Source organism: Rhopalosiphum padi, chromosome 3, assembly GCF_020882245.1.
Source record: "Rhopalosiphum padi isolate XX-2018 chromosome 3, ASM2088224v1, whole genome shotgun sequence".
NCBI lineage: Eukaryota > Metazoa > Arthropoda > Insecta > Hemiptera > Aphididae > Rhopalosiphum > Rhopalosiphum padi.
In genome coordinates, this window is record NC_083599.1 from 10,524,301 (window position 1) to 10,637,723 (window position 113,423).

The window sequence follows — 113,423 nt, forward strand, 5'->3', positions numbered from 1 at the left end:
ATGGCAACGCGCTCGTGATCAACGCTATAAGAACTATATATGTGTTTTATATGTTTTATATTGCAGCAATGTCCGCGTCGTCTGCTCGGGTGTGGCCGTAATATTATAGCGCACTATAACGTCGTCAAAACGATGATGACGGTGATGATGGTGATGATGATGATGGTCCGACGAAGTTGTTGATGCCGTGATGGTGTTTCGGTGGCGTTTCGGCGATACGACATTGACCCGTAAGGCCGCGGTGAAACACGACGATTACTATACAATCGCTGTTGTTGCGTAACATCCGACGATTATGATGATGATGACGATGATGCGGTGACAACGGCGATGACTGTGAAGACGATGACGAATGACGGTTTTGACGACGGCCGACGAATATCGGAGGAATGCGCGCCACGAATCTTATACACTCGAATGTCCGTCACTTTCTTCTTTCACCCGCGTGTGTGCGAAGTCGGCGCGTACGCGTGTGTGCGCGTGTGTGTGTATATGATACGGCGAATAGGGCTTGGCCCGAGCAAATAGTAATAATAATAATAATAATATAATAATAATAATTGTATTCGCGCGTATATCGCTCGAAAAACTATCACTTCGATAACAGGAGTAACAGCAGCAGTTTACCTTGGATTCCTGCGCGTATACACAATGTCACGGAACGAGCGTATCCACTTTCTTTCTGTACGCGCACCGCTCAGTCGTCGTTGTTGTTATATTTTTATTATTATTATTAGTAGTAGTAGTAGTAGGTAGCAGTAGTAGTAGTAGTAGTAGTATTATTATTATTATTATTAAATTTTCTATCTCACACGCGCCGCATACACGTTCACTTTCACTCGCGGTCACTGAGAGTAAAAGAACAAGTGAAAAAAAAAATAAATAAAAAATCCAACACTACCTAGTGAAGTGTAATAAAATTACGACAATAACAATATGATATCATTACATATTAGTATCGTTAATGTTAAAAGACGTACCTTCCACACGTGGTAACTTCGAAAAAATAGATTTAATGTCAAAATTAAACGAAAACTGATTTTTACAATTGAAATCTAAACCTTACGCGGTAATTTTCGATCGCACTGAAAATATATATTTTAATAAACGACTAGCCGTCTAGAAAAAAATGGTATACAGTAACTTTTGACTTACCACGTCTCGAGTCGTATTTAATGTATTATCGATGATTGTGAAAAAAAACCAATAACACGCAGTTATAATTCTATTATTATTATTATTATTATTATTGTAATAGTTAAATAAAAGCAGATTTCAATAGAGTATAATATATAGATATAGATATATACGTAGATGAGAAATTTTCTTTATAAAAAAAAAATATGATAACAAAAGAAGCAAGCGAGAAAATTGTCCTTTTGTATAACTTAATACGATGATATATAGTGACAGATTAAACGGCAGATCACATTGGTGGTTATTTTTTTTTTACATTTTTATCATCACGACTATCAATACACCACAGATAAATAACGAAGTATTCTTTCTTCTCCGAAACAATATTAACAATAAAGACAAATATTAAGAAAGTAAACCGACTGAGAGCCGCAGCAGCACACAAAAGACTAGTTGCTACAAAACGTAGCGACCACCATCATCATATTCAAGTGTCTCCGCCTAACCGCTCTTTTACCGCGAACTTTCTCTTAATCGGTTTGCTGTTATTCAGTGTATACTTGATGTTAAACCCCTCCACGATTAAAAATGGGAATCGCACTCTTTCAAACGCCGTACTGTGCTTTTACTATATTGTTGCATACGATTCTTAGACATGTATAATGTATAGGTATTCGTATATCGTATACTATGTTATAGGGATATTAATATATTTTCAAAATACTAATTAATTAAATAGATAACACCATTGTAGTCAAACCTATATAATAAATTCATGCACATTTTACGTGACTAAAAATCCAAACCGATTCTCGACATAATAATATTATACAGTTATTACATATTTATAGGTAATATATTGTATAATACAACGTCTATAAATTATTAATAGTGTTAGCAATTATTATAATATTTTCGGTCTGAAATACAACGAAAAAACTTTTTTATTAAAACTCATAATCAATGAGTTTTTTAAATAAAAATATTCAAGATTATTTTTCAATATATGTAAGTTTAGTCGACTTAAACGTTGTGAAATTAATAATTAATGTTATTAAATTTTTACCGTGCAGTGAGTTACATAACTTAATACAACATGATGTTCTAGTCTTATGAGTGTTATATACTTATATATATAGTCTGTGTTATACGTTAATTTCTTTTAGAAATTGGATGTTCAAAATTTCTCCATAATTAATTAGCAAAATTGCAAATTAAACAAAATCTTAAATCAAATAAATAAATTGATTAAAACGACTAGAATTTAAAAAATAGAGTTATTTAGTTGATTTTTTACTCATCATTAGTTAATTAGAAGAAAATACTATACGATTCGTTGAATTCCTTTTATTCTAAGACACAGTTAACTTCTTCGCGTATAACGATAATATAGAACAGAACGATACAACAAAAGTATGGGTTTTGAACGTATTTTTTGAAATTACTAACTTCTGTTTATTACTAAATAGCTACAAATGTATTTTGAATTAATATAAATTTCAATTTATATTAAAAATTTAATTTTATTGGATAATATTAATAGAAAAGTTTTTAATATTGATTGTCATTAAATATTAAGTACAATAATTAATACATGTTTCCTATCAATTTCATTAACACTAGGTATTCAGAAACATTTTGGCGAAACCTTTTTAAAGTAGTAACTATCAATCCTGCAATTTATCAATTTTTAATACATAAATAATAAATTGATATCAGGAATTTTTATATCATACATTTTTGCAAATTTTTCATCGTGTGAATATAATAGCTAATAAGTTCGAGTAATAAAGTATATACTTACAAAATTGTTCAAAAAAACGACCCTTCTTCTTCTTTATCTTATGTTGCATTCCTTGTTGTTTCAGTCTGGTTGTTATAGAATGATTAGATTCTAAAATCGTTGCTGTATCGTTGTATTGTAATGTAGAAATAACATCATGTTCGCCAAATTTCATCACTAAAATACATTATTTTTTTAACAAAAGAATAACATTTTACAAAAAATAACCTCTATTATTATTTACTCTTGTTAAATCGATGTGTTTTTGGTAGACTAACTGCTACCGATTCGCAATTGCGGATGATTGAAATAATAAAAGTAACTAAAGCTACTGCAATTATTGTGGTGTGCATGATAGTTTTAGTTTCATCAAATGTTTCCTTTAAAACATAATAATACATCACAATTATTTCAAATTGCCAATTGGTATGGCATTTTAAAGAGTAAAACTTGGTTGTAATTAGTAATAATACATAGATCGTAAGCACATAAAGTATCCATTAAAATAACAACAAAACTAATTAATTAAATATTAATACGATTTGTACAGGTACTAATGAGTAATGAGCAAAATAAAATATCACGGTTTAAGACACTGTCTATAATATCTGAAGCCAGTTGAATAAAATATAATGTATAATGTAAGAGTATTTGATGTATATACTATATAGTATATAAATAAACAAGAAAGTTGTATTTATAAACAACTTATTCTTTATTTACACTCACTATATAGTATACACATTAAGTACTCTTTAATGACTAATATTAATTTATGTCAAAGATATCAATTAAAAATGTATCACATGATACATCCTTACAGGTAATCATTGCGATTTGCGAAGGTAAATTATTTTTTATTATTTAATGTCGCTTTAGCTACTCAATTAGCATATAAACTATTTGTTGTTTTTTTTTAAATTAAATTACTCGTGATATCATTGAAGCGTATATCTATATTTATTTAGTTTTAAGAACAACAAATATTTGATTTTTATTATTGTTTTTCAAGACAACAATATAAACACAAATAACTATTTCTAATTCCTAAAATATGTAAAAAAAAAAAGAAGTGTTTATATAATTTGAAATTTACATGAAAATAATGCACACATTGTAAGAATTATCAGACCGTATAATTATGCATTGAAACTGTACTACAAATACATACCTACTAAAACAATAATAAAGAACTCAATAGTAAATCATAACTATCGTTACAATGCTCTCTGTTCAAAATATTATGCATTATTATTTTTAATTTAACAACTTACCCGGTTTTTTAATTAAAATATTTAGTTAGAAAGTATTAAGACAACCAGCTATTATAAACAGTACTTACACGACAGTAATGACATTAAATAAGGAACTATATAATTAAGTTTATAATTTTTGTAATAAAATAATTTGACATTTGTTGATGTATACGTATTATAAAATAACACCGGTATAACTTGATTTAATTACGTCGAACAAAAGCCAATCATAATACGTAGGTAACTCGATTAAAATTAAACTCTTATTAATATCCGAGCATAATTGCTCTGCGAATGTAAAAATATACTCATAAATAATGTTGAGAAGACATTCCCGCGTATAAACTACACGGGTACTGCAGCATGCATACCAGCTGTTGATGTGTTTACTGGGCTGACGTACAGTCCATTGCCGGGTGAAAGTGATACTCAATAAATGGGATGTACGTATGTTCGACGTATACAAAATCGGCATTTCTCCTTTGGTTTTGTCATGTCCGAGGAGGAAAATATTTCATACCATTAAATAGTGTGTACAAGTGCCTACCTACAATCTAAGAACTGTGACGATAACATTGATAATGTAACATAATATATTAATACAAAATTGTTTAATAAGGTTTATGTTCAATTTTTTTCTAATTCATATATAGGTATATATAAATATATAAGCCTAATTTATTTAGAACTGACCAGTTTCATATTCATGCATTATTAACTCTATATTCGTTAATGGATAAACGTATACGACCAGATTAAGAACGACATTCCTCGCTGAAGTGGCAAGCTACGTTATGTGGAAGCTAACACTCACCTCGTGAACAGAAATAGATTATATAAAGGCTGTATCCAAATACTAATGTACCTGCTCAGAAAATATACAAATATTAATGCATTCAAAATTAATAACATAGTCTCGTAATATTTCTATTATCTTTAAATTACGGGTACACAAAGTAAGTACCTGAAACCTGCAATAGGCTTAGTTACGAGTATAATTTAAATATTGATATTTAATACCCGATTATCCTTCATCCCATCGTTGACGAATACATTAAAATATAGATTAAAAATAAAAATACATGCAAATATTTCATACTCCTATACAATTATTTATACTCCATCATAAGTGGAATCAAAAATGTCAATATATATTTTTTTTTATTTAAAAGCTGACGACATTGGGGTAATTAAATAATTTGCTAAGATATCCCCAATTCCACCTCTTAGTTATCAATAACTTTATATCCTATAAAAAAACGCGAAATTTTGCTTAACTAAATTTTACTAAGAATTTTCATATATTTATGTATCATATAAAAGAACTTAGAACCATTTTGAAAAATGGACCTCAAAAAGGTGACTGCGTGAATTTAGCCACCCGCTAGTAGAATAGGAATTAATTGTTAAACTAAGAAAACTAATTTACAAAATATTGGTACCACTTTGAAGTCGCTAGTTAGTAGAGCTACTAGTGAAAAGGCTATGTGAAGTTACCACCTCTACTTTATTTTTTTATAATGAGGTGGGAAATAATGATACAAATTCTAAAAATCATTTTGCGAATTATTTTCATCATTAAGTATATAATTTTCAAATAAATTGGTCATAGTGGGGGGGACTTCACAAAAATTACATTATTATAATATAATAGTGATGCAGAGTACTTACATAACCAATTACATAGGTACTGCAAATCTAAATATTTCACCTAAATGTACCTACATATAGCGTTCAGCTCCCAATTCACCACTGATCACCGTACACTTAACACCAACTCCACCCATACACTAAACAAGGTGTGCAGTTCAAGGAACTATGTAACATTATACCTTACACTTACAACTTAGAAGAAAATAACAAATAAGCCTTGACTTGTTAGCTTCTAATACCATTACCATGAGCTTAAAATAAAGCTACTAAGCTTATAATAATACATAAGGAGATGGACAATAAAAAAAAAAGTATATTTTAGTTCCGAGTGGTTACTAAGAATAGCTTGTGGACTTTACAACAATAGGTAAGTGTTATTTTTTTTTCAAAAAACACTTTTGATTAAACTAAAACAAAACAAAAGTACCATTCAGTTTCAATTGAGAATTAGACACAGGTGGTACACTATATAGAAAGGTTTTTATTTTAAGTTCTAAAACAAAAGCAGTGAAAAAGTATTAAAATATATGTGTCTCTTAGTAACGATAAAATTAATAAAATTAAAAATTATTTTAAAATTATTATATTACAATTTATGCATAATTTTCACCAAGTTTATATAATTATTTATAATATTCTATAAATCATAAATTGATTGAAATATTTTGTGTCATAAATACATTTTTTGATAAAAGATAAAGATGAATTTACTGTAATATAATATATTAGCTTATGTCTATAAGAAATGTCACCACGATCCCCTTTTTAGGAGTGTTATAAAAATGTTCAACAAGCAAACAATTCTGTATTATATAGATAGAAAGTTGAACACACATTATACTTTAAAGAAGTCATTTCCATATAGTTTTTAGAAAAATTCAACTCTTACAGGTATTCCACTTTATTTCATTTTTATTTGATAGTTGATATAGTTGTATATAAAACTCACAGTAAAAACTTTAAGTAGCTGAATACCATGAATTGTAAATGAACTTAACTGAAAAAAGTAAAAGGCTAAAAAAATGCACTCCCACATACCAATATGCATAATATGAATAATCATACTCTTTCAAGAATTAGAAAGAAAATTTGATTAAGAACTATGCATAATTATAATCTGGAATGGAATCATATAAATTAAAATACACATTGTCGCCTAATATTACAATATTCTACAGTTGGATAAGCTGGTATCATATTTTCTTTTTTTTTTATATCCATGAAATTTTTCATTTAGTGAGTAACTCCAGTCGTTTTTCTTTTCAATAATTATTGCTGTATTAAATTGTAACATATTTTACTAATATAGTAAATTAATTTATTAAAAATTATATTTTCCGTATTATACAAGTACCTACATTATATTCAATAATTATATTATAATAAATAGCGTAGGTAAGCTTAATAATTTGTTAAGTGCTTAGTTTCTTTTCTACAGTTGCATCATTAATTAGTAATTACTAATTACTATTTAATTTTGTTCTTTATTATAACTATTATTTGATAATTGAACATATATTAACAATTTATCAGTTTCTATATATAAACCATGACTTTTTATTTTTAAATATGTATTTCTATTATATATGAATTGAATTAAGCCATTTTTTTATTTGAAGATTTTTAAAGATGTACCTATATTAAAAAGTTAAAAAAAAATTATTCAAGTGTAAAAATGTATTCAATAATTTGAACTTTAAAATGTAATCACCTTCGCTGTTTTTACGCTGCTTATTTCATTTTTAGAATGACATGTAATGCTGAACTACTGCAGGTAAGACAGTTTTATATTAAACATTTTTTTTTACTTATATGTCTTTATCTAATGATAATTGTATTCGATGTACTCTAATTACGTCAATTATTGTAGCCATTGTCTGCACCAAACGTGGTAATAATGACACATACGACACACTGCACCCGTGGTTATGGACCACACAATACAGTTGTCTGCATATACATCAATAACCTAACCAACATGTGGAAATATAATTTTCACTTTTATATTTTTATAATAATAATTTAAACATAGAATATGTATACCGATACGACAATACATAGTGTCTACATTATATCACAGTCTAGGTATACATTTCACGCTTTTTCTCGTCATAATTATACTATCAAGAACGGGACTTATCTAGGTACGGCGTATTGAAAGTAGAAATCTAAGTTCTAATTTTTTACTTTTTAGATTAACAACAATTAAAAATAAATAAATTGAACTTCAAAAGTCAACCTATGTAATCATTTCTATTTTATATAAATATAAATACATATGTATATATATATATTGTATTATATAAATAAAAAAATAATATGACATTTTCTAATTACCTAAAACATTGACTCAACAAAGTTTCGCTCAGTATTTAGGATGTATAAATTTAATACTTAGGCTTATTAGAAAAAATGAATACACTATAATTATATGATTTCCGTCAGCCTGGCACACCGAAAGTGAAATTTCAACTTTAAACTAAATTACAATTTACTAATTAGTAACTAATTTTTAACCTAAAACTTAACCACTAAATAAATATTTCCCTATAAGAGATGCTCAGCTGTAATGAGCACCCCGAATTCATAACTTGGACTTCTAATCAAACTAGAAAAATAGTACCTATGTACTGTCATGTATCATTTTTTTTAAATTATTTTTACCTAATTATCAAATTCAATATTTACTTCCTTGAATTAATCAGTTTCTTGATAAACAAAATTGCATTTATCATCTTTACTCAATAGGTTTGAGCGTTTAAATTTTATTGTTTAACTAAAAAACTTTAAATTTTAAAAATAAATCTGTCAAAATTAAAACCAACGTTTTTAAGATTAATGTACACTCATCATTTATTTTAGTATAAAAAGCTATAACTATAAAAAGTCAGTTTCATAATGTAAAAAAATAATTTCTATACATATATAATTTTCGGTTTTCATTTTTCATTTTTCCTAAAAATTTGATCTTTTGTGTATTCATAGAATTCCCAAGTAAAATTTGATCTCAAACAAAAAGCAATATAGTGACTATTGGGTTATCGAAAATGTTTTTTTACAGAACCACTATATACTATAACTTTAAATTTTTCTTCCTAATTGTGTTTTACTTTAAGTAGGTACTTCTTCAATATTTATTAAATTAGTTGATGCCGTAAAATCTAGAAACAATATTTGTATTTAGTTAGCAAGGCCGTATCTGAGGAAGGGGGTCCAAGGGGTCCTGACCCCCCCCCCCCCCCCGAAATATTTAAAAGTAGAAATATTTTAGTGGTGAATATTATAGTTTATCGACTAAAAAATTTCAGCACTTATATTTAGAAAAAATGCTGGACCCTCTCCGAAATTTTTTTTCAGTTACGGCCTTGTTAGTTAGTATATTATAAAAACAAATGAAAAAACAGTTAAACTAAATACCTACTTAACATTAAAATTGTTTAATTAGTATAACATCAAATTTAACACATATGTTTATTAATTGGTTTAACAGTAAGTATTATAGTTTCATAAATTTAATATATATAATTTATAAATTATGAAGGCGATTTATTAAAACTTCTGTGTATCTATTCTATATCAAACAGTAATATCCCGTATTAAAATAACTTGGAAATAATATAACAACCCGGTCTCGCAGAAATTAACCATGACTTCGCTGAACATCCTTTATACGAAAACGTCGAAAATATTTATTTATGGGGTACATCTTAGTTCACAAATTCTGATTTAGAATTTACAAATTATTAGAAATTTTTATTCATTTAAAAAAGAAAAATTACAAAATTTCACTTTCGAGGTGCCAAAATGACGGACCTAAATATGTGTCCTTTAATTTTTAATTGTTCTAAATTTCTAAATATTTAATTATAAGTTGAAACAGGTTTTTGAAACACAGATATTAAGTTCAAATATAAAAAATTTAAGTCTACTGAATTGAAACTAAAAAAAATCTTGACTATAAAATAAATTTCTCAAATTATATAAAAACGAATGACACACGCCAATCAATCGTTTACAACACGATTTCATGTGAAAAAACCACTCAACAAGTTCTAGTATCTAATTGTCTTCCTAAAGGGTTATATTTTAGTAAATTCATCATAATTTTAAAAATAGATATAGACTGAAATATGTTGATTAACTTTTTAGGATTGACATTCCATTAAAAAAATAAACCACTTTAAAAAATATATAATTTATGAGTATGTTATGTTTATTTTTAACAGACAATAATTAAAATAAACTTTCAAAACATTTTTCACTTCATTATGTTCATGCATATGTAATCATTTAATAAAATATAAATTATCATCAGTTTTTATACAAATTTAAATAATGACATATCATAGTTAACCGACTGGAAAAATATAACATGTGGATACGTCATTTATTCAAGTCGCATCAGATTAATTCTCCACAGAAACATACATGATTTTTATTTTCCAGAAAAACCAATCATACTATATAGACTGTAGAGTGTAGACTATATAATTTATAGTATAATATTAAACCTTATATAATGATAATTATAAATGCACAAAATTAAACTGAGCTTAGCATTTTTACTTATTTTTATCATAAACTAGAAACATAGGTACTGTAATTTGTGAGAAGGTTCATTGTATTTTTGTACAAACTTTTTTGAACAAAAATATATAGTTTAAAGAAAAATGTAGGCACTTAAAAGGATGAACTTAATAAATATTACAATTAATATCAAACTCGACTTTTGAATATATATTATAAACAGTCAATAATATGAGATTTGAAATGGTTGAGAATGATTTTGACGAGGTCAATTAATCATGAACATTTTCCGATTGATTTTAAATTTCATATTCATCACAAAATTATGGTGTATTCATTTAATTATGATAGATTATTAAATATTTATTTTTAAATGTCACCAATCAATTTGACTCGTAAAAAATACATATTTCCTTAAAATAATGTACAAATAATATTAACGACTCAATTAAAAGGAATTATTAAAACCATTTTTATATCCCGCAGTTTTATTTTTATAAACATTTTATTTTTTTAAGGAAGTAAAAACAGTTAATATACAGAACTCAGTAGAAGTTATAGTAATAAACAAATAATAAAATTTATAAATTATAACTACGAGAAGTAAATATTCGTAAATAATATTTTTTATTAGTAGATGTAATATATGTTAATATATTTAAGAATTTAAATTTCTCTTTTTACTATCCCAACATAGTAATTTCTAAACAATCATAACAAATTGCAATATCTAGTAAGTAATTCATAAAATACTCAATACCCTTACGAAAATAAAAATTACCTTCTAAAATATTATTTCAATATTGATCTGTTAATATGTCATTAAAACAGTTGATATAATAAGAGAAATATGTATATATATATATATATATAATTATATATAATTATTTATTTTATAGTATAAGATTTTTCACTAAAAATTAAAGAATAGAAAATTAGTTTTACAATTATGTATTTTTTTCAGTATTTTTAATATCACGTAAGCAAGATTTTCCCACGATATGGATGAGTAAAATCAATTTTGTTTTTTGTAGTGATTCAAAAATAAAAAAATCGTAGACTCATGAAATTTTGAACAAATTTACTCTAATTGTCTACACAATGAAGTTTTTAAATTATTTAGACTAATTTTAAGCCCATTTTTAAATTTTTAATTTATCCTTTTTTGATAACAAAAATTCTTGTCCGGTAAGTTTAACAATTTATTACAAGGTTTCTCTTGACTTGTATTTAACACTTATATTAAAGATATATAAGTACAATATTTTTTTTTATAGTTTTATTCAAATTCTAATATTGACAAATGACAATATCGGATATATATATGAAAAATAACGATTTTAGTTATTAAACTTATATTGAAACTTTTTACACTCGTATTATTTTCTATACACAAAAGGAGGTTTAAAAATATTTTGACTAATTTTAATCCATTGATACCATATGATATTATTCAAACCATTCTATAATTTACGTAGGTATTAACTTAAAGTTAATAATAATAATATAATATAATATTTATATGTGATATCTAGAAAAAATCAAATATCAAATGTAAAATAAAGTCATCAAATTATTAGCATGCCCATTCTGAACTGAAATTTGACTCCCATATTTTTTTATTCAAAAGCTGCCATATTTATATTATTATGCTTACATGAAATACCTCACAAACATTCACAGAACAATAGGATTTGTCTTAGGTAAAGTTTTAAACTCAGAAACGATAAATACATAAAATCACACACTAGTGTATTACACTAATACATCCAATGTGTGTATAATGCCAATATATTATACGTGCGCATTATAATATTATATTATTTTTGTATAGCTGTCTTAATATTTTGAATTTTCCCGTTGTTTATAAAATATCTCAGCTAAAATTTCAATTCTCTAGATATTAATACGAACTTACTGTAAAGATTACAAAATACTTATATTTGCTCTAAGTCTGTATAGGTTTTGTTTTCACAATAAGCAATAAATCTTTTTTATATACAAGTACTAACATAATATTAATTGATACAATGTATATACTTAAGTAATATTGCAGTAACGCCAAATATATCAATGCAAAACATTTACATATGTATTAATATAAGTCGATAACTCTTAAACAAATATAAATACTGACAAAACATTAAAACATCCTAAACTTCTTTATGCCGCGAGCCGCATTGTAAACGCTATAAACCAAAGAGTTGAATAATTATTATTGTTAGACAAGTATCATAATTCATAATACTATGATATCATGTAATATAAACAATATATTATTTTGTTACTTTATATGTATGGCATATGGTATGGTATTAAAAAAAAGTGGTTTAGTTTTATTTTATATTTTTTCTCCAGTAAAATCGATCTCTTGATATTACTCAAATATATACATATATAATATACATATTACATATTATTATGGGTGGAGAGACTTGTTGCACACCCCTCATAGAATCGCCAACGAACACTCGGAGCGCCCATTTATATATGTGGGTGTATGTGTGTGAGTATGTGTGTATGCGCGTGTGTGCATGTGTACACGAACCCAAAAGGGTATATAAACCCAAGTCATCACTGAAAACCATCTTTTCCTGTACCATCGTCAGCAGCGTAGAAACTTTCGATAGGTACTTATTAACAAAAATTCAATATATATTTACCGTTTTTACAATAATATCTAAATAGGTACCTATACGAAGTCTACTAAAATGTGAGTATAAAAAATTACGTATAACTACATGAAATAATTTATGTAATATAGATTAAATATTTTTTTATGGCTTTTTAGATTTTTTTTTTTAAAAAAAGTCATTGCAATTATGACCATTACCTATTTCATATTTATATATATTATAATTGCATATCTTTTATAAGTAATAGCATTATAACAAATTGTTTTTTTTGTTGTTCTAATATATATTTATAAGTTTATATTATAAGTAGTATATAATCCTAAATGTCTTAGAAGTCTACTAAGATATTTTAATATTAAATAATATGCATTTGATGGAATGTATATTTTATGCTATAGGTAGATTAAAATGATAAATGTTGGTAGATTACCTTGATCCATATTAAAATTAAAATATAAGTACATTTATAATGTTTATTATAAATGTTGCACATATTGTGCGCTAAAGATAAAAAAATTTTATAAATTAAAAAATACATTGTACTTATGATTGCTAATTCGTGCTTACTTTTAATAAATATGTGCATATATTATAATAAACGATTAACCTTAAGTATTTACTTTAACTTAAATATAATATTTGTTTAATTTTATTGTTTTATATTTTTATAATTTATAATTTTAAAATATATAACACTGCACTTAAAGAGCAATAATAAGTAAAAACTTAATATTATATGTGGTGTGTGTGTGTGTGTCTATTTCAACACATAATCAAGTTATTGAAAAAGCTTATGTGCGAACATTTATTTAAATAAATTTTAAATATAAATTTTAAAAGTTTATTCATTATCTAATTATAATAGAAAAATTAACGTAATTCTTAATATTTGTTTGTTTATTATATTTTAATTAGAATTTCATAATAAAAATAAAATATTTATTTTTAACTAATACCTCAACGCAAGTTATTTTCGATTCAAAAACTAAACTTAACATTTCTTAAGTTTATTTTTTTTATTTTTAACTAATCCTATAATAAACAAATTTATAATTAAAAATATTGTCAGAATATATTTTTTGTGCATACTTAAAACGTTTGTATAAAATTTTGGGTGCCTACAGAATAAATATATTTCTACAACATATTTTTAATAGTTTTGTGATGATATATTGGTTATTTTTTACCGGTAGACAATTGAAATTTTCTCCAAATATTTATATCATAATATGATGAACATACAAATACATATTTAAATATCTTATCTCTTCTTGTACTATTTTTAGTCATTTGAATTTTTTAGGATTTTTTCTGTCTTAGTTAATAAAATGTTTAATTGTAAGAAAAAAACAATTTTAAACTAAACAATTTAATACAAGGTTACTAGAATATTTTTCTTACAGTAATCTAAAAATATAAAATTTTATAGGTACACTAATTTTGAAGTTCAAAATTTGACGAAAACAAACTTAAATATTTAAACTTAAAATAACGATCATTCTTCTAATGATTTTAGATATTTTATTGTAATTTCAAAAGTATTTATCGTAAGAACTTGATATTTTTCACCATTACATAGGTATAATTTATAATATAAAGTTATCATTATAATTATTTTCTACGATCCGTGAAAATGTAAACATGATTAGACTTTTTTCAAACTATTTATCACACGAACTTATATACACTGTTCTACCATGGTACCTACTTCGCTGTTCGTAGGTTAGGTCAGGTTATATTAAAAATTAATAATTATAATTTATATCATGATAACTTTATTATTTCATAATATATATAAGGTTTTTTAAAATACAGTTCAAACTACCGAATTACTAACAAAAATTAAATTACAAATATTAATAATATCATTAAATTATAAATTATCCTTTGATGCACGCTCTTTCATCGCAATGTTTTATCATTAAATTCAAATTTAACTTACCCATCACAGGGACCTACTCTATATTGAAGTACAATATAAACACATAACCTATTTCAGTTAGAATGACTTTTTAAATAAGTATATAGGACATATAGGTACTACAAATTTTTAGAAAATTGTTCTCCTTCTTAATATAGAATAAAATATATATTATAATTTATATCAAAAACGTAAATTATTTTCCAGGAAATGAATGTTTACCTTTAAATCAATCATATTCTATAATAATATAATATGTGTAATAAAATAATAAAATACAAAAATACACATTTTAACATGTATATCAAGTTATTTTATTTATACAATTATATCCTAAATATAAAATAAGTATTTGCGGTTTAAAAAGTTGTCTGTAAAATCTTCACTTCACAGAAGTTAAATCGCATGAAAATTATAAGATGACAACAAGGTTAAACATAAATTCACATAAATCTTCAAGTACTTACAATTTTACGTTTTAAAATGTTTTAATGTATATTCAATATTGTATATAAGTATTACCAAACCATTTAAAGAAATAACTATTTTTTACCATATATACTAAAAAGCAACAGGTATTTTATTTTATTTCAATAAAATTAGTGATTTTACCGTGAAATTTAATTTATAACTGGTAAATAGAACTTGTTATTTGTACTATTTTTTTCATTCATTCAAATGTTTTTATAATTTTTACCTATATTCTAAAACAACGTTTTGGAGACTCTTGGGATTAATAAAAAATAGTATAATTCGTTTTTAAAAATAATAAAATATGATTATGTATTATTTTAACAACATAAAATGCAAAAAAAATATTTCATATTGTCAAAATAACTGTTATCTTTTTATTATTGTTGTTTTTGGTTATTTTAATAAACATTTGGTTAACTTCACACCTCACATGCAATCATCTAATTTTTCAATCCAACCTGGAATATATTGTTATTATTTTTATCCAGGCGATACTATCATTTAAACAAAAATTAAAATAAATGTTTTTAGTCTGAATTGAGCTCATTTTATACACCTCATACTAATTCATACGTAAAACTTTCCATTTAAAAAAAAAAACTATGTCGATACTAAAAATCTGATCTGGTTTGCAGCGTCACCATACTAATTTGTTATTCTAGCACGTATTGGTCGTTGTTGACATGTTTGTAATTGTATTTCTTTCTCTGGATTATTATGTAATCACTATACGTACACTTTTAACAGTCTCAAATGACGCCCCCTACGCATTTTTAACTTTCACACAACGCTGCCATGTTATATTGGTGTTCTATAGACCACTAATTTCGTGGACGCTTTTTAAAATAAAATAAAAAAACCAAATTTAAAAAAAAAATGTGAATTTTTCAACATATCTAACAAACCAGTTTTACACATTTTCTAGACTAAATAGCGATTTTCATTTTAATGTAATAAATATATTATTAATATTTTATAATTTCACCCACACCTAATTAATGTTATGCGCCTTAGTATGCAATTAAATAAATGACTCCTATTCCTTTAGAGCATCCTCCATTTAAAATTAATTTGAAGTATTTTTAGGAGGTATAACCAAAATTATAAAGCCTTAAATAACATTACATCAGATTCTAATCAAAGATGGGCAATTCACTTGATCGTAATTTTGAGTGATTAGTTACAAGTTACAGTAATAGTAACAAATTTACATTTAAAGTTACAAGTTAATCAAACAATTCTTATCTAAAATCATAAAATATATTAGTGCTTTTTTGACAATGGGTGGCATTTATGATTCAAAATAATCAAAATTTTAGAGGCAATAATATTTGATTTAACAATACAAATATTTAAGTATTTAAATTAAATAAAATAGAAATAAGATAATTTGAAAAAAAACATTGGTGATTATTACAGTTTACTATTGAGTATACGGTTGACTAAATCAGTCCGGCACTAAGTGTTCACAAAATAGTAGTTAATAAACTAAATTGGTTTGCACCTACCTACTGTTATTTTATACTCATGAAAGCAAATCACATGTCAATTTAATAAGAGTTCCAATGGGGTTAGCCACTTTCAAAATAAAGTAAAAATAACTCGGTTCCTCACAATATATTCTACTACAATCGTTTTGTAATCACGTAAAGAGCTTTCATCTACAATTATTTTTCTATGATTTTTTAGCTTATTGTTTTTATATTTTCATGCAGATTACATCTATAGAATATAATTGTTATTTTCATTATGTTTGCAATTTTTAAAATCAAAATAAGAATATTAGGAATGATTCATTATTTAATTAATTAAAAGTTGTATACAACTTAACTTTACTTTACATTACTGTGTTCTCTAAGTTATATTTAAAATTTAAATATAAATCAATAATACAGCTTGTTTTATCACAAAAATAAAAATGAAATCTTTATTTATAATTTTTAATGATACATATTTACCGAAACCGTTCATCACCGAAGTTCAAATATTTACATCACACAATAAGACTATAATGTACCTACGCCAATACAAATACGTCAATAGAAAGTAAAACAACAATACAATCTAACAATTATTACTAAAATTTATTAACAGTAACTTTGGTAGTTTATTTATTTATTTAATATAATAAAACATTATACAATATGATAAAAACAAATACATTGGAAACCAACCAAACGTAACTTAACCATTATTAACTAAATATGTCCTGTTATGAATATTTATGATTTTATTCATTTGCTACAAAAAATAAAAGAATCTATAAATAAATTACTTTTATTTTTATTTTATTTTATTTATATTGTATTTACAATAGTTGTATAGTTAACTATGAGACAATTTTAAAGGATCTTTTTTTAATGAATCCCCTTATAGGCATTTTGTTACTTACCAATCAATTTTGATTTTATCCTCATATAGTCTATAGTCCATGTTATAATTTAATATAACTTTCACTAATTTTATTAATGTTATCAATGAAACATGAAAGGTTATTTACATTTTACAGTACAAATGTAATTTATATTTTATAACAAGACATTAGCCTATATCACAGTGTATAAAATATATATTTGTTTATAGTTTCTATCATATCTATTATAGTTTTTTTTTTCTCAGACGTGAATAAGTACTTAAATTACATCCGGCGTTTTAACCATGCATCAAAATAACAATTCTAACATGGTCAGAGTAGTGGTCTACATTGGATTTGTCGTCTATGTCATGGCCTTGGCCACAACGTGTTGCTGTCATCCCGTTACGTCTTCTGAGGTGGAAAGCATAGCTCGACCAACACGGCCTAAAACTTTCGGTTCACCAGATGAATTACGTTCATACCTAGACCAGTTAGGACAGTACTTGGCAGTAGTTTCTCGTCCGAGGTAAGAATATTCATACCTTTATTAAATTAAAAAATGTAATTAAATGTTGATCTTAGTGTCCTCAACGTCTTAATACATATAAATTAAACGGTAGTATCAATAAAATAATAAATATCATAATATTACAATTTATTTGACCTATTCACAATACCTTTAATTATTAAACGATAGATTAAAAATATGGTTTGTATTCTAATTTAAGCTAATACAATAAATTTATTCAATTTCCTACCTAATTGAACCATTAAAACATTAAAAACTAAAATACTTAAAATATACTTTATTATTATTTTTCCTAGAATTAAAATTGTATTTTAATCTTAAGTATAAATTGCCTAAATCATATTAAGAAAATCTACAGGATTAATAAAAATATGCATTGTCTATAAATAATTAAATTTACCAAAAAAATATTGTTTAAAATTAGGTTTGGAAAAAGGAAACCTACGTTTCCAAGCATCCCGTCCGCTATCACAACACCGAGACTACAGCAGTACATCGACCATCAACGGATGCTTAACAATCTTATAAACCGAGAAGACGACGAAACCTATAAATTACAATACAAGCCAGCGGCTATAAGAAATTCAAAAGATTTGTATGACATGTTGTTTACGACACGTCGCGAAAACGGCAATAATGACCACCATCAATACTATTTAATGCAACAAGATGTAACGAATGCAGACATTGGTTTAGATTCAAATTAATTATTATTAAAATGTATTTGTAGTATAAGATGTAATGTATTTTTATTTCATAAAAACTTTAGTCATGTACAGACAGTATTGTACTAGTTATTAATAATATAAGAACTTTAAAATTTTAATTCATCAGTATAAATAAAATCCGTTTAAAGCGTTGGTATAGGTATCTGATACTTATATAGACGTTAAAATTGTAATAGCTGAATTTAATATTATATACAAATATTATAAATAATAACAATATCGGTTTGTTTTTAATTTTTGTTCTTAAATACAAACAACTTTTATAAATATAAAAAAGCTATTGTTTAACTATCAAGTAATATGAAGTGAAGTAAGTTAGGTAAGTCCTATATGTATACCTATACGGCATACCTACCTATTAAGCACAATTTTATGTAGGTACTTAACAACTAACGGAATATCATTATTAACAACACCGAACACAATAATATTATGAACATAATATAACATACGAAAAATAGGGACATTTGCATAAATATTACGTCATAATTATCATTAATTCAGTTTAAAATAAGCATTGCACGGGATGCTTTAAAATTGTATACATTTTTATACTACAGCAGTACAGCATATACACACTTATGAGGTACACTGGACACTGGTATACTTACTGTATACCTATGCCTAGATGCAGTTGCATCCGAATATAAATAATACATCCTAAATTTCACCTCACGATGATATACAGATCCCATCCTATTCCCGATAAATCAATTTAAAAAAAAAATAAAGTGATCATAATTTTAAATCACCTCCTACAAATATATTCTCTACTCTCTGATGTACCTCAAATATATATCTACCTATAATATTTAAATTACCTAACACGTACCTACAATCTACGACATACCCTACCATACATAATAATTTAAATTAATAATATTATGTATATAGGACTACATAGGTATTCCTTAACCTTAACATACGCAAAGTATATGCAGCGGCGTAATTGTGGTGGCAAGGGAGAGGGGGCACTTGCTCCCATGACAATTTTTTGAAAGATAAAAGTATAAATTTTAACCGGTGGGGGAGGGGTGTCCCGGTTTTGATAATAATAAATATATTATATTGTCCCCCCCCCTGTAGATTTTTTCCCAGTTGCGCCACTGAGTATATGTATAAGTAATAACAATTGTTTTCAAATACTGTGCAACCCTACTTATGTCATATGACTATGTACTATTGTAATTATATACATAATATTTATAATTTAATGTCTACAATTAAATATAACACAAGCCATTACTATCATTATAAAATCATTAAATTTCTTTACAACTTTTGATTCTGTTGACTTAATGAAAATTATTTAGAAAATAAATTTTAACTACGAGATTATGATAATAATATAAATAAATAAAAAATAATTATATTAAAATATTTATAATATTTAAATAATAATATAAATGTAAACTCAAAATTGAGTTACTGTCTTGTGAACATCTTGGATTGATAATTATACAAATAATAATGGCAGCGACATCTACTGCTGTCGTTTCTAACTTTAATTGAATATTCCTTTATTTTGACTCGTATGACTTGGAATCAGAAAATTAAAACATTTTAAAAATCAAATAAATCTATAGGTACACCATTATCTAATTTAATTTAATTTCAAAAAAAGTTAATCGTCAAGCCACATTTTTTTTTTTTAATACAAACAATATTATTCGAAAGAACTTAAAACTTTTTGCTACCTACTTAATGCACCTACCTACTTGTTATTATTTATCATAAGTACAATATGAAATTTTAATATTATATTTAGAATAATTTTAAGCTATAAATATTGTATATTTGTATACCATATTTCCTCTTTTTTGTGTTTAGGTACGATAATTAAATTTAATTAATATAAACAAGTAAATTTTGTTTGTCCAATCGTAAAAAATTCTTAAATAATTAATTAGCCTTCTAAGACACGAACAACCATATTATTCACAACAAACATCGTTTATTGGTAATGTTAAAAATACAAAATACGAAATCCACAACACACCTCAACACAGAAACCATTTCATATTTTCATTCATAATATTTTAATCTCAATAAATTAAACTATTGTTTTAAGCTCTTGAACATCACTGTTGAATATTATAATATTTATAATATTTATAATACATTTATTTATTTAATAATATTTATGTCATACAGTTAGTGTTGAATAATGATGAAATAATTGAATTTTCATTAAATAATTCAATAATGATTTATAAATATTAATTACCTATACTAGAGTACAAACACTACGTATTCAGGATCAATTTTCCGGAGGGATTACAATATTATTATACATGAACTATAGTTGTAAAATTATACATAAAGTTTATAGTTAGTTTTTTGATTCTATACTTTAAAAATGTCAAGGGGTGAACCCCCGGCTGCCCTGTATACGGGTTTGTATAAGTATGGAGTAAAATATATAACTTAACTAGTTATTGTGACACATAAATATCGTTCACTATATTTGAGTGTTAAACAAATTGTATAAATTGTTTTTGGTTAAATTTACTGTAGATAGGTACTTATATTATATAAATATTTCAATTGATTAGATTAACATCGTAATCATTACTTATCCTATACATGTCAGTCATGTGCTGTATATAAGTAGATACTAGGACACTAAGTATAAACTGTTATTTATAATTTATGTTAAATATACATGACGTATGTATACAATTTATTAATATACTTACTATTAAATGAAAATGAAAATTAAATTATTTAAATTGTATTTAATGACTAAATAGTCGGAAATATTTAGTTTAAAGGGCCTCGTTGCGGTTATTATTTAAGGTGCAACATTTAGGCAATTTATAATCTCGTCTTAGTCAGCCGTGATCTATGTGTTAGCTGTAACTGATTATTAGTGTTATACTCTCGTACGCGCATGCACATGTTAAAAACTCAATAACAATAAAAATTCAGTATACGAATTTTATGAAAATTTACTTATTAATTTGACAAAATTAAAGTTAGTTAACATTGTCTGATCTTAATTCTGAAAAAATATTTAAAATTCATTAAAAAGATGTCTATAGATCGTACGAAACACTGTCTTTAATTTTAATTATGATTTTAAAAAATTCATATTTTCAAATTTTTATTTACACTTCATTATAATATAAGATTTAAATTTTACAAAGTATTCTGTACGATCTATACACAAGTTTCTGTCGAGTTCAAAATATTTTCAGAATCAAAATCAGACATCTTAAACTAACTTCAATTTTGTCAAAACGGTCTTTTGAGCTAAAATGTATGTTAGTAGTACTACTAGCACCTTAAGTATATATTTAAATCAAAAGTTTTCTGTAGGTATTTTTTTATACATACATAACCGTAGCATATTGTTAGCAGTGTTAGTACTATATATAACTATTATAAACTATGCAAGAACTTAGAACATGGATTTATCGTATATTCATAATTCGCATATTAACGAAATGCATTCAAAAAATCAATTTTCAGGACGCAACCATAGATCATAAAAAAATGCTAAGACACAAGTAGTATGTACCTAAAAAAATATACATCACTGTTAAATTAATGTATTTATTGCTCTGCTCAAAAACTAAAAATATAAATAGGTCTGTACTCTGTGGTCTGCCCGTCCAAGAAAACGTACGGTTACGGCGTAAAGTATAATAATACATAAAAGCAATGTACGGCTACCAATAAATCAATTCTCAACTCACACGTGCATACCTACGTATTTTAGTGTTTAAATTTTTTCATCAATATTTTATTTTATCTTTCCAAAATATATGCATTATGCATATATATATATATATATTAGTAAACATGTTTACTAAGTTAAATTTGTTAATCGTGGCACGCATAAACACCTATATTGTATATTATATACAATTCTTCGGAGGAGAAGGATTTTTTTTCAACTTTTTTTCCGATTACCGTTGTGACGTCCATCGTCCATGTACTACCTATAGGAATTATCTATTTGTTTTTACATTTTTTGGAAAAATTATGCAATATTTTGAAATAGGAAAATTGTGCAGCAGTTCACCGTTCACGTCTGGCTTGGTTAGTTTAAAAATTAAAGCGAATCGACCTATCGTGAAACTTGTACGTTAAGAAGTATCTGTGTTTGTATGTTACAGTGCCGATCTAAGGGGAGGGGGCTTTTGGGCTTAAGCCCCCTCCTCCTCTCCCGAAAACAAATTCTGGGTACGGCACTGGTATTTTAGTTTTATACAATAGTTAAATTTTTAGTTTTTAGTGAGTTACGACTGTTATGAGCATTATTTATTATACATATATTATATATTTATTGTACACAACTCAATAAAAAAATTGTATATTCGTAAAAAACCTACTCACAAATACACTTAGGTACTGTTAAGTTAATTAGTTAATAGATCACTCTAATTTTTAAACAAACGAAGCTAATCGTGAACTGCTGAGCGTAAACTTGCCATGTTACACACTATTTTGTAAGACAGTCACAGAGACAACAAATACTGTTAAGCGTCCTCTTAATACATTATATTATTAATATCCATTGATATTAAATATAAATTATATTATTAGGTTGGTGTCTTGATAATTATCTTAAATACTATTTTAAATCGTATGGTTCGTGCCAGCGTCGGGTTTTCTACAGGCAAAATAATCAGGTGATTGGAGCGGCAAATTTGGCGCACTTAAAAAATAAAAAATAAAATATATTTATAATATTATATTATAATTTGAGACGGCGGCAAATAGCTTAATCCGCCACTGGTTCGTGCTATATAATTTCATAATTCATAATATTATTATTATTATTATTATTATTATTATTATTACTACGTCCAAACTCGTATCACAAGATAGGTATAACCGGTGATACTGGATTTAGTGATATGACATAATAATAAATAATATTATTATTTCTGAAATTGCAAACCAAATTTTGACAATGTTATTTTTTGTCAGGCTCAGTTTTTCATGTCATATCCATTTTATCAGATCAAGTGTTAGATCTATGAACTATAAAGTATAAGACTATTTTATATTATAAAATCTTAGTATATTATAAACTTAATGTTTACGATCATAAACTATACAGTAACGTAGTTCTAAAGTCATAATAGTTGTTCACTACGTTAGGTTAGGTTATGTTTGTGGTTACATTATATCACATTATGTTCTACAGACGACGGTAGATGTAAGTGATAATATATTTTTACTGGCCGTCTGAAATTTAAATTTTTAAAAATAATTTTCAACGTTATAGAACACATACAGACTAAACAAATGTTGGATTTTTATTGTATGTTATACTTATAAAAGTATTATAATCCATATGGACACACAACAGTTTTCGTTGTCTTACGGTGGTGACAACGATGTCGGAGACTACTTATATAACTTTCCAGCGGGTAAAGTATCATCATTATTACAAACTAAATATGTCTAATGTAAATAATATTAATTTAAAATTCACATAACTAGATTACTATGAATTGTACGATGATCAATTAGAAGATGAGAATCAGTATTATCAGTCAAATGTAAATTCAGAAATGCATAATGAACCCTCGTTTTGGAGCAATCTAACATTTCACCAGTTGTGCACTCAATGTGTTGTTCCTGCTGTTTGGAGTACTGGCAATCTACTGGGAACTACACTTATTCTATGCATGTTTTTCAGATTATTCATTGTTATATGTATGTAAAACACATTATGTTAAAACTATTTTTCTACAAGTTCTAAAACATAACACGGTTTCAGGCAATAAAATCAAAATAGTTCCTGAAGCTGTCTTACATACAGTGTGTGCCATATGTGGTGTTCTACCATTAATTATATTTCATGAAGATGGAGATGTGTATCAATTAATACTACAAATTGTGTTGTACCCTATGTTCTGTTACATAGTGTCTATAATATGTATATTGACTTTAAAACATCATTCTTCTATTGTGTTCTCTGCTTTAATTCTATTAACATTATTCTATCGGTGAGTATTTACTTAAATACATATTATTAGTAATAGTATTATCTATATTAGTAATATTGCTAATTATTTATTATTATATATTAGATGTTAAGTATATTTATTAAATGGTATGGGTAATTTGAAATGTAATAACTTAGTTTAAATGCACATAAGAATAGTAACTAGTTTAACATCTAAAATGATTAATTTTTAGTTAATTTACAAACTTATAATTCAAATTATAAATTAATTTTTATGCTACAGTCAAGAAAAGATGAATTGTATGTTTTCAATAAAGAATTTAAATTAATGGTACATCATTTCAGAATATTATGATATAATGTTAAATATTTGTAAATAATACTAAAAACCTATGTTTTAGTCTCAAGAGGATGCTTACTATACTTTATTTTCTCTTTCTGACCAATGTGTAACATAACAAATTTGCGTTTAGTTGAATTAATCTTGTGTTTTTAGCTTTAATATTACAGTGAATAACCTATTATCATACATGAATTCCAGAATATTACCTGTGCTTTTTACAATATTTCAACTTTTTTGTGATATTGAGATTTTTAAATTTGAATATTCTGTATAAATAACTTACATAACAATTGAAATATAAAAAAATCTAACATTTGTAGACTGATCATTTTCTTAACTTTTATCTTAATAATATGTGAATTCACTCTTGCAATAAGACTAACACACAAGACTGATTCTCCTAAATTCTATGCTAACATATTATGCTATGTTGTTACTATGTATATGATAGAAAACAAATATTACAATAATATCTTCATAAAAAAAAAATTAATAGAAATCTAAATGTTTACAGTGAATGTTTTACAAATGATTCAAAATGGCAAAAAACCAAAAGTGCTCATATGCTAATGTCAATGAAAGCAATGGCAATATTATTTGATATTCAATCGAATAAATTACAAACGTTTCCTTCAGTTCCTCAATATATAGGTTATATGATGTGCGCAGGCACTGTTTACCTGGGTCCATTTTTGACATTTCAAGAATACTCAAATGCATTTTTACTCTCTGTTAATTGGGTAATACATTAATTTTTTTTTTTTTAATAATTAATTGTTTTTATACCTATTATTTCATTTAAGAACAAGACCAAAGTCTGTCGTATAATATGGAGAATAATAATTTCATTGCTTTGCTTCGTTTTATCAATTTGTGTTGTGGATTGGCTGTTTAGTCAACATTTATTAGTCAATAATAAAAGGTTTGAACTATTTTAATCAGTTTATATTTAGTTTTTGATTTGTTATAATTCTATGTTACAGTAATTCAATTATTAACATTTTTCTAACTATGTACAAACAAGCTTTGGAGTTCCGTACTGGTCATTACTTCGTAGCCTATGCATCTACAGTATTTGCAACTGTTTGTGGATACCACAGTGAATACAACAGTGAAATATTAGTAACCCGTCCATTGGTTATGGAATGGCCACGATCTCTTCTACACGTTGTTGTTCATTGGAATGCACCAATGCACTATTGGTTAAAAAAGTGTAAGTAACTAATACAAAACTTGTTATATTTATTATGTAAATTAATATAAACTGTATATTTATTTAGATGTATTTGAAGAAGTACTAAAATATGGCAACAAAAATAAAAAACAAAGAAACAGATTTATTGCCGTGGGGACCACATATTTAGTGAGCTCTCTATTACATGGATTAGAACGACGTTTATCAGCTGTATTACTTTCTCTTGCTGCTTATACATATGTAGAACATCAAATTCGTACAAAATTAGCATCAAGATTTCCAAGCACATTTTCTTATTATGCTAAAAACAAATATCCCCGTCATAATTCAAAAACTTACTTAAGTAGCTTAAACCAAAATAATTGGTTCTTTTGGTTTATTAACCTTATGTTTACTATTTTAAACATTATACATTTAGCTTATCTTGGTTCAGTAATTGATATGTCTGTAGACAACTCTTATAATACTACTTACCAAGAATCTTTTGCTCCTTGGAGTCGAGTATCATACTTTAGTCATTTTATAATGTTGATTATGTTTTTTATCAGTATTCTACTTTAAATATAAAATCATACTTAAATATGTAAGTCTTTTGTAAACATAATAAATATTTATTAAAAAACATTTTTTTTATTTATTCCAGTTGAATTGAATTCAAAATATGTTAAAGCTAAAAAGACCAACTAAGAATTAATATATTAACAAATTTACAAAAAAGAACAATTAAAAAAAAAAAAAAATGGTAAAATAATTTAAATATATAAATATAGTAGTATTAACGATACTTATAATATTAATAAAAAACCAATAAAACAAGATTAGATATTCACTGGCCAGCTGTGTTATCCAATGAAAAGAAATATTACTAGAATAAAACATGTACATAATTCATATTTATGTAGTATATTATAACATATATTTTTATAAATTTAATTGCTATGAAATGATAACTCATTAAAATCAAACAAAGTAGAAGGAATATTATACACTTTTGTTTTTAACTTAAACTGTATACTTAAGAGAAATGCAATCATTACTACCGGTGTTTTTTATTGCGCCGAATTTGGGACACTACTGTTATAATGTACATCTATTGCACCAGTACAAAAAAGGTATATTAAAAAATTAAATCAATTGTGCCATTAAAAAAATAATGGTTGCCCGTATAATTATAAGACTATCTTAGTTAAATTAATTTTTGTTATTTAAGTTTATACAAATAGTATAATTAATATAATTATAATTTATCTTTTCTTTTTATCTAATTTATAATATGTTGAAACTAGAGTCAATATGTTACAAAAATGATCGAGTTGTATGGCAACTTATATTGTACTGAATGTCATTGAGATGTCTTGAGCGTAAATTTATAATAAATTGATAACTAAAACCCTATTTTACTAAATGGCCAGCACGGCTTATCTTTCAGTTCTAAAATCAATGGTAATTTACAATAATATTATATACAAAATATATATTTTTAGGAATTAATCGGTGCAATTGATATACCTATACCTATTTTCTAACGCATAATTTTTGTTTCTTTACCAATTGATTTAATACATAGTTTTTACACAAAAACAAATGAAAAATATAAAAGTTTTTTATAAGAGTTTTTAAATTAATTTAATTACCTTTCTTATATGCTACATTATATCAATATATCGTTTAAAAACTATAATATGCAGAGCAGTGACGCAACCAGTAATCGGAAAAAAAAGCCCCGTACCAACTAAATACATTATTTGTTATTTTATTATGATTTATATAATTAAATATAATTATTACATTTATCTATGTAACTCTTCTTTAACATATCTAAAAGAATAGCTGCAATCTGTACTTAAAATTGTCGATAATTGCCATTTGTCCTTTATACCTACATAATTTAAAAAATGTTAAAGGATAAAAAATCAAAATAATTTTCATTTGTATATAATTTAAATAATTTATTATTAATAATCATTTTTTAATTTCATAATACAAATGATAAACAATTATTCTAATTTTTATCCTCAGTGTCTTCAAATTATGTAGGTACAAATGACAATATTATTGACAATGTTAAATGCAAATTGCAGCATTGTAGCTATATACATTATACTTATATACTTATAGATATGCTAAAGAAGTGTTATGTAGATAAATGTAATGACTAATGGTTATATTTAATTATGTAAATCATAATAAAATAACAAATAATGTATTTAGCTGATATAGGGCTTTTTTTTCCAATAAATGTTGTTAAGGAATTTTTTTTCTTAGATTCCTGCAACTAATGTGGGGGTACGGGTTGTAACCTCTCCAAAATTTCTCCGAGACCTAGTATAATAACCTATGTATATATATTGTAATAATGCACCTCTAACAATCTAAAATAAATATATACATAAATGCAATTTTTATTTAAAAATGCAGTTATAAAATTACTAAATTACATGAACAAATATTCAACATATTTTCAAAACAAAAACTTTTTGTAATAAACAGTAACTGTAATGTCTGTAATATATATATATACATGATTATTGTCACAAAGGCCTGAAAGCTCATGCATTTACATGTTTTTACTAAATGGATCAAATAATTATTAGATCAGCTATACATTTTAAGATTTTACAAATTCTATAAAAAACAAAGTACAAAATTGTACTATACATTTTTCCACATAATTGCATATTTCAATGGTTATTTTTATTTATTTGTATAATTTGCATAATTTTCAAATTTTTTGTTGTTCACTGCAGATTAGTCTAATGTAATTTTCAAAGTAAATTAATTATTAAAGAGCTAATGATAAATAACATATAAAATGTATTTCTAATTGTATATTCATCAGAGCGACGCCAATCAAAGTTTGATTGTAAATTGTAATGTTCGAAAAAACATAATAATTTAATAATTTTTTCTATTATTTTATAATTTGATATTTCAATTTTATGTTTCATTTTTAAATGTTCCCATTGTAAAATAGTAATTTTATTTACTTATCAACAAAATTGTAGTATTAAATTATTTTTTACTTATAGTTATAAATTTAAAAGAAAAACTAAAGCATATAACAGTGTTTTTAAGCACATAAGTGCATACTTTATGTTAGTTTATAGTGAATAAAATTTCAATTCCCAATAATTACCCAATATACCCATTAAATCATTTTTTTAAATTATTATTTTTAAATTTAATTTAAACAAAATCAACGTATATTTAAATTTAAAAAAATAAAAAAATCATAGATTTCTCATAAAGCTATGACAGCTATAGTGATTTTAATAACATATCATGATTGTTGAATAATTTATGACTAATTATATATATATTATGCTATTTGTATACACAATATTATATTACACTTGTTACTTTAATAGTGTGGCCAGTATGCTATTGTAGTTTTAATAATATTATTATATGTTTTGCCAATCAAGTCAGTAGCTTCATATTTTTATTTTTTAAATAATCGGTGAATTTATTAAAACATATAAACATTATCCAAAATAAAAAAATGCTAAGAAAACAATATACATATATGACAAGAATACAAATTTACATATAAATTTACAGAAATGTTAAAATAATATTTACAGTATTATCTAAAATTATAATGTATATGATATGTATGTAATAAGTAAAAATAATTAAGTATCATTTTATATAGGTTTCAATATCTTACATTTAAAATACAATTTATTAAAAGATCAACTGTTTCTGCCTACAAACTTCATTAGAAAAAATAAAAATAAATCTTATTTATACAAATAGTTGCATAATTTGAACATGTTCAGTAGGGCTCATTATCTTCTTGAAGAATAAATAAAAATAAAAAATAAAAATTTCACTAGAATTTACAGACTAGAAGTTACTTATATGCATAAAACATTATTACAATTTTATACTTAATTATTACATAATACTTAACTTAAAAAAACAAATTATAAACACTTATTTAAATTACCCTGTTTTTAAAAGAATATCACAATGGTACGGCAAAGAATATAATATTATATGAGTAATAATGATATTTCATAAAAAAGTACAGTGACGCCGATCCCTATATCTATCTGTTGCGACCACAATATATTTGGGTGGGTGGGTTTTTTAGGTAGACAAATTAGAATAAATGTTTTAAATATCACACAAAAAAATGTATATTATATTTTGTACACATCTGATTATGATGTACATTTATAGTGTAGTAGGTGGTGAGTGGTTAAATTAATTAGGTCTAGTTGGCAACATAAAGTTGCTGATGCATCGACGCCACTGAAACAGTATGATAAACAAAATTCTATTTAAAGCAAAATTTTTAATATAAATTGAGTGAGAATATTTATTGGTAAAAATTAGATAAAAATACTTGTTTGTGATAAATTAGAACTTTACCATACCACTGAAACCACAACCAATGTACCTAAATTTAAATAGTAAGAAATTAACAATTATAATATAATTTGACGCTTTTTTGACCAGTAGTAAAAAAAATCTGTTTGTGATGTATTACTAGGATCGAGATTCAATTCATAAAGTGCTTCTCTCCTCCAAATCTATAGTAAAAACCATTAATTAATAAATATAATTAAATGGAGCTGAGTTTAACTTACATTTATGTCTTCAGGAGATGGTTCTGATATAATTTTATTAGAGTTAGACATTAGATCTTGTTTGGTTACTAATCTTATTTTGTATAAGACATACTTGTAAAACATTGCATAGTAATTTGAAGATAAATCTAGTTGAAATGTAATAGCAAATCTACTCATACATTTCTAAAAAACATAATATTATTTAAATACACAATATTATTTTTATGTAATAGACTAATGGATTATAAATATATTTTTAATTTGTCTAACGTACATTAAGTATTTCAGGTCTCAGGCTTTTTACATTAAAAGCATTGAAAATATTTATTGAATGAAACAAGGTACAGCCATATGAATCCATGTTACTAATTGGTATAACATTATTCAGTTTTCTTAAATAATAATCTATTGAAAACAAGCAAATAAAAATGATATAATTATCTTCAATTTCATAAAAGTTTAGGCATTAATAAATGAATATGTTTATACTATATTTATTAGTTTTAAATGTTTAATCAAATACTCTATAATTATAATATTGGTCACACAGAAAATTCACAGAAACATTATGTGGAACAAAATACATTTAATTTAAATTATTCAATTCATTTTTATTAGATTTAACTTAGCTAAAATAAAATTAACAACATTTACCCAACCTTGAATTTACATATTTATGGTGTCAGATTTAGGATCGCTTAACTAGTACATGTGTAGACAAATAAATAATTTAATTAAAATATTAAATCCTGATGGTATCTAATAATATTTAATTACCAATCACACTTTTAAATAAGCTATTCCTTATAAGATGAATATGTGTAAATTAAAAAGAAGGTAAATGTACTATTACACTTTCACGGTATTCTGTATGGTTTGTAATCAAAATTTTCTTCATATTCACCCTTAAATATTTTATTATATATGTTTCAATAGACAACTATTGTCAAAATGTCAACACAATTAATAATACATAAGATTTAAAAATACAATTGAATAATAGGATGATATCAAAGGTTAATTTGAAATTAACCTAATCAAACTACCAAGAGTTCTACTTTCCTAAATCTGGCACTAAATTAAATTTTATAAAACAATACAAATTATTTTTAATACTCACCTAACATTTGACTTTCATTGTTGGATATTTCCGAATTACAACCATCCATATTACTGATTAAATGCACTAACGCTGTTAATGTATTTGTATTAAACAATACTCCTGCATTAATATTTAATATATCGTTAATGTATTGTCCGGCATAATAATTATGTTTGTGTTTATTGACATTCAATAATGATATTAAATGTAATAAGTTTTCATAAATTAACCAAACATTATCTTTGGCCAAAAATATCCAATCATATTTAATGTTATGTGAATTATATTGGTTATGTAAATACATTATAGTCTGACAGTAATATTTCCATGGTTGTGATGAATACGTATCAGTTACAACTTGTCCAATATACTTGTGCTTTTGTTTACTCACATATATTTTGTTGTCGCCACATTTATCGAGCCAAACATTGTGTTGCATAAGTAATGAGTCTATATTATTAATAAATATAAGACACAAAATAGATGTATTATGATTTATAGTTGGTTTTGTTAAATCCACTAGATGGTGATTATAGTTCATCTTTATTTCACTGTTAAAATTTTTAACTGGAACTGGCGTTAACTTTGTGTTGTCTTCGTAATTCAACAGCAAATAATAAGTATAAACTGACATAATGCCAATGACAAAGCCCATTAATAAAGGCATTGGCAAAGCACATATTTTGGACTTATTGCCGTTTATGCTTCTATACATAAACACCATAGCTGCAGATAAGATTTATGAATATGTTATGATATGCATTAACTTTGAAGCTTCCTCGATTTATTTTTGATTATTTTTTAAATATTCTAAGTAAATAAAAATTTATTAAATTTATTTCAAATTACTAAATAGAAATTACACGTAAATAGGAAGTTAAATTTTTTTTCTACATACCTACTTTGTAAATGTAACTATCATTTTTACTACCTAACGGTTAACGGTAAATCGTACTTATACAACTACAACCAAGTAGTAAATATTATAATTTATAATACTGATAGAGCATAAAATATTAAAATTTAAATTAAAAACTTTATAATATAGTTCGTAGTGTTCCTACGATGACTCCTGTACATTAGTACATCTATCACTTATCGCTTCTGATAAGGCAGGTAACCACAACACTGAATAATTTATTGCCTAAATAAATCTTAAAAGGAGTTTTAATAAACATATTTATATTTAAGACATTATTCAAGAATCAAGATTGATAAATAGTTAATGTTATTATTTATTATTAATATTATTATTAATTATTATTGACATTATGCTATTAAATATCAATTTTATCAGTAATATTAAAAAAAGTTATTAAATTATTTAATAAATATCTATAATGCATAGATAATATCAATAATACATAGATATTATTGTGTATCTAGTACCTACCCAATTTCAAAAATAGTATTATGGCAGCTTTTAGTGGTTATTTAGGTTATTGTTTAAAGAAAAAAATTTAGACAATTTCTAATTTTGTGGCCGTAAGTGTTTTTTGTGTTAAACTATTAATTCACCTTTTTAAGTATTAACTAGAGCTAGGAACTTCATGCTCTTAAAATCATTAAAATATGCATTTATTTATGGCCTAAAAAATCACTAAATATGCAAAACCACTTAAATATTATGCTCTTAAAATATGCCTTAAAAAACTAAAATATTTTGACTACCTACACTATATCAGAAAAATATTTATTTTTTTTGTTAGGTAATACTATTATTTATTAATATATTTTGTAAAATATAAATAAATAAATGCAAGTACAAAACATTGACTACTAATCTCAAGTATAAAGGAATCCTGCCATACTGGTACGAACGTTGAAAATACTACCAGAAAAATAACTAATAACCATATTAAATAATAAAAGATATAAAGTAGACGAACAAGTAACAACAATGATAAGTATTTCATGACAGCGGCAGACTCGTATAAGTGTATAATTGTTATACTTATAACTGCAACAGCCAAGAAATAATACAATATAGGTATAAATTAGTTTATTGGTTGTTCTTTAAAATACTTTAAGTCTTACTTCTATTACTGTGTGTAAAATGTTTATTATTTGTATATTCTTTTTTTTCTTTCTCGATCGAGTTCATTTTTTTTAATTTTTTTATTATTTTTATTATTTATACATACGCATTGATACATTTTATTTAAGATTATATTACTCTTTATATCACAAGCTTTTCATGTATAATTTTTATGATTTAATTTTTTGTAAGTAATGAAGACGTAAAATGTAAAAATAAAAAAATAAATAAAAAATAAGTATACGATTTATGTATCGTCTGTGTGTAGACAAAAATATATCGGTAGTTCATAATTTCAAGTATTTTCAACTATAAATGTTCTCAAAAATGAGGAAAACACGACCCACACTAATTTTATTGAATATTCTTTTTAGGTACTTATATTAAGATTGTTTTTAAAAAAATTTGAATTTAAATTTAAAAATATAAGAAAATATACACATGGAAAAGAATAAAATATGCAAAATACGCAAAAAAAAAAATAATTACAGTAGATTCCTGGTTTTATGAAACAAATGTTTATATCACTAAGTTATGAATAGTAGAAAACATGCAAACTTTTATAAGTCCCTATCCTTAGTGCCCTTAGTCATAACTCATGTAAGTAATAACTAATAAGTGACAGCGAGAGTATAATTAATAAAAAAGAGACTAACGAATTCAAATTATTTTTTTAAATTAAAAATAGACTATACATACTAGAAGTCTAGAAATATGTTTCTTTTTGCCAGCTTATTGGTCTAAATGCATGACAAATCCAATCACTAATAGAACCATCTTAACAATAATTATTGTCATTATACATTCTCATCTAATCAATAATCATTATATTTAAAAGAAAATTAACTTTAAAATTTAAATAACATAGCATATAATGAAACATTTTAAAACATTTTACCATTCTAAATTAAAAATTCGTGAAAATTTTTGATATGGTTTCATGAAAAAAAATATTATTAAAATACAAGTGTCTCAATGCAAAACAGCATATATTATGAACCAAGGTATATAATTATTTATATTCAGTTTAAAAAAAACTATGCACTTAATATTATACACACAGGCGGAGATAGGGGGTACTTGGGGGACTTAGCCCCTCCCCCCCAAAAAAAGATCGAAAGATCCCCCCAAAATTATTGAAAACTTTTCAAAGTCACGTGGCCGGTCGGACATCGGTCTTATTTTACAATTTCCTAAATCTTGGAACTTTACAAAATATTTTTTTTCCCAAATTGTCAATATAATAATTATTACAACATATACATAACTGTCATAACTATACTCCGGGCGACATCGCGACGGATTGTTATCGCATAATCGCAATGACAAAAATAGAAATTTCCGAAATTCAATATTCAATCAGAGACGAATGTAGCAAAAAACAGCACCTTGCAATCAGGAAATTAAATAAATTATGAAAGAATAAAACAAAATATTTCTAAAAGTGTGTTTCCCAATTTATACAAACTACTATAAGTAGCAATATCAATACTAATCAGGCATCAGCTCGGCTACATGTGAATGAAGCTTTTCTGCAATGTGCAAAGTTAAGACATGGCTATATACGTACGAGTATGCTACAAGACAAATTTAATAACTTTTCAATATTATACACTGAAAAAGATATCAATATCAGTATTGATATATTTGATAATCAAAATAGGTTTATTATACTAAAATAATAAAATATTTATTATACTATATATTGCGTACTATTTAGTAGTTTTCCTTTGTAGTTGGTAATTTAGTAGTTAATGTGTATTGAAGGTAATATTTATAATAGTGAGGGAATGTGGGGGCAAAGCCATACACGTCTAATTTTGCAAAGAAAGATTTAAGCTCCCCCTAAAATTCAATCAAATCTCTGAGATTCTCAAATCTATGAATTTATACACACTAAAAATAATATGGAATACTTTTAATCAATGTTAATTTTCGACATCATAAATAATTTGGTTTTTTTAATTTTCATTAAATAATAAATATAGATTCTTAAACTTCATTTTTAATTTTAAATTGTTTTTAAATTGTTAAACTTATGCAATATCTATGTAATTTTGTATATTATTTAGGTAGGTAATTAACCATAAGTATTATTTATGAATATATAATTAAATATTAATATTATTGAATTATTCAACGTTTTAAAATTTTTTAAAATTTAAAATCAAATGTATCCAATCACTTGAAAATGCCGTGTGTTAAATATTGAATTCCAGAGATTTTTTTCCTGTGAGTTTTTATTCTGCTACTTCGATAAAAGTAATTAAACAGGCAAGATTAATTTATAAACCTTTACCTTAGACCTTAGTCCTTAATACTCATCGTCATATTTATGATACGGGAATGAACTATGAAAGAGTAAATGCAAGTTACCACAAAGGACATAGTAGATAAAAATCAACTTAAGTCTTTATACTAGTATAATATATATTTATATAATACTTTATATTAGTATTGATATCATAATATCATATACCTATATAAAATGTACGTTTCTACACGAAAATTAAATAAATAAGTTAATATATGAGTTTATATTTCAACATTTTCGCGGCAATTATTGTTATTAACTACACACATTCACTATCAACGTACGTCACACACCTATATTAACACAATTTAAATTTATTATAAACTCTACATTATTATTGAAAATTAGTTAAATACAACATTTTTTTTTTTAATAGAATACATTCGAATCACATGAAATATCATTAGATTTACCTAGTCATAAAACAACTGTTTAAAGTAAAAAAAAAATCAAAATATGCCTCTATTGGAAAATATGGGTCTAAGAACCTCCACACAGCAAAATTACTTTGTGTATTACTGTATTAGTATGAGTATACATAGAGTAAAGTACTCAGTAGGTACGCACGTATGCACATCACTATTTCATAGTTTCATACGATTCATACGGTTTTGTCATAATACGATCATTCATTTTGTCCCAGTTGTAAGTTAGTAGAAGTTGAGACCACGAATTAAGATATACCTACATCTTAATTCGTGGTTGAGACTGCTGAGAGGAAAAAAATATTAAATTATGAATTGCTATTCAATTGTACATATAAAAACTCTGTCGGCTGTCAAGCCCTCAACACAGCCCATACACTATGAGTAATGTATGTCGTATGATATTATTATAGTTATATACTATACAAATTAAATGCAACATAAATTTAAATTTAATTAAATTTTTGAATAAGCCGACAAGCAAAAAAAAAGTTTTAAATAATATGTCCCCAACTATTCGTTAAACACTTAAACGCCTAAACTAGCTTAAACCGGCTAAACTATTGTCAAACTAATCGAAAAAAAATGCGCGTTTAAGGCCGTGTTATATTATGTAGTACCAATAAAAAACACTCATCTAAATAAATTATAAACGTCCACAATATTACGAGTATCGGAGTATACACATACACGATACAACCATCGCCATAGTCATCATCGTTCACCACATTTTGTGGGATTATATTTTAAGAGTGAGACACAGCGCGCGTCAATCTCCATCTGTGATTCGTTCATGGTACATCCAATAATTCCAATACCAAACTGGCAAACTAATAACTATAAATTCATGGGCGTGCGTAGTCATTTGTGGCAGGGTGGGCTAAATCAGTAAAGATTAAGAAACCTGAACTCTGACAGAAGAAACAATTAAAATGTAACAATTAAACAATTACATAGGTACTTTAATTTACCTACTCGGCTACTCATAATCACCCACTATTTAAAGCATACATCATTCATATGATAAAAAACAGATACATATTTAAAAAAAATTAAAGGCTGTCATATAGTATGCGGTCTACCGCAAATAAATAAATTAAAAATTATATCATAATATTAAAGTATAATTATTGTAGCAGTAATAGTAAAAAATTAATAATTAAAAATTAGTTTGTCAATGAGTATAAATAAATATAATGTAATATGTTATACAAAAACTTCCGCCATATCTCTCAAAAATGCATTAAATAAATCTGATTTATTTATGTCACGCCACCATGTTTCCATGAGATATCTGCAATAATATATATCATTGTATTATACGTATTACGCAAAATTTATTTATACTCATTGACAACAATTTTTTTAACAAACTAATTTTTAATAAAAAAATAAAAAATAGTAATGAGTATAAAATTTTTTATAAAAATCTTTTGCCAACATATTGAATGTGTAAAATATAAATTGTGTCACGCAATAAATGACGTACTGAGCTATTGAGCCCATACTTTTACAAAATGTCGAAGTATTGTTATCTGTGTATAAGGCAATAAAGATAAAGTATTGACCGAAGAAAAAGATTAAAGTTTATCTATTAAAATAAGCCTATGTATGTAAAAACCGCAGGTAGACCGCATCCTACAGTGGCTGGTAGAACGCGTTTGCCGATAGACCGCATACTGTATGACAGCCCTTATGAACTATATCACACAACCGGGCTGAACTTGAAATATGTATAAATTTTTTTGTCCATGTCGCAGGGTAGTGGGGTAGTCTACACTCCACAGATTTTATTACATTTGAATTTTGAAAATTGTGTCCCAACAATTTTCTACCTCCATGAGAACCGCACTGAGTGTTGCAGCACGCCTGGCGCGTGCGTCTGATCATCAACATTGTCATATTATCTCTTCTTTTCTTGGTTCACGTCAATTGCTCTACTCCATACGATAGATGATAATAATAATGTTAACAATAATTTTAGAAAAATGGCCATTCGTCAAAATATGAACATAATATATGCCTATACTGCCTAGTCAGTAATTCCTAGACGAGTACCTCTATGTGCACACATTAATTGTATTCATACAACTTAATCCATCGATTTAACCTGCTGCACGCCGCCAAGTTTTTATTCTTTTTATTATCACTACAAACAGTACGAACGCCATAACAACATTCGCGCGCGCACACGCACACGCACACGCACTCAAAACCCAAACTACCGCTTCACACACACACACTGTGCGTGCACTGTACGTAAACACGCGTACACACTGCAACATACACTCACACAAATTACAAACACTCGCGTGAGTCCAAACACTCCGATCATACAAGACCGCAGTAATAATAATTAATAATATTTTTTATTTATTATTATTATTGCCGTTTTGGATTTGTCGCGTTGATCACCGACTCCAACGAGGTCGGACAGCAGACATCACACAAAATACGAACGACAACTAATTGTGGTTTTCATTTTCGTCTATAACGTGCTGCTGCGTCTGTTACCGTGCGCCACCCGGCGTTCCGCTAAACACCAATCAAGCAATTAAGTAAGTATTTTTTTTTCACGCGTTTGTAGTTCGTCACCTGAGGTTTTGAGTCGGTGACGAAATTTTAAAATTAAGTACCTGATCATTCTTGGACATTGTAAGCGTTTCTTTATCAGCTCTTTTTTTCTCTTAAATTTTGCCAAAAAACGACAACATTTGTTCACTTTTATTATTGAATTATACATCTTTTGTTTTGGCCTATCACAGATTGCATTCTTTTGGCTATTGGTCGCTTATTTTTTATCTGTGTCTAGTATCGCCCAATTTTGAAAAATGGCTGTCAATTTATTGCAAACCAACAACACTGGCAAAGTTAATAACAAACGTTTGGCATTGATTCAAATTGTAAAAATCGATCTAAATGCTGGAAACAACACTGAAACTCAGGATGATGGTGTTGTATACTCACCCGCTTACATTTCTACTACCAATACTTGTGTTGTGAATAGTGGAACGGCATCCCAGGGAATACAATTTCAGTTATTGGGTAAGTTAATAATTTGTTAAATTGTAGGAAATATTTAATTTATATTTTGTTTGATATTAATTTAATATCTATTACTTATCTATATTTATGTCTGTAAAATTCTTAATCACTCATAATGAATATGCTAAAATCTTCAAACGTAAATAGATTTTATTATTTTTTTTTTGTTATTTTAAACAAATACATATAAATTGGAAAAACAATGAAAATCTGTAAAACAAATTTAAATAATCTAGATTTACCTACCAATTTTTTTTGTGTATTTTGAAAATTTTTCTTAAAGATCTTTGTAGTCTTTAGATAATTTATAATTAAGCTTTTGAAAATGGAATGTTTTAACACTGGATAATATACGGTGCAAAGTTTATTATACATTGTAGGTATGGACTACAGTAAATCTGTAGAAATTTATGAAATTTTTCAACTTTTTCCTTTTAGTAAATTAGCTACCCTCTTATATTTATTGGTATTTATTTATATTTCTTAGTGTAATCGTTCATTAGTATTGAGATTTAAAATGTTGAATAACTTATGTTATAAACAGTGCTGTAGTCCTAAAAAAACAGAGGGTATACTATGAGTTATAATATTAAACATTTATTCTATCATTAGGTATCGTGTCTTAAACTCTTAACGTAGGTAGCAAAAACACATAATCGTCTAATTGAATACTTTGGTGGAGGGTAAATAACACAACACACATACATTTGTACAAATTAAAATTAAAACAAAACAATTTTTTTATTAAAGTATTTTACTATAATATTTTATTGAAAAATATTCCATAAATGTTGTCGGGATCCCGATTTTGTTAAATCATTTCTTCTCAATCTTGATTGGTTGTCATCAGCTAGCTGATCGATGGTCTTCTAGCCACGACCTCACGTAAATTTCTGGGTTGAACACTTCAATAGGTGGTCCGTTACTTTTAATAAACATTAAACTTGATACGTTTGAAATTAAAAGTGATGCCCTCAAATGTGTAATAATATTATTCATAAGGCTGAAACCTCTTTCGCACTCAACTGTCGAACATGGTAATGATGCGATTGTATATTTAAAATGGGTTTAAAATTATCTGGTATAATAATAATAATCTAATGATTTCATTCTTTATATTTGGTGATTTCACTACAACAGCTAGAGTATACGACCTTAATCAGAAGGTATACGGAGTTCATTAGAAATAACCAGAAGGTATATGGCGTATATCGCCATATACCCTCCACTACAGCACTGGTTATAAAGTACTGTTATTTTTAGGAATAGGAATAATTTATTATTGTAATTATTATTTTTATTAATTAATTAGTATTATTTAAATTTAAATTACTAAAACATTTTACCTAAGTAACCTTAATGATTTATTTCATAAAAATATAGTAATTTTTTTAAATTTGTGCTTAAAACTATTTAATTTACTAAATTTGTTATATTAGACAGTTGGTTAAATTAAATTCATAAGTATTTCCTGTATTGTATGCAGTATGCTGCATTTTGTTATTCAAATGTACCTACACATTTTGATAGAATATAATATTTCATAATAAAAGAAATAAACATAAATACATATACCTACAAGGAGTGCCGTCTTAAGGCATGGGCTCATAGAGCCAAATTCACACAGATTATATTATTTACTGAACATCATAATTTTACATTTTTTTAAAATGTTTTTAGTATAAATCTCAAAAGAAAAATATTTTAATTAGCTTTATATCAAAATAATACAATTTAATTAATTTATAAATTTTAAAGTTATTTCTGGTACACGTTACACATACAATAAAATAACAGAGATTTAAACAAAAATTCACTTTTTACTAATAAAGTATAATATTTAATAGGTAATAATTCATTATGTGTTAAAAATGTACCTAGGTAACATTAGTATATTATATGATTTAATTTAATTTAATTAGTAAAATATTAAAAAAAAATCAGTATAGGAATCTATGTTCATTAGTTGTAATTGTTTTTAATTAAATACAATAATTCCAGACAGGTTAGGTTCCTGATTGCAAATTTTACAAAAATACATAGTAACTAGGTTTAAATACTTGTAGTATATGCCATATGGTATGAAATATTAAGTATATGGTGTTCAGATAAAGTGTGAACATACAAAGTTTGTAGTGGTTAACTTAAATATATTAAGAGTCTAGTCTTTAAAGAACAATAATTATTTCTATATTTATTGTTAATATAGATTGATCACCAAAACAATAATAATTATTTTAAACTGTTTAATTAAAAATACATATAAAATACATTGCTTATTAGTTATTAGTTTATTACTTATTAGATCTAATAATTTTACTATAGTAACCAATTGCATCAAATAATGTTTAGTAATAAAATTCACTAAATGTTTGCATTATTTATTTCATTACTTTTAGTAAACTATATTATAAGTAAAGTGCAGGGCTAAATTGGTTTGGCGAGTTACTGAGTAAAACTTAAGCCTTTTATGAGTATTTGATCGTAATTTTTTTTAATAATTATGATAAATAGTACCTACAAACATTAATAAAAAATATAATTAAATTAAATTATTAACCTTACAGTGGCTGTAGATGTAATCAAACGTTAGAAATCCTAAAACTCTGGAGGCTATAGTATAGTGTATGGGATTTATATGCACTAAAAATGCTTAAATATGTATAAGTATGATGTATATGTTACTTAAAAATTATCTAAGAAAACATTTATTTTTGATTCAATATTTTATTTTATTAGTATGTATAATAGGTAATACTATTAAAGATACCATGTTATGATCTACTGGTCATATCTAGGATTACCTATAATTATATTAATTTATTTCAATATCATTCAAAAAAAATTTTTAAGTTCTTTAAACATTTTTAATAAACACTTAAATTTATACTAAAAAGTTTCATATTTTTAATCTTTATGCTTTGAAACACATGTGTGCTCTAATTATTAATCATAAAAATTACTTAATTTAAATTTACAGCTATATTAACTATAAAAAAATATAATTAGATATAAGGCACACTTTAATGTATGTGTCTGTATTCTTTCTATGGAGTTCTCCTTTATACGCCACAGATTAATAATAATTGATAAGTAAGTACTAATATACCATATCATATTATTGATAATGGTATGTAAGTACATTATGAGCCATTCTTACGATGTTCAGTTAGTGTCTGATAACTAACCGGCAGAAATTTTTTTGTGTTAGAATTCTACCGGTTAGTCTTAACCGACACTTAACTGGACAATATAAAAACAGCTATAAATAATTTAAATAGTTAATCAATTTTATTAAAATGATTCTGATCTTTTATAGTTTTTTTTTGTTTTAACAGTTATTGCAAACTTATGAAATTATTTTTTATACTTAGTTATTCTGTACTAAATTCTATTAAATATTACTTAATATAATTCAATAATTATATTCATTTAAATTTAAAACCATATTATCATAACTTAATTTAAGTTTGATCATATAAAAGAGAAATAGGGTACTTATTTTATTGGTATTATGTTGAAAAATCACGTTAAAATTATTGCATTAAAAACAGCATAAACTTAATTATTAATTACTCTGTTATTGATCTTTTTTTTTTTGTTAAACAAATTATATATATTAAATAAACAATTACTATAAACAATAATTTATTGTATTCTAAATTCTTAATTATTTTATATTATTATGAAAAAAAAAAATATTTATTGAATTATTTAAATTATGAAATAACACTTTTATCAAATAAAAAGTAGTGATAAGCATTGCTGTTAAATCAAACTGGTTTAAATAATATTTAATAATTTCTTTTATGATTTTATATTTTTAAAATTGTTACTAAATTTTTTTTAGGTGGTAACAATGAGAACATTGTTGAATTTACTCCCAGTTATTCAGTAGACTATTGTAAAGTTTCCAAAGATACATATGCCATACAGTTGAACAATCATACATATATGTTAAAGTTTAAAACACATATAGGTAAAGTACTTTAAAATTATTTTATTAATATAAAAAGCAATTTTTTGAAGATAAATAATTACTTATATAAATATTTTAAAATTAGATTTATATGAATTCACTGTATTATTGGCTCGTGCTAAAAAAGGGAATGAACTCTCAGTTTTTTCAAATCGAACTGATGAAGCATCAGCGGCGCAATATTTCCAGGTAATATATTACTTATCTAAAATTACTAATTTGTTATATTTAATGTATTTATTTTTGTTTAGTTTTATGGATATCTTTCTCAACAACAAAACATGTTACAAGACTATATACGAACAAGTACTTATCAAAAGGCAGTGCTTATTAACACCATAGACTTTCAGGACAAAGTGGTATTGGATGTAGGCGCTGGTTCAGGTATATTATCATTTTTTTCTGTTCAAGCTGGTGCCAAAAAAGTGTATGCTGTTGAAGCAAGTTCAATGGCACAACACGCTCAGGTATAAAATATATAAATTAAAAACATTAATAATAAACCTAATTATTTATTTTGGTTTTTTTTTATATATATATGAAGACTTTGGTGGAGTCTAATAATTTAGGAGACAAAGTTTTTATTGTTGCTGGTAAAATTGAAGAAATTGATTTACCTGAAAAAGTAGATGTTATTATATCAGAACCAATGGGATATATGCTTTACAATGAACGTATGCTTGAAACCTATTTACATGCTAAAAAATGGTTAAAACCTGGAGGTAAATTATGTTTTAGAATATTTTAAAACACAAAATGTAACAAATATTAAATCGAGTGATATATTGATAATTGTAATTTTGTTGATATTAATTAATTATAATTTATAGGAAAAATGTATCCTAGTAAAGGGGATTTGCATATAGCTCCATTCACTGATGATGCCTTATTCATGGAGCAAACAAATAAAGCCAGCTTTTGGTATGTATAATATTTGATTGTAAAGTACTTAATTAGTCGAAATAGATCATATACTATGAATAATTAGAATAAATCAAAGTATTAATAATGTCTTATTCCTGTATAGTTTTGCCATTAAAAAATATAAATTTAATTATTATAAATCTTACACAATCATATTTCTTCCAAAGTTTGGTATTTTTAATATTATTTAATTTATATTTATAATTTGAAGGGTTCAATCTTGTTTTCATGGAGTTGATTTGAGTTCATTAAGAGATATGGCTATGCGAGAATATTTTCGACAACCAATAGTTGATACGTTTGATATTCGTATATGTCTTGCAAAGTCTGTTAAACATAGCTTGGATTTTCTCACAGCTACTGAACAACAATTACACAAGATTGACATTCCACTTGAGTATTATATACTTGAATCTGGAACGATTCATGGTTTAGCTTTTTGGTTTGATGTTGCATTTCAAGGCAGCAGCCAAACTCTGTGGCTATCTACTTCGCCTACTGAATCTTTAACTCATTGGTATCAAGTCAGGTGCCTCCTAGAAAAGCCTATTCTTGTTAAAGTTGGTCAAATTTTAACTGGTAGTGTTTCACTTCAAGCCAATGTTAGGTTAGTAAATTATTTTTTATATTTTATTACTGTGTTATTTTTATGGTTAATATTTTTGTTTATATTTTTAGACAAAGTTATGATGTTTTCATAAATTTAATGATTGATGGACTTCCACACACAAGCTCTTCCAACAATTTGGATCTTAAAAACCCATACTTTAGATATACTGGTCAACCACCACAACCTCCTCCTGGTGTCAATACTATATCACCCAGTGAAAGTTATTGGGCAAACTTGGATCTTCAAAGTACTACTTCTGGTATTTTTTATAATAGTATTGAGTATCATAATATTACTAACAACGGTGAAACTTCATTTAAATAGCTTTAAACATGGTTAATGGCATTCCATTAAATGGTTATGCTACAGACATTTCCATGGATATGCAAACATCTCCAACTGCTGTAGCAAACAATGCAAATCTTATAAATTTAGGTAATTAAACAATTATATTATATAAATAAAAACTAAGTTTTATAACAAGAACAAATAAATCTATTTGTATTATAAAATAGTTACCGTACCTCAACCAAATATTCATCCAGGATCTATAAGTAGTACTGGACGACAACGTGTTAGTACAGCTACTTCTACTGCAGGAGCACAACTCATTGGTGGTGGAATATCTCCAACCTTATTTACTTCCAACCAGGTAGATATTAAGTAGTTTTATTGTTGTAAAGCAAATGTTCCAAATGTAATATTAAGTATTAATTGTTGGTTTTAAAATATAAACGTAGAATTATTGAATCAAATCCCATTTAAAAAATTTCAGACATTTTAGTAATTTCGTTTTTTTATTTATATTTTTTTTTAATTGACCATCAATTTTTTAGAACCAAAATCAACAACTTTTGTTAGGAGCAGCAACAGCTGCTGCAGGAGGTTCATCCACTGCTATGGGAAATTATCCAGTTAACAACAGTTTAATGATTGGAGACTATGTTGCACCCAGCACTGGTGTTTTAAATATTTCATATCGTTAACTTATTACATTATGGTTTATTTGTATTTACAAAATAAATCTTAAACCGCGATAATTTCAAAATAAGGAGATTTATTTCTCCTTGCATAAATTTACCATCTACTCAAATATTTATTCTATATATATTCAATAATAATAATTAATATATATATAGTTTAAATGTTTTAATACAAACTATTTTTATTTATAATTTTAAACTCAAGTAGGATTATTAATTTTAAAAAGGATATGTTTTCCTGTTACTCATTTTTTTCGTAAGAAAAATATTATTTACAGACTATTAGTATGATAAACAACCATTATTTTTACATTTTCATAAAAATAAACTAATTTAAACAGGTTTTAAACATTAACAACTCTTAACAAATTATCTTTATTTCCAAATTTTATTTTAAAATTAATATACGTGCATATATAAATATATTATAGATTTATATAATTTCTTCAAAATTGTTACATTAGTTTAGGGTTGAATGTTTAACATTAAAAAAAAAAATAGTTTTATGGTACCTAAAATAATACGTGTAAAACAATTATAAGTATTAATTATTTTATAATTAAAAAATAAAAATATTAATATTATTATTATAATATCGAAAATCATCATACTAGGATATATTACTTTTTGAGGAACATATTACATATTGTTATTGAATAGTGTATAATAATTTTAATTAAGCCTTTGTTGCTGATTTATTGTTAAGGTTGATTAAATGAATCAATAATAATTTGGCAATAACTTTATGTATACTTTTTTATAACTATTTTTCTTTGTAATGTTATTTTTAATTTGATAAATATTAATATCTAAGGTTTGCATTATTCTACATTTTTCCTGATTATTTACATGTGTTTTCATTCTCCAATGTGATTTGAATATAAAATATCATAGCTTTTTTACAATATACTTAAATATTAATTGATTATTGTGATTCCTATGTATACATAATATATAGTAATATTTTAATTAAGATAGTGCAGTTTGTAAAGCTTAATATTAATAAAATGTTCAAATAAATTTATCACCACTACCAAATAACTTTTATTTTTATTTAAAAATATATATAATTCTTTATCCTACATGTAATTATTACATATTTATAAAATTTTCAGTAATTATAAGATGTGATTAGGAAATTTATGTATTGAGTATCTGCTATGATATTATGAAATAATAGTTAAATAATTTGACAAATTATGAATACTATTATAGTGTTATGAATTAAATATTAACATTAGGGAGCAGATGTATATGCTTTAAAAAAATTAAAAATATGCATGCAATTATTCACTATAAAGTATAAAAAATATCCTTAGAATTTATTAAAAATATGCGCCAATAATATTTTTTATGTAATAAAACTTAAAAATTAAAAAAGATGTTAGCAAACTGCTGTTGAATTTTTTGTTAATCTGAAAAAAATATACATGGATATGTATATTGGAAACCAAGTGCTGATACGAGCAAAAACCGGCTATTCCCGGTTGGTGCGAATATTACATAGGCCTACAGCCGCGGGACATTTTGATCTATTAATATTAGTCTTGCAGAGTCTGTTAATATAATACAAAAAACCTCAAATATGCACTAAAAGCATGATAAATATAGAAATATGATCAAACAAGTAAAAATCGAAAAAATAAGCAAAATTAAATTGATAAATTTGAATTCTTTAATGATGAAACAAATTTCTATCTTATTCCGCATTAGTTTAGATGTTATTAAAAAATATGATAAATTCATAAACATCTGCTCTTTAATTATCACTAAATTCAAGTGTTTATAAAATGATTATGGTTAAACAATTTGGTACAAGTAATTTATTACCAGTTGTCTGTATAGTCTGTGTACCTTCATCGGTTGCTCATGGAAAAATTTGACCAAAAATTATGTTTTTTTTTATACAATTATATTCATTAATAATCACATATATTATTTAAATTGTATTGAGCTGATTTCATACAAAAAGGTTTTGCTTTATTTTTTATTTTGATGTACTAAATATGATATATAATGTATATTATCATTATAATTATAAAGTTCAATCGGTCATACATAGAAAATAATTACAATATTCTCCCAACTTAAAATTAAACACCATTACAAATGTAAAATTTCCTAAGCCTTAGAACCTGAGATAATAAACTTACTTAATATATTGTGTAGCTGTTGATTTCATATTGATCTGAATTGATGAGTCAATAAAAACTTAGTTTATTGAATAAGTAAGGCTGAACTCTATTGTGTAAAAAAAAATATATTGGTCTGATGGGATAAATATTTTCTCTACATGACACATTAATCTTTAGTGGACAATTCAGGCTAATGATTCAATAAAACTAGTTCTGATTGACTCATTAATTTAGATCAATATAATTAACGGCTATACAAAATATTATATAACTACTTAATTTTAGGAAATTTGTTATTACGACTATATTTAAGCTGGGATATTTATCCTATGCATCCATAGAAAGATAATACTGAATAAATATTTTGATATTCCATTATATTAGTGTTTCCCAACCGGTGGTCCGCAGTCCCATAGATTTTTTTTTTACGTAAAGTAAAGTAATAAAAATTAACATTTTTTTAATTGATTTTGTATATTCTTCCTAGTTTTGTAAAATTAAGGTGGTCCGTGGTGGTAAAATGCTGAGAAACACTGCATTATATTAAGTGTTAAAACTAAAAATCAAGACACCTTTAAGTCAAGTTTTCTTAACTTTTATTATCATAGAAGTTTATATATTTTTTTTAAATTATTTTGTAAGAGGTAAGTTAAAACTTTAAAAACAGCAGACATGGAAAATGTTTTTGGACGTAAGTAAAAAAATAAAATAAAAATCAAAAAACGAAAATGTTAAAATAACAAAATCAAAAACAAAAATAAAATATAATATTATAATTTTATTTCTGTTATCAAAAAATTAATAATTCTAATAACTATTGTTAATAATAAAATATATTAATATAAACAGTATTTACTATTTAGAATTTTTGTTTCAATGTGTAAGAGTAAATTTTTAATTTTTATGTTTAGAATGTTTAGATATATTTTATACCTACAACTGTATGTTAAACTTCCGGGTTCAGGGTAATTTTTATTATTTACTCTAGAAATATTATTTCACTTTACGTATACAGTATACACTTTTAAAATTTAAGAGCATTTTAATTTAAAATTTTGATTTTTCTAATTTTTATATGAATTATAATTTAAATTAAAATTAACACCAATTAATTTTAACAATTTTATTTTTTGTATCTACCTATAATGTATTTATTATTATTCCCGTGGGTTCTATAAAGCCCAATAAATAGAAACTTATATTATGTGCGTGAATTATATGTATCAAGCTCAAAAATATAGGTAGAATCAAAAAAATAGTCTAAAGTCTTTACCAAGCATAAAAAACAAAGCTGAACAAATTTTACTTCAGCAATGGATTTTTAGAGGCATAATTTAGAGAGACAAAATAATGCTTTTAAATGAGGTTAAAGATAGGACTGCATCTACACTATTGGATGTAATTAAAAATAATATTAAGTTAGAAACAACCATTATTGACATGGTTATAAAACAGAAGAATTTGAAAAGGCTAGTTTTAATCACCTAATGGATTCATTATGGATGTATGGAATCATACATACAATGTTATAGAACTCACAATACGTGCTTATACATAGAATATTGAACGGTTGTGAGGATCAGTTAAATAGTGAAACAAAAAACTTAATGGACCACCTCATCAGCACCTCGTAGATTTTGGTAAAGTTTATGTGTCAATGATATTCTTTCATATTTTAATGTTACAATTTTATCATTAATAGATTTTGTTTTCCAAGAAAATTAAAAATTTTTATGAGGTGAATACAATTTAAAAATATTTACTGTTTGAAATTTAAATTTTAGTATATTTTCACCAATTTTAGAAAACCTTGTGAATTTTTAAAATTAACAATATAACTATATCATACCAAATTGTGGTAATTTCTGGTGATCCATAGATTTTAACAATGCTAGATGAAACTTAAGGATCTTATTTTTACCAGAAAAAGTGTATACAGAATCCAGTAGCAGACTAGGATATTAAGGGCCAATGCGGTCTATGTGATGGGCCTAAGCTATAGCCTATTGGTAGAAACAATTTTATGGGGACCTTAGCTTCTTAAAACATATATTATGCTTCACAATTTCTTATGTTATTTTTCTATATTCACTTATATTTATGAACGCATAATTATTTTTCCAAGTGTACATACTACATGAGGCCCGGGATCCCTTGCCAGACTGCCATTGACAGAATCTTAGCTTAATTTAGAACTTAAAATGTTGGAAGTACCTTAAAGATAATCTATATTTTTCTTAATTTTAATAAATGTATGTTAATAGGCTATTAAATACTTATTAAAATACAACTTTTAATGGGTTCTAGATATTAGACTTTAATTATAATATAAGTTTTAAGTTCAGATACACAATATAAAGTAAGTGTTTCTCAACCTTTGTTTTATGGTGACACACAATTAAAAATTTTCATACTTGATCTTTTATTTGTCATTTTTAATTAAAATAGAACACGGATGTATTAACTAATAAATAGGTAATGATAAATAATTAATATTATGATTATTATAACAATTTAATAAATCATATGTACTGTGTTTATACTATGCTTGTACTAATTACTACATTGTCATGACAATACATTATGTTTGTTAACCAAATTATCCGAATACTGTCAAACTCAATTTATTTTTAGAAGTGGGTAAAATTAATAACATGTTGGTTATAAATTATAAGTTATAACATATAAACATAAATGATAATATATACATAAATATTTGTGTCATAATATAAAATCAAGTCTATAGTAGTTATGATACTATACTAGCTATATAGTAACTTGAAAGTCCTAATTTGTAATTATTTATTTATATTTATATAATCTATCAAAAATATTTAATTCAGTAATATTTATATTTATACACTATTGTTTGCATGTAACACACTATTTACATCATTTTATATTTGATAGTATATGTATATTGTATATAATATACAATTTGATAGGTAACTCATCTTCGATATTACAGTATAAAAAGAAAATTAATATCTAAAATAAAGCACTACATTTTTTTTTTATCATTCATTTTTATAATGCCCCTCCCAGGTCTGGTAAACCTACGCCTAGATCCTCTATTGCCAATTAGATCCCCGTGTCAAATAGATTACATGTCATTTAGATTAAATTATTTCATGTCTCAAACTCTCAACTGTATGTACCAACTACCTATAATTATTATAAATCATAATTCATAATAATATTTATTTCATTTCATATAGTGGTAGAAATCATGCTGGTAGGTAATAGGTATTATACAACTAAACTACCAAGTCCTATTTAATAAGTGTAGGTATTAAATAAATTACAAATTATAGTAGACACTATTTAAGTACCTACACAGTACACATATTATACGCCATAGGACAGCGGTCCCAAACTGTGATCTTTACGGCTCATAATAAATAATTTCAAATGTATAGAAATTTTTTTCCCCTCTTTTGTGGTATTCACAGCAGGGCATCGCGGAAAAAAGTTTAGAAACCGTTGCCAGCCTTCTCTTTTTACAGTCTAAAAACAAAAATTGAAAAACATTTGAAATTTTTTTTTGATTTTTTTAAATTTCGAAAATAGCCATTCGTGTTATTTATTATATTATGGGAAAAAAATTCGAATAAACGAATGATTTAAGAGTTTTAAGAGGCGTCGCAACTACTAAATTTTAAGGAACATTTTCTAGGCAACTTCATATGCATTCACAATTCGAATTTCAACAGACAACAGTACATGGCACTCGCAACGCTTTTTCATTCTAAAAAAATATTTATATTCTCCATAATACTTGCAAGAGAACAGCCAAAGCAAATTACATTTTCTTTAGTTGATTTAATTTAATGTCTTAATATTTTGGAAATATTTATCCCACTATAATTTTAAGGACGAAGATAAAAATTGCGGCTCCGTCATTCCCTCGTATATATTACGGATAGTTAAAATATATTTTCTGAGTGAAAATCGGTGAAAGTGTTGTTACGAATTCAGTGACTATTTTTTCTGATTTTTCGTATTGCACATATTTAAATTTGAATTAGTTACTATCAAATATGGGCTAAATGGTGAATTTTTTTTTTTATTATATAAAAATCACTTTATAATGAAGGGTGGGCGGGAATAACGTGCTATAATGTAACATTTTTTCGAATTTCATGTTTTTTCGGAATAACGTACTGTGAAGCAATCTCAATATATTTTAAGAATCGAAAAATTCCTAGCATGCTTTTATTGTACAAGTACAGAATCATCGTGTACAAACTTGTATTATTACTATTAGATATTGTTACATTAATAATACAGTAGGTTGAATTTATTTTTACCGATAAAATTGCATTTGAAAATTTTTTGTCCGTATAAAATATAACAATATACTTTGAAAGTTCCTCGAACAATATTTTTAAATTACAAAAATGTAACTTTTCTCAAATTTGAACTTAAAATATCTATAAAAAAAAAACCAGTTTATATATTTTTTGGTTACAATATAACTTCTTATAAGAAACCTTGTTTAAATTCTTGTATAGCTATAACAGTTTAATATTTTATACATTTATAACAACAAAATGATTTGCAAATCTTCACGATTTTGAAAAAAGTTGTTTTGGTCACGCTAAAAATATTAATCAATAATAATTAAAGAAGAAACTTTAAAAAAATATCGATAATTTATCATAGCTATAAATAGATAGTTCAAAGTTAAAATATTTTGTACATTTTACTATGAATTAATGACGTTTGACGTATGAAATATTATCATATATCAATATTTGATGAAAATATAGAGTACCTATAATAATTCATCTACTGTTATTACTTATTAGTAATTAAAACAAGCATCGGCATAGCAGCAAATATCGATTATTAAAGAGTTATCAAATCAAATTTTTTTTCTCTGTCTATCTCCCACGTCATAAACGGAAATTTGGTGAAATTACGGGAAGGGGGGCTAAGCAATATATTATGTTCATTACACCTATATGTAGGTACTACTGTACTAGAGCCGCTACTGCCCGCTGGCAAATATTTACTTCAATAACAATTTACACAATTTACTAAGTTTGTCATACTAAACAGAAATTATTAAGTTTTTGAATTAATTGAATTTTAATCAATTTAACATGTGTTCAAACAAAAATGTCAAGTAGGTATATAACATATAGATATAAGTGTACCTAATATATTTGTTTCAGTACAATATATCGATGTTATTAGAAAAAGCATCAATTATATATGTCATTATTATTTACCATTTTTGACAAATATTTTTCAATATTTATAAAAGAAAGGTCATTGAATCTATTTTTAACCATTATAGATCGTATATTCGTATCCAAATTTTTATTCGGCGCATTTCAGAAAAAAAGAGCTCACAAGTGGCCGAACTTATTGGTAAAGTTAAGGCTACCTATGGAAGTTTATAAATATTTGGGTAGACCTTCACGGCAATATGCGTTTTCAAATTTTCTAAATAGATATCATCTTTTCCAGATGTAATTAATATCAAGTAGTTTTTAATAATAGTACTTACCTAATTTCGGATTTTAAATTATAACAATAATTGATATTTAATAAAACAGAAAATAAAAAGGTACCTAGCAGTAGTTATACTACTTATACTGTTATAACTTATTATTAATACTAAAACTTAAAATTTTGTGTAGTGTGAAATTTATTATGTGTGTTAATCAAATTAACCATTTTGTGTATTAAAAATGAAAATAATAATAATTTAGTTATTAAAAATACATTTTACAATTATAAGTTATAACAATTGTAATTTTAGTCACTTTCAAATGTTTAGGGCTAAGGTGCTAAGACTTATACTTTAAACTTCTGGGGGGGGGGGGCTTAGCTCCATCAAGTCCCCTCTTGATTTCCGCCTATGGTCTATGTAATATAATAGAACAAAGATATTCCGTATTTCCACTGGCAAGACCCTTTTCGACCAAATTTAAAAAAGGTTGATTTCCTCTTCGACCAAAACAAAAAGTTTAATACATACTTTCTGTTATACATATCGAAAATTATTAAAACCTATGTATAATATTTGTCATAAATTATTTGATTATATTTTTAATAATTTTTTATATGTTTTACATAGACTTAAAGTATAATAATAAATTAATAAATAATATTATTATTATTAAACTTTTTCTTTAATATGTACTTTCAATTTTTTAAATAATAAAATATCTACCTATACAATAGTAATGATTTTTTCATTTACCCTATTAATAGGATATAAAGTTTTCCGTTTTTATTAATTTACTTACACAATGATTGTATAGCTTGTGTAATTATTTTTGTCAAGGATGGTACCACTACAAGTAATACAAAGAAATTTTACTGTTACATCATAATGAAAACTAGGATTTTAATTTTTACCCACTTAAAAGTTCCTAGAAGTTTATCAAAATTTGTAACTAAAATATTTCCTTTGTACTTACGTTTCAATATAATATCTACTTAATTTTGTGCTGCACTCTAACTATTTTAATTAGTATATACCTATAATATATAAACTTTATTTTTCTCTGCATTTGTTAAATTTAATTTATTAATTTTAACTAACTACAATGGAAAAAATAATAAGAGAAGTTCAAGGGTCAAGACAAGTTGGTGTTGCATATAAGGACAAAGATGGTTATACATACTGGAAGAAACGAGAATGTAAAATGCACTTTACTGTTCGCTATGCATCGTGGAAATTTGGGTAAAAGTTAATTTATAGAGATTTATCTCAGCATAATTCAATAACATAAAGTAAATTACAGTAATAAGATCTAATACTAATACCAACTTAGCTAAGCTAAGGTCAATGCTCTTATTTAGTAATCAATTTTTTAGATATTATATTTAATTCGTTTAACAGTGCAATTTTCATGTAACTGAATTATGTAATATTCTGTAGGTTTTATTAGAATTTGTTTAATATATGATTTATTAAGACGTATATATTTGCTTAAATAACATCTGTTTGGTACGTTAACGGAAGGGAGTACTGTCACCGGTGAAGGAGGTGGGTTTGAGGATGTAACCCCAAATAAGAATGATTTTTTTATAAATTTTACTTAATGTGCAGTTACATAGTAAATACTAGAATACTTTGTATAAGTATTTGAAACATACTTGTAACATATAAAGTAGGTATATTTAAATATTTAATATGAGCCTAACTTTTTTCCAACATGCCTTATCTATAAGGTAATAAAATAAAAGAAAGCAATTGAACTTGTAATTTAAAGATGTGGGCGAGTATTGTTTCCAACCAAAACTAAATATTTGTTTCTTTTAAAATTAAAAAAAGCTTTGAATTTTATTTTCATCAAATAATTTCTCTTCTAAAATAAAAGTTGAGATATTCAGTTGGTTACTAGTCATAATTTTGGGTTTATGGTATTTTGAAAATTATATTTCCAATTTTCCAAAATTAATGGTCCAATTTCAGTGATAGTTATGCAGAACACAAATAATTATAATTATTATTAACAATATTAACAATAATTCTAAAACTTATATACTATTGAGTTATTTTAATAAGGTAAAGAAAAAAAATATAAGATAATTGTAAAACAAACACAAAATTCTTGTGATATACTATTTAGTTATTTATTGGTATATGACTATATTACAATTTTGTTTCCATGTTGAATTTTTTAGATGTAAAGCCAAGGGTAAAATAATGAACAATAACCTCTCAAAAGTTATTATTTCAGTCGGCCATGAGACACATCCAGCCAATGATTTGATAATTAACGATTTTAAGAACATATGTTTTATCAGCGTTCACTTGATGAACGAACTTCACTCCGCGTTATATAGAATGAAGTATATCCAATAATTATAAAATATATCATAAATAATATATCTTTTAAAAACATATTTTACTTTTAATCCAATTTAGACTTGTCACTTGTGCCACGTCAAAGTTTATTAATGTTTATGTTGGATCATTTCTATCGCATAAAAGAACAATGCCAAGGTATAGGAGACGAAATCAGCCTACCAATCCTATTACGATGAGAGAATTTCATGAACTATTAATTGATGAATACTCACATTTAGTTACAATTAATGACGAACGGTTATATTCAGGCTTGATTAGTAATACTGAGGAAGAAGGAGTTATCCTCCACTTTGTGTTTGCCAGGAGTAAAAGAGTAAATATACCTAAAAAAATAAACAAAATTATATTAGTTCATAAGACAAAGTTTTAATACAAGTTTATTTTTAGTGTACTAAAAAAATAGTAAAATATTTTTGATGGATGGAACTTTTTCTGCAGCCCCATCTTTCAATAATGAATTTAGACAATTATATGTCATAATGGGAATTACATTCAATACAGTCAGTTGTATATATTTATCATTAAATACATACTTGTAATTTTTAACTGTCAAATTTCTTTTGTATTATAAATCAATATTAATTTAATAACATTAAATTTACTATAGGGCTTTCCGGTTGCTTTTGCTCTTATGTCGAGAAAGACTACGAAGGCATACGCAGCTTTATTTGAAAAACTTCTAAGAATTTAACCCCAATGGCAATCTGAAACCATAATAATAGATTTTGAACTAGCTGCTATGGCAGGCATTCAATTTATATTTCCAGATATAAACATCCAAGGTTGTTGGTTCCACAGCAGTCAGGCTATTTGGAGGAAAATTGGGAATCTTGGTAATTTTATATTGTGTATAATATATATATAACAATATTTTTCAAATGTATATATATAATAACTATTTTATTCATTTTACAGGAATGACTGAGTTATGCACAAGTGATCGTGGAGCATATGATACTGTCCACATGATAATGGCATTGCCATTAATACCGGGTAATAAAATGAATGAAGGGTTTACTGTTTACATCCATACAAATGTTTTATGAAGAAAATATTAAACTAACATTGTCAACCGAGAGTCAGGAAAAATTTGAAACTTTTTTCCAATATTATAGAACGACATGGTTAACAGGTGAGTAAAATGGATATGCGTCAATTGTTCGTCGAAAATAGTTCGCGCGACAGTTGCTCGCGCGTCTAATGTTCGCCTGAAAATTGTTCGAATACGAAAATTGTTCGCATGTTTACATAACATTAAATAAAAATAAATAAATAATAATAATAATAATAATATACTAATAAATAATAATCCATATAAAATAAAATACAATGTTAAGTATTTTTCCACGTTTATGGATGTCAATAATATGAAGGTATATAGTTTTTATATTTGCAATTGAAAATTGTATGCAACACCACGAAGATAATCAACTGTTGTACGATTATTATAATCTGCACATATTTTTTTTTAAATTTTCACTTTTATTTTTATACATTTTTTTTTGATGGTGGTTGACCCGCGACATAGGTACTGTTGAATTTTTAAAGTATTAATACTTTCTTCTTTTTGGAGTGCATGTATAAATCTCCAAATTTATGGATGTTTGGATGAATTAAGTGTAGACGAACAACAATTGTGCCATCCTCCAACTGAATTATTAGTTCGTGGAAGGTCTGCCGCTACTAAATCATAACAATTCCATACACTAATGGGGATAATCGGATCTCTTCTTTGGCTCTTCTTTTATAACTTTGTTTTGTGGCACATAAGCAAGAGCATACGAATATGTCAGGCAAATTCAGAATCTTGTATGTAATTTTTTTGTAACCCTGCTTCTTGTAAGTGGCGCCAAATACATTGTGATAGGTGAAAAAAACATCCATTTATTGAGGTATTTGGAAATTCAGATTTAACAGCATTCATCGCTGCTTTTTCATAATCCATCATAATAGACTCGGGATTTAAACATTTGTATACCTATATGTATCTTCTTTTTTGTCGGGTAGAAGAGCGTAAGCAGAAGGAATAACATTTGAATAATGTACAGTGTGAATGGTATATAACTGTTTAAACGGAATAGGTGAACAATTAAAAGTGCCATCGCAAAACCAATTAAGGCTTAATTATATTAATTATTCATTAACTCCAAACTATTTTTTGTTGAAAACAATAATATTCTTTTTATATCCGATTTGTTATCAAAAAGAAGAAAATCGTCGCCATTTGTCGTTTTAGTAAATTCTTCAGGAATATCAAAACTAAAATTTATAGGGTTTACAGGAACATTTAGTTTAGTTCGACGAGTACGTTGTATTGTTCTTTTCAAACTAGCCACGCTGGGTAATTGACCCGCAACCGATAAGGGAACCTAAGAAAAATTATATACACGTTAACGTATTGCTTTAAATTTCAAATAAATGATAAGTTTTTAATTGTAAGCCAAACTCATGGAAAATCTTGTATTAAATTTTCATTTTTATAAATATTTATAAAAAAAAAACTAAACAAATATTTCAAATGCCTATAAATAGCCATTAAAATAAGCCTATAAACATTCAGTCTAAAATTTAAGTTCTTAACACAAGTTTCGAGCACTTTTTCATATTTTTGATTTAAGATTCAAAATATTTAGATAATTCAATTTACCTGACTTGCTAAATTTCCTATGACTCCATGGCTTGTAGCAGCGGAGGTTCGTGCATCGTGTTTCATGTTATAGATTAATTCCTTAGTCTCCACTTGAGCATTATCTGGTACATGATTATGTTCATAACTTTTGACAACTTCGTCATTTTCCACATGAACACGACCACCACACTTATATTTTTTATACAATGAACATTTCCAATACGTTTTTGTTTCCGTTTGTTTTTCGCGGTAGAACATGTAACTTTTATGTACGAGTATATCTGTACCGCGATCACTTTTTACGTATTTTAAAACTATAGTAATTAAATACTTATTGCGGTAAAATAAAATTGAATGGTCAAAATTACTGGTTGTACTATTGTACTATTTTTGTGACAGGTATGTGTTAGTATTAGTATTGTTATTAGTACTTAGTAGATTAGTAGATACCTTCTATTCCCGAACACATTGGGATTTTTGTGCTCATTATATTATAATGTTCGATATCGAGTTACGTTATCGATATGATTTTAAAACTTCACACATTTCACACTTAATCAAATAGTATGTTATTTATTAACTGCCGTATAGATTACAAAATATATTACATAATAATAAGTCTTATTATTATTATTTTTTACGAACAATTGTCTTATTCGAATAATTTTCCTGCGAATAATTGTCACGCGAGCAACTGTCGTGTACTCGCGTGAATTATTTTTGGTGAACAATTGACATGATACCGAGTAAAATATGTTATGTTATATTTCATAATAATTATTATATTAATTTTTATTTAGTTATTAAAAGTAATTAATTCATTATTAGGTGTTTATACAAATATGTTGAGTGTGAGTGGAACTGTTTGGAGAACAAATAATGTTTTAGAAGTAAGTCATCAACACTTAAAGATGCACATTGGAAGCAACCATCAACCCGAGCCATGGGTATTTCTAAGTAATATACTTATTTCACTGATATTAAAATTATTAAAAATAAGTTTATGTAAATAAATTTTAATAAATATCTAAGTAATTTATTTTCTGAATAATCATTATTCATTACAAACTATTTATTCACAAGTAACTATATTAATCACTAAAAAAAGAAACCTTAATACCTTTCATTTTAGATTCTAAGCAGAGCGATGAATGTATTGATTTTATGAAAATGTTTTTTTAATTGTTTTGTACGTATCTGTCATCATCTTGTGAGACAATAAAGATTCTTTGATTTTCGAATTCAGCATATTTTCTGGTAGGAAAGTGAATCAAGTTAGTAGAAAAAAATAAAATTCCTACTAGGTAGTTTTCATAAGCGTTGGAAACATCAAAATAAAATCTAGGTTAAAAAACAGGAATTTGTACGCAATGCCAGTTTCAACAAAATTTATTTTGTTTTATAGTATAGCTCAATAATAATTAATAACTGTAGATACTTTATTCTGATATTTCTGGATAATAGTTCACTTCTAATAAATTACTTACTGTCTATAAGGTCTTCAAGTTACTCCTCATGCAATACAGGCCGGTCGCCCCATTTCTTCTCATGTTGTAACTCCTCTTTTTTGCCCATGATTAACCTCTACCATTGTCTCAAACTGTTTTCCAATTTTCCATGGTATCAGAACTAATTCTACCAATTCTACTCTTCTTATTAATCTAACCTATCTACCTATATGATATGTCGTTTTAAGGCCGTATCTAGAAATTTTTTCGGGGGGGGGGGGGGTCCAAAACATGTATATTGTAATTTTATTGAATTTAGATTTTAATTTTTGATATTTGGTTAAAAATAAGACAGAAAAAGATTTAATCTCCTTTTATTAAAATATAATAAAATCAAATAAACAAAATTACTTTGACATCTTGTCACCTTACACTATACAAATATGAAGTATAAAATTAAGAAATAAAAAATTCACAAATACAAATCATATTATTTTAAACTAATAATATGTTCCTATCTTTTTGAAGAGCAAACTGGTTTAACACTTCATCGGGATTAACCGTAACATATCTATGGACACTTAATAGAGCTAGTCCAGTTAGTCTTTCTTGTCCCGTAGAGTTCTGTAAAAATGTCTTGACGCATTTTAATGTCGAAAAAGTTCGTTCGGGAGTTGCTGTAGAAGCCGGTAGTGTAGCTAGTACTTTTAATAAAAAATGGATATTTGGAAAAAGTTCAGGATTACAATAATTTAATGCTTCTACAGCTGTATGTGGACGATCTACATCTTTGAAAGCAATCCATTTTCTTTTCCACAATTTCAGTTCTGAAGGTAATGTGTCAACATTTATAAAATCTGAATATATACTAAAATCTGATTCTAAAATTGGAGATTTCAAACACATTTTTGGTATTAATAAATACAAAGACGATAAAATCGTCTTGTGTTTGGAAAACCGTTCTTTAAGTTGACTAATAAAATCATCATAGAATGGAATCGCAATTGCAATACGAAAATAATCTTCAGGAATGTTGGTATCCACATTTATTCTATTTGTTGAACGACTTACTAATCTTGGTATTTTTATTTTTTCTTCCTCGTTTACGGATATGAACAATTTTTCGGATTTATTGAATACTTCTTTGAAATTTTCATTAATATTTGTTCGCATATCTTTCACTTCACTTAAAACTGTTTCAACATGATCTACTGCTTCACTTAAATCACATTTCACCGACTGCAATATTTTACATAATGGCAAAGTTATAGAAAAAAGTGTGGTCGCAGTTATCATACTTATTATAAATTCACTAGTTGTTACACACTTATATAACTGTAAAGCTTTAGATGATGTTTCAATGTCAACAAATAATTGTAGTTCTTCTAATGTTGCAACAATAGGTTTATATATTTCTGAAAATCTAAGCATACCATCATGATTTTCAACCCACCTAGTCTCACACATGGAAGTTAATTTTGTCCATTTGGTTTCAGGAAGGAATTCTTTTATTTTATTTTTTAATAGTTCAGTTCGTTTAGCCGATATTTTAATAAAATTTCCTACAGATTTTATTGTTCCAATACAATTTCGAATATGGTGAATGTTTGACGAATGAGCAAGTGCTAAATTTAACGAATGTGCACTACAGTGGACATAAAGTGCAGCGGGATGTACTTCTCTTATAACAGACTGTACTCCTTTAAAATTACCACTCATGGCTGCGGCGCCATCATAGCCTTGGCCAAGTAAATAGTCACATTTTATACCAAGATTTTTTAAAGTAGCTAGAATTACTGTGGCCAAATTTTGACCAGTGGTAGAATTTACCGGTACAAATTGTAAGAAGTCTTCTTTCAATACATAATTGTTGATTTCATTTTTTTCAATATTTAAATTATTGTCTAAATAATGTACACACAATGACAGTTGATCAACACGCGATACGTCAGTTGTCTCGTCGACTAATACAGAAAAACATTTAATTTTGTTAACTAACTGGTCTTGTATAATTTTTCCACATATATTTATAAAATTATTTTGAATCATAGGACTTATATATGAAGCATTTGATTCTCAATGTGATATGTTAGATTTTTATCTTCACACGAAATGCGCATTCTCAATAATACTCGGAAGTTACCATCATTGTAAAGGCCCCCATACACGTCAAACAAATTTGCGCAACTTCTGTGTTTGTGCAAACATTTTGAGCGTGTATGGTGTGGTTTGAGTAGTTGCGCAACGGTTTAAAACAAATCGGTCGAGTTCGAAATTTGTTGCGCAAACGCTTCACGATTGACAATCTGTTGTACGTGTATGGCAGTGTTTGACAAGCATCGGCTGTCAAAAACCTCAAGACGATTGGAAAAACTTATGAAATAGAAAGTATTAATTATTAATTATTATACTTACTTTACTAGTAATAATAATTAATATATTATAATTATAATAAATTTACTTATATCTATATAATTTGTTTTTATATTATTATTAAATTTTATTTTTATTATAGAATTTACTAAATATAAAATTTAGTTTTATAACTATGGCGTCTAAAATTGATGACAATAAGACATTTTGGCTGGAATTTATCGGCCTTTATCATACGTTTCCTGAATTGTGGAAAGTTAAAAGCGAAGCCTATAAAAATAGAATTAAGAAAGATGCGGCGTACGAAAAACTGGTAGATAAAATGAAAGAAATAGATCCAAAAGCAAATAGGGACATAGTGCGTGCCAAAATTAATTCTCTTCGTACATCATACCGTAGAGAATTGAAGAAAGTAAAGTCCAGCCAAAAATCAGGTGCAGGGGCTGATGATATTTATGAACCAAGTTTGTGGTACTTCAATGAAATCGATTTTTTAAGAGACCAAGAGACTCAATTGCAAGGAACTTCCACATTAGACAGTTTTGATGAAATTGTCGATATAGTCGAGGAAAATAACGATGAAGCGGTAAGCATAATATCATATTGTATTCCACTGTCGATGGCCTCGGTCTATTTTTAGTGATTATAATAACAAATGATTAGATTAGATTAAATAAATAGTACGCGACTGTACTAATAATATTATTAAAATAGAATTGTAATAGATATTTTGTACGATAAGGATTTGAGGCAATCGTATATTTGGATAGGCATCTTTATGGCCTTATAATTTACTCGGTTTTTAGAGCAATTCTTCCGTTTTTATACGTGGTTATTCAATGAAATGTCTTCTTTTCAAGGGTGTATTCGGATTTTATTTTCGTTTATTTTTTCCCAGAAAATCGTCGATGACGGTGACCACGACAATTGTATACATAATTATATAGTATATTGTATATATATATATACAAAAAAAAAATAAAAAAAAATAAAAAAAAAGCACACATCATTGTAAAATCAATACATTCATCGTTCCACTCAGAATCTAAAACAAATCATTTTATTGTGTTTTGGTTTAACCGTTTATTGTTTATTATTAATATTTATATTAATGGGCGGAGCCCTATACAATAATTTAAATATATTAATGGGCGGAGCCCTATACAATAATTTAAAACATAGAACAATGACATATGTAAGTAGCTACTTTATGCTCTCGTTCTGCCATGGTACAGCTCCTTGCTCACTATTGAAATATTGTGAGAAATTTAGGCGTATTTCTTTTGCTGATACAGTGGTATTTCGCCCTGAAAGTTGTTGTAGAGGAAGCAACAATCGATCTGATTTCCAGTCTGCGTTTACCATCTCACCTGTCATTGTATTTTCGACATCAAAACCTCCTTGGTAGTATGACTCGACCTTTTTCATCCGTAAATAATTATGTAAATGAGTGCATGTTAGAACAATCAGAGTGGCTTTTTCTGGGCACAAATTAATTTCTTTTAACAATATTTGGAACCGGGATGATAATATTCCGAACGCATTTTCCACAATACGTCTAGCACGAGATAATCTATAATTAAATATAGCTTGTTCTGTGGTCAGGTTTCTTCTACTAAATGGTTTCATTAAGTTGTTCATAAGAGGAAATGCATCATCTCCTACCAAAACATATGGCTGTTTTATTTCGCTATTAGGTAAATTATCAGGCTGAGGAATGCATAGTTCGTTTTTTACAAGTCGCTTATAGAACTCGGTATTAGAAAACACTCCTCCGTCGGAGATTCTTCCATTGGCTCCAACATCTACCATTACGAATTCGTAATTAGCATTTACTATTGCCATTAAGACAATGCTGAATGATAGTTTGTAATTGAAATAATAGGAGCCTGTTCCTGGTGGTTTTCGGATGGTAATGTGTTACCATCAATCGCGCCAATGCAATGTGGAAAGTTCCACCTTTGCTCAAATTCTTTTGCAATAGCCTTCCAATCATTTTCATTTTTTGGTATCTTCAATTACAAAATATTAATATTATATTATAATTTATAAGTAAAATAAAGTTTAAATTTGAATTTAAGCTCTTTGATATTATATTATATTGTTTTAAGGTTGAGGAAGATGGCTTTTTATCTCAAACAATACCACAGAGTACACCGAATAAAAAATTTAAACTCAAAAAAAAGGCACCCACAGACGAAGAAAGTAAAAAGACTGAACTATTGGAAATTGCTTGTCGACGTCTCCAAAAACCCACCTCCGATTCACAAGTCCTGGCAAAGACGTGGGGCATAGAATTCGAAAAAATGAAAGAAGACCAGCAATTATATGCAAAGAAATTCATTGACGACATTATTTATGAAGGACGACTGGGTAATCTCCACAGAAACTCTATTACAATTAATCATTCACCTATACCAATCACTACACATTTAACAGGTCATATTCAGCATCCACACTATTATAGCCCATCTTCATTGTCTTCACATTATTCAGAACCACCCTCTCCATACTTACAATCATATGCACCTAGTCCACAACAACAACCACATACATTGCAATATTCAACAGTTCCAGTCACACCTCAGCCCTCCACATCAGATAGATATACAATTAATGATCTTCTTAACGATAAACAGTATCAATAAATATTAAATGTTGTATAATATATTCTTTATAATAATTATTATAAATTATAATTAAGACTAATAATCTAATTAATAATTATACAAATACATATGTAATACAATCATAACAGTTAAAACAATCAATAAACCAACTAATCAATTACCTAACATTACCTTGATACATCCTTTTAATACGTGATCAAAGACTTCGCAGGTGGCTATGGAATTTCAGCTCTTCAAAGGAGTCACCGCTTATAAGGTATCTCAAAGTAGACAATAGTCTTTGTTCTGCCGTAATTGGGTCCCTCATATAAGTACATTGTTTTTCAATTAAAGGTCTTATCATTTCCAATAGCTCACCAAACGTATCTGCATCCATTCGTAGATAATTTTTATAATCAACGGCTGAACTTATTTTAAGTTCTGCTACTAAGCGATCATGGCTAAATTGATCCCTCTTCTTCAGCCATTCCTTCATCCACACCCTCTGTTTTCTTTTCCGCTTCACTTTTTTCTTTTCCGTCAAACAAGCAATCACTATCGCAGCACAAGTATCATCGGTGTCAGACATATTAATATATTATTGTAGAATATTTTTTTATACTGAATATATTTCGACAAGATCAAAAATTGAACTGAAGTTGGCACAAGCCATAGGAACGTGTGTGTCCGAAATTTGTACAAACATCGTATTTGCACAAACACAGAGGTTGCGCAAATTTGTTTGACGTGTATGGGGGCCTTAAGTAGGTTCAGAATTGTCTAAAGAGAGAGGTCCGTAATCGCTAGTACCGCGTAAAGCTATTTCTTGACGCCCACAAATAATAATTGTTTGAATAATAGGAATTAATCTCTTTCTATTTTGATCAATTTGAATAGTACGCGCTGAATCTAATTTTTGAATAATATTTTGACAGTTTTTGGAATAAACAGCTACAAAATTATCTGCGCGCATAGCATTAGATTTGTGAAATTCAGTTTTACTATGTTCATTAAATTTCTCTATCGCTTTTTTCCAGTTATTAAAAGGTTTTACAACTAATGTATTAAGTTTCTGGTGACTGCCTTTGCCACCAAATTCGCGACCAAATATCGCACAATATTTACAAACTGCACCTTGTTCACCGATTCTCGAATAAACAACCCAAGGAAAACGATTAAACCGCGGCCCGTATGACCCCCCACCCCCCCCCCCACACCGACCGTGTAGATCATATCACTCTACCACCCCACCCCCCGGCGTACGGCGAAACGCGCAGACAACCCTCCCGCATACATTTTTACCGAAACAGTAGCCAATATCGTTGTCTTCAATTATTTGCTCCGCGTCCAATTTTAATATATTATTTTCGTTTGTTTGCAAATATGTGGGTGAATGACTACATGATGGCGCTAGCGTGTCTATTTGTGGTAGAAGAATAGGAACATTATCAGTCTAAAATAAAGTTTATGAATCGACATTTTGGTAGTTAAATTATTAATATACATAACATATGAAATAATATAACGTACCTTTGGAAGTTTAGAAAAATAATTTGACAGTACATTTTTGTTTTCTCGTTTACTCATTATGATGAATTTAGAAAACGACGTGTTTGTCACAGTCTTGCAGACGGCAAAATGGTATAATAAATAATAATATAATTATAATTTACACAAATCTAATATTGTTGTTGTTAATCGTCGCTGACCCCCGACCGGCATCGACAGTGATCGTTGTCCATCAATAATAAAGAATCTATTATTAGCGTAGACGTCAGATTTCTATGTAATACGCGCGTTGGTATAGAAGTCTGTGATTATTATTATTAGACGCTATAATATTTTCATATGATATTATGATATAAAACTAAAAACAGTCAATGATTAATTGGAGCTTAAGTCATTTTTGACTGAAAATATTTTTGCGTTGGTGTTAAAAATAAATAATTATTTTAAACATTTGTAAAATATTGAAGAAATTTTCGGTGGGGGGGTCCAGACACCCTGGACACCCCCCTAGATACGGCCTTGCGGCTATATCGCTATATCAAAAAATGAATTAATGGAATAATCTAATATTGTATTATTAAAAATATGCCGACTTTTGAATAACTACTATTATTAAATTAGTTTAGTTTTATAGACAAATATAACATGTACTTTCAGATGCTTTAAAATCCTATAGTACTGGTATAAGGAATGATTACCAAATAGCGATAGATGGTGGTTTTATCAGAGAATCACAACGTCGCATTTGGATTGAAAACCAAAGAAGGTTGGATTTGGCAATGTGATTATTTAACGAAAGTCGGTACACTGTCTTGGAGTTTCTTATTTGTACTCGTCATGTAACACCAACATTTGGAGTGATAAGACCACAAGGAGCCCATAACTTGACACCCAACACTGAGCCACCACCATCACATACAGAACTGCAACAACAACTATCAGTGAACTTGCCACCACGTCAAACGTATCACTTACCTTCAAACAGTATACAAAATCCAGTAATCCAAGCAGTTACATTGACACCAGTAGAATTACAGCCCCGATCACAAAACTCCACTAATCAACAGGTTCAGCATTTTAATGATCAACAAAACAATTATCTTGCTCTTCAAGCAAGAGCTAGAGAATTGTTGATTGAGAGAAGACGAGTTAATGGAGCAGAAATAACCAGTTAATAATAATTCTTTCATTACCTTATAAATTATAATCAATCTTTTTTTACATTCTGAAGTATTGCTTGTTTTAATCTTGGATTTGATACATGGAATAGATGATAACGAAGTGGTGACACCACCGAGCGTTTTTATGTAACCCGACAAGATCTAAATTGTAATAACTGATTAAAAAAACAAATATCAAGATAATATATTAATATGATTAAACAAAGTATTAAATTTAAATATATTTTCTTACATTTCAGTTTTACCATTAGTTGAGCCAAAGTGTTATATTTGTCTGTACTTAGTACTCACCATCAACAGTTATAGCCTCTCCGTGCAATCATCAAGGGTTGTGTCAGTCATGTTTTGAGAGTTATATAAAAATGCCACCATACGAAAATACTCCATACTACCGTTGTGCTTTATGTAGAGCTGAAGTGGAGTTCTACATGGTAGGTACTAAATAACTAAATACATAATAATATTATGTTATTATGTTATTGTTGTATATTATTATTATGTATATATTATATACTATTAATTATTACTTATTAAGTATTTTAGTATAATTAAAATAAAAAAAATATTAATTAAACATTATTAATTCTGATACCTAAGTTATTATTATCTACTTTACAACAATAAAAAAGTTAAATATAATTAGTTCTTTTATGCAACTTACACAATTTTTTTCTCTTTTTTTATTATTAATGATTATTTATATAATTTGTATATCTATTTATGCCTATGATTAATATTTACCAAGTCTAGTAAACATAGACCTAGAGAGCCTAAATAATAATTATTAATAAATATTTTAATTATTATTTATTATATTTAATAATTATTATGTAGACTTATAAACTAATTTATAGGTCTATGTTAGTAATGTTCTATGATTTAATAACCTAACTTATACTAGAAAAGATAAAAAAAAATATGGATAGTCTGCAACATATAAGAATAAGACTTATAATATACCTAGACTAAAAACAAGACCTAGATGCTTTAATCATGCATAAAAAAAAGCAAAACATAATTATTTACATTTATAGTTTGAAAAGTATCTACATGTGTTGGTTTTGTTCAATATTTCCTTTATCAAAAATAACTTTTGTATGTAGTAACATTTGTTACAAAAATAGATTCTAAGTTTACAATTTACTAATTTACATACGTTATTTACAATATAATATTACAGATTGTTTAAAACAAACTATTATGAAATTAATATTCTGTGATATTATTGTATGATTGTATTATTGCAATTACAGTTATTTTTTTAGAAATTTTGTAATTTTGCTACATCCCCCGCTTTAACGTGTCTAACAAAGTAAAAACTATTTTTAAGTTCTATAGACAAACACGTTCTGTTACCTGTAATTGATTTAAATATAAAGATTGAGTAGTTCAAAAAAATTTTTTTTCTTCTATAATATTGGCTAACTTGACTTAAACTTTTTAAAATGATTATCCTGTGCGTGCCTCAAACTTTCATTCATAATTACCCTATAATTACACATCCTTCTCTTCAATCTCTACTTAATTTGATTTTCTCTAATGTCATCTTTATGTTTCTAATTTGTATAATATACAGATTTTTTTATTCTTAGATAATCACAGTAGCCTCTAATTAATAAGTAAATTTAATTGAACTACATTAAAAATGTACTTACCTAAATATGGTGACCGTTTAGCATTATTAAATTATTCAAAACAAGCCAATTCATCAAAAAGAAAAAGTGCTCTTTTTGATAAATTGATGTCTAAGGTAAAAAAAAATAATAACATTGATGAGTCAAAAACAGAAAGTCCAAATAAAAGGTAAGTTTATTAAGTTTATTTAATATGTCAAGTTTTTTTAGTGAATTTTTTTTGAAAAGTATATATTATTTCTTTAATATAGCTTAGTCTTGAAAAATAGATCGACAGAGAGATATGTTGAAATTGGATGGCTTAATTATGAAATGTCTGCGTATAAACAGGTATTATAAGAATGAAAAATGCATGATTATTTTTTCAAGTAATTTTTGTTATTTTGTATTATTTTCCACAAAAATATCATAATAGGTAATTGTTATAAATTATTCTTAAGATTCTTATATTTAACTATCTCCATTTATCATGATATTTTTGTGTTTCAACATACATATTATTTTCAAATATTTTTTAAAGAGCTATTTTTCCATGGACATTTTAATATAATATGCTTTTCAATGTACGTATTCCTACTACCTAGTTATAAGTAAAATATTTCTAGGTGAGAACTGTTAATGGTGGTGGTACCAGAAAAGTACGAGTACAAAAATCATTCTAAAAACCAGATTTGATTGGTCTAGCTAAAGAATTATTTTTTCCTGATGGAAAATCATCTAAAGAATGATTGATCAATTTTCAACAAATTTATTTGACTTCCAGAAAAATGATTTACCTGATGACTTTTCAGTAGGTGAATTATATGATAAAACAGGTAGGTACATAACAACATTAAAATAATTTTTTATGAAATGTATATTAATCAAATTTTTATTTCATTAGGTTTCTAACAATTAATATTTTAATTTTCAATTTTATAATATTCATATATTATATTTGTATTTCTTTATATTTAGGCTTGAATTCGTTGAGATTTTATTTGGCAACAAAGGAAACAACTTCAGTTCTTTTGTCTTCAAAAATGTCTCTGCCATCAAATTTAGAATCCTTTTCACCAGATAGATCATCGACTTCTGAAAATTTATTCACTTCCTTTTTGCGGTCAATTACACCGTCCCCACCACCACCTGTCGATAATGTCGAACTAACTGAACAACCCATACATTTCTATAATAGTCTTGATGAACACAACTATTTTGATTTACCAGAACATGAAATAGAAACATCCAAATTGATTCTCCATAGAGGTCATATATTTGATGAATTAATAGAAGCATTAAAGGGCATGAAACACATTTCTTCTCGATTAGAATTTGAGTTAATTTTGCCGAATGGAAGTTCAGAAAATGCGGTAGACGTCGGAAGTGTTTTTAAAGATGTGCTGTCTGAGTTTTGGTCAAGCTTTTATGAAATGGCTACTACAGGATGTCAATGGAAAATTCCAGTTATCAGGCACGATTTTCAATTGGAAAAATGGTTAGCAATTGCTAAAATTATCTTTGTAGGTTGGAGAGATTAACTACCTTCCAATAAGTTTAGCTTTACCTTTCATGGAGTATGTTCTCTGTGGAAATACTGTTAATACACAGGATTTAATTGAAGGTTTTTTAACATTCTTCCTTTAAGATCAAAAGATTTAATAAAATGTGCTATTGAAGATTTTACAAAAGTCGACCAAGAAGATTTACTAGATGTTCTTCAAGAGTTCAATTGTTGTTCAATGGTACATGAACAAAATATAAAAGATATTATCTCAGAAATTGCTCACAAAGAGGTTATTCAGAATCCTAAGTACATTATTGATATATGGTCTGAAGAATTAAAGAATAAAATGTAGCTATCTAAATATAGTTTGGAGAAGAATATAAAAATAAAATACCAACACCAACAAATATATTAAAAAATCTATGCTGTCCAGAAGAAGATGACAATGAAATAAAACGCAAAATCTTTGGGTTTTTAAAAAAATTTATTCGTGAAGCCGACCTAAAGCTTTGTACAAAGTTACTTCGTTTTATAACTGGAGCAGACATCATAACTTCTACCATTAATATTAACTTTAATTCTGTACAAGATTGTTTTTCCCGATCTCTAGTTGCTCATACATGTACTAATACTTTGAATTTGCCTTTAACATATGATAGCTTCATTGATTTTAGATGTGAGTTTACATCACTATTGTCATCCAATATTTGAGTTATGGAAGTAGCATAATTTTATTTTGCGATTATATTTATTTTATTTTTTTCCCAAATGATATTGTTTTATTTTATTTTTTGCCCAAGTAATATTGTTTTATTTTATTTTTTGCCCAACTGATATTGTCATATTTTATTAATATTAACCATATATAATATTATATATATACAAAGATAATAATTTATTTTACATAAGTGTTTTACCTTGGTCTCATTATACATCATTATTATGTTATTATTATTTATTTATTTATTTATTATTATTATACATTGGAACTAGCCCAATACATATTCCATTACAGCAATTGGTTTAATCCTTAAATAGAAACAACAGATCCTTTACTAGTTAAAGATTTTAATAAATTAATTTACATTTTTAACTCTTTATAGTCCCTATATCTTTCACAATCCTTAGTACACTAAGTTTAATAACTCAAAACCGACTCGTAAAAATTTTAATTTTGTTTCGTCAACATTTTCAGAAAAACTATCTACCAAAAAATTTTCTGTAGAAAAGGGCTGTCTTATTCACAAAATATTGGTTTGTATACACACGAGTAGTAAATAATCAAATTTCAAATAATTGCAATATTTAATTGAGAAAAATAGTTTTATAGTAATAAATAAACTCAATCATTAACTATGTTATATAAATAATTTGTTTTTTTTATGGCTATACTTCCATTAATCTTCTACTATGACTTGTAAGTGGTATTGGTTTATTATTACCAGATAAAATACAAACATTTATATTACCTATTTACTAATTAGGAATACAATTAAAATTATGTAAAGAATATATTCAATATCATCTACTCTAAGATATCATTCAATTTATTTCTTAACATAATATAAACATCAATTATACTATAAGATTCATCAGGAATACAAATCATTTCTTCTGCTAGTATAATACAGCATAGTTCATTAATAGTTGGATCACATGTTACATTTGTTAAATCAATCAGTTCATTTTTACATAGATGTAACTCATTTTCTTGAACAATATGTATAAAGTTAGTTGTATTAAATTCTTCAGGTGCTTCAAACATTGTTATAGGTCTTCCATAACAACAGATGCTATTTCTAGATTTTCTAATTCTGTGTACATTCCACTCTAGTGCCATTTCATTAAGTTCTTTCTGGAAAGTTTAACATAAGATGTTGATAGATAAATATTAAGTGTATGTAATATTAACTTGTATTATAAATTATATGTGTATATTACTACATTAGTTTATTACTTATAGATATTGTGTCCATTTAAAATGGATTTGAATATTTTGCATATTGATAACTTTTTGTAATTAAATCTTAGGTAAGTAATTGAAGTAGAAAAATTAGTTTTTATTTTATACTTTTATACTTTTTATAGAAAAAAAGAGATTCATTGTGTTATTGATATTACTAATATTACTTTACTAAATAATAAATCAATTGTAATTATTATATCATTCAGGACGTTTTAAATTAATGGGTAACTATATTTTTGCTTATTGTTGAAAGAATACAACTTGTATTTAACCTGACGTTTTAAATACATTATAGAAAACCTTTATTTATTAAGTTATAATTACTTGAATTTTTCCCATAAAACAATATCTGATCAAGTTTTTATCAACAAATGATCCATCAAAATATCCATCATCTTTTAATTAACAGAATAGGTCCACCCAAAATTGGGTAAAATGTTTTCGTAGAATACCCCACCATGATTCAATTCTTTGATTTGAAGGGCTTGTACCGTGTAAGTACGATGGTCTTTGAGAAGTGTTATTTCTACGCAAAAACTTCTGAAATTGCTCAATATGACGGTTTTCTGTACCTCTATCAAATCTTAAAGTAATTGGACATCCACCTAATGTCTCGACTGTATTTAAATAAAAATGTCCTATGACTCTGGGGTCACTACAAGAAGGTGCTGCTTCTAACCAAACTATACACCTGGAAAATCCATCAATACACCCACTTATAGAAATTCCATAAGGTTTTAGCTTATCATAGCAATCTGTATGCCATGTATGATTAGGGCCTGGATTAAAGTACAGACGTCTTCTTAGTCTTCTACGACTTCTAATTTCCACACCTTCAGGATCAATTATTTTTAAAATACTTCGTACAGCCTCTTATTTAACCACCACAAATCCATTAATAATGCATTTTCTATGCATCCACTTATAGCCATAAAGTTGATTTGAACCCTGAATACAAATTTCTAAATAACGACTTATAATATTGAAGGGTGTATAGTCTATGCGTCTAGACAAACCTAGTTCTTTTAATCGTCTTTTCAATGTACGAAGACTAATATTTATGTTATGTTTTAATGACAAATTTGTTATTATTTCATTATAATTAAAAATCATACGAAAATAATTTTCTATTAAACCACTTAAACTCATTATAAAACGCAAAATGAAAATGTAATTTTTTAATATTCACTATTCAAATGACTCAACACTGTATAACTATTTATTAAAAGTCAATAAACAATATTACTTTTATATTATTTACAACATAGAAAGTACCTACTACCAATTATATTACAGCTGAAGACATAAACCCATGACTATTTAGTCTATTTAGTCATGACATAAACCAAACCATAATACCATATACCTACTCATCTATAATTGAAGATCAATCGGGAAAGATAAATAACATAACCAAGATATTTAAAAATGTTTACGCAAAACCTGCGAGTTTTTTGTCAAAATACTGAGTTAAAAAGTCAAAATTGTGAGTTATTAAGTCGAAATTTTGAGTTTTTAATTCGTAATACTGATGTAGTAACCTCGTACTCGTTCTGTCACCACTCGGTTACTGCAATTACTTCTTTTACGACGGTGGCACGTATCGTTCTGCTTCAGCGTAGAAGGTAGAGTAGAGGTTGAATGTACCTAATATGTATAAATAAAATTAACACTTCGTAAAATAATAACTGTTTATTGAAAGTTAACTTATAATTAATATAAAAGTATTTCGATAGATTTACTGTATGTAACTCTACCGGAGAGAAAGTATTTAAAATAGTCTAGAACTGGGAAGTACTCGTATAAGCGGCGATGCGGCTGTTACAAAGTAACTCATACAAGTACGAAAACTGGGAATGACTATAGCTCGACGGCTGTACAGTCTCTGGAGTCTGGAGCTCTGGGTGATCAGGGCCCCTATTTATATGGAACATGCTATGATAAGGAGAGGACGAATGACGTCAATGGGAAGGTGATTTTGGTACTAGCTCTGGTGCTAATCAATAAAATTCCTACATTAATGGCCTATTCCGGTGGCGTGATATTGTTGTAAGTTTGGACTTTGGAACCTCGTTTTTATGTGAAAAACACCGGTTTACTACACTGAGTTGTTAAGTCGACATTTCAAGTTGATAAGTCGAAATTTTGAATTTGGAAGTCAACATTTAGAGTTTTTAATTTGAAACACTGAGTTGTTAAGTCGACATTTCAAGTTGCCAAGTCGAAATTTTGAATTTGGAAGTCAACATTTAGAGTTTTTAATTCGAAACACTCAGTTGATAAGACGAAATTTCAAGTTGATAAGTCGAAATTGTAACAAATATTTTTTTCTAAGTGGCACTACTACGCTTTCGTACATTTGCCCCACACCCTTGGAATGGCTATGAATAAATACTTAAGAGGATGTTATACTTGCATGTGTTATCTCTGTCTTACATACAATATGGAACATTTTCAGAATCATTTTGTGATATTAGCTTACTTATTAATTATTATCAAATTTTAAGGTAATAATATTATTTAGAAAATATCATATACTTCAAAATTATCATTTTAAAGTGAGTTATGAACATTTTAAAGTTGTAATATTTTACATAGTTATAATTAGAGACCGGAATTTTATGCATTTGCTTGTTTATACTGAGTGTATACAGTATACACTTATACAAGGATTTGAAATGTGGACAATTCAGACCCAACTGATTCCATAGACCAAATTTAATTTAGCATATAATGGCATATTTGGAGGATTAGGGCATATTTTTTCATAAGTGCATATACGAGTAATGTATATATTTTTTACAATCTTAGTAAATAATCAATTTATATCATGTTTTTGTTTTGGAAATTGGAAGTAATACTGCCATACTGTCAAAATAAAAATGACCTCCGTTCCGGCAAGCCTTTCTTGATCGACACCGGCGCGGAAATTTCGGTCATTCCGCACGTCCACGCCACACGTCAACCATCCGACGTACATCTCACAGCTGCCAACGGAACTCGAATCAGGACTTTCGGTCCTAAGACACTGAATCTCGACCTCGGACTATCACGCACGTTCACTTGGACATTCGAAATGGCCGACGTTTCGCGCGCTATTATAGGCGCCGACTTCCTACACTATTTCGGCCTACTAGTCGACGTACGTTTTCACCGCCTCGTTGACCCAACCGACAAGCGATCGGTCACCTGTGCAGTGACCTCCGCGGTTCCAACGGACACCCCGCTGTTTGCCGTCGCCCGCACCCCTGACTGGGATGCTTTGCTCCAGAATTTTCCGACCGTGACCCGTGAGTCACCTGTTCCTGACGTATTCCGTCACGGAGTCGAGCACGTTCTCCAGACAACAGGTCCGCCACTTTTCGCGCACCCTCGGCGGTTGCCACCCGACCGGCTCAACATCGCGCGCCGTGATTTCGACCTTATGCAGAAACAGCGGATCTGCCGCCCCTCTTCTAGCTCGTGGGCGAGCCCGCTCCTCCAGGTGCCCAAAAAAGACGGGTCGTTTCGACCCTGTGGGGACTATCGTCGGCTCAATCACGTCACCGTTCCAGACCGCTACCCGTTGCCCTACTTACACGATTTTACGTCAAATCTTGCTGGAAGAGTCATCTTCACCAAGCTCGACTTAGTACGCGCCTACAATCAGATTCCTATCGCCGCCGAAGATGTACACAAGACCGCAGTCACAACGCCGTTCGGCCTGTTCGAATTTCCGGTGATGTGTTTTGGTCTCCGCAACGCCGCGCAGACATTCCAAAGGTTAGTCAACTCCATACTCGCCGGTCTCGATTTCGTTTTCGCTTACGTGGACGACGTGCTCATCGCGTCCGCGAGTGCAGAACAACACGTCGATCATGTTCGCGCAGTTCTAGGGTGTTTTGAAGAGTTCGGGATAGCGATTAACCCGGCTAAATGTGTCTACGCTGCAAGCTCGCTCACGTTCCTCGGTCACATCGTCGACACACGGGGTTTGCGCCCGAACCCGGACAGTATCAATGTTATTCGACACTAAAAAAGAGCTGCAGCGTTTTCTCGGCTCCCTGAATTTTTATCATCGCTTCATTCCGGGGCGCGGCCAACCTTCAAGCCCCCTATACGCCATCACCGCGGCAGTGCCGAAACGCGACGGCCGGCTCGTATGGACCAATTTGGTGCACGAGGCATTCTCCGCGTGTCGTGAAGCGCTCGCCGATACGGCACAACTGGTACACCAGCAACGCGATGCCCCGCTACGCATTAGCACAGACGCGTCGAATGTTGCCGTCGGGGCGGTCCTAGAACAGTCGGTCGGAACGGATGGCAACCGCTCAGATTCTTCTCGCGCAAGCTCTCTGGCGCGCAGATAAGATACAGTGCATATGATCGTGAACTACTCGCCGCCTACCTCGCCACTCGACACTTCCTGCACGCGATTGAAGGTAGACACGTGACGCTGCGCACAGATCACCGGCCGCTTTTTTTCATGTTCTCTCAAAAGGCAGAAAAGCTCATCGACCGACAAGCCCGACACGTCGCCTTTTTATCGCAATTTTTCCACGAAATCGAACACGTCAGTGGCGAGCGTAACATAATACCGGACGCTCTCTTGCGCCTGGAATTAGCAGCGCTCGAAGATGGTCTACCGCAGGGATGGCGAACCTATGTCACGCGTGTCACGGAGTGACACGCGCGCATTATTTCAGTGACACGCCAATTTAAAATATAATTCTTAATTTTTACTTCACTTTCCAAAAAAATTATTGATAATTTTAAACTATTTTTAACTTATTATTGGAATGTATCGTAAGATATTGTAATCTGTACTTTCCATTTCCTAAGCTCGTAAACGAAACGATTAGATTATCAATAAATTCGTTTATCGCGTTTACGTAACAAACGTAGGTAAAACAGAACAGTCAACAGTCGTCAACAGATAGTTTCGGATGCCTTACACGACGACTATTTTAACCAACCTATTCAATATTGCTTGGGGCTTTCTCAATATAATTCACGTTTAACCGTTGGAAGTTTAATACATTGGTGAATATTATTTATTTTTATTATTTTCAAAAATTAAAAATTCGTATAAAATAATTAATACTATATTCTTAATTTATAGAATAAAAATGTTCAAAAAAATTAAAACTGAATCCAGAAAAAAGCGGTAGTGGAAGATTATTCCACGAACAGTGGACAGTGGATTTTGGTGTAATTCAAAACAATAATAAGGTACTATGTACATGTAACTTTATAAATAGTAAATAGTAATAGTAAATTACCGGTGTACCGGAAATCAAAGATGAAAACTGTGTGGATACAGTAAAATTAATCATAGGGAAATTGGGATTGGAAAAAACAGTTAACAAGGCTTTTCGTGTTCCTTCAAAAATTATGAATAAACCCAGGAAACTTGTAGCCGAGTAGAACACTCGTCAATGCAGCAGCGATGTCATAATCAAATCTAGGAAGACTAAACCGACTGGAAACATGTTTCACGAAAAATGGGGAACAGAAGCAATTTATGTAAATAGTTATCTTACTATCTTTAATAGAAACCTACTATTTAAAACTAAAGCCTTTGCTCGCGAGGCCGGTTATAAATTTGTCTGGTTTAAAGACGCTAAAGTATTTATCAAAAAAAATGAAGAACATAAGGCAATCTTAATAGAAAACGAAACCTTTTTAACCAACTTAAAGTAAATCTCCAAATAAATTAAATCTGTTTTTTGCTTAAATTTTATTAATTTTATTTTTACTCTTATAATGAATAGTTTTAACAATATCACTGAAAATCAAAAATATAGAACAAATTATTTTGAGTCATATTCAGAAAAAGACTCAAATGTAAATAAAAATGAGAAATCTCTTTTAAATATTATATGTTTAAATATAAGAAGTGTAAATGCTCATTTTGACGAATTACTTTTATTGTTAGAAAATGATGTAAATAGTAAAAAACTGGATGTAATAGTTTTAACTGAGACGTGGTACGACTCACTTTTCTGTAATTATTTTATACCTGGTTACAGTATACATTTTTCAAGTACTAAAAGAAATCAAAATGATGGTGTAATAATTTTTGTCAAGGATCATCTAGATGCGGATTTTTATGACTATGATTTTTTATCGTATAATATTGTAAAACTGCATTTAAAAATCAATGATTTGCATATAACTGTAATATGTGTTTACAGGTTGCCCTCGTCTGACTATATCGATTTCATTAACTCGTTAAAATATGTATTTAATAATTTAAATTTAAACTCAGGAGTAATCACTTTAATTGGGGACATGAATATCAATATAATTAGTGCACAATCAGTTAATAACTATGATTATCTAGACTTATTATCTGAATACGGTTTCCGTTCCTTTATAAATGTATTTACAAGATTATCAGTTAATCAACAACATTCGTGTTTAGATCATGTGTTCATTAAAGACCAAAACAATTCATTAATGAATATAAACGCTGGGGTCTTACTAACTGATATAACTGACCACTGTTCAATTGTAGTAACAATTCCTATACCTGTTAAATTCAAGAATATTATCAATACCATTAAGGTAATAAACTATGATAAACTCAAATTACTTCTGTGTAAAGAAAAATGGATTAATATATACGAATCTAACTCTGTAAATGGATGTGTTAGTGATTTTCAAAATATAATTATGAAAGCCATAAATGAATCTTCTATAACTAAAAATATAAACTCTAAAAATAAAAAATTGAAAGAATGGATGACTAAAGGTTTGTTATGCTCAGTACGTCACAAACAATATATAGCAATGAAGTGCAAAAAAAATCCAAACAATATCAATCTTGAATCATACTATAAAAAATACAAAAATACCTTCACAAATCTTTTGAGGCTCGCTAAAATTAAATTCTATGAAAACAAATTTAGAAAAGTGTCGTATAATCCCAAGTTAACGTGGAAATTAGTCAATGAAATTACAGGTTGTAATTCTAAAAACAATGAATCAATCAAAACTATAATAATGGAAGATAAATATTTAAATATAATTTAATCCTAAAGAAGCCTCGAATGCGTTTAATAATTATTTTACAGATGTTGGTAAAAACTTGACTAAAAAATTTATTAAAACTTCAAATCTAAATTTGAATAAGCGCGATAATAATATTTTATGTTCATTTGATAAAATTTTTCAAGAAAAAATTGATATATCAGAGATAAGACGAATTATATTAAACTTTAAAGATGATCCGCCGCCGGATATGATAAAATAACAGCTAAAATTATTAAAAGTATTTCGGAATTAATTATTACTCCACTTGCTTATATTTATAATTTGAGTATACAAAATAGTATTTTCCCTGATAACTTTAAAATTGCTATTATTAAGCCACTTTTCAAGGGTGGTGACCATAAGACCATTAGTAATTATAGACCTATTTCCATGTTAACAAACTTTTCCAAAATATTTGAGAAAATAATTAAGTCAAGGCTGATTTCTTACCTAGAGAACAATAATTTACTGTCGAAAAATCAATTTGGATTTCGACCAGGACTCAGCACTGAAAATGCGTTATATAATGCTACTCAATTTATATACGATTCTCTTGACAATGGTCTAAAAACGATTGCCGTTTTCATAGATTTGGCAAAAGCATTTGATACTATACAACACGATACCCTATTACAAATTCTACCAAATTTCGGAGTTAATAACAATAGTCTCCTATGGTTTAAGAGCTACATCTCTAATAGAAAACAAATGGTAAAATTAAATGATGTTATAAGCAATACAAGTTCCATAGAATATGGCGTCCCGCAAGGGAGTGTTCTAGGTCCCATTTTATTTATAATATACATAAATGCAATTTGTGATCTAGACATTGGTGGCCAAATAGTGACTTATGCTGATGATACTTGTCTGTTATTTTCCGGAAAATCTTGGGAAGGTGTATTCCTCAAAGCAACAAAAGGTCTAAATTTAACGTTTAAATGCTTAAGTGATTTGGGGTTAACCATGAATTCTGATAAAACAACATTTATGAAACTATCAATAAATAAGATTACTAATGACGATTGTTCATTAATAATTCATAATTGCAATAATAAATTGATATGCAACAGGCAAAATTGCAAACAAATTAATCAAATATCTAAAATTAGATATTTGGGTATTATAATCGATAATAATTTGAGGTGGAATTACCATATAAACAATTTAGTAGGTAAACTTCGTTATTCATTATACAAATTCATTAAACTAAAAAATATTTTACCAATAGAAACTTTACGTATGATATATTTTGCCTTTTATCAGTCTATCTGTCAATATGGTCTGTTAGTATGGGGAGGTGTCAAAGAACATTTTCTAAAGTCTTCAATCCAATCAAAATAGTGTTTTACGAATAATATTAAAGAAGAAATCATTAATAGGTTCTACAAAAATAAATTATATTACTTTAAGAGTTCTTCCAGTAAAATTCTTATACAGGAAATTTGCAATTTTATTCATTATAAAAAAATTAATTAATCTAAAAAATAAACCACCTTTTTCACAAGTAAGAGAAAATAGAGCCTATAATTTACCCATAAAATATACTAATAAATCATTTGGCCAATCTTTTGTTGACTATCTAGGCTCAACTTATTTCAACCAGATGCCTGGAGTAGATATATTAAAATCTTTATTTGTATTTATATTATATATATATATATAATGTTAATGTATTATATCTAATAAAGATTTTTAAAAAAAAAAAAAAAAAAAAAATGCTGTAAAGTTATATTAATATGCAATAGTTATAGTACCTAAACAGAAAATGCTGTAAAGTTTAAATATTTTATACACCTAACAACAAATAAAATCATGTTTATATGTTTAATTAATTATTTTTTAAGCAAAAAAAAGGTCTGACACGCGAGGCAAATAAAATCAAACCAAACATTTTGATTTGACACGCAGTTATCAAAAGGTTCGCCATCCCTGGTCTACCGGATCTCGACCGGTAGGCGGTGGATTAAGCCAGTGACGCGCAACTGCAGGACATCATCTCGGGAAATTCAGAGTCCTCGTTGGAGCTCGAGGCACAACAAACAACGAACGGGCCCGTGTATTTCGACATAGCACACGACAGGTCGAGGCTATTCGTCCCACAGTGTCACCGGCGTGTCGTGTTCAACTCGTTGCATCGTCAAGCGCATGGCGGCGGCGCGGCTACCTGTCGAATTATCAATGCTCGTTATGTTTGGCCTGGGATGGACCGAGAAATTCACCGGTGGGTCAAAACCTGCGAGCAATGCCAACGATCCAAAATACATCGTCACACGACGTCACCGCTCACGCCTTTCGCGCCCCCTGATCGTCGATTCGGACATATCCATCTTGATCTCGTCGGCCCGCAACCTACTTTCAACAACGCAAAATACTTACTAACGTGCATCGACCGTTTCACACGCTGGCCGGAGGCTTGCCCAGTCGACAACATGTGCGCGCATACCGTGGCCACCACGCTAGTGACGAACTGGGTCGCTCGCTTCGGGGTTCCGGATGTCATCACCACCGACCAGGGGCGGCAGTTCGAGTCCGAATTGATGCGGGCGCTCAACACCACCTTCGGCATCCGGCACGTTCGCACGTCACCCTACCACCCGCAGTCGAACGATTACACCGAACTCTCAAGGCGGCACTCACCGCACAAGAATCGCCACATTGGTCTCAACACCTGCCGATCGTCTTACTTGCACTGCGGAACACTGTCAAACTCGACGTGGATGCGACCCCCGCCGAGTTGGTTTACGGGAGGACCCTTCGACTACCGGGCGAGTTATTTCACGCGGCCCCTCAAGAGGCAAGAGCGCCGGATCTCGTCGCCGCGCTCAGAAATTCTATGGCGCTATTGCGACCTACGATTCGGTAGTAGAAATCACGATTCGTCTAGGCGCATCTTCGTACCCACGCAGCTCGACACCGTCAGTCATGTGTTCGTCCGAGTCGACGCGCAACACGCGCCACTTCAACAACGATACGAAGGGCCGTACGCTGTGCTGGAACGTCGGGACAAGGATTTCAAGTTACAGCTGGGCAACCGGACATCTTGGATCTCCGTGGACCGATTCAAGCCGGCGTTCATTCTACGAGACGACCCACTCACCGATCATTCTTACGCCGCCATGCAGTCCATCAGCCATCAACCGACTCCGAAAACGATTACATCATTTTCTCCTTCGTCGGGGGGGGGGGAGTAATGTGGTGAATCGTCACCACATGATTCCCCTCCGGGGCGGTAAATTTGTTAAACGGTTGGTCACAATGTTTAGGTGGCGCAACCGGTCGCCTACTCGGACGGCGGGGCCCATCCCTCCAGTTCTTTCCGATCCGAGCGTGTCGACCGACCAACCGCACGAGCGATCATCGATCGACCGACATCTTGGTTGCACCTCATGTACCACCATAGGCGGAGCCACAGGGCGTGCAGGGTATGCAGCTGCACGCCCTGATCGCCCCTGAGTTGTTCAATTGTGTTATTCATTTATTGAAGGTAGCGCGGTACGTCATGCTATTTTAGAAAAAATATCAAAAGATACTAACATGCAATTGAAAACATTGAAATCGTTATCTACTACAAGATGGGCATGTAGAGCAGAAGCCGTTGCAGCACTAAAGCATAATTACTTAGCTCTTATCCCAGCAATAGAAGAAATAATTTCTTCTACTTCAGCTACTGATGTATGTGCAAAAGGACGTGGTCTTCTATTTCAAATAAAGAGTTTTAATTTTATAATATAAAAATTTCTAATCCTAATATTATTAGGATTAGAAATTATGCAACCAGTTTTACAATTGATCAATAAAGTTAGTAAAATGCTTCAAAAAGAAAATTATGATTTACTTTCAGCTATGGCAAATGTAAAAGCTCTTCGTTTAGCATTATTAGATATGAGAACAGAAGTATATTTTAAAAAAATATTTGATACAAGTGTATCTATATGTAAAGAATTGGATGTTCCAATTCCATTAATTAATAAAAGAAAAATCTCTTATCACATAGACAGTAACAAAACACAATTTGTTCAAGAAACTAAAGAATCAGAACTAAGAATATCAGCCTTTTATCCAATGATAGACGTCATGGTTCATAGTATTGATGAACGATTTAGCCAGGACACTATGCAAGCTATAAATGCAGTTGATAGTTTACTAAATATGGATATATCGCAAACTGACCTATATTTTCTATCTAAAATGTTTCAATGTGATAGTGAAAAACTAGAAGTAGAAGTAATGCTATTAAAAAATAATTCTACGATTCCAAATAAAGACAGCTTAAGTAATAAAAGTAAAATCCACGAATGGTTAATTTGGTTGAAGTCTAATGATCATTATAAATACTTCAACCAATTTTTTAATGTCATTCAAAAGTTTGTAGTGATCCCAGTAACAAGTTGTACTTGTGAGAGGTCTTTCTCTAAATTAACCCTAGTCAAATCCAAATTAAGATCTACCATGAAGCAAGAGAGATTGAATGCTTTGATGGTATTGACAGTAGAACAGGAAATGGCAGTAAATGTTGATGCTGATGCTGTTATAGACGATTTTAAAATAGCGGTAGATTTTAATAGACGAATGTCATTATAATATATTTGAGTAGTTTATTTAAGTCAATATTATAAATATATATTTTTAATTTTTTTTTTTTTATTATTAGTCATGACATAAGTAATGTTATATCTTTATTACATACTCCAATCTTAATTATTTTTAAATATAAAGTGACTATTTAAAACATTTTTGCGATTTTATGGATTACCCTCCTCCCTAATCCACTCCCCTTATTGTGGTGGGTCGATTTAGATTCTGCATATGCTGAACAACACTTCTGGCTCCGCCTATGTGTACCACTAAAACCTCGTGACCACCGTCATCGCGTTTCGTCCGCGATTACCTTGTAACTACGATTGTTATACCCTTACGTCGATCGACGCCGATTTTTGTTATTTGGTTTAAGTCAATAAACGTTACTGATAATTCACGATATTCTCTGTTCACTTATTGTCAACTCCTACCTCCATACAAACACCACGTATAGGATTATTGGAGGTCAGAGCGACGTTGGTAATTTCCGTCCTCCATACGGCGCGACCGAGCCGTACGTCAACGTTGGAGGTATCGCGGGGAAAACTGTCGTACCTCGCCCGCAAATCTCCACAATATCAATAAAAGCATATGCCATATCCTAGATAATAAACTTACCTTTAAATTTTATGACAGGTAAATTGACTCTAATATTAAAATTTAAAGCTAACATCACAAAATGCGTTCTATTAAACGCAAAATTTGGTATGATGTACATTAGTAAGCCAGAGATAATACATGCAGATATAACGTCCTCTTAAGTAATATTTTGATTTGTTTTATTAAATCTTATTTTTTTGCTAAATAAATACATATTTTCTTAATTTAATGATACATACCAACATACCTACAATCTTCATAATTACACTTGAATTTTTTTAATAAATCACCATACGTATGTGTTCTGTTTGTAAAATAAATATAAGTATAAATATTTGCTGTGTTGTAACATTTTTATTTTTTTCAGTTGTTATCAATAAACAAAAAAGTACCTAAATGTTGTTTAAAATTCCATTATTTTTATGTTTTCCAAATTGAAATAAAAATTTTTTGTACCTTTAATTTTTTTAAAGTGGCAATAATTTTTAAACCTGACCACCAATCTACTATTTGACCACCTATGCTCCCACAGTTTTTAATTTTTAGTTTTGAGACAACAAAAACCTATTTTGGCACTCCATTAGTTTTTTTAACAGTTAATTGTAGATTCTGTATTTTGAATAATGGTCTTACATTACAATGATTACTATATTATTTTATACTGTATTTATATTTGAAAATATATTTATCATTCATGGTACAACTGCAAGAACTCAGTCTGCAGTTGTCTTAAATGTTGTCCTTACTAAAAATAATTAAAATATATACTTGCTAGATTTAATATTGAAAAATATTTTAATTTGATTAGTTAAACCAAAAATTATACATATATACCTTTTACATTAATATGAATATGAAGACATTATCTATTATTTAAATAACCATTATTACATTTATAATCGACAAACTATATTTTTGCCTTATAACTGTATTTTTGGTATACTATTATACTATACTATATATTAACTATTCATATAATTAAAAAAAAATTGAAAATTAAAGTGTAATTCATTTTTTGTAGTTTAATTATTTTAAATATATTAGATGTCTATAATTAATAATTATTATTTTTATAATTTGATATACTGATATATAATATATAGTTAGGTATATTATTGTTTTTTTTTCACTGGTTTTTCTCCTTTTGTAGAAATAAATAAATTTCAGGCTAATATTTCAATAAAAAAAAATTACTAATAATTTCATTCTAGGTTAATATAGATTTTCAGACTTTGTATAATAATTAATGTGAATAATATAAAAAAATTTTAAAAGGAGTTGGTGATTGTAAAAGCAAAAAATGTACATGAACAAATCTGTAGTTCAATGCAAGTTATGTATGATTTTTTTAATGTATGAATATGCTGTATGCACAGACACATAGTATTATAATATGTTTTATGTTTACATTTCACATCTAGGAGTGATGTAAGCAGTAAGCATTACAGAAAAATTTTAGATTTCCGTTATATATTATCATACCTATTTTATATTATTGTCAATACCTATATGTTATAAATATTTATAATTAAAAAATTAACTACTAACATAAAAAAAGAGATAATGATAAAACTGATTGTGGCCTTGGATGGAATCATGTTAAATCCAATCTGGGCCTCTAGGAAGGAAGCGGCATCTCACTCCGCAAAGGTTTTAGCGGCACGCCCTGAAGATTGAATATCGTATCCCGGACACCTACCGGGCGGCGACCTGAGGTATGAATTGTGGTGCACTTGCTGGCATTAATCGAGAGTCTCAGTCATCCAAGGCGAGATTGGGCCGACTCTATCGCGTTTTGGAGTTCAGTAGGGCTGTCGGGTAGGAGGCATAGATCATCGGAAAAAGCGAGTACGCAGTGGTCTGCGTTGGTGCCTTGCAATGCGGAGACTATTGGATCTATTGCCAGGATAAATAAAAGGCCGCTGAGTGGGCAGCCTTGTCTGGTGCCCGACATGACAGGGATGTCGCTTGTCTTCCCTTCTGCAACACTAATTGCGGAGGTTGCACCTTGGTATATGTTCCGAACGATCTCGAGAAACCCTTGTCCTGCTTCACACCTCTCAATGGCCGCTTCCAAAGTTAAGTGCGGGATTGCACCAAAGGCGTTCGATATATCGAGCCAAGCCACGCGTTTGTCTGATTTACTCGTACGAGCCTTTTCCATCTCACGTCTGAGTGTGTTGATGTGCAGAAAGCCTTTCTGGCAGGGGCTTAGGACAGCATTGTTTGTCAGCCATTCGGTGAGGCGACCGGCGAGGCATCATGCGTATAACTTGTAAATGGTGCGGCAGAGGGAGATTGATCTCCAGTTTGAGGGGTTATCTGCATCACCTTTTTTATAAATCAAAACTGTCACTGCCTTCTTCCAGCTGCTTCATGCAGATGTTTAGTGTGGTGGTTAGAAGGCTGCTTGCTGGGTCAAGGCGCCTCCAGTGCTTATATGTGAGCCCATCGTCACCAGGGGCGGTATTTTCAAATTTTTTGAGCTGCTTGACAACCTCATCTGGCGAGAACGTACCAGTTGGGACGCGGAGACGGCCATCGATGCTCGGGTAGATCGACGTGTCGCAGTCTGTCGAGGCCCATATCTGTGAGAAGTATTCTTCAGTGTCTTTTGTGCTGATGTTGCACCCTTCGCCTTCACCGGAGACAATGAGTCGGATTGCACATATCCTGTTTCTGCGGTACAGCGTTTGAATACCTTGCGCATCATTCGGGTCTAGGGCACCGCGTTTATTCGAACCGCCTTCGTTTCTGGCTGTGGAAGCAGCTTCAGCCGTTACCTCGTCCATGACGGAGGCAAACAGGCTCCAATTTTCTACCGTACCAGGTGCGTTGGCGAGGGCGCAGCTGAGGCAAGAATTTGTGGATCGGGGTTTATCGTCAGGGGCAAGTATAATCTCGTCTTTATTAAGGGGGGCGTCGTCATTATCCGCATTATTGTCGGTTTCGGCATCATCGTGATCGGAAACATGCGTCGTACTGGTGTCGGTTGTGTAATCATGGTGCGCGATGTCTTCGGTGTCCGACCGTAAGCCGCCTGTGTCCGGTGTTGATCCTGCCGGTGTTCTTGGCTCACCCATATCCGCGTGCTGGTCGTTATCGCTGGTCTCTGGACGTGAACCGCCTGTTACCGGTGCAGTGTCTGCCGGTGTCCTAAGCTCAGCCGGGGCAACGTAAGGGGGCCGGAACGCGCGCGTCTCCACCTCTTACTGTTCTCGGGACAGGGTTTGCGCATCGCCAGGGCCGGAAGAGGGACAGATGCAGCAGCGACAGCAGCCTCCCGTTGGTGGTTCCGCACGTGGTTGGCTAGGCCTTGCTTTAACGGGTAGGATCGGAAGCATCCCGCAACGGTGCATTTAAACCTGTCCGTGGGTATCGATGGTTACCGGGCATTTGTGGGAGCCTTATGCCAACCGTTACGCTGCAACCGGCGCAGATCACCGTCGTCGACTCGGCCTCGGTGTGCATCGCTTTCAGGTGTCTGCCAAGCAATTGTTTCGCGCTAGTCCATACCTCCGCACGGAATTTCGCGTGGCAGTCTTCATGGGGACAGGATATCGTGGTTGGCGGCGGGAAGTAGTATTGCAGCGTTGCTCCCTCGAGCCGTGGCTGTATTCTGGCTGCTGCTGCATTCGTAGGCGGCGTTGGTGGACCTGCGCGGGTCTAGGCATTGTGACTGGTGTTTGGTCCGACGTACGAACATATAATAGTAAGGACTGGTGACTGATAAGGATGAATGAATTCTTAATGTCGTGTATCATGACGAAATTGCCGCTTAGCGCTAGTAAAAAAATTCGCCCGCTACGGCTACACATCTGATATTTACAGGCTGTAGTGTGTAGTAAGCAGTAGCATAGAACAATATTAGTGTAGTGTTAATACTTGTTATTTATTTAGTTATTATAATAATTTTATTACTAAATAAATAGTCATAAATATATGAATTGCAATGTTCAAAATCTCAATTCTCGGAAGAAAAACGTAATATACTTTATTATAATGCCAGATACTAGTATTTTTTTTTTATATATAGTATAGTAGCCAGTGGGTAATAAATGGTAGATTGTACCACAGACTATATATATTTTCATATAGTCTGTGATTGTACTAACTACTATAGTTTTATATCATTATAAATCACAATTAACAGTGCAAGTGGTGTTTTAATGAGTATTTTTTTATAAACTAAATGAGAAAAGTAATCTGGCATCTTATGATATAATATATATTTTTTGTTATTTTCTTTCCATAAAGAATATAATATAAAAATCAAAATAATATTAATTATTATAGATATACCTATAATTCTATATTTGTTATAACCTATAAGTAACAAATTAATATAAAAATTAAAAATTAATAAGCAAATTACAAAAGTATGTACCTATTTAATACCTAGTAAGAATCATACGAAATATATACCTAGTTAGAATAACAAGAGCCTAAGTTTTTGTAAACTTAACCACTTTTTTTTTTATCATATTGTTCTTAGTTATTTCTGCATTATGCTTTTGAGAAAACTGACGCATTCTCATGTTGATGTAATATCTAATAGTAAAGGCAATGGCCTCCTCACTGTGTTCAAAACATGGAAAATATAGAATATTATCTTCTAATAACTCTGACAAGCATAGTTCAAACACATCTGCCATTTTGCAATATTTTGAAAACAAAGATTCAATTTTACAGATTAAGTTAAAGAACTGTCTGTTTGGATGTATTAAACCCCCTTCTGATTTAATATTAACTAAACAAGCAACAGGTTGTGATGAATAGTTGGTTTGAATGATTGCTGAACGGCATATAGAACATTTCAAGTGACATAACATTATTATAACAATATTAGTAATATCAACATTTTTCAAAAGTGCTACTATATTTTCAATACTAGTAATTTTTTGTATACCAAATTTGTCTATCTCAATTTCTTTATTTAAAACATAACATTTGGCTTCTAAACTAGTACTTAAACAAACTCTTTTCAACAAAATAGTAGTGGGCATTCCATTTTTTTAAGTTATAATGTAATAGGAAAACATTATTAATTTTTCTGGTATATTTTGTTGGCTCCAAGCTTTTGGAAGAGTTATAATGTTGAAATTATTATATATATATATGCACCACCGAATGCATCGGATAGCTAGTCATCGTCGTCTTCGTTAACTGTGTCCGCACCACAGCAGTTAGTGCAGTTACTAAAAATTCAGTTACCGAATTTTGAGGATAATTTATTGGAATGGCGGTCATTTCGAGACATTTATTTATCTCTTGTGCACGAAAATACTAACATAGGTGACGCGGAACGTTTCCACCATTTATTATCCTGTTTATCGGGTGATGCGTTGGCTATCGTTAGGTCTATACCATTATCTGCGGATAACTATACACTTGCTTGGGACACACTCTCCGATCGATTCGATAATAAACGCCTATTGGCCTCCGCGCACTTAGAAAAACTTTTTGCTTTCAAACCGTTTATACAAGAATTGTTACCCGCGTTAATATCATTTGTCAACACATTAAAAAAAAAATGTAGCGATAATTAAATCACTTGGTGTAAATGTTTTTTCAAGTTTTCTGCTCTTTTACATGTGCTCTCGTGTTCTTGATCTAACGACGTTGCAATTATTTGAGTCTAATTATACGTCCCGATCAGATATCTCGTCTTTTGATCAACTGCTGGATTTTGTTCAACAAAAATGTCGAATTTTGGAAAATATTAAAAATTCCAGTAAACCCGACAGTAATGAAAGGTTTAATAATGCTCGTGGTAAGACCCCTGTTTTTAAAAAATCTGTTTTTTCCGCCTTGCATCTACTTCCGCAAAACCAAAATTTAGAAGGTGTGTATTTTGTGACAAAGCTGAACACGCCCCATATAAATGTCCGAAATTCGGTGACAACCATCGAAAAACGTCGGGAATTTGTTTTGTCACCCAAGTTATGCTTTGCGTGCATGAGCTCGGCGCACATGGTCAACGCGTGCGTATCGATAAAAGGGTGCCGTTCGTGCAATAGTAAGCGTCACCATTCCATGTTACACCAAGATCAAGATCGAACGTCTACCACAGGCAAGTCTTATCAGAAAGCCGATACCGTTTCCAAGCCAGGGCCCTCTACCGATATTTCTTCATCGTTCGCGGGTGCAGCGCGCACCAGTTCCACCGTCTTATTAGGCATTGCCATAATTCATGTTAGGGACGCCTGGAACAAAGTTCATGCTGTCAGAGTTTTACTTGATAGTGGCTCTCAGATCTCGGCCATGACAAGCAACTGTTTCGCCCGCCTAGGATTGCCTAAACATCGTTTTAATTCCGAAATCGTAGGTCTGGCGCAGAGTCCGTTGTCTCACGTGGAGGGTATCACCAATTGTACATTTTCACCGTATTTCAAATCCGATTATTCATTTCCACCGGTTGATTTGGTCATTCTATCACAGATTACGACGACCATGCCATCTATGCGTCTGCCGCAGACCTTGCGTCAGCGGTATCAACATCTTCGACTCGCTGATAATGACTTTGACATTCCGTCGTGTGTTGACGTGTTATTTGGGGCTGATATACTACCGTGTTTTATCCGTCCCAACGCCGGTAATCACCATCATCCTGGTTTACCATCGGCGTTAGATACTAAGCTTGGTTGGATAGTCTTTGGTTCCTTTTCAACATCTAGCACGTCACCTTTGGTCACACTAACGTCCGCTGTCGATTCTTCTGTCGATGAGCTATTGCAGAGTTTTTGGGCAGTCGAAGAACCTTCCGCTCCAGTATCGCCCACTACTGAAGACCAATGGTGTGAGGAACATTTTAAGAAGTCTATGTCTAGGGATTCCTCAGGTCGATTTTGCGTCGCGTTACCGTTTCGCGATTTGTTTGTTCATACAGTCGATTATCAAGCATCGTCAAGCCACAATCTCGGTGATTATCGATCTATCGCACTGAAACGGTTCTATAATCTCGAGAAACGATTAGCTAAAGATAACCGAGCTTTACATCGCCTATCAGAAGTTCATGTCAACATACCTAACACTTGGTCACATGGTGCCGGCTCCAGTGCCTGGAAAATATTTCATTCCACATCATGCTGTACTTAAAGCCGATGGTGATATGTCAAAAATACGAGTTGTCTTCGACGCTTCTTCCGCCTCCTCAACTGGACGTACTATGCACTGGTCCCAAATTACAAACCGATCTGCGTGACATTTTACTGCGTTGTCGATTGTATAAATACATTTTGACCGCCGATATTGTAAAAATTTATCGGCAGATTCTAATTAGCTCTGAAGATCGCGTTTATCAACACATTTTTTGGCGCGATTCTCCCACTGACGACCTTCAAGAGTTTCAACTATGCACAATCACCTATGGCCTTAACTGTGCACCGTTCCTTGCAATACGTTGTTTACATGAACTAGATGCTCAAAACGGTCATCGATTTCCAATGGCGAAGGGCATCCTCACTTGGGCTGCATATGTCGACGACATTGTCATCGGATCCGACACTGAAGAACATTTATTACGTCGGAAGCATATATTATCGGCCTACTTCGTTTTGGAGCATGTCAACTGAGCAAGTGGACTCGTAACAGTGGACTTGTCCTCGAGTCGCTCCATCGTGAGGATCGAATAGATTCTGTATCTTTTGATCCACGGGACGGGCAATCAATCAAAGTCCTCGGTTTGCATTGGGATACGAATAACGACAAGTCTGCTTACCACATCAATATTCAACCAGCTTCGTCGTCAAAACGTCAAGTTCTCTCCGTAATAGCTCGTCTGTTTGATCCCATGGACGCGCTGGGTCTGTTGTTACTATGGGCCAAATGTTTTATGTAGTCGTTGTGGTGTAGCGAACTTGGGTGTGGGGCGTTACTTTTGACACTCCATCATGTCCACTCCGTTTTGTCGTAGAGATACCCATAACTCGTCTTCGCGCTTGGACCGACTTATCTATCGTGTTGTCATGGTTGACGTCGGATCAGAAATATTTCAAGATCTTTATCACTAATCGAGTTGCAAAGGTCCACCAGCTTTTACCCGATTGCAAGTGGAGTCACGTACCGACTGCCGAAAATCCCGCGGACCCTGCTTCGCGCGGACTACTACCTAAGGCCACGATGTGCTCAGACATCTACTGGAATGGCCCAGAGTTTTTGCGACGTCCAGTTGAACAATGGCCTACATCCAAGTTCACACCATTGAGTCCTCACCAATTACCTGAGACTAGGCCTAACGTATCTTCAGCCTTAGTTATCAATGTTTTGAAATCTTCACTTGAGTTGTTGGATCGTTTTTCATCGCTTTCCTGATTGCAAGGTGTCCTGTCATTCGTTTTTCGTTATCTGGACCGCTTACGCCGACAACCTGTTGGTTCGGGTCCACTAATGTTTTCAGAACGCGAGGCTGCGTTACTCGTTGTTGTACGTAAAACACAACAATTCCACTTCTCCGTACTACTTAAAACGTTAAAGAACTAGTCAACAATCACGCCGCCGTCGCTAGCCCAACTAGCGCCCTACGTCGACGATACGGGGGTTTTAAGAGTTGGAGGTCGACTACGTTATTCATCTATGCCCCATGACACGAAGCATCCGATTCTACTGCCACGATCTTCACATCTCACGACGTTGTTAATCCAATATTACCATTTATCATACCTTCACGGGAACCGAAATTGATATTTTCGATGTTAAATCGGAGGTTTTAGATTGTTTCCGTCCGCGCCGCCGTGCGTCGTGTTATTTTTGCTTGCGTGTCATGCACACGTCACAAAGCAGTACGTGCTCAGCCAATCATGGCATAATTGCCATCGTACCGAGTTCAGCCACACCGACCTTTTTCTCATGTTGGGATGGACTACGGAGGGCCTTTTCTTGTGAAAGAGCATAAACGTCGTAACGCTCAACCGACTAAAGTCTATTTGGCATTATTCATTTGTATGTCCGTGAAAGCGGTTCATCTTGAAGTCATCACTGACTTGAGCACTGATGCTTTCCTCGCTGCCTTGGACCGTTTTGTTGCTCGTCGTGGAATTCCGACCAATATATATTCTGACTGTGGTACGAACTACGTGGGTGCTGCGCGTCAACTCAAACTTTTATTCCGAAACGCCAAGGAGCAGGACCGCATCTCCTCACATCTGGATTGTACATGGCATTTTAATCCACCTGCCGCGCCACACTTCGGTGGTATTTGGGAGGCTGGTATTAAGAGTGCTAAAGGCCATCTCAAGCATGCCATCGGTCAGCAACTATTAATGCATGAAGAATTTCATACATTGGTCACCCGCATCGAGGGTATCCTCAATTCTCGACCAATCACGCCGGAGTCATCTGACCGGAATGATTTGAGTGCTCTAACTCCGGGGCACTTCCTAATAGGAGAACCCATCCACGCAATACCACAGCCTGACACCACTGACGTCAAGATCAACAGGTTAAATCAATGGCAACTTATACGTCAATGTCACCAGTCATATTGGAAGAGATGGTCTCTAGAGTACCTGTCGTCGCTGCAAAGCCGTTCAAAGTGGTAAAAGTCATCTCCAAATATGAAAATAAACGACATGGTCATTGTAGAGGCCCCTACTCGGCCACCAACAGAATGGCGTCTAGGTCGTATATTGGAAGTCCATATGGTTCTGACGGTGTTGTGCGCGTCGTGTCTGTGCGAACACAGGGCGGCGTCTACAAGCGCCCGGTTGTAACCGTCAACAAATAATGTAATGTAATAAATGATACAGTCTTTTGTTTCAGCTTTAAAGTAACTGTGTATACTTGCATCAAACACAATATCTATGTCTGTTTCTTGTTTGACCAACATGTCCAATTTTTGTCTTAATAAATTAATTTTGTTAAAACGCTCTGTTGTATCATTAATAAAAATTGTTTTTAAGTCATTAATAGTAATTTTTGGTGTATTACTGTCTAAAATCTTGCAATTTCCGGTTTTCGGTGGCTTTAAAATTGAATACGTAGTAAGGGTTTTGTATAATTGTAAAATATTTTCTGAACACGGATGATCATTTGGTTCACTTACTTGTCTAGCAATTCCAAAAAATTGCTTGTTAAAAAAAATAATAAAATACATTAGTTAGGTACCTAGCTTCTAGGATTATATTATTATTAAATTTTATTCTTACTTCTAATCAATCTCGATTAAACTTGGATGACAAAATATATTTAAATTTGCAATGTTCCAACAAAAACATAGATAACTCTATTGTAGATTGAATAGTGACCCTTAAGCCATCTGCTGTTGATTGGCTTAAAAATTCTTCTTTTGATATGCATTACTTGGTTTATATTATTACTAGGATTATATTATTATTAAATTTTATTCTTACTTCTAATCAATCTCGATTAAACTTGGATGACGAAATATATTTAAATTTGCAATGTTCCAACAAAAACATAGATAACTCTATTGTAGATTGAATAGTGACCCTTAAGCCATCTGCTGTTGATTGGCTTAAAAATTCTTCTTTTGATATGCATTACTTGGTAACTTGATCTTCCCGGTTATTTAACCAAATCAGAGCATCTTCTAAAATTCTAATTAATAAATAAATTATATACATTAATTGTAAATTTTTTATGTCGATGAAAAATTACTTACCTAAAGTCATTACTATTTTGTTTATGCCTTCTGCGGGGTATTTTCGGTTTAAACTATCAAATAAACTATTGAAACGCTCTGTAAATAGTTGGGTTTCATAACTATTTTTTAGACAATCTATTTTAGCATATTGTTTGTAGAACTCAATACCCTTTGCAATAGAGTTACTTAAAATCTAAAAATCAATGAAAGATATAATAGGTATGATTAGTTTATTCATTGAACTAGGTATCTATATTATATTATAATATAATATATTGGAATATATTAACCTGAGTTGCTAACCGAACATTCATTTTACTGAAACTGTCTACAGTTAAATGCCTTTCAGTTATTTTTGGAACAACTCTTGTTGGCGCATTTGAACATCTTGCAATATCAGATTTGAATACATCAATATAATGACTCCATTTGATGTAAGGCTTTTCTGGTGATTCCTACAGTAATGCAAGTACATCAATTTATAATGGAATCCAATATTTTATTAATATCTACCTAATCTTAACAATTATTTAGTAAGTACTTGCCCGTAAACTTTTTTTGTTATGTAGTCTATTTCTAACATTTTTAATCAGGTGTGGTGCGTCAGAAAACATAAAAATATGTCTTTTATTATCTAAAGGATGCCCAAATTTGTTATTAATTTTATCTTTACTTCCACTAATTCCTAGTTCAGTCCATAGTTTTCGATTACTTGTTGCAGCACAACACTATCTACTTTTGCGCCAGCGTTTTCTAATAAACATATGGCTTTGATGACTATTTGAGCAAGCACTGTACCTAGGTTAGGTTAGGACATTTTATATGACGCCACAACGTATATCATTTTCCAATACTGCAGTCCACGCACTAATCCCTAAATAGTATATAATTAAACAGAATGGGATGGGAAATATGTTATTATTTTAATTGCATGATAGATGAAAAATAATTGTTACCTACCAGGAAAATTCAATGAGATTGCACCACCTTTTCAAATTTCTTTGTAGTCAATTATTTCAATTACTGTTGATCTATCTATTCTATCTCTTAAATTTATAGGAAATTCAAGTTTAGTGCTTTGCCGCTTTGGTGATCAATATCAACAGATAATTCATACACGTACAAACAAATTTCCAATGTATTTTTAAATATTAATTGCTTTTCAATTTTTAATTTACCATCAATAAACTTTGATTTATAAAATAGTATTTCATTGTTACTTGAGTATGTAGTCCATCCTTCAGGCAGGCTAATGTTTTTAAAATTAATTAAAAGAGCATCAAACGACAATGACTTATCGTTATTGACCTAATATTTATATTTTTCTTGAATTAATTTATATTGTGGTTTAAATAATTTATTAAAACTGAGTTAGTAATAAAGATAGTACTTCAGATATTTTTATGCATTTATTAGGTGGCGCTCCATCCAACATAAATTAATTTAGTAAATCATTTTTTATTTCAATTTGTGGTTGAATTCTTGCTTTAGGTTCCTTTCAAAATATGATCAAAGAAATTTTAAATCAGTAGGTAGTATACATTGATATTCGCACACAAGTATTATTATATATTATTTAATAAGATCATTATAGTATAATTTTTGTGATTGTTATAAGATTAATTATAATTTATAATTAAAATTATTATAATTTATTTATTTATAATTAATTATTAGTTTATATACCTCCTTATCTTTTACACACATGTTCTTACCACAGTTGTTAAAATATTGTAAAAAGGGCATAGCCCGTTAAATCATAAATAAATAAATAAATAAATATTAATACAAAGGTACATGCACAGCGGCATATTTTAGGTGATTTCTAGGGGGGTGTCCAATATTTATTGAACCTCACAAACAAAATTTTTTAGAATTATTTACTAATGTAATATCGTTATTTTATGCGATTTTGTAAACAATTGTTTAAAATGTAGTACTCACATTTTCTTAAAATAATTTTTTACGGCAAGATCTTTCGTCATACAATTTAGCATAATTGTGATCTAACAAAAAATTCCTACCTCCCCTTATGGTTTTGTTTTTAAAGGGGAAAATAGTTGAAATGCTTCCTTTTTTCAGGTCACATCTTATTCTACACCTAACATCATATACAATGACAGTAATCTTTCCCTTTCTTCATTTTCTCTATTGTCCTGTATAGCACATAGGGCTGTACTGCATGCACTACAATTTTTTGCTGGATTAATTTTTTTTCATTTTTCGTGCAACATATTCGCTTAGTACAGTTAGTGCATTTTCATCAATCTTGAGGGCTGTATAATCATGATCTTGTAAATTCAAATTGTTTACAGATATGTCACCAAAATTATTGTCAAGTATGTTGTCAATTTTTTGTTCAAGTTCAACTTTTCTTTCATTATTTTTTTCACTCGTGATCTCTTTCATATTTAATATATTGTTTCTAGCAATTCACCACCCGAGACATTACTCCCGCGTGGTGGCCGAACAAGTGTATATGTCTATAATAAACGAAAGACTTGAATAAATAAAATGGGATCTGGATGAGAACTTGACCCACATGCATCTCGAACACTACCAAAGAAATGCTGTAATTATTTATAATAATGTAAGTTTCTGGCTATAATATTATCAAGATTTATCTTGTATTTTATATTTATTATTACCTCTAGAGTATCCTGATTCATACGTCTCGTTAAAAAATATTTAAATCCAACCTCATGTGATAAATATTCTACTAATTCAAGTGTTGTCTTAACTGTAACCCGTAAACCAGTGATTGATGATGTTGTAAACTTTTTTGAAGCACTTATTTTCATATCATCAAGTTGGTCAAGATAAGATAAAAAATCTTGAAGAACCTTAAACATGTATGACATTTTTTATTATGTTATTATGTACCTTTTCAACAGTTTTATGTAGTAATTTTTTACTTTTTTTATAATTACCTTATTTTGAACTGAATCAGGGTCAGGTCTCAAAGAATTTTTGGTATTTGGAAGTTCATCTCATCTACAACTTTATTGATTAATGTTATGAATGTAACACTTGCTGAACATTCTTTTAATTTTGGTACAGTTTCTTTGTAGTATTCCATTGCTTTAGCAGTTGAATCACTAAAAAACTAATAATTTATTGTAAGTACCTATGTAATTAATCTTTTAAAATATATATATTATTAATGTATGGTTTTATTTTAGGTATATTTATTGGTACAACGGTACCTGGAAAGCCATTTTAACATTCATTGTTTGAAAATTACGTGGGTGGACATGATCTTCAGTTAATTTATAACAGACTTTTATTTGTAATTTAGAATCAGCCTCGACATCAGCTTTCCAATGGGAAATATTATAGTACCTTCTTGAATCTTAAATATATATTTACATATATTATAGGTATAATTAATATTTATTAAATAAATAATCTTTACATACTTCTACAATTTTACTATTTATAATCCTTGACTTTAAATTTTTAATAAGATGTGAGAAATCTGAAGCAAACCATAATTTTCTATTTCCATCTGTTGGATGGATGCAACTGGATGATTTTTCAGGAATTCCAAAAAGTTTCCACATCCTACGATTCCAAGTTGCCCCATCTGTTGTGATGCAATCAACATGGGTATTTTGATTTTCTAGCAATATTACTGCTTCCGTTATTATCTTTTCAAGGATGTTTCCTGGTACTGCCCTTGTGCATTTTCTGTGCTGTATTTTCCTATATCTACAAAACCCTTAACATTGAGATTACTTCTTTGAAAAGATAGTGCTTCAGAAAGTTTCATTTCGTCAAGAAGTAAGCAACCTAAAATTTAAACGAAAAAAATGTATACTTGAATATGTGCTTAATTTAAAAATAATGTTAATATTTTAAAATGGTACCGTGTCGTTCCATTTCAGACATATATTTTGTTTTTAATCCCATCACTTCAAATGTAGCTTCCGAAAAACCATATACTGGATGAATTTTTTTAATGTATCTTTGCAACGTATTGTATATGATGGTAATCGCAGTATATTATCTTTTCGCATTTTAAGGTACAATTTTGGTGATTTTCCGTGTAACTGTATATCGTCTACCTTTTGATGACTTATTATTTGCTGCATTAAAACAAGCATAAATAACTTCCTTTTGTTTTTCAGGTAGCTGGTTGGTGTATGAAGATAATTGTGTTTGTGAAAGATTATCATACTTTTTAATCATGCGGGTAATATTTTGTTTCAATGATAGAACCTATAATACATAAGATATTTTATTTTAAATACAAATTTACTTAATAAAATGTACCTATCTTTTGTTTTAAGCCTTTTAATTTGATTAGTTTTAAGTTTTATTTTTCGAGCTTTGGTTTTTCACCAGATATTTTCTTGTTCCCATTCTTTTTTTGATTTGGTCTTCTTATTTCAGCACATGGTATCTATATTTTTTTTTTGAATTTACAGCTCGGTTTATAGGTATTAAAGTATCTTGATTTATATAACCAGTACAATCAGCAGAATGTTTACCGTCATCAGTTACACCATCACAAATAATTAATAGATCAACATGTTGTATTTAGATTTGTAGATCTATAATACTTTGAACTACTGAAACACTAATATTTTTTTTTAAATAAATACTTCTGGAGTTCCTTTATGAGTGAAACTTGTAGTTTTATCACACTCTAAATTGTGATTTAAATGAGCAAATATTGTTTTTCCAGGATGTGTATGAATCCCCCTATATATGGATCCTGGAAATACAATTGTGGCTGACTGTTCATGTATCGTTTTTATGTTAAATTCCATCAAATATTCAGTATTAAACACTTCTACACTTTGTGATTCTGATGTATTTAACATTTCTGAATCAAAAACTAGTAAGTCCTCAGGAGTATCATTATTATATAATATATTTAATTCATTTATTTTTCATTTTTTCCAGAATTTTGTGGTCGTAATTTTAGTGCTGGACGTTTTGCAATAGTTTTGGTCAAATATTTTGGAAGACCTGGAAAAATTGTTGGAACTGCCTCTGATTTTAAAATTGGAGTAGTTCTTTCTAATTTTTCTACTACACCTTCACTTATTTTAAATTCATAATATTTAATGATGCTGTCGGGGTCAAAATGTAGAGAACATACGTGGTCTTTTTGTGTTAATTTTCTATCACCTCGAGGCTTACTTTTATTCCAAACTTCTCGAGTTTTATCATCCTAAATTATCATTTATAATTTATATTAAATGATTTCATCAACACAATAATAAGTATTAATTGGTATATTAATATTATTATATATTATAAACGGAAATCTCAATGAATTCAATTTATAAAAATGTATATAAGTAATAACATAGCAACACACACATATTTAGAAGGACTAATAAATTATCAACTTGAAAAATAAATAAAATTTAAATACCTTTGGTGAACTAAATAATGTTGGGGTTTTTTCATTACTTAATTTTAATTTTTTTGACTCAATAGCATAACCTGTTTAACACCCGGGCACATAACATTTTTTCGGCATTGTTAAAATATTTTTATTTTCACAACTGTATATTAAACAAGCTTTCAAACTTTAATGTTGTTTAAAATCATCAAAGTTGTGGTAAGTTATCTTATCTACACCATGAATCATGATCTAGTTATTCAATTGATTTGTAACTAATTTTATTACTGGTATTTACAAATAAATAAACTAATATTAGAAAATTGTATTTATTTATTTAAATTAATGTTCAATAACAGCATTTATACAATTAAACCTATTTAACATAATATGATTGATATAATAATATTAGCTTGGTTTATATCTATAAAATAATAATATATTCCACCTATTTTATAATCATATTATAAACATTATATTTACATTTAAATACATTTTTAAGTATTTAATAATACTTTTTCGTATAATAACTTAAAATAAAATAAGTCTCTGGGCGAATAGTGGCGTACTCTGTTGTGAGATTTCTGAACTCCTTGTTTGCCGTACATTTTGGCATTCATATTTTTACGTTGTAAGATAGAGAAGTGGTATCACCTTATCTCGGGTGGGGACGTCTAGCCTGTTGGAGGTGCCGGCGATCTGGCTTGAGTCGGTATGGAGGTCCGGTGTCTGCTGGCTGGATGCCTTGGTTGTTCGTCGCTGCAATCCTCAAAGTACGTTGAAGTGACAGGCCATGTATATGTGGGAGACAATGCTCAAATAATGCGCCGTATGTTTAACGTGTATTGCATCACGGTTTGGCGGGCAGAGTTTGGGCCAGCTAGTAGCCGAGCGACTTCACTTTTAAGGTGTGCCACCACCTTACGGATCAGACAAAAGTGCATGTTATGCGGGATCTGGGTCGGCTGCGCACAATTGTTAAGCAAATTCGAGGCGCCGGGTTTCCACTCACAGCGCAAAAAGAATAACACTCGTGTTAAGCTGATAAGAACAGATTTAGTTAGATGAAATATTATGGTGAGTTTACAATGTTTGGGAACAATAAGAAAAAGGGTGGTAAACAACTGCGGAAGAGCTTAAAATTAAAAAAAAATTTTTATAAGCTAAGACAATATAATATAATATATTTTAGAGAATAACAGAGCATAGTAAAGTCTTTGTTGTCAATGAGGGCTACGCCGTTTGTTCATGCACGCCAGTGATGTGGTATTCGATACATTTCAAACATCATTGAAGTATCTTAAAGACAAACGTAATTATAAAACGATTGCAGTTTTAAATTTTGACGTTTTCAAAAAAGCGAAAATATCGATTTTCCAAAAAACGGATTTTGAAAAATGACTGTACATGTACATTATGCAGGTATTAATGTATTTTATAAAATATACAGTATATAGCTATGTAGTTTTCATACCTATGCCACATGCATCATTATAGTAATGTATAATCTATACTATAGATTCTATAGGTACTTACATAGTGTGCATTGTGCAAGTATAAAAAGTATTTATGATTAAAATTCAGATCTAATAATGTATTTTACAAATAATTCACTGATCATAACTAAACAGTCTCAAATGGCCATATTGTACAAAAGTACAAAACAGAATATAATTTATAATTTATAGGTAGAATGATATTGGTAATCTAATGATGAATCACCATTTACCACCATTGGTAATTGATTCAAAATTATAAAATCATAATTCAGTGTTTTATAAATATTTAAAAATATGAATTTTCTATACTCTTCATAATAATGATATAAAAACATGTTTTATAGTTAAAATTCAACATAAACACCATTATGTATGTACGCTTAATTATTATTTTAATACAGCAATGTTTGAATAAGGTGACCATTAATTTAACATAAAAGTGATAGTTCTTAAACTACTGTACAGTAGTTGCTAGATATTGAGTTATAGTTACTAAAAAAACTACCTTCCTACTTATTATATTTTTACATTATGCGGATTAATAAAGAAGATAAATACATTTTTTTTTGTTTTACTGGTTTTTAGAAAAGTCTGATTTTTTAGTCTTTTTTAATAACCTTTTGATATGATAATAACCTTGGTACACAATTTAAAATCTATTGGCCAACTTAGAAGTTTATAAATAAATGAGGATATTCTTATATTATATATAATATCTGACTATAGGATGTTGATTTGTGCAAAACTGTTGCTTTGTTACAAATATAAAAATAATCTTGTAGGGCTTTTCTTATTTGCAATATTAAAAGACATTTTAATAATATTTTAAGTCTGTCTTGAATAACTAAACATAAATAACAACTAACTAATTGCTGTAACTATGAGATAAAATGTGTCAAGTAATATATATATATATATATATTAGCATAAACAGTAAAGGTAAAATGTTGAAAATCATACTGTTGCTTGAAGATCATAATCATGATTTAAATGAAATATTATTTAACCATCTACAGAATCAAGAATCAAAAATTATAAAAATAAAAAATTTAAAAGTAAAGATAAATGTATTCAAACCATAAACAGGAAAAGTGTTGAATTTAAAAGATCTTACTAATATATCAAGATCAGGTATGAATTACATAATATTCTTATACATTACTTATAGTAGATTTTTAATTCCATATTTGTAACATTGGGTAATTTAATACTAATAATATAAGTTATTATTTTATATGTTTTAATGTTATTCAACAAATAAAACCAGAAAAAATATTAGCATAATTCTCAATAAAGAAATTAAAAAAATAATAATAATAGATAAAAGGCAAAGAAGAAATAAGAAAAAATATTAATTAAAAGTTAAATTGCATTTTAGGATTTAAAAATAATAATAATTTTTATTTGTAATATCTTTAAACCTATTTATGAGACAGCTATACTTAAGATAAAATTATAAAACTAATAATAGTTGTCAATTAATCTCATATTTAATTAATATAAAGGGTACACTAGAATAATTTTATTATTTGATATTTTTAAAATCATAATTCTGATATGCGAAATAATAATGAAATGCGTTTTATTAATAAATATTATTTATATAATAATATGTTTCCCCTGGTTGAGCCAAACGGGCCCCCCTCTTCACCCATAAGGTATTGTCCAACCTCTTCGGTCGACGGAGGTTTACCAATTCGATTCTGCGTGGTTGTGAACACATGGCTCCTGGCGTCCGTGGTCACTCTTATGTCGGGAGAGGATAGTAATTTGAAAGCGCTGTCAACGGCCGCAATATCCGAGTCCTCCGCTAGCAGTCTAATCCCACAGTACCCTCTATCGGTACTGCCATACAGGTAATCGCCTGCGGCTTCTTGCGGGACATATAATGTCGCCTTAACTTCAGGTCTTATAATTTTGTCGATCTTTTCCCATGTAGTCTTCTGGAAGGTTCCCAATCTCATTAAATGAACCGTGGATGGGAAAAAGAAAGTCTTTAAGGCGTCAAGACGTTGCCATGGTGCCAACTTGCAACGCATGGTGACAAGCTCGATGTCCGATATCTGTTTAAGGGATGCCATGTGGGGAACGATGTTGAGACCCACTTGTGCGCCTAGGAATGATGCAGCCTCACCTGTCTTATCCCAGACCTGACGGGTATGTCGTTCGTCGTACCGCTAGACGTTATCACCTTGGATGAAGCGCCGGTGTACATGTCCTCAACGATCTGCCGTAGGCCATCTCCCGCACCGCTGTTCAAAATGGCCGTGATCAATGCGTCATGCGGGACCTCGCCAAACGCGTTCGATACACCCAGCCATGCAACACAGCAGTCCCCTTTCCGAGTGCGTGCGATCTCGAGGCGTCTCTGTAGTGTATAGACATGCTCGAAGGCGCCGTTTGCCGGGAGGAAGCCTTTCTGGCAAGGACTTATGACTTCCTTTGCTACCAACCATTGTGTCACTCTGCTGGCAAGACAGCCCGTGTATAATTTGTATAGTGTGCGGCAGAGGGCAACGGTCTCCAGTTTGATATTACGTCTGGGTCGCCTTTCTTGTGAATCAATATTGTTGTGGTCGTTTTCCAAGAGTCCGGTATCCTGCGGTGTTTTAAGCACGTATTTAAAAGTACGGCAAGGAGGCTGCAAGAGGGGTCGAGTCTTCTCCAGTGGGCCTAAATCAGCCCGTCATCCCCCGGCGACGTGTTTTCGAACTTGCGCAGCCGTTTGCAAACTTCCTGTGCCTCGAACGGAAGGAGGTGCACAGCTCGCGGTCGTTTTGGGGGTGGATGGTTGGGTCGCAAGACGAGAGAGCCTCATGACTACTTGAAATGCTGCTTCGCTCTTTCCACCGGTATGGCGCACTCCAGGCTCCCGCCAGCCAATATCATTCTTACTGCTTGCCGTCTGTTACGTCTATATAGTTTTTGTATTTTCTGCGCGTCCTCAGGATCGAATGGTGCGCGCTTCGTTGACTGGGTGGCCTCTCTTGTTGGTAGCTTTACAATCTTAGCTGCCTCGGTCGTGATGTCATCGAGGAGCGAGCAGAAAGAAGCCCAGGTGTTGTCGTTCACCGGTGCCCTAGAAATCACGTGGGCGTCGAAGAGGAAGACATGGATTGGTGTCGTTTCATCCGGGGAGAGGATAGTATCCAGGTCCTCATTGCCAGGTCTAGAAATGTCGGCTTCGTCTTCGACCAGGTCCACCTCGATGTCACCGTGATCATCGTCCTCAATCATGGAACCGTCCGACACCAGGGAAATGTCGTCGTCGTCGTCGTCGGCACTAGCTGTGACAAGAGGCTCCTCATGGTCAGGGTTCGAGACGACTGTATCGTCTGCACCGTCTGGAGGAGGACCCGAGGAGGCGGTCGTTAAAGGAGTTGCTGCGGGTGGCGTGCTTGTGGTGTGAGCATCTGATATGTTAAAGGACGTGCTACACATGGTAGTATTTGCGGAGGCTATGCTGTGTTCGGAGCTCGAAGACGAGCACTCAGGCGAAGCGGGCGCAGCTCTGGGGCTGGTAGGTCTGATAGCGTCACCTCCCCTGGCCGCTCTCGGGACAGGATTCGCTCTGAGATGCTGCCTGGTTGCTGGTCGTGGTAGAGGTATGTGTGCTGTATCTACTGCAGTCCGGAGCTGGTGATTGCGCATATGATTAGCTAGGCCTTGTTTTGATGGGTAGGTGCGAGTGCATTCATTTATGGTGCAGGCGAACCTGTCGGCCGCATCTCCGGCAGTAACAATCGCCACAGTGCATTTGTAGCTGCCCGGTCTGACTCCCAGCAGTGCATCGCAGCCGGTACATTATACCATACCGCGTATATACCATACGCGGGGGGCAATTGTCGAGTGGCGAAGGTAGAGGGGTGAGAGGTTAAATGGTGTTCTCAAGGTCCCAAGTGGCCAGCGGATCAAGAGATGTGTGCACGCTAGTGGGGTGCCGGGAGCAGCTCACCTAAACACCACCACTAACACGTACCGATAGGCCGGGAGAAACTCTCACCGGTTACACGCCTATCGATACGATACCCGCTCTTACCAGATTCGTTTTCACGTTAAGCTGATAAGAACAGATGTTCATTTATTAATATTTCAAACATTAAAAATACATAAAATAGGGGAATATCAGCAATGCTGGGGGGGAGACATAAAAATAAATCATATATATAAAAAAACATAGTAATAAAATATTCGAGTAAAATTGTTAAAAAAAAGTTAATAAAAGAGAAAAAAGTCACAGTGAATATAAAAATTACGAAAAGAAAAAAAAAAAGGGCTAAACTTGCCGTACACCAGTAAGGTGTTCAATATATATATTACGTGATGAGGAAATGGTGTCGCTGACACACAATTTCCTCATCAAAGTCCCATAAGAGCGGCTACACAGGACTCTCAGGATGGCATCATTGGCCGGGTCCCAGGATCCAAGAGCCCCCACGATGAACGGGACAACCGTCGCGTCGCATGTGTACCGCGTTGCTAACTCAGCTCTAACTTCTTCGTATTTCGCGCGTTTCTCCGCTGCTGCTACCTCAAACGCAGCCAGACGGTTGTCAAACGGCACGGTTACATCCACCACATAAATGTTTGGGCCCTTCTTCAGAACTAAATCCGGTCTCAAGCCCTGGTTACCCAGAGCTTGATTCTCGGAGAGGACCTCAAACTTGGTGGATGCCGCCTTCTTGATTCGGGCAACTATGGCATTGTGCCTCGCCAAGTAGAGCGCGGTATACCGCATACAGTGATCGACGACGTGGGATAGGCTTTCTGTTATGTACCCACATCGTCTACACCTGCGGTCACCTGCTCTCCAGGACGAGGAGCCATTCAACGGCACGAGGTTCAGCCTTGCCCGGTGGACAAAACGCCAATCGGCGAACCTCGTGAAGTCGCCATCCCTCAAGAAGTGGGTGGAAGCAGCATGGGCAGCGACACACTCTACGGCTCTGCCCTGATCGGGTTTAGCGATCAAGGCATCGCTTCGTTTGAGCCGTAAGGTGTCACGAATGGACCTCATCACCGCCCTCCTGTGCTTCGCACCCAACACCGTGCCCTCGTGAGTGATCGAGGGGGCCTCTCCAACTGTCCACTCGACATTAAGGCGCTTGGAGGCATTACGCGACCTCGACCACACGCTGCTCACTCCGGACCCTCTCGCCGCCCGGAACACGCCCTCGTCTTCCCCGGAAAGGTATGAGGCAACCTCGTGGATCGACGGGTCCTTCGAGATCCTCCGCCTGGTCACCTCCTCGGCGTGAACAGCAGCGTCCGACGCCACCCTCAGGTCAGGGGACGTGTACAGCTTAAATGCGCTGTCGACTGCTGCGATGTCGGCGTCCTCCGCAAAAATACGGATACCGCAGCAGCCCCTCTTTGTTGAACCATAAATATACTCCCCCGACGCCTCCTGAGGGAGATACAGCGTGGCCTTGATCTCGGGGCGGAGGATCCTGTCCACCCGAACCCAGTCCGACTTCGGAAACGTGCCCATCCGCTGTAGGTGCACCGTGGAGGGATAGAAAAAGGTCTTCAACGCGTCCAACCTCTGCCACGGTGCCAACTTACTCCTTGCTATCTTGAGCCCAATCTCGGTGATTTCCGCCAATGTGGACAGCGGGGGGACAACGTTGAACCCGACTTGGGCCCCCAGGAACGTGGTCGCCTCACCCTCCAGCAACGGACGCATGTCGGTGCCATCTAATGAAAATACTGTACTGCGGGCGCCGACGGGCCTGCGCCCGGACAAATGGAGGGACGCGCACTTCGAGGCGTTAAGCTTGAGCCCCAACCGACTCAAGCCGTCCCTAGCAGCAAATATCGACTGCTGGAGATCCTCGGGACGGTCCGCAATCAGGCAAAGGTCGTCTGCAAATGCCAAGACGCGGTGGCCGGACTCATCGCCCTGTAACCGTCTCACCACCGGGTCAATGGCCATTATAAAAAGTAGACCACTGAGTGGACACCCCTGCCGAATGCCGGACCGCACCTCAATATCACCAGTGAGGCCACCGGCAACAATGACCGAGGAGGATGCCCCGTCGTAAATGTCGCGGACGATCCTTCTGAGGTCATCGCCGGCGCCACTGCAGCCGATAGCCATGTCCAGGGCAGCGTGGGGGATGGCACCAAAAGCGTTTGAGACGTCCAACCAGGCCACGCACTTGTCGGACTTACTGGTCCTGGCCTTCTCGAGCACCCGGTTAAGGGTGTGGACGTGCTCCAACGCACCATCCGCCGGCAGAAAGCCCTTCTGGCATGGGCTAAGCACTTTGTTTGACGTTTGGCACTCTGTCAGTCGGCTAGCAATACAGCCCACGTATAGCTTGTACAAAGTGCGGCTCAACGATATGGGGCGCCAGTTACCCAGGTCCCCCCTGTCACCTTTCTTGTATATAAGAATGGTTACCGCTTTTTTCCAGGCTGGAGGGATCCTTCCATACCGGAGGCAAAGGTTGAGGATCTCCGTCAGCACCGTGCACTCCGGGTCGAGGCGCTTCCAGTGCCGGTACGTGAGTCCGTCGTCTCCGGGGGCGGTGTTCTCAAATTTCCCAAGGCGTTTGGAGACATCAGCGCACTGGAACGGACCCATTGGTACCGGGTTACGGCCCTCCACTGGCTCGTATACACTGGGGTCGCATACCGACGGAGCCCACACCCTGCGGAAGTGCTCCTCGACCTCTGGTACCGCTACTTCGCAGGGCTGTCCCTCACCCGAGACGATCAGCCGTACTGCTCGCCGCCTGTTCCGTTTGTACAGAGACTGGATCACCTTGGCATCGGACGGGTCGATCGCAGTCTTGTTGCCGGAAGCTCGACCCTCCGACCTGACGGGCAGCTTTGCTATGACGGCAGCTTCGGCTGTCATCTCATCGACCAGAGCCACAAACCTCATCCATACCTCCTCTGAACACGGGACCTTTGCTAGTTCCAAGAACTTCACAAGGAACGCGTGCAGCGGTGTGGTGCCATCGGGCTGGAGGATCTGCACATCATCTCTGTCGACTGCCCCGTCATCCTGATCCGGCATGGGATCTCCCAGCTGATCACCGTCACCGTCTGCCATACCGCTGGATCTGGAGCTACTACTGGCGGCCGGCGAGAGGTCACGTGGTCGCCACAGATCTGGGCTCGCCACAACAATGTTGTACGCCTCGTTCCGCGGTAATTCACGGCGTAATGGCGACAGGCGCACCGGAATAGCCGGTATAACAGTGATGGGAGCGGGGGACAGGGGTGCGCCGCCTGTGTCCGGCGGTCTGGTACCAGCCGGTGTCCTTGGCGCACTGCCTGTCACGGGGTGAGGTAAAAGGGCTGAACCGCCTGTGTCCGGTGGTCTGTTACCGACCGGTGTCCTTGGTTCAGCGCCTGGGGAAGGTGGTGGGGGAGACGTGCCGCCTGTGTCCGGCGGTCTGTTACCAGCCGGTGTCCTTGGCACGTCTTCCACCGTGTCCGTCGCCGCCGGGATACGGGCATCGCCGCCGCGCACGGGGAGGGGGTCAAGCATGGCTCGTCTGCGTTGCCGGGTCACAGGGACCGGGAATGGGACCGCAGCTGCGGCCAGAGCCAGGACGCGTTTGTGGTTGCGGAGGTGGTTTGTAAGGCCCTGCTTGCTGGGGAACGACTCGCTACATCCGTCCACCGAGCAAGCGTACCTTTCGACCACATCCTCGGCCTCCTCGATTGCTACCGGGCACTTGTGGCCGCCCGGCCGGACTCCCAACACGATCCCACACCCCACACAACGCACCACCGTGGATTCCGCTTCTGTGTGGAGGTCACGAATGTGCCGCACGATAGACTGCTTGGCGCTAGTCCACACCTTCACCCGAAAACGAGCATGGCAGTCATCGTACGGACATTCCACTGTAGCAGGTAGCGGGAACCACACGGCGAGCGTGCGGCCTTCGAGCGTGGGCTGACGTCGCCGAGCTATATTACCCACGGTACTGCCACAATCGGACACAGAGTCGCTATCCGACGGGTCGCGGTCTAGTGGCGGTACCGGGTCAGCTCGGTTGGACGGGCCGGCCACCTGGCTACTGCCAGTGTGGTCGGCCATGGCGGGGGCGGGACAAAATACAATAAAAATAACTCACGTACACGTGCGTAGTCCAGTCTGCTCCAAAAAGGCGGCGTTCAGCTGGACGTTTGTAAAATTCACAATTTGACAGTAATGCAGCTGGACCAAGAGGCGGCGTTCAGCTGCGTAAAAAATTCACAAACACACGTAACAGCTGGGCCAAGAGGCGGCACCAGCCGGAGAACAGGAACTGTTGTCGTTGACCAGTCAGATCCAAAAGGCGGCGTTCGGCTGGTCGTTGAATAATTCACAGGTTGACATCAATGCAGCTGGACCAATAGGCGGCGTTCAGCTGCGAGAAAAATTCACAAGCACACGAAACAGCTGGGCCAAAAGCCGGCACCAGCCGGGGAACAGAAGAATGAACCCGTTGACCGGACTGCTCCAATAGGTGGCGTACAGCCGGTCGTAAAAAAAAATCACAAAACGAACGAAAAAACAGCCGGGCCAAAAGGTGGCACCGGCTGGCCGCGAGGTTTTTTCGCACTTTGATTTTATAAAGTCGGTGCATCCGAGTTGGGTCCCGAATACTAGGGGCTAATCGCAGGTAGTGTACTAGTTAGGTCCCAGATTTTTATAGGTACTATACTAGTTGGGTCCCAAATTATTATAGGTATTCCACTAGTTCCTGAATATTTTTTGGTAAGTACTACACTATACTAACATTTTCATTCCCATTTTAACAGACTGTCTATGAGCTATTTAGACCACAGGTATGGTTAAAAATGTTTTTTACAGTTTTTTTTTAAAATATTAAAAATGCTAAAAACCAAGTATATAAATACATATTATTTAATTTAAATAAATCCATATAATAGGTTTATGAAGAATTGTATAATTTATATAATAGTATTTGATAGTTAGTAAAAATATTGTACAATAATATTAATAGAATTTTATTAAATTTAAAAGTAAATGAAAAGTACTTATACATATATAATATGACTATTATGGGATATTCGTAATAAAAAAAGACGTAAGTGGTTTTCTCTCATGGATTTTTCGAGCATTCGTGTAATAATATCAGTATTATCGGTAATATCTGATAATTTTTGACATATCTTATAATAAACTATCTGGAACAGCGATAAATGCCGGTTAAACCTCGACGAGTTATCTATCGATATAGCTACATGTTGGTAGTAAGTGTTCTGCATTCTAACCACTAGCACTATGGAAGATTCTAACGTTATGTTCAGTGAAAAGGGCAAAAAAATATATATTATAGAAGGATATAAATTTTCATTTCACAAACTTCTGAAAAATGATATTGAACGATGGAGATGTATTCATAGATCATGTAAGTCATTTTTTAAATACAACGAAAATCAATTTATTGATCAAAATTTGACACATAATCATAATTGTGATTCCGAAAAAATATTAAATAGGCAGATATTAAATAATAATTTAAAGAGAAAAGCTCAAAATGATATATGTGAGAAACCTTCTAAATTATTACATGCTGAATTAAAAAACAATGATATAGATACATTAACACGTTACGATTGTACACTTATTAAAAAAAATATTCATCACGCGAGAAAAAATATTCTACCAAATATTCCACAAAGTTATGACGAGGTTCACAAAGTATTGAACGATTTAAATATAAAAACTAACAAACAAGAAAATTTTTTATTAATTAATGATAATCAATATAACATAGTTATTTTTTGTACAGTCGAAAATTTAAATTTTTTATGTAACAACAACACGTTTTACGTAGATGGCACATTCAAAAGTTGCCCAAAAATATTTATGCAAATATTCACAATACATACAATACATAATAATCATTATATTCCACTTATTTTTTGTCTACTCCCAAATAAACAAAAAGAAATTTATACTCAAACTTTTCGGATGTTATGTAATGAATGCGAAAAACTTAATTTAAAATTTTTACCTCAAACAATATATGTAGACTTTGAAGAAGCTATTCATAATTCTATTTTATCAGTATGGCCGGAAATAAATATTAAAGGGTGTAGATTCCATTTAGGGCAGAGCTGGTGGCGGAAAATTCAAAATTTGGGATTAACAAACGAGTATAAAAGTAATTCTGAATTAAGTAAATATCTCAAATATTTTTTTGGCTTACCATTTCTACACCCAGAAGAAGTGGAAAATTGTTTTATTGAAGATATAATGAGTCTCCAACCAAACGACAATAAAATTCGAGAATTCACTGATTATGTTTTTGACAATTATATTAATGAAGAATCTAGATTTCCACCAAAAATTTGGTCAGAATTTAATGCCTCGACAATGCGAACCACAAATTCCTGCGAATCATTCCATTCTCATTTTAATTCTATGTTTTACACAGCACACCCAAATATTTATCAGTTCCTAGAAATTTTAAAAAACGTACAAATTGATACTTATATAAAAATGAGAAGTGTAGAAG

At 30.4% G+C, this 113,423-nt stretch overlaps 9 protein-coding genes, 1 long non-coding RNA gene and 1 pseudogene across 17 annotated transcripts in view; 6 read left to right on the plus strand and 5 right to left on the minus strand.

Moving 5' to 3' along the window:
- The window catches only part of LOC132924473 (serine proteinase stubble-like), an 18,711-nt gene extending 17,117 nt beyond the window's left edge, over positions 1 to 1,594 (minus strand). Inside the window, exons 1-3 of one of the 4 annotated variants that reach the window (XM_060988815.1) lie at positions 1,156 to 1,594; positions 981 to 1,085; positions 1 to 848 (exon numbers count right to left, since the gene is read on the minus strand). The exon at positions 1 to 848 is cut by the window's left edge and continues 824 nt beyond it. In XM_060988815.1, the coding sequence (XP_060844798.1) occupies positions 1 to 2 (2 nt within the window). In that variant the 5' untranslated portion in view covers positions 3 to 848; positions 981 to 1,085; positions 1,156 to 1,594. The other 3 variants (XM_060988812.1, XM_060988814.1, XM_060988811.1) reach the window with 3 other exon arrangements.
- Positions 1,595 to 12,939: 11,345 nt separating this feature from the next.
- Positions 12,940 to 19,132, plus strand: LOC132924455 (uncharacterized). The gene is made up of 3 exons (XM_060988787.1): positions 12,940 to 13,069; positions 18,007 to 18,269; positions 18,697 to 19,132. The coding sequence occupies exons 2-3, from the start codon at positions 18,046 to 18,048 to the stop codon at positions 18,977 to 18,979; spliced, it is 507 nt and encodes a 168-aa protein (XP_060844770.1). The 5' UTR covers positions 12,940 to 13,069; positions 18,007 to 18,045; the 3' UTR covers positions 18,980 to 19,132.
- Positions 19,133 to 23,885: 4,753 nt separating this feature from the next.
- On the plus strand, positions 23,886 to 27,091 carry LOC132927436 (protein-serine O-palmitoleoyltransferase porcupine). Its single transcript, XM_060991964.1, has 8 exons — positions 23,886 to 24,173; positions 24,243 to 24,387; positions 24,461 to 24,676; positions 24,741 to 24,969; positions 25,787 to 26,012; positions 26,076 to 26,194; positions 26,256 to 26,485; positions 26,553 to 27,091. The coding sequence occupies exons 2-8, from the start codon at positions 24,312 to 24,314 to the stop codon at positions 27,026 to 27,028; spliced, it is 1,572 nt and encodes a 523-aa protein (XP_060847947.1). The 5' UTR covers positions 23,886 to 24,173; positions 24,243 to 24,311; the 3' UTR covers positions 27,029 to 27,091.
- A 2,796-nt stretch (positions 27,092 to 29,887) lies between these two features.
- LOC132927349 (uncharacterized) lies at positions 29,888 to 33,226 on the minus strand. Its single transcript, XM_060991859.1, has 5 exons — positions 33,048 to 33,226; positions 32,168 to 32,959; positions 31,322 to 31,452; positions 31,066 to 31,230; positions 29,888 to 31,008 (listed from the first exon to the last, which is right to left on the minus strand). The coding sequence occupies exons 2-5, from the start codon at positions 32,871 to 32,873 to the stop codon at positions 30,904 to 30,906; spliced, it is 1,107 nt and encodes a 368-aa protein (XP_060847842.1). The 5' UTR covers positions 32,874 to 32,959; positions 33,048 to 33,226; the 3' UTR covers positions 29,888 to 30,903.
- Positions 33,227 to 38,937: 5,711 nt separating this feature from the next.
- On the plus strand, positions 38,938 to 56,273 carry LOC132924392 (histone-arginine methyltransferase CARMER). 3 transcript variants are annotated; one of them, XM_060988676.1, is made up of 12 exons: positions 38,938 to 39,484; positions 39,739 to 39,971; positions 43,822 to 43,950; positions 44,036 to 44,139; positions 44,202 to 44,417; positions 44,495 to 44,672; positions 44,781 to 44,871; positions 45,086 to 45,481; positions 45,553 to 45,731; positions 45,809 to 45,919; positions 46,000 to 46,136; positions 46,321 to 48,881. In XM_060988676.1, the coding sequence occupies exons 2-12, from the start codon at positions 39,758 to 39,760 to the stop codon at positions 46,468 to 46,470; spliced, it is 1,905 nt and encodes a 634-aa protein (XP_060844659.1). In that variant the 5' UTR covers positions 38,938 to 39,484; positions 39,739 to 39,757; the 3' UTR covers positions 46,471 to 48,881. The 3 variants fall into 3 exon arrangements, with proteins under 3 accessions (XP_060844659.1, XP_060844660.1, XP_060844658.1); XM_060988677.1 differs by lacking the exon at positions 46,321 to 48,881 and adding an exon at positions 56,253 to 56,273 and having other exon boundaries at positions 38,940 to 39,484; positions 45,553 to 45,743; XM_060988675.1 differs by having other exon boundaries at positions 38,940 to 39,484; positions 45,553 to 45,743.
- A 552-nt stretch (positions 56,274 to 56,825) lies between these two features.
- LOC132924395 (uncharacterized) lies at positions 56,826 to 60,022 on the plus strand. Of its 2 annotated transcripts, none has more exons than XR_009661322.1 (4): positions 56,826 to 56,974; positions 57,047 to 57,272; positions 57,355 to 57,571; positions 59,897 to 60,022. It is a non-coding gene; the product is annotated as an uncharacterized LOC132924395 (long non-coding RNA). The 2 variants fall into 2 exon arrangements; XR_009661321.1 differs by having other exon boundaries at positions 56,826 to 56,939.
- Positions 60,023 to 60,041: 19 nt separating this feature from the next.
- Positions 60,042 to 65,544, plus strand: LOC132924394 (uncharacterized). Of its 2 annotated transcripts, XM_060988679.1 has the most exons (3): positions 60,042 to 63,475; positions 65,001 to 65,262; positions 65,329 to 65,544. In XM_060988679.1, the coding sequence occupies exons 1-3, from the start codon at positions 63,065 to 63,067 to the stop codon at positions 65,535 to 65,537; spliced, it is 882 nt and encodes a 293-aa protein (XP_060844662.1). In that variant the 5' UTR covers positions 60,042 to 63,064; the 3' UTR covers positions 65,538 to 65,544. The 2 variants fall into 2 exon arrangements, with proteins under 2 accessions (XP_060844662.1, XP_060844661.1); XM_060988678.1 differs by having other exon boundaries at positions 65,001 to 65,544.
- LOC132924788 (zinc finger MYM-type protein 1-like) lies at positions 61,012 to 62,565 on the minus strand. Its single transcript, XM_060989233.1, has one exon. It carries the CDS (start codon positions 62,563 to 62,565, stop codon positions 61,012 to 61,014), a length of 1,554 nt encoding a protein of 517 aa, XP_060845216.1.
- Positions 65,545 to 69,530: 3,986 nt separating the features above from the next.
- On the plus strand, positions 69,531 to 72,128 carry LOC132926619 (uncharacterized; annotated as a pseudogene).
- Positions 72,129 to 87,228: 15,100 nt separating this feature from the next.
- LOC132924789 (uncharacterized) lies at positions 87,229 to 87,633 on the minus strand. Its single transcript, XM_060989234.1, has one exon. The coding sequence runs from the start codon at positions 87,631 to 87,633 to the stop codon at positions 87,229 to 87,231; it is 405 nt and encodes a 134-aa protein (XP_060845217.1).
- A 19,573-nt stretch (positions 87,634 to 107,206) lies between these two features.
- On the minus strand, positions 107,207 to 110,989 carry LOC132924790 (uncharacterized). The gene has a single exon (XM_060989235.1). The coding sequence runs from the start codon at positions 110,987 to 110,989 to the stop codon at positions 107,207 to 107,209; it is 3,783 nt and encodes a 1,260-aa protein (XP_060845218.1).
- Between the last annotated feature and the right edge of the window lie 2,434 nt (positions 110,990 to 113,423).

What these genes read in the sequence shown, in the direction of transcription:
- LOC132924455 (XM_060988787.1), top strand. Translation starts at nt 18,046, where the DNA reads ATGCATCAAAATAACAATTCTAACATGGTCAGAGTAGTGGTCTACATT. An exon ending in GCAGTAGTTTCTCGTCCGAG is followed by an intron (nt 18,270 to 18,696) that starts GTAAGAATATTC and finishes GTTTAAAATTAG; the next exon opens with GTTTGGAAAAAGGAAACCTA.
- LOC132927436 (XM_060991964.1), top strand. Translation starts at nt 24,312, where the DNA reads ATGGACACACAACAGTTTTCGTTGTCTTACGGTGGTGACAACGATGTC. An exon ending in CAGATTATTCATTGTTATAT is followed by an intron (nt 24,677 to 24,740) that starts GTATGTAAAACA and finishes ACACGGTTTCAG; the next exon opens with GCAATAAAATCAAAATAGTT. An exon ending in CTATTAACATTATTCTATCG is followed by an intron (nt 24,970 to 25,786) that starts GTGAGTATTTAC and finishes AAATGTTTACAG; the next exon opens with TGAATGTTTTACAAATGATT.
- LOC132927349 (XM_060991859.1), bottom strand. Translation starts at nt 32,873, where the DNA reads ATGGTGTTTATGTATAGAAGCATAAACGGCAATAAGTCCAAAATATGT. An exon ending in CAATGAAAGTCAAATGTTAG is followed by an intron (nt 31,453 to 32,167) that starts GTGAGTATTAAA and finishes TGTTTTCAATAG; the next exon opens with ATTATTATTTAAGAAAACTG. An exon ending in TGAGACCTGAAATACTTAAT is followed by an intron (nt 31,231 to 31,321) that starts GTACGTTAGACA and finishes TATGTTTTTTAG; the next exon opens with AAATGTATGAGTAGATTTGC.
- LOC132924392 (XM_060988675.1), top strand. Translation starts at nt 39,758, where the DNA reads ATGGCTGTCAATTTATTGCAAACCAACAACACTGGCAAAGTTAATAAC. An exon ending in CAATGGCACAACACGCTCAG is followed by an intron (nt 44,418 to 44,494) that starts GTATAAAATATA and finishes ATATATATGAAG; the next exon opens with ACTTTGGTGGAGTCTAATAA. An exon ending in AAAATGGTTAAAACCTGGAG is followed by an intron (nt 44,673 to 44,780) that starts GTAAATTATGTT and finishes TATAATTTATAG; the next exon opens with GAAAAATGTATCCTAGTAAA.
- LOC132924788 (XM_060989233.1), bottom strand. Translation starts at nt 62,565, where the DNA reads ATGATTCAAAATAATTTTATAAATATATGTGGAAAAATTATACAAGAC.
- LOC132924394 (XM_060988678.1), top strand. Translation starts at nt 63,065, where the DNA reads ATGGCGTCTAAAATTGATGACAATAAGACATTTTGGCTGGAATTTATC. An exon ending in AGGAAAATAACGATGAAGCG is followed by an intron (nt 63,476 to 65,000) that starts GTAAGCATAATA and finishes TATTGTTTTAAG; the next exon opens with GTTGAGGAAGATGGCTTTTT.
- LOC132924789 (XM_060989234.1), bottom strand. Translation starts at nt 87,633, where the DNA reads ATGGAAAAGGCTCGTACGAGTAAATCAGACAAACGCGTGGCTTGGCTC.
- LOC132924790 (XM_060989235.1), bottom strand. Translation starts at nt 110,989, where the DNA reads ATGGCCGACCACACTGGCAGTAGCCAGGTGGCCGGCCCGTCCAACCGA.